Below are 144179 nucleotides of genomic sequence, written 5' to 3'. Positions count from 1 at the left end.
TATTTTTTTCCAAAAACTCCAAACGTAAACTTCTAGAGAAGAGCATTACTCTTTACTTTTTGAATGGTGATTGGATGCTGCCTGTTTTCACCTCAGTAAATTAAGGACACACTGTAATCTGAAACTGTAACCAGTTTAAATGAATACAAATACCTGTGAAGTATAACTACAGATAGTAAGCAAGCCCCTGAGTCCTGCTCGAATTCAGGACTTTTCAGCTGTGTTTCTCTGGTCATTTAAAAAACTAATTTTCTCACCTGTGGCTGTGTGAGACATCCCCATGAGTCAAGGGATGATCAAAGTGGGTTGTACACAGCGCTATAAGAAAAAAAGAGGAAGTATTTTTTGCTACCCTTTCAGTCATTGTGATTAAAATTACTTATTGTAACTGGTAAGTTTTAAGAATCAAAGTCCTTTTTTGTTGACTGTTTAATCACAATGGAGAAATTCTTGCAATAATCTGGAGATGAAGAGTAGTCCAATGTTCATATTGCTTTCAAGTAAATTTGGACACTCCTCTAAACAATGGAGTCTTGATTCTGGAAATTATCTCCTTTTGGGCATCAGTCACATGGGCCTTAGATTGAACTATCTTAGTTCAAATGGGTGCAAGAATTAAGGCCATTTTGTGCTGGAAGGGTGCTTGCACTTGCCAAAACTTAGACAAGTCGGTTGGCATACATCAGCTGACTCCCAGGCTCCCTACCCTGAATGTAAATCAGATGCATGTAAAGAGTTACATCTTAAGTTCATTGTGCTATAGTGGAGACTATGTTTTAGTTCTTAGTGACAACACAGTAACAACTTCAGTTACTGTGACTCAGCTCATACTTGCTAACCTTAAGTGGTTGTAACTGAATACCAGGTCCTAAAATTGTTTTAACCCTGGCTTATATCTGTTTAACTTGCCTGAATAAACATTAATCCTGGCGCACACCAATAAGGTACTTAGAGGACTTATACAAGTTGTTTGGTGTAACACGTCTTTGCTGGTTTCTGAGACTAAAAGCACAAATTTAAGTGTTACTCTAATTTATTTGTATGCTTAAGTAAATGGAAACTTGGTTTTAAATAGATTTTGGGTTTTATTTTTCAGTAGACAGAGGGTGTATATAAACTCAGTGAACCATTATTACCTATGCTTGCCCAAAAAGAGGTGCTTGAATTTGTTTATCCATCTGTATGCTATCTGCTTTCCAAAGGTGGAAAGGCAAACCAGTGTGACTACAGTGTGGAAGTTTAGGGGATTTACCTGCTGCTCTTCATGTAGCAACCTCTCTATTTCAATTTAGTGGGTTGTATTGGATTTGCATGGCTGGGATGCTACAATAAAAAGCTGACAGAAGTTTCCCCTTCATCTGACAGAGGCCATGTCACCTGCCTCCAAGACAGACCCACCGCTGGCCAAGTCTGAGCCCATCAGTGATGGTGGTAGCCCTGCTGGGGTGACAGCTTTAAGGAGAAATAGCTGGGGGGTGGAACAGTGGAATTACCTGGAGCTGGAGAGAAGAGTGAGAATATGTGTGAGAAATAGCCCTGCAGAGAGCAGGGCCAGTGAAAAATGGGAGGTGTTCCATGCACTGGAGCAGAGATTCCCCTGCTCATAATGAAGACCATGGTGAGGCAGCTGTCCTGCAACCCGTAAGTGTCAACAGCAGAGCAAGTGTCTACCTGCAGCCACTGCAGGGCCCCACGCTAGAGCAGGTGGATGCCTGAATGTGGCTGTGAACCCATGGGAAACCTGCACTGGAGCAGAATCCTGGCAGGACCTGCAGGCCTGTGGAGAGAGGAGCCTATGCTGGAGCGGGTTTGCTGGCAGGATTTGTGAGCTCATGGGGAATCCACACTGGAGCAGTTTATGAAGAACTGTAGCCAGCGGGAGGCAAGTAGCAGGAATATGTGTGCAACCAGGGGAGTGTGACCTTTCTGTTGTGGTGGCAGGGAACAGGTTGGCTGACCCACTGGGCTTTGTGAAGTCTGCTTTCAGCCTGAGATCTTGGCTTTTACACAGCCATGTACACAGAAGTATTGGGATGTGGGATGTGATTGCTGGGATGTGATTGCTGTGTGGCTTGAGGTTGCTCTTCACCAGAGACCTCCTTGTCAGGTGGATATTGTGGATCTCCTTTGCAAGGGAATATTGTGGATCTCCTGCTGTGAGGAGAGTAGAAGAGATTCAGGCGAGAGGAAGAGTTTCTAAAGGACCTCTTGTAGAAGGAAAGACTTAACTGAGTTCAGTGAGGCACAGGTCAGGCTGCATTCCTGGAGTAGAAGAGTGTGTGTTTACTGTTGTGTTTGTTTACATACATTAATAGCCCTCCAATAGCGTCCAATTGAAAGCTTTTTGACAACTGGCATGACTCCTAAAGAGTACTATGGCCACTGAACATGCACTTGTTCCGAGTGGGACTGTGCTGACATTATTAATAATAGTGTTATCCATATTATTTGGTACATCATTAGACCCTGGAACAAATCAGCCTGACAAGTGTGAATGCCACAGCCCTGGCAGTGTACAAAGCCAGGTTGAACAGGGACCTGGTCTAGTGGGAGGTGTCCCTGCCTATGGTCTCTTCCAACCCTAAAAACATTCTATGATTCTATGCTAATACTGCACAGTATTATTACTGTGTGAGTGATACATCCTAAATGGGTGAAAGGAATGCTACTTTGCTGTCACTTGTCAGGAAGAGATAAGCCTTTGGAATACCAGCCTGGACTGTTCACTGGCAGCCTATGCTTGCAATGTTTTCCTGTGCTGTCACTGGTGAGATCTGACCCTGGTAGCTTGTGGGACCAACCATGTGGGACTTAAAAGTTGAGGCAGTTTAAAGTTTCTCTGTATAGTGATTATGTATGCAGAGGGTGCCCTTTGTAAAGTGCCTTTTTGAAGGGAATGGATATGGCACGCAATTGATAGCTCCTATTTTCCTTTCCTTCTCTATGTCTTGTCATTCTGACATTTAGATATAGCTGCACTACCCTATTTTAGAGTAATCATTCTTGATGTTTGTGTTTCCAGGTGTTGTAGTTTTTTACAGTTATACCATGGGACTTTGAGTTCAAATGACTGTCATGCTGACATGAGACTAGTATATGAAATTTAGCTTAAAAGCAGTAATCGTCAATCTTAATCAGAATTCAACAGTTGTCTGTAGAAAACAAGAAGTTTTTCCTGCTGAGTTTTCTTCCCATGGTTCTTTCTTCCCCGTTAAACTCTATTTTTTCCCTTCTCCCAATCTAGGCCCTTTTTGGCGAAATGTAACCCAGTGTGTTAGGTGGAGCTCAGTGATATGTGCAATGCCAATGGAGATACAGGCCAACTGGTGCTTTTCCCTTTCTCAGGTGTCCATGTGCTGCTGGGTCTCTATCGGGGTGTTTTGTTTAGTTTTTTTTTAGTACCTTTGCACTGGATAAGGGATTCTTAAAGTTACTTTTCTACCTTTTTTTTAGCTACTGTAGATTTCTTTAAAGGGAAGTGATAAGTGATTTGCATTACAGAGCTTTGCAAATGAGCAATATGTATGTGAATTAGAACGTTGTCATTTGTGGTGAGGGATACCATCAGTTGTATGATGCATCTGTTTAGGTGCAACTTGGTGTTATGCTGTCTGTACTGGAAATGGAATAACTACCCTCCAAGGGGAGCTAAGGGATGGGGTTTATGGCTGAGGATAGGCAAAAGGATAGAAAAATGGTTGCTGTTTTGTAATTTTCAATGAACTGCTTCACATCCTGCCCAAATCCCTGCTTGTCTGCGAGGCAGAACAGCCTTCTCCCATTCTTCAAATACTGCTGATTACCGCCTCTGTTTAGGCAGCGAAATCGGAACAGTCAGTCTTATCATTTGTCTGTCTGGTACCTCTAAGTGTTATGCCTGGAATTTTTCTGAGGACTGAAAACTACAAGTCTTGAAGTTTTTTGAGTTCTTAACCTACACAGGAAAGTTTTTATTTTTTACTGGTATGTTTTGTTTCTTGAGAAGGAGGAAGAAATGTTGTGTAATTTTAATTTGAACCAGATCAGCTTGTTAAGACTTCTGCCAGTGGTATTCGCATGCTTGTGCACATGCATGTTAGTAAAGGCTTTACTCCAAAAGTCAAATTTATATAGTTAATGAATGCTGTTGAAGGACCAAAGCAAGGTACCCTGGCTTTAAAAAACCGTAAACTTTGTAAGTTGAAAGAAGTTAAGCATTGGCTTGCAGTTTTGTTTATTTTAATATAGACATTCAAGTATTGATACTAAAAACAACACCAAATGTCTTTCTGTAAAAAAGGAAATATGTTGTCCAGCAGGGTTTGTAAGTGAGAGCTACAACATACACTCATAGCTCCTCAGGTACCACTAACAAAATGTTCACAGATTTGTAGATGAGGTATGTGCTGCAATTTTGTCAGTGGTTTGCACTCTTCAAAGCAGAGAAAATTAAATTCAAGAATTATGAATTTTGGCTGAAGGCATGGGAAAGAGGGTGCTTTTTATCTGCCTCCTCAAATGCTCTCTACCTCATGACTGTTTCCTTTATATCTGTGTTTGTCTTCTCTTTGGTCATGCTGTCCTGATCCTGTCTCTCCACAGCTATTTGTCTTGGGTAACTCCCCGTGCTGTTGCACTGCTAAATAATTTAGTCATGTTTGGCAAGACTACTGAAGTTTCAGAAGAGGGAAGAAGAGGGCAGTCCCTGTAGTCTTAGGAATTAGGAAGAGTAATGACAAGGATAATTCTGTTCAGACCTGGACCTGGTGAGCACCTGGCTTAAAAGGGAGTACAGTGGTGATGTGTTGCCCACTTCAGTTTCTTTTAAGTGCTTCAACAGAAGCTTCTGCTTCTTAGAAACAGGTAAAAAGAAGTTGTTGGTAGAATGATCTTTCTGCCAAATCAAGGGCCTGCTCTTGCAGTGATGATTGAAAAAATGCAGTGGTATAGGAATTTTTTAGTAATGACAGAAGAATATTATTTTCTCAATAACATAGGAATGTTCAGAGAAATGTTTCACTGTTCAGAGAAATAAGTAAGATGTTTTACATATGGCATTCAAAATCAGGCTGAGGAAGAAAGCCAGAACAGGAAATTCTATCTGCCAGTAATTTGTTCTAGGAAATTTTTTTTAGTAATGATGTATTGTGGTAGGCTAAGTAGATGAAGCTCTCTGCTTCATTCCCATGTTTTCCCATAAAATACCTTCGATGAAGAAGACTTGTCTCTCTTAGTCACCTCACAAATTAGTGATTTTTTAAATTACTGACTAACCTAACTTCCAATAGAGAGTCTTTTCTCAAAATTCTGTGTGGCACATAGGTTGATGTCCTTAAGGCAACAGCTCTACCCCTTCTGAAGAAATTTGGAATTGATGGTGAAAGTCTGGAAATCAAGGTAAGACAGTTTGTTCCTCTCTTTTCAAGCATGTGTTGAAATGATGCTCCTGCAGTACTTCATGGGGCCATGTGCTTGCTGTGGGTTTCTGTCTCTTAGCAGATAATTCGTTGTGGCTACGAGCCACACGGTGATAGGGAGTGTAAGGAGAAAGTAGTGACTTTCCTGAGTCTCCAGAGAAGACTGAGAAACCTTTTTGCTTTTTGTTGCTTTTCAGTTCATTTATTATCTTTTTATTTCTGCTTGTTCATTCTGCCCCATGCTTGGGGCTGAGAATTAAAAATGGTATCTTTAACCTGCTTCACCTGTAGGAGAGCTGATTCTGTGTTTGGGTAGTTGAGGTTTGTTTCCAGTTTGGAAAATAGAGGAAAGAAGTTTTTCTTGAAGATTACAGTCTTCAGAGGCCCAGTAAATCTGGATAAAAAACAACATTTGGGTTTCTTTTAGGTGTGAGAAATGTGTGAAGGGTCTGGCTGCCCTGCTGGGGCCTGCTGGTGCCTTGCTCTGCAAAGGCTCACCCCTCACCCCCACTCTGCCCACAGCCCATGTCATCGTCCTGGCACTGTCAGCCTCTGCTCCTGTGACCCTGCAGCAGGGCTGGCCTTCAGCTAGCCACAGCCCTGCCCTGTCTAGCTCTGGGCTTCCCTGCCCAGACCCACTCACTGGCCCATGTCCCAGCTCCATCCTTGGCTTGGAGGGGTGGGACTGGGTCAGGCTAGACAGACCTGTTAGTGGGAATGTGTTCATTCTAATCCCTTACACACGGAATATTCTGAGTTGGAAGGGACCTGTAAGGATCAGCAAGTCCAAATCTTTAGTGCATGTTCCATATGGGAATCAAAGCCACGACCTTGCCATTATCAGCACCATGCTGTAATCAACTCAGCTCAAATCAAATAGTTCTAGTCTCCTCAGCAGCGAGTTGCAATCTGCTGCTAGAGACAAGTGTTAAGCCAAGGTTGTTTTGTTAAAGATGTTTTTGTTTGGTTTTGCACTGTTTCCTATTGAGAAACCATGCTTTACTTGAGAGGAGCAAAGAAATCAGTGCCTGCTTTTAATTTTGATGCAAAACCCATTTCTGTTTTAGGATGTGGTTTTCTTGCCTGTGTTCACATAATGCCCTTACTTAAAACATTTTATTCTCTGAGAAATAAAATTGTAATTTTGGAGTGTGTAGGTCCATTCTTTGTACTATTTACTAATCTGCTTTTTTTCCTTCGTTATTTGTTCTAGATCAACCGAAGAGGAATGCCTCCCAAAGGGGGTGGAGAGATACTGTTTTCTTGCCCAGTGAGAAAGGTCTTGCAGCCTGTTCAGTTCACAGACCCTGGAAAAATCAAGCGCATCAGAGGAACTGCGTATCCTTTTTGTTTGTCTGTTTTACCACTTTTAAATGGGTTTGCTTATTGAAAAGAAGTCCCCTAATTCGGAAGTCATAGACGTGCACCCATGTTTCTGAGCATGTTTCTAGGTAACACAGGCCAATATTACACAGAGGGGCCATACAGCTAGATTCTTTAGGACTGTGTCTCAAAACTCCTGTGTTCAAAATATTGCTCTTTAAAAAGCATCTGTAGGCTATTGAATAAATCCAAAGCTGAACAGCACTATTTAAAATCTTTTCGCTAGCAAGAATAAGTTAAAATACCTTTCATCCCATAATGTAGGAGCGCTTAAAGAAATCTTACTTTGTGTGTAAATTCAGTAGTGACCAATGTGCATTGAATAGGTGACATCTTGGCAGTTACTAGTTCAGCAGAAGTTAGATGGGGTGTCAGTTTAGTGTGATAGTTAAATCTTAATTCAGTTTACACCTTGCAGCACACACTGAGCTTTTTGGTATGTTTTCAAAGAGAGTTCTTTGGCTCTTTACCTTTGGTAGTACCAGTGCAGGTGAAGTGAAGGAGGTTTTATTCCACATGGAGATAAGGGCACAAAATACTCTTGGAACTCCTTACTTTTTCAAACAACTGCAAATCTAGCCAAAGTTTTTGATTGTTTGTTTCTTTTGACTTTATTTTTCTCTTGTGGCCTTTGTATGGTATCTGTCATGAATCTGCTGTCATTGTAGAAAGAAGGTAGAAATCCCTTACATGAAACTGTCTTAAGCAGTGGCCAACATGTAGTTTAATTTGTGTTTGAGAGTCCCAAACATGATTTGGCATTGATTACTCAAAAAGAAAGCAGGAATGAGGTCACGTTTTCTGCCAGAGATGTAGATTTGCAGCCTGTTTCTTCTTTTACTTCATGGCATGCCATCACAACTGTGTGTATAAACTGGATGTTTTGACTGCCTTGTCCAGTTGCAGCATTTAGATAAGTGCAGTAGTGTCAAGTAAGAGCAGTTTTACTGGATACATGTGCTGTAGAACAGAAAGGAGGCAGCTCATGGTGCTTTTGGTGATAGAGGTATATTAGTGGAGAAAGTGATTTTGTAATTCATTCTGCTCTGTAGTAAATAGGTAAGTTTCTGTGTGGAGGAGGAAGCAGTGATCATGGCTTTACTGCCGTTGTTCTAAACTGACAGTAATGTGCAGCACCATTCTGGACCACTTTGACTGATGTATCTGCTTGAATTCTGAATTTCTACCTTGCTGTAGGCTTTCCTGGGCCTTTTCTCAGGGGTATGGGTTTGCCTTTAAGCATGGTGGGAGGCAGACTCATTTTAGTTTAGCTATTAAGTGGTCCTTCAAGGCAATAGAATACAAAACATCTGGAAGGATAAGTTCTTACTTCTTTTGTATGTGTACTTTTGTTCCTCCAAGATTCATCTGAGTAAATCTTCTTCCTAATAGCTGTGGAGATCGTATTACAGCAGCCTTTCATACAATCCAAAATACTGAGAGTGTCAACTGTGCAGAGCAACCAGTTTTCTGATTATTTTTTAATGATTTTTGCCCTGAGATCCAAAAGTTTTGGGTTTGCCTACTCCACAAGAGATGGTATAGAAATTCCTCCTTCAATTTTTTTCTGTTGGAATTTTTTGTCCTTAATTTCTTATTAATCTTCCCAATTTCTCCCTTACAGAAACAGGAAGGCAAGATTTTTTTTGCTGCTAATTCACAGAAACTTCACTCAGGATCATGTTTTAATAAAACATGAAGAACAGAGCACATGGGACTTCCTCCATCATAAGAAAGTACAAGATGACAGAAGAGCAATTTAAATTCAATGAAGGGCATTTTCAAGATAGATGTTTACTTAGTAGTAATCTGTTCTTCAGCACATGTTCTGTGTACTTCACTTCAGGGTATATCAACAAAAAGACTGTAGGGAGCACTTACATGTATATGGTTCTCTAGGTATGGGAGCATGGGCAAAAGCCCATGAATAGATGTATAAAACACATGTTTTCTGAAATAATGCACTGGGGCTTCTTCACTCTTGTCAGTCTCTGCTTTCAATTTTTTCTTGTGATCACAATGGATTTCTTAGCTCAGAAATGTAGATACTCTGTCCGAGTGTCACCACAGATGGCAAACAGAATGGTGGAATCTGCAAGAGGCATCCTGAATAAATTTCTTCCAGACATCTATATCTACACAGACCATATGAAGGGGGCCAACTCTGGAAAGTGAGTATCCAGAATTTACAGGAAACAGACTTGTAATTCTGCATTTGTTTATTTGCTAGTGTGTCCTGGTCTAATTTTACTGAGTTTTAGATCACAGTCTTCTATTTTTTGTTGATTTGGAATAAATATTTCTCACAAAGAAAGAATGGATGATTCACTAGATATATTTGTTTTACTTACATAACATGGATAGAAGTGTATTTTTTTTAACAAGGAATGAAATACATCACTACTGCCACTGAGGGCATTTGGAGCTCCCTTCATTTTTCAGTCTGTTGCTTTGAAGAGAGTTTAAGATCGAGGTGCCATGATATGTTCAGGAAACCAAGATTCAAAGTTGACTGTACACCTTCTGATGGAAATAGTAGTATTAAGGATGGGACTGAGGTGTTTTAAGGAAGTGTTAAAGCAGTATGGATTGTCTTCTGCTGAGTGTCTTCTCACTAGCAAGGACTCGAAAATTAATTTATTGTACTTCCACAGATTTTGTTTAGCGACAGAACACAGAAGTGGTGGATGCGATTCAGAGAATTTTGCTGGTATCTGTCATCTCTGATGTCTTCTTCCTTGAGGTTGAAAGATTCTGGATAACTCATTTGATAGTTTTCTGTCTGTATGATCAAATGCGGGCATTCATATTTTCTTTCACTGTTTCTGCTTTTTGAAGTATTTCATTAAAATTTGTTAGATTAAAACGTTTGTGAACGTAGAAATTGTTGAAGAAATTTTTATTATTTTCTGTCTTTTCCAATCCTTCATAATTTTTAATATGCCCGGATTGTAACTTTAATGGCTCCAGACTGTTTACAGGATCAGAATTGCAAAAATATTTCTGGAAGCTGTGTAGTTTTGGGGTCTCAATTTTGTTTTTCATCTTTCTATGAAATTTTAAAAGTCAAATGATTTGGGCCAGCAACATTATTTTTATTACATGCAGCTCATGCAGAGGAGTAAATAATAGCATGGGAAGAGGAAGTGAATCACTTTCAACCTGTCTGGCTGGGTTTCTGATGCTACTGTGACATTCACCTTAAATATGAATCCATTATGACAGCAGTATCCTTGATACTAACTATTTAGTCTAATTTTGCTAAATATTGCTGCTTCCAGGGGAAGAGCTGAAACCTTAAAGAAGGGTGGTTTTGGTTTTCAGTGTTGCAGAGAAGAAACACCAGATACCTTTGAAATGTTTATCAAGCACAAATTAAATAAATGTGAAAGGTAACACTCCTCTGTTAAGAAAAACCCGAACATTTCTAGGGTTTGTATGGCTTTTTATTTTCTTTTAAATTTTTCTGTTTAAAGAGTTTGGCCCAGGAAAAGCCAACATAGGGTTTTGTGGCAACTGGTGCTGGGTTTGACTTTTCAGTACAGTTGTTAATTTTCTTTTTCCAGCGTTAATCTGTTGTATCAAACAGGACGTTTGTCATCGTATGGGAGGAGCTGTTTATGACTTGAAGGTCTTGGCTCATTACTTCAATTTTGTCCTTAAATCAAATGCACTTTTTTCACTTTCTTTCAGATCACCAGGTTTTGGCATGTGCCTTACTGCAGAAACCATCAATGGCACTATTCTCAGTGCTGAGCTAGCCTCAAACCCTCAGGGCCAGGGAGCAGCTGTGCTTCCTGAGGAACTGGGCCAGAATTGTGCTAAGCTGCTGCTTGAGGAGGTCTACAGAGTAAGTGGCCAATCAGTTTTGTATATTTGTGTATGGATGAAAGGGAAGGAGGTGATAAAATAGATAATAAAAGGATAGGTGGTTTGGTGGCACCCTCAGACAGGCTCAGATCCAAGCAGAGAAATTATCTGATGCTGCCGGTGTCTTTTTCATCCTGGTAAAAGTGGTTTTGCATGGTTCCTTTAACAGTGTAATGACTTACTGGGGCATGCTATTTCCAATGGCTGATACATGTTATTATGAGTCACAGGAGTGGCAAATTCTTCTTCTGTTGCTTTCTGTCTGCAACAAAATTCAATTAGCTTCACATGGGCTGTTACTCTTTTATGTATTTTGGATGGATAACGTAGTCCATGCTTCCAAACTAGTGGTTGGAAAGGGACATTATGAGTGGAAGAACATAGGAGAGGCAGAAGGGGAAAAAAACCCATGAAGGCTCCGTGTTTGTGATGACGATGACAACAAAGTCAAATGTGCTGAGAATTGTTGGTTGTATGAAGAATTGTCTTACTGGGTTGTTGGAAGGGAGCTAGGATGGTGTTTACTTAGGAATCCTAAGTGCAGCACAGTTTTCTTAGGCATAGCTTTTTTTCTTTATTAAAATTATTTTCATTTGTAGCAAGAATTTCAGTGGATGAGCAGCTTTCAGTGTTACAAAATGATTTGGCAAATAGCACCTTGATGAGTTTCTGATTTAATAAAGAACCTTCCAGCTTCTTTGTTTTGTATCTCCACAAATGTTTAAATAACTATGTTTTAGCATTGATAAAACACGTTTGGCCTTTAGGAGGCAGTCATCTACAAGTTTTGCTCTTTATTTTAAAAAAAACAAGTGGTTTCTCTGAACTGTAATAAGCTATGTGACTTCGCAAAGTGTTAAAACTGCCATTATTGAGATTCTATGCTAGGGAATGCAGTTAAATATAAAAAAGCCCCTCAACTTCATAAATCACATCCATACCTGTGTTAGATTGTTCATCTGTGCCCATTTATTTTTTATCTTTCCCTGTTGCAAATCTTTTATCTGTTTGAATTACCAGTTGACCACTTTTTCCATTAATTGTTACAACTACAAAAATCTTTTGGTACATTTGCTTGTGTGTACACGTCTTGGAAAACATCTTCTGGTAGTCCTATGTCCAGACCCATCAAAAATCCAGTTTCCACATACTTTTATCAGAAACAATAGTTGTTTTTTTTTCCTTTGGAAACCATTTAGCACTCATTAGATTAAAACTAGTGAGGCAGTTTGTCCAGATATTATGTTTTGCACAGAGTCAGATGTCCGAGAACATACAAAATGAAGAGGGCTAGAAAGGGCTAAAGCAAGTAACTTTCTGCTTTAGTGTATGGCAGCCATTTAAATATAACAAGTCAAATTCTGCAAAGAATAGTGAGGATCTTAAGATGACAGGAAAAAAAGTTTGAGGAAGAAGCAGGGTCAAACAAGTCTTTGAATCATAAAGTAATAGGCTGTCAGGTTTCAGTGTCTTTGAAGATCATAATCTGAGTGAGTGAGGTTGTTAGCTGTGGCTTGCTGGTGCTGCTGGAAGACTCCTTTATGTGTGGGTGACTTTTGTCCAAGAGTGACCAAAAAATGCTGAGCAGTGTACAGGCTATTTGTCCTTCACTATAGCAGCTCACTGTGAAAAAGTTCTAGTTTTCTAGCATTTTTGGCTGTTGTGGTGCTTTTTCACTGCAGTGCTTAGTCATTATTTAGCGAATTCCCCTCTCCCTCCATCATGGGCAATATGATGGGTTTTATTATGTAGTTTTCAGAATACATGCTTGAATCCGTGTATGACACATGGTCCTACAGTGCTAGCCTGAATTTTGAAAGATAAGGTTTCTTTTTAATCTTTTTTCTTTTGTATTTTTTGGGGGTTAGTTTGTTTTTTGTTTTGGGATGGGCTTTTTTAGGGTGTTTGGTTTTTGGACAATTTATTTTTTGTTTGGGGTGGTTTTTGGTTTGTTTGGTCTTTTTGGTTTTTTTTTTGCTAGGTCAGTTTGATTTAGTGTTGAATGCAGAGGGGATATAAAAACATGTAGCAAAGTACACAGTGCTTGTTTATGTTTAATGTCCTAGGTTTTTTATGTTTCTTTGCCTAGGTAAGATGTTTAATGAAAGTAAAAATCTGAAAAAGCAAGAATAGATTGCTATGAACAGGCAATCTTCAAGTGCCACATCTTTTTATACCATCTACTTGTTGAATACAGGGCTCAAGGGAGAATTTATTTTCCTGGTTTCAGATCTTCCCTTTATGGGATTATTTCACCATCTGTGTTTTCACCAGTAGGTACTATGCTCTGGGAGCTGGGAAGGGTTGACCAGACAAGGGCACCCTGAGAGTGTTGGAGACAATTCTGTGTAAAAGGGCTTTAGGTGTTGGGATCACTCACAAATCTGCTGGAGTTGCAGTTATTGTTGAAAGGGGTCCACGGACATTTTGTAAAGTGCTTGCCATTGTGTAAAGTTTACCACCTAGGAAATCTAAGGATTCGAGTCTAACTAAAAGTCCTTTTACTAAGCTTTCAAAAATATATTAGTTAGGTTGCATGATTCTTGGAACCGGCAGAGCTTTTTTAACGTACATTTGTTGATGGAAAGATGTCAGAGCTAATAGACTAATGATAAGTGGCACAGTGCCTTAATTGCAGTGGCTCTGAAAGAGGGGACAATGGAGTGACTGACTAGCATTGTCATTACAAATCCATATGCAGCTCTTTCTGAAGCTTAATTGTAGAAGGCCAGTAAGGATTTTAACTCATGCCTTTGAAAGACATGGTTTATGGGAGCTTTATGTAGAGAGTAATTGGCAGAATGGAAAGTCTGGAAGAACTGGAAAAGGATTTAATTTTTATATTCTTATAATCTTCTTCTTTTTATATTTTTTGTAATCATGAAAAATAGGGGAGTACATGTACCTATTTAAGGCTGAATTCTTTAATGAAGAAAGGCTGAGTTGCTAGGGGACCTTGAAGGGGCAGGAGGGCTAAAGCTCTTCGTTTTATTGAACTAGAGCTAAAATGAGTGAAAGATTTCATTGATGGCTTAATTTTCAAGATGGTCTTTCTTCAGTGTGGTAAGGCTTTTCTCCATCTTCTGGAAAAGAATTCAAACCCCAAATACCAAAATACAAACCCTCTGCAATAATTTGTTACCCTTTGCATAACAAATTATTGAGTCCTGCAAATATGTACCACACAGGTAAGGGAGGAAATTGTGTGCATCCCAAAATATAACAATCAAGCTGGGCTCAAGCTGAGAAGAAAAACCTTTTCGAAAAACTGTTGTCCAATATATGGAGTTGTGATATTTGTATGTACGTGTCAGCTGTAGTATTTGTACAACACTTAAGAATGGATGGGATTTTAAGGGATCTGTGTCTCATTGTCACAACTAGCTGGATTTGGCTCTGTAGTCACTGTAAACAATAATGGAGAAACTGCCATAGACTGAACTAATACAGTGTAGAAGCTGCATTCTACATTGGTAATGAGCTCCAGCTGTATTGGAGCAAACGTACCTTGGCTCTGACTTTGCCCATTCCATTTCTTTTGGGAGGGTTGTTTCTAATTTTTGACTCTTGAGTAAGTGGCAGGTGGATTGATAGAAAAAAACTTGGCCTCCTTGGAAATGTTAAGTCCTTCACTTGGCAGAAGTTGCTGTTCAGTCGTTAGGTTACAAGCCATCACTTAATGTCACTGTCTGGGAACTGCCTTTGTAGGAATGGTGTTGCAAATGAGTGGTTTAGATCACTTAAATCACTGGCAAAAGAATTGTCAAAAGCAAGTTTATTTTTTGTATAAATTTGTTGACGTGCCACAAAGTTTGATGGCAAGGTTTGCTATTGCTTATTACATAGACGAAGCACGCAAAGAAAAATTGGGTTAGAGTGAATCTACAATGATTTATGCAGAGAACAGGCATGCCAAAAGGGTAAGGATGGAAAAGGATAAGGCTGCAAAAGGGGTAAGGGAGGTCCTCCCTTTGGGTCACAGAAGTGTATCCCTTGCTAAATGTAGCCTCAGATTTGATCAACAATTTGTCTAAAGAACATAGCAGCATTTAATCATTGACTGCTGGAATGCTGACACAATCAAATACTTCTATAAGGTGCGTGTGCACCAGTGCACACAGTGTGGGAAGAAACAAGATGATCTGAAGACCTGCATGCAGTCACAGGGCTTTGATCTTATTGCCGAGACAGAGACATGGTGGGATAGTTCATGTGACTGGAATGTTGGCATGAGGGGCTACACCCTCTCAGGAGAGACAGCCCTGACAGTGTTGAGCTCTGTCTTGGTGAGGATGATGAGCTTATGGGTCAGGATAAAACAGCAGACTATTGCTGTTGTGGGTGTTTGCTGCCTGACCAGGAGGAGAAAGTGAGGCCATCTACAGGCAGCATGGAGCAGCCCCAAAGTCACAGGCCCTGGTTCTTCTGGGGGACTTGACTCCCTTGACATCTGCTGAACCAGCACAGTGAAACACGAACAGCCCAGGAGATTCCTGGAAAGCACGGATGACAATTTCCTGACACAGGTAGTGGAGGATCCCCCAGGCAATGGTGTGCTGCTCAGCTGATACTAACAAACAGGGAAGGCCTGGCTGGAGGTGTGACCATGAGAGTGGGGAATTCAGTTCCAGACGAGGAGAACGCAGGACAGTCACCAACCACAACCACAGACTTCAGGAGAGCTAACTTTAGCTTCTGCAGGGAGATCTGCAGGGAGAATGCCATGAGAACAAGCCCCACATGGTCCAAGAGACTCTGAGGGGTCCAAGGATCACTTCCTCCAGGCTCAGGAACAATGCTTCCAAATGTGCAAGAAATTGGGCAAAGGGGAAGAGATCTGATGGATAAATAAAGAACTCTTCTCATTATCAAGGGTAAGCAGGAAACACACAGGAACTGGTAGCAGGGTCATGTTACTTGGAATTAATATAGAGAGGTTGTCAGAGTATGTAGAAAAGAGACAGGGGAAGCCAAGGTCCTCCACCTGAAATTAAGTCTGGCAAAGAATGTCAAGGAAAGCAAGAAAGGATTTTTCAAATACATCTGTAACAAAAGGAAAAAGGATAATGTAGGCCTGATACTAAATGGAAGTGGGACCCTGTTAACAGAGGAGGCAGAGTTAGTGAGTGCTGCCTTTGCATCGGCCATCACTGACAAGACCAGCTCTCAGGGATCTCTGCCCCAGGAGACTGGGGACAAGGAGGGCTTAATGAAGACTTTCCCTTGCCCAAGGAGGACTGAGTTGGAGTCAGGCAAACCTGGCATCCACAAGTCCATGGGCCCTGATGGGATGCACCCAGAAGTGCTGAGAGAGCTGACAGACACCAAGGTGAGCAATTTACAACCATCTTTGAGATGCTATGGTGATCAGGAGAAATGCCTGAGGGCTGGAAGGAAGCAAACATCACACTAGGCATAAGAAGGGAAAGAAGGACCCAGGAAGCTACCAGACAGTCAGCCTCACATCAATCCTTGTAAAAGTGATTCTGGTGGCCATTTCTATCCACATGGAGGACAAGAAAGTGAACAGGAGTAGTGAGCATGGATTCATTAAAGATAAATCATACTTGACTGACCTCCATCTCTTCTATAATGAAACAACTAGAAGAATGGGTGAGGGAAAAGCAGTGGATATTGTCTACCTTGACTTCAGCAAGGCTTTCAAAACTGTCTGTCACAACATCCTCATCGGGAAACTCAGGAAGTGTGGATTAGATGAGTGTACAGTGAGGTGGATTAAGAACCAGCTGAATGGGAGATCCCAGGGGGTTGTAATCAGTATTGCAGTCTGTCTGGAGGTCTGCCACTGGTGGTGTCCCCAGAGTTCAGTGCTGGTCCCGTATTGTTTAACTTCACCAATAACTTGAACAAACTCACAAATGTCTTCTCGGTGAGTTCAGTCATGACACAAAGCTGGGATCAGTGACCGATACCCCAGAGGGCCGTGCAACCCTTCAGAAGGGCCTCGACACGGTGGAGAGATTGTCAGAGAAGAATCTCCTGGAACTCAGCAAAGGTGAATGCAGGGTCCTGTATGTGGGGAAGAATAACCCTGGGCACTAGGAGAGCCTGGGAATGACCACTGGGGAATAGCTGTCTGTATCCAAGGGACAACACATTTTCCAGGAGCCAGCAGTGTGTCCTGGTGGCCAAGAGGGCCAATAATACCCTGGGGTGCATTAGGAAGAACACTGACAACAGATTGAAGGAGTTAATCCTGCTCCTCTACTCAGCCTACATATGGAATGTGTTCAGTTCTCAGGACAAGAGAGACATGGTGGTCCTGGAGCAAGTCTAGAGGAGATGACAAAGATGATTAAAGGACTGGAGCATCTCTCTTAAGAGGAAAAGCCAAGTGAGCTGCACCTGTTTGATGTTGAGAAGAGGTGACTGAGTGGGGACCCTGTCGATACATCTGAAGGGAGGGTGTCAGGAAGATGGATCCAAGCTCCTCTTGGTGATGCCAGGCATTAGGGCAATAGGCAACAGACAGAAACTGCTGCACAGGAAGTTCCACCTGGATGTGAGGAAGATATTTTTACATATCCTCTACGGTGCAGGTGATTGCACACTGGAACAGGTTGCTCAGAGATTGTGGAGTCTCACGCACTGGAGATACTCAAGGACAGTCTGGATGCAATCCCGTGCCATGTACTCCAGGGCAATCCTGCTTGAGCAGGGAGACTGTACCAGCTGACCTGCTATGGTCCCTTCCAATCTTAATCATTCTGTGATTCTGTGACTAACATTTACAAAATGATTCAGTAAGATTTTCTATAAGCTCAGTAGCAACTTAGTTGAAAAATTAAGAGATGGCAGCATTCATACTATGCTTGCTGTAGTATATTTAAATCTATTCATACATGCCCACAGATAGACATCAAGATGTATATAAAAAGGTTAAAAATTCCCCTCAAGTTCAGTAAAATATGTCAGATGGCTTTGTACCTGTAAACACTTGAAGGGTTAAGCTTTGAGGGTTGAGTGTATCAGCGCAGGCCCTGTCAACAGCTTTTGGTGATTGTTCTCCAAGTACTGAAGACTTGAGGGTTGTTGAGCTTCAAGAGGTGTACCACTTCAAGGGAGGTGCTGGTGCAGCCTTCTGTGGCCTTGGAGAGCCTAAAAGACCCTCACTTAGTACTGCTGCCAGTAGGGTTGTGAGATGCTTGGCTTTAGCCTTCTGTCATTCTCCATTCTGGCCACAGTCTGGGTCAGTTGTTACTGGAATTTTTGTCAAAAGGTGCAGTAATAAGAATATTGTTCTAGCTGGGCTGTGATTTAAACAAAAATAATGTTCCAAGACTGTCCATAAGAAAACAGCATTTTGTTAGGCAGAACTTCCTAGGAGTGGACTGTTTCTGGTAAGCTAAAAAGGAGCTTAACTGCCCAGGAGCCATTAATCAAGGTCAGTGTCTACTGAGAATTCCTGAGGAGATGGTGGAGTGGCTCAAGGGGACACTGCCACAAACGTGTGTAACAGATTGCTGCTGCACAGCAGTACTGGGCATGACTGACTCACTGCAGCAGTGTTGTAGGGAGCTTATGGAAGCAGTTAGGACATGATGGTTGCATTGTGTTTTGTTTCTTAGGACGTGGTCGTCTCATGCTGATTGAAGCTTTTGTATAAATTTGGTTATAAAAGTAGATACCTTACAATGTTTTCAGCTGTAGAGAAACAAAACAAGCTCAGAAAAGGTGAAGTTTTCATCCAAGTAAGGAGAAGCATTTTGAATTACTAACCAAACTACAACTACAGAAAGTCAGGAATAGTCCTTACCAAACTCTTATCTGCTTTGGTATGTGTTTCTCATTGGCAAATGCAGCTGGTGAGATCTGTGGCTTTAGATTGCACCAGCAAATTGTGCAAGTACCCTGTTCACTCAAGATAAAGCAAAATTTTTATCAGTCCTATTGGTGGCATTAGGTTGAGTATGTGAACTTCATTTTGGTATGACAAGTTCACACAGTTAAGAGGGCAAGTACTGCTGTAAGAACATGTTTTAGGAGTTGGGTCATGCTAGTGAATGTAATAGAGGTACTTATTTTGCTGTGCTGTAGTTCATTGGATGTAATGCACAGACTTTTTTTCAAAAGAATGGAGCTGCAGCTTGTCACAAAGAAGCAAGGCCATCTTGAAAATAAGGTCTTCAGTATCCCCCCTTAGAAAGGCTCTCCCTTTCTGCCTCTCACTGAGTAAAATTGCTAACGTTGTCTCATTGACTGATTCTCTTAATCTATGTAGTCCAAAATATATTTTCTCCCTTGCCTTCTTGGATGAAGGCAAGGGAGAAAATTATGTCTTGAAATTATGATAGGTTACCTTCCTTGTCAACTGTCAGTTTACCTCACTAGAGAATTTGGTTTTTAAAAGGTAAGGTTTTGGTTTCAAGAGAGCCTATTCTGAGGACTTAGCATTAAGTCTGATGCAGCAGAAAACTGTTCACAGATTTCATGTGGCTGGCTGGTCTCTACAGCAGCCTTGACTGAAAGTATCCCTTTAAATTTACATTCCAGCTTTGTAAACAATTCTTATTTCTAATTCTAGCCTTCCAGTTCTAATTCATGTTTGCATCACAGTAAACACTTTCCCCATACAGAACAATTTACCTTGCATATGACTTACTACAGTCAAATATTTACAGGAGTGTGTGTATGGTTCTACTTAATTTTATGTATGGCTCTTTCACTAGGAATAAAAACATCTTCTGTTTTAATGATAGAGGGGAAATGTTTTACAAGTGTAAACTCGCAAAGTTGGCAGCAAAGGTTTTTGTGGATAAGTGCTAAGTAACTTTTAACTTGCTGTTTTGCACCTGCTAACACTGAACTATTTGTCCAAATGTTACTATTATCATAAAGTGCTGGAATTCATGGATCTTCAGATGCATGTCAACTAGAACTAATACCTCTTTTCAATTTACTGCAAAGAAATTGTTCAGTGTTTACATTCTGAGGTGTTAAAACAGATTAGGAGGGATATTTAATGAGACCCTCTAATGGGTTTTGTTTTAGTTCTGTTCTTTTCCTAGCCTGCCATGTGAAATTAATTTTTCATTGTTAAAAAACTCTAGATTTTTATGTTCTTGGCCCTTAAAAATTGGGAGTGGTATTTCACCCTTTTAGGTGTATCTTTTGGCTTTGTTATTTTCCTCCCATCCCAATTTCTGGTTTGTACAGAGATTAATTATTAAAACATTTTGGTTTGCAGGGCGGCTGTGTAGATTCAACAAATCAGAGCCTTGCTCTGCTCCTTATGACCCTTGGACAGCGGGATGTTTCCAAAGTCCTGTTGGGACCTCTGTCTCCCTACACGTAAGTTGTTTTTTCAGTTCAATTACACAGTCTTGTTTTAATTCACTAGTTTTATTGCACAGCTATTTTTATATATGGGAGACTTTGCCTATGGTAACAAATAGAACAACTTGTACCTGACTTCAAATGAGACAAGTGGTGGAAGTTGCCTAGGGTTTGTTTCTACATGTTAGATGAGTCCCTTACTGTTCTATATTATTCCTGTTTCTGAGAATTGCAGAGACAGGGTTTATTGATGGTTCTTGACGTGGAATGTATGTGTACATCAGTTGGCTTTTTGTTGCCTAGTGTACACTACTATGTTTTCCCTGGTGATCTCTCTCTAGCTGTGTCATTAAATGTCATATTTCAAATGGCTAGCCAAGCTGTAAAGCTGGGATTCTTCCTATGAAACAGGTTAAGACTTCAATTCATGGAGCTATGTGCTATTTTAAGGTTTTATTCGGCAGCAGAATCCTGTCTGGTCCTTCAGTCTCAGTTTTTACTAAAGCTTTGTCTGTAGCTGGTAGTTGTTCAGGGGATAGAAAAGAAATTATTTTCTTATATTGCTAGTTGTAAACACAGGTTACAGAATCACAGAATCATCAGGGTTGGAAAAGACGTCTAAGATCAAGTCCAGCTTTGATTGAACACTATTTCTCAACTAGACCGTAGTACTAGATCTGGTTGTTTCTTTAACACTTCCACAGATTGTGACTCTACCACCACCATGGGTGGCCCATTTCAATTCTTAATAGCCCTTGAAGTGAAAAAACTTCCTGATGTCTAACCTGAACCTACACTGGTGCAGCTTGAGGCCATTTCTTCTAATCCTGTCACTTGTTGCCTGGGAGAAGAGACCAAATCCTCACCTGTCTACAGCCTCCTTTCAGGCAGTTGTAGAGAGAATAAGGTCTCCCCTTTTCTCCGGGCTAAACACCCCAAGCTCCCTCAGGTGTTCCTCACAGGACTTGTGCTCCTTCACCAGCTTTCTTGCCCTTCTCTGGACATGCTCCAGCACCTCCACATCTGTCTTGGAACAAGGGGCCCAGAACTGAGCACACGATTCAAGGTGTGGACTCACCAGTGCTGAGTACAGGGGGACAATCCCTGCCCTGCTCCTGCTGGCCACACTGTTGCTGGTACAGGCCAGGATGCCATTGGCCTTCTTGGCCACCTGGGCACTGCTGGCTCATGTTCAGCTGCTGTCACCAGCACCCCCAGCTCCTTTTCCTGTGGGCAGCTTTGCAGCCACTCTGCCCCAGCCTGTGGCACTGCCTGGGGTTGCTGTGACCCAAGGGCAGGACCCAGCACTGGGACTTGTTGGACCTCACACCACTGGCCTTGGTCCATGATCCAGCCTGTCCAGATCCCTCTGCAGAGCCCTCCTGCCCTCCAGCACTCCCTACCAGCTTGGTGTCATCTGCAAACTGACTGAGGGTCACTCAGTCCCCTCATCCACATCACTGATGAGGATGGTAAACAGAACTGGCTCTAGTGCTGAGCCCTGGGGAGCACCACTGGTCACAGGCCACCAGCTGGATGTACCTCCATGCACCACCAATCTCTGGGCCCAGCCATACAAATGGTTTTTTACCTCGTGAAGAGGGTACCCATCCGAGCCATGGGCTGTTACTGTAGTTCCCTGGGTCCTCCTTCTGACCCTGCTGGTATGAGCATCGCACTGACTAACTTCCAGTCCTCTGGGACCTGCTCAGTTAGCCAGGACTGATGCTACATGATGGAGATTTTCTTGGTGAGTGCTTCTGCCAGCTCCCTCAGTACCTTTGAATGAATTCCATCCAATCCCATAGAATTCTGAGTGTCTAAGTGGCTCAGTACTTCATCATGTATTACAGAAAATCTATTCTGCTCTCTGTACCCCAGCTAGAGGGCTGGTTGCCCTGAGGATGAGTCTTACTGTTAAAGACTGAGGCAAAGAAGGCATTGAGGACCTCAGCCTTTTCCTCTTCCTTGGTGACAATGTTCCCTTCCACATCCAGTGAAGCATGGAGGTTTTCCATGGCCTTCCTCTAGTTTTTAATGTATTTATAAAAACACCTTTTATTATCTTTCACAGCAGTGGCCTAATTGAGTTCTAGGAGAAACTGGTTAGGGAAACAAGTTATCAAAAAAAAAATTTATCAAAACAAATTTATCAAAACAATTTATCAAAACAATTTATCAAAAACTTAGTTTTTCAGACTTGCAAGGGATTTATTAGATCACAGTTATTTGTAGAGACTGAGCAGTTATTCTTTAGTCAAATGAAGGGAGGTTTGTTTATCTGGCCATGGCATCAAAAAATAAGAGTATGAACTGTCCTTTTTCGGTTATCATGGTACCGGTGCTGTATACGTGAAAGGTACAGTACTGTGATAACTGAAGAATGGTGGTGCCATCACATGAGAGCTAAAAATTACCTAACTGCTCTTCTCAACTCCTGATACCTTGGAAACAACATTCATCAGATTTTGAGGGGAAGACAGGGAAGTGTCCCATTGCACAAAGGGGAAGTAATCCCCTATGAAGTAAGTATTCATGTGGAAGGCTTCAAAAGAGTAGATACTAGTGTTTGAACTGCACAGTTAAGCGTATGAGACAATCCAATCACTTGTCGTTGTGAGTATTTTTTAATCTTTTACCCATTTTTTGTTCTGTGAAAACCAAGCAAATGCCCTAGTTTGTTTTGTAATCAGGCTGAGTTCAAGTTTTTGGGTTGTCACTTCTTCCAAGCTAGGTGTATGCAGCAGGGATAAAGGTCAGGAGTACATATACTGAAGCAGCACATTGTAAAATCTATGATTCTGTGAGAATCTGTGACTCATCAGTCCTATGAGGATCTGTTCAGATAGAATGCAGCTTTTTATGCATTCAACAACTAGGGCTTTTTATGCCCTCTACTAGGGCTGTTTATAAAGGACTGGTAAATTTGGCTCCCAAGCAACTCATTGGATACAGAAGCTTATGAAGTAAATTGCAGTATTGTCATGTTCCATGTCCTTGTCCCTTCTTTTCTTTCAGAGCTGTGACATCTATGTTTAATACTTTCACCCTATAGAATCTGAACTTATTTAAAAGCTATGTTGTTGGCTTCCCTGTCCATGAATGTGACAGTTCAGCTGGCTGCTGAGAGCATCACATGGGGACAAAATGCTTTGGAAAGTGTCCTTTAGAATGAGGAAACAACTTCTTTTTACAGGAGACATCCATTGCCTCAACTAACAATGGGGAGTGGAAATGCAGGCAAGACCATGAGCAGGGCTGTCCTGAGTGGCAATGCAGCTAACAGTCTGCACAGCCAGCAGCTGCTCTGCAGTACCCCTTTCCTAATATCTGTATTTCACAGAAGTAAGTGCCTTTCTGTCAAGCTGAGCTTAAAATGAAATGCAGGGTGCTGGCCATCCCACTAAATCACAGAGGTCAGTCTGGCAGGACAGACCTGTCTGCATGCAGGTGGAGCAGCATGAGCCAGGGGTATGTGAAGGGCAGCAACAGGAAAGCCTGTTGTGCCCCAAAAGCCTGAGTGCCCCAATCCATGGCTTTGCAAGGGTTTAGGGGCTTTAAGAGGTGGGGTTAGGGTGCCTCTGCCCAGCCAAGCTGACACTTGCAGTTGCTCCCCTGAGTGGGGATGCCCACCCCCAGCTCCTCAGTCTGTCTCCTGGGAAGGTCTGTGGCAGGACTCCGGAGAGCAGTGCTGGGGCTGCCACTGCTGGCAGGCAGAGCCCCAGTGCAACTGGACCAAGAATGCACTGCTGGTGCACAGCTTCTCTCACACTGGTCTGTTAGTTGGTTGCTTTGCCCAATATGTGAAGTTCCTGTGTGCTTCTTAGTAATTCTTAGCAAGCTTTGGAGAAAAGACAGCACTTAGATAAACAGGCCTTTTACTCTTGTTGGTTTTGGCTGCAAGGCCTCCAGTGTGGCTCACGCAGCTGTCCTAAGGAGCAGCTCTGTTCAGCTGCTGCCTTGTTCTTGCCTGAACACAGAGTGTAAATTTTCAGCCAAATAAACCTTCTTTGTACCTTCACCCCCTCCCTCAGTCCTCCAGCCTGTGCCTGTGTGGTTGGCACACCCTATGCTATTATTTGAGGTGCCCACCCGTGACCCAGACCAACCTCAGAGCTAATGCAAACCTGCTTTCTGTCATGAACCCCTATTTTCCTGCCTCCTTCTCTTCTATTTTCTGGGCTTGTACCACTTGTGCTTCTACTGTTACATGACAAAGCTGGCCTTTTGCTGCTTCTGTGTTCTCCCCTGGTGTCCCCAGGCAGCCTTCCCCTTGCTCACGCCCCAGAGAGCCTTTCCCATGTACATAGGGGCTGATATTTTTCTCATTCTGCCTTTATTCAAAAGGGAAGAGAGGCAGACATGCAGGGTAGCCCAGCTATGCAAAGAGAGGTATGGGCTGAGCTGATCCCACCAACATGTTGCAGTTTCCTTATCACCTTTTAGGATTTTTCCCTGAGTCTCTGGCTCCACATGGCCTCTGTAATTTTTACAGTTTATTCTGTGCCTCCTTGCAGTACAGCATGCCACTTCTCCTGTTTTGGGCTTGGCTGCTTTCTTGTCACACTGCCAGAGCCTGTGAAAGGACCCAGCTAAGGAGAAGGCAGATACAGAGCTTGTTGTCTGTCAGCTTTACTGAAGCATTTGTGCCAGCATATGGCCATTTGCCTACTATAGCTGCAGCCAGAAACCTTGCAGCTGGGGAGGTGCGGAAGAAAAGGTGCTTTTCAGTTCTTCCTTTCAACTGTTAGTTCATTTGAGAGATGAGAAAGCTGGTGTCTGTGCTGAGGCAAGTCATCAGTCCGGGAAGGTGCAGGAGAAAGGATACCTAACATTGGGAGCAATGTTCCCACATTCACCCTGCAGAGGTATTTAGCAGATTGCCCCAGAGGTAAGTAAGATCATCCCAAGCACACACAGTATAGGTGACACAGCCTCTCTTTTTCCAGCTCCTGCCATTTTCCTCCTCTCCAATGCATATATCTGAGTGCAGGAACAGCAGCATGCCCAGCTGAAGTGTATAAAGCAATTTTGCTCCTGCAATTTTCCTTGTACTCCTTCACAATTGCTATGAATAGGAGCTGCCAAGAGGCTTTCAGAGGCCTCATGATCCCACACTGGGGACAAGCTTAGGCTTTTGTTCTCCTTCTTCCCATTTTGTGTATACTTACTCTTGATTTGTTGTAATGATGTATGTGTGATTAGCTTGCAATTATGCTTTCAGCATGTAGAGCAGACAAGCCAATGTGTGAGCGGGATGCCCACATTCCATTTCTTTCAACTAAGAAAGGTACATACCAGTTGCTGGAGGAGATTAAATCTTTGTTCAAGATTTCAATGCAAACTTGCTTGTGACCATGACTGGAAGGGTCCAAATTTCTGTCAGAAGCAATTACAAATTTTCTTTTGTAGTCTTTTGGTGGAATTGCATGTTCCCTCTTTCGGAGAAGCCAGTAAAAATGTTTTCTTGGATGTTTATTGGTTTTTTGGTTTTTTTATAGCTTTTCGTGTTACTCACTCTCCAGTCAGTGTTTTGTTTAGGATCAGTGTGATTGTTCAGTTTCTTGTTGCCTTTCTGACTGAAATGATGAAGGGATTTTTTTTTTTCCCTGAAAATGTGAAAACGGGAAGAATTCTGAGTCTGAATGTAATCCTAATGAAACATTTAACTGAGAAGTGGAGAAGTCAGTGATCGGTCAGAAATCAAACACATGCTTTGGGATCTCTCCTAAAGTATGCACCCAATCTTTTGGCCATGCCTGTTTATGCTTTATTTCTGCTTTAAACATTGAGCAGGAGAAAGGAGAATCACAAGTTGGTATGGGGTTCATACGGCCCTGATGAAGAGTCAGGATCAGGGATAAATAACTTGCCTAGCTATATTTCTCTCCTTTCTTACTTCTTCCTTCACCATTTTGTCTTGCTGTATTACCAGCCATTCCTCTCTCTGCTTCTACAGAGAGTGCAGAGGTTTCAGGAGAGGTCACTAGCTACTTCTACAATACAAGTGAGAACAGTGTTTGGAGCATGTAGCCCTGTTTCTCTGTACTAAGCAATATTTACTTATTTAATTCACCATGCTCATTGCTGGAATCTGTGTTAGTACATAATGCTATCGGACTTTCTGTTTTGTTTCTTAAATAGTATTGTTTTCTCTCATTCAGAATTGAGTTTCTGCGACACCTCAGAAGCTTCTTCCAGATCATGTTTAAAATTGAAACAAAGACCGCTGAGGAAGAGCACATGGGCGGGGAGAAAGTCTTAATGACCTGTGTTGGCATTGGATTTTGCAACCTCAGTAAAACTATAAGATAAAAAACATCTACAGACTCTGTGAAAGACAGAAAACGCTGCAAAGATCTAATAAACCCTACCTGTCTCTGTACTTACTCGGGCACAGGGAGACCTGTGATGATTCCACTGCGGGGTTACCCAAGCTCACTGCATGTAAACAATAAAGCTGACTTCAGACTGTTTAGATCTGTGCTATTTATAAATGCAATGCCAGTATTCTGTGCTGCTTGGAGTGGCTCTCTGGAGTCTCAACTGACTTGGGACTCTGCACTGTATTCCACTGAATGGGACACAAGTGCCTCATGTCACTGTACTCTCAGTCCTTAATGAGGTGAGTGCTCTGGTTTTATGTATTTACTGCTTTCACTCGTAGCTTTTTCTGAAAGGTTTAGTTAGAGAGGATAAACAAAAACAGGCTTTGCATTGCGAAACAAATGATCGCAACGGAAATATTAGATTATTGAGGTAATTGCAGAGGTAATATTGGCATGAAAATTAAAGGTATGACAGCAATTCTTTGTTTATACATTGTGTGTGTGTAGAATTTGTCAACTGCTCCACTCCTGTTTATATTTACTAAATTCACAGATCACAAAATAGTCTGAGTTGGAAAGGACCCAGAAGGATTACTGAGCCCAACTCTTAAGTGAATGGCCTATACAGGGATGAAACCCGTGACCTTGGCATTATTAGCACTATGCTTTAACCAGCTGAGCTCATCTCAGGGTTGCAGTTTCAAAGGAAGATTAAAACATCTGTCTTTTATTTTCCCTAATGTTAAAATACTGTAGAAGAGATCACAGCCTATACTGACTTATTTTAGCCTCTTTTGCAAAGATGGGCATGGGAGGAGAAACCTCCATGGCAGCTTTTGACTTATCACGTACTTTTTTTTTAGGTTTGTTTGGCATGCTATACATGTGGCTCACAATTAGTTATTAGAAGTAGGAAAAATAGCTGTAGGCTTTGAGAATGAAAATTATATTAAGTTCCACTGTCATAAGTTTTAAGTTTTCTGCATCTGCTCCCTTTTTAAAGTGCCAGTAATGCTGTATGGGATGGATTGACAGATGCAAAAAAGTTTCTACCAGGTTGTATATATTTACCCTTGAAAGGCCTCTGGTAGATTCCAGGCAAACCTGTGGAAGTTAATGCTGAACTCCTGACACAAGGGAAGAAATTTATATTTGACTTCAGACTATCCCTTATGTTTCTGGAGGAATGTAAAACTGTGTCAAAAGCTGCTATATAAAGAGAGCAGATACCAGTGACTAAACCAGTGTTAAAATGGTTTCACAAACTTTATCTGATCCCACTAAGGTAAAGTGGGCATTACCTCTGTAGTATGAAGAATATATATTGGACCTAAAAAGGACTTGGACAGAGGTTTGTTATTTGATTGCTGTCTTGTTAACTTTTGCAGACCGTGTAATTTTTTTACTGTACTTTGTTCTTATTGCAATCTGCCAGACATTATTTGAAAAAATAAAGTGTTTTTTTTTTTTAAATAAGATTTTATTTCCCTTTGAAGCAAAACAGACAATAATTGGGGGGGTGAGAAAAAAGCTTGGAAGTCTTTCCTAAGCCCTTTATAACATAAATGGTTATCTTGAACTGATACATCAGAAAAACAACTTTAGGAGTTGCCAGAGAGGGAGGAAGGGAAACGGTGAAGCCATTCCTGTAATTTATTAGCTTTCCAAAATTTGACTTGCAGCTAAGGAAATTCTAAATAAAACAATAGGATGTGAAATACAATAACTTGACTATATTTTTTACATTTCAAGTTAGAAAAGGAATAGAGGCGTGAAAGAATTTACCTTGCTCCCCTCTGTTGCTATGTAATGAAAAACCTAGAAATTTCATAAATTGAAATTACCCAAAATAAAAGGCACCACTGATCCAAAAGGTGAAATGTACAAACTAAAATGAAAAGCTACTTGAATAAAAATATAAAGTGTACATTAATTAAAGATTCAAGTTTGTGCCACAGCTCCAATTTCCAAAATTTGCTAAAATAAAAATTACCATATATTGTCACAATTTCAGACATTAAAAGCTTTATTCTTTTTAAGCTGAACTATAAAGCTGCGAGTTCTTCCAAATGTTCCAGTTGCACCAGGCATAGAGATAGCAATAAGTTGCCCGAGCAGCAGATATTGTGGTACACAATTACCTGTACTTGACCTCAGTGTTAAAATTGGTCTGGTAAGCCTTAGCCCTGCTGCAAATTGCATTGCTCTACAGCACAAGACTTGCTGCAGCAATTCAAATCCTGTGAATTTGCTTGTTGCCTCAGAGAGAAAAAGAATGGTACATGAAACTGATAAGTTTTTCCAGAACAGTCACTCTTTGGAGAAATGTTAATAATTCCAGAGGAGTTTAGGTAAGAACTTTCTTAAAATTATATGGCCTTTATGATGTGGGAAAAGTACTTACTTGAAGGAAATCCTGCAGATAAATGCTATTTTTATCGGCAAAACAGCAACTGACATCTGGTTTGGTGGTCTGATCACACAAGCAGTAAGATAGTTAATTTTAGAGCTGGATAGAGGAAATTAATTTTTGGTGAAAAAAATTCATAGTGTTGGTAGCCACAGACTTTATGGTGAAGATGTCAGTTACTAGGAGACACATCTTTCATCTCAGTCTGTCCATAGCAGAGTAATACTCAGGTAACTTAAATCTGAAGTGATTAGCTGTACATGAATAATCCTGTACTCTGAGCAATCCATCAGTAATTTAGTTAATCCCTGTGGGTGAACAGCTCTGATAATAGAATCAAAATGGTTTCAGTTGGAAGAGACCTTACAGATCACCTAGTTCCACCATCGCCCCAACCAGGTTGCTCAAAGACCCATTCAGTCTGGCCTTGAACACTTCCAGGGGTTGGGCATCCACAGCTTCACTGGGCAACCTGTTACAGCAGCTCGCTACCCTCACAGTAAGGAATTTCTTCTAATAGTCTAAACATACCTTCTTTAGCTTAAAGCCATCACCACTTGTTTTGTCACTACATGCCCTTTTTAAAAGTTCCTTTCCGGTCTTCCTTTAGGTTCCATTAGGTACTTAATTAAAGGTGCTATAAGGTCTCCACAGAATCTCCTCCAGCCAACAAACCCAACTCTCTCAGCCTGTCCTCATGAGGAGAAGAGGTGCTCAAACCCTCAGATCTTTACTGTGGGCCTCCTCTGGACTTGCTCCAAGAGGTCCAGATCTTATTTTGGGGTCCCCAGAGCTGAATGCACCACTGCAGGTGCAGTCCCACGAGACTTGCAGTCACAATGGTGATGTAAAGCATTTGTAAAATACGCCTTTACCTTGCATCTCCTGCCAATTTTGTAATACCTGTTGTCAAGCTTTCTTCTATGATGTTATGATTGTAGTTTGACTGCTCCTTCTGTGGTTAGGTCAGAAAATCCATGCTAACTTGCTATAGCAAGTTTCTGTAGGACAGCTTCTGGAGTAGAAAAGATTATATTGGAAGCAAAGTTGTTTCATTCCAAGTGCTCTTTATCAAAGGCATGTGGCTAGAAGCCAGTGCAATAACTGTCTAGGGAAGCACACAGTAGGTAAGTTAGCTGGGCCAAAACAGTAAGTACATGGCTGTCTTGGGTAATGTTTTCAAAATGGTGTTTTGTTACTGCCAGAGCATATATACTTTCTCTCTTCTTCCCCATGGGTGATGAGGATTTTGTTTCAATCCACAGAGGCATAATTCTCTGCTTGCAAATTCTGACATTCACTTCCCTGTTTCTCAATCATACTCTTGAGAAACCAGAGGCAAAAAAAGAGAAACAAGAAAAGAAACCAATTTTCAGGATGCATAATTTTGTCTATGAGTTAATTTCCCTTTTTTTCTTTTCTTTTTTTTTTTAATATTGTATGGCCATCCCCATGCTTTTATTTTGTGTGTCTGATGTATGTCTACTTCTATTTAATCCAGCTTCCAGGGGATACCAAATGAGACACACAACTGTGTCATGGCAACTCTAAAACAAAATAAATATGTGGAAGGAGCATCTTTTGAAGTTACTGCTTAGGTGTTGGTAAGCTGTATCCTGAAAGAGCATTCACAGTGGGGACTATAGTCTCTTCCTTGTGCCTATTGCCTCTGAGGAACACTGACAAGCTCTGAAAAACACCTATAACCTGTTGTCAGTGAGAGAAGTAAAAAGACAGAAAGTCCTGCAGAGAAGAGAGTGTGTGGGCTGAACTGTATGGTGACAGCATTGGATGAGTTAACAGAAGCGAGTCATGCACTGTGTCACAGCATCACAATGTCCAAATAGTACTTGGACTAGATATAAATTGAGTTGTGACATTGTTACAAGACAGAACTATTAGGATGATTTGTAGTAAATCTGTAGCAATAGATGTCAGGTGTTAGTACTAATCTCTTTCCTGGAATAGTAAGATTATGCATATACACTTCTTGAGTGCCCAGAGCTGTTTTCCCTGTGTATTAGAGAATACAGAAATACTCTGTGTATATAGCAATAAGGAGACCCACAGAAGAAACCTGGTTTAAGATGGTTTTGATCAAGAAAACAAAGGCCAAAATAAATTCTTTACATGAGGGTGAGCAGTGAGCAGTGGCCCACGGAAATTGAAGCAGCAACTGCTCTGCACAACTGAGCACACAGAGGTAGGCTCTGTCTTTGCATATTTGCCCTCATACCGTATGTTTGCCACATTGTCATTCCCTCTTCTCAGTACCAGTTTGGCCATGCTTCCCCCGGCAGCCTCAGCAGACATCAGTACTCCTTCAGCAGTGATCCCATGGTGAAAATCTGTAGGGCCTTGCGGAGACTGATCCATGTAAGGCGTCTGGTGCTTAACTGTGGATAAACTAGTAGGATTAAGGGCTTGATTCCAGTGATCATCACTACATGTCAATGACACATCCCATTTTACAAAACGCAACAGGCTCAGGAGGGCACTTATTTTTGCAGGATGCCTCAGAAGTTACATGCTTCAGAACAAATGCCTTACTACTTCCCACTGCATTTTTAACCTGCTGCCACCTTGCTCCTTGAAAATTAATTTAATCTTTTTTCAACCCTAAACTGTCTCCAAGGATAAGAAAAAAACCGCTTTAGCAAATTTTGCATAAATCTAGGTATATTTTCTTAACTTTGATGAATGCAGATGTATTTCATAAGTTAAGACTATGGTTCTGAATCATCAACCCTCAGCACATCAAGACAATTTTCTTTGTGTGTCTGGTAATAAGTTTTGTTTCTGTATAATGCACTAAAGATTTGCAAGATGCATCTAGATCAAAATATGCATGAATTTTGATTATTTACTCTTTTTTTTTTTAACATTATGAAAGTGGGGAAAAAAGAGAAGAAAACCACAGCCTTACTGTTTTGTTTGTGTGCCAGCTTTCAGAAGATACCTGAAGCAGTATGGCTTCCTGGGAGATTCGTAAAAGTATTTGTATTTAGAAATATATCTAAACATTCAGAATGTGTCTAGGAAAGAATTTCTGTTGCAGAATGTTTCTGAGCATTGATTGTAAAAATCTACTTAATAATTCATGCCACAAGTTTATTATCTACTATTTTCACTTGATTTTTGAGACATAGGTAATCTACATAATATATTTTCAAAGGACACATCCACAGTGAGTAAGGGCTAAATAAGACAGACTAGGAAAAGATATTTCTGTTTCTTTTGGAATGTGTTTGTCAGGTTGTTAGCAAAAGTGCTATTTCTTCATCCTTCACTGTAGATGTCAGCAACAAGTTTTGTCTCGAAACAGTGTCAAGATCTTGCTCTAGATTTTTCTATGCAATGATGTATGAATTCAAAGTGAGGAGCTGTTCTGAAAGATGTGGCTTTTTCTGAGCATCTTAGAAGAGCAGACTATTAGACAAGGCACAGGCTTCTTAACAGATTCTTACTCAACAAGAGGGTGAGGGGGACTAGTCTAAAGCTGCACCACCAGAGGCTGGGTGTGGCTGCTGCCTAAAAAGGTATCCTTCATTTTAGTTTAAAGTTCAAATAAAGAATGAACATCTGTTTCAGTTTGCAGAGTTAAATAAGCATTGCTAGCAGATTTTTTTAAAACTTGAAATTTACAGTAAGAAGCAAAGAGAGAGCATAACTAACAGCCAAGGAGAAGGATATTGCAGAATTCTATTAGCCTTCTTTTCCCTTCTCAGTCTCACAAGTTTGCATAGAAAAGAGCAATTTTTTGTCAGAAATTGTTGAATAGCTATTGAGACATTGTAAGGAAAATACAAGAAATTACCAAAATTGTCACTTGCCTGACTGACACATGGAGTGAAAACTTAATCATATTTATGCTCATGGCATTTTCTTCACTGAATCACTTTCAAAGAAAGAGCTGCTATGAAAGAACTTGTCTGAAACTTCTCTTTTCACACATTTCAGTGTGATTTCAGGGAAGTCTCTCACTGATTTCCTCTGCCTATGTCTTCTCCAGACAGGAGCAATGCTATTAATTAATATACAATTTGAATTGTTATTTTCAAGTCATAGGCATATAAATATAAAAAGGTACATTGTTTGCATTACATGTAAAGTAATTCTTGGCTTCACATATTTTTATCCTCTGTTCCAAAGTCTGTGCTTTGGAGAACTTCTTTTGTGCCAGCAGTAGAGAAGAATGAAGGGATTCATTTTTATCCCACAGGGAGGGAGCTGGACTAGAAAATATCAAGATTCACCAATCCTCAGGTCTCTGCAAACATTTGCCTCACTTTATGATGGCTGTAAGCTTCTTTGGCTCTACAAGCCTGAATCTCCCTATTTTATTTCTGTTCTTTTTTTATGTTTGTTTGAGGGTGGTGGGGTTTGTGTGTTTGTTTGTTGTTTTGGTGAAGTTTATGTTCTTGCTTTTGCTTTTTTCACAGAATTTGTTTGGTTTATTTTGTTTACCTCTAAAGACTAAATTCTACCAGTTTTACAAGAGAAATCTTTCAATTGTGATATATCCCTTTCTCCACTGATCTCTTCTCAATCCTGTTAGATCCATGGTCTTTGCTGTATTGTACAAGCTGTAAGAACAATCCCCACTATGCCGCAGTGGGGCTCTGAGTTGCTACATCATTTCAGTTCTCTGTTCCCTGTATGCACACATAATCCTCTACAGGCAGTCCCTGGCCACTTACCCAGACAGCTTCCTCTCTTTTTTCCACTGGTCACTGATCTGTCTCACTACAGGGATTTTCATCTTGGATTTCTGAAATAGAAGAGTAAAGAGACAGATTGGATTTCTTCTAACTAAATCTTCCCTAGTAGTTCCTGCTGTAGAAACAAAACATTTTCCTCCTCTTTCCATCTCAGAGGTCTCCTTGAAAGCTTGCCATCTTGAAAAGTAATAGTCCTCTGACTGAATCCTCTGAGTTTTGGAAAAAAGTAGAGCAAGGAAGGAACTTAAGCTTAACACTCAAAATCAAAGTTTCTTGCTGACTGGCACTAACATGTACGGACTGCTTTAAAACTGGTGGAATATTATGCTACAAAATGGACAATGAGCGCTTTCTTATAAAGTCCTAAGTCTCTGAATTTTACAAGATAAAATCTTGATATAAAGCTCCAGTCTTTTGAAATTAAAATACTTTATTATTTTAGGACCTTCTGCTGAGGAAGCCAAACTAATGTTGTGTTTGCTTATCAATACTGTGGGAGTTTCTGTCGTTAACTTTCCACTGGAGAAAACCCTTACTGCATTTCATCATATAAGCTGTCAACCATTGCTTCTGCAAAGACTATCTCCAGCACAAAGACAGGGTCAAAAAAAGGAGATTTGAGGATTAGATACTACTTTTTTAGCTTTTTTGCCTTTCAATGAAGCAGTGTGGGGAATAAAAGTCACAAAGATATAGAAGCACACAATTGAAGAAACGAATGTAACTGTGCTACTGTTTCAATTATCTATTTAAAGCTATTATGAGTTTAAAAATGTTAAAATGTTTAAAGCTATTTTTAAATATTGTTCTTTTGCCCACTAGCTTTTTCTGGGGAGTAAAAAAAAAAAAAATTCCAAACCCTTGCCAGCATATTTTTGCAGCGCTAGCTCATATTAAAAAAAATCAAGAAACACAGACGCTAACCATAGTAGTTCAGTAGTTCTATCTCACCAACCACTCTCATGACAATCCACTTCTTCTGGTGTTACTGCAGCTGCTAGCCAAATATTAAACTCAAATAGCTCTCTGTGGGTCTTGTTAGTTTCACTTTTGAGGGTAAGCAGAACAGTGGCCATTCCAAGTAAAAGCTGTTCCCTTTGAAATCTTTTCAATTTGCTTCCTCTGCCATTTACTGAGTGGTAATCTCTCCATAGGTCAGTAGGATATTTATTTATGTTGCCTGCTGCAACATCTCTTAAGCACAAACTGGCTCCTGTTGTCACAATTTCTGGTAACCAAAAATATCTGTCTGGGTTTTTTTGTAGCTCTGGGCTTTCTGTCTATGGCTGACTCAATTCTGTAGCAGCAGAGGAAGCAGAATACAAGACATTCAAAACCATGAGAGCTGGGCACCCTGTGACTCATCTCAGAGAACTGGGTTTCCTCCTCAGGTCTAGCTGCGTTGAAGGCAGTGCCAGGGTGCAGGGTACTCTTGCAGTTTCTCTGGTCCTGGGAATGCCAGATACAACATTGCTCAGCATTGATGGAAAGCCGTGACAACTAGCTTTCCTTCATTTCTGTAGATGAGAACTAGTTCTGCTCTTTGAAGCAATTAGATAAATACATCTAATTGTTTTGGTCCTTCACGTGAAAGGTATCTTGGGAATGACACACTCTGAAGCTACTCCCTGGAAGGATCAAGTTAACTCCTGTTTCTGCCTGAGGTACAGCAACCTTGACAATATCTTTTATAACCTAAGCTTTGAGGAAGCTTAATGGCAAGTGAATATGTATTCTTTGCCCCAGGGAGAGCTTTTTTGCTTTATTTTGTGTGTATGCCTCAGTATCAGGGAATACTTACTGGAATTGCTTATCTAAAAATCTTCCTCCTCTAAGAAAAGGAGTTAGTAGAAGCTATTTCTAGATCCTGAAATGCTGTCCCAGAGAGCTCCAATATGTAGTTTATTTCCATTACGCTATAAAGAGTGGAACGAGATATCAATATTTTCAAATTTAGTAGTTGCTGGGTGCTTCTTTTAGTATAGGAAATTCAAGAGTTGAATTTGATTTATTGTTTTAATTACAAAGAAAGATCTTTAACTGATCTAACTGGAATTCGAAAATAAGGGAGAAGGAGAAGAAAAAAGCAATTTGACATGGGTTTGATGTTGTTTGTACCAATGCAAATACAAAGCAATAGTGGTTGCCTCGTCGGTGGTTAAATTATGTAGAATTTGATCCCACAGTTAATTTATGAAAGCTGTATTTACCAAAGTGGTGGCATGTGGGATAGACCTCTCTCTTAGAATTGCCTCTTAGCCGGATTGCAGAGGTCTATACCTTTTTGAATTCAGACTAGGAATTTACTTCTTTGTGAAAATCTTATACTCTTGATAGTTTTAACTAAAATTGGTCAAAAGATTCAAAAGCAAACAGCTATTTAAAGATACCTAATAATTTATATTTAATATAAAATATTATAGTATTACAGTTTTGCTAGTGTGCATATTTGATACCAACACTGATATCTAGCTTTTTCCTGAAGTAACTTTTTCAGAAATATTGATAAAGCAATGGGTCTCATATCTATTTTCATTTGAGCAACAATTACTTGACACATTTGAAGAATCAGCAGACTGCATATTTTTATAATTGTATTTCTGACTGGAACAGGTTTCTGATTTTATGCTCTGCTCATCCTTTTCCAGAACTGTGAATCAAAACACAACTTGCTGCTACTATGTACTATCAATCAGAAGTAAAACTGAGTAGAAACAAAAGTGAAATTCAGTGTCTTTATGTCATTGTGAAATATTAAAAAGAGAATACCATATGGAAAAATTAACTACAAACAAATTTTTTACTTTGAGTTTACTGCAAACAGTTTAGGGACTTCTAGAATCACTTCATAAAAGTTTCTTGTTTGTATATTTTTGTCTGTATATCAAAGTTTCTTGCTCTTACAGAATCATAAAATGGTTTGGGTTTGAAGAGACATTAAAATGCCCCTGTCATAGGTAGGGACATCTGTCACTATATCAAGTTGCTCAGAGTCACATCCAATTTGATCTTGAACCCTTCCAGGGATGGATCATTTGCAGTTTCTCTGGGAAACTGAGACATAAATTTTAATGAATTTAGAGATTTTAGAGGAGCTAAGATTTTAGTCAGAAACAAGCTTTATTGGAGTTAATTAAAATAAATGGGTAGGCTTTGATGAAGTTTAGAGTTAGTACTTAACTAATAATTGATTGCTTGTCAACACAATGTTTGTTTAGCTGGGTTTATAATGAAGAATATATAAACCAATAAATAGCTTTTAGGAGTATAGGACAATTGTAGGCCTCCTCTGTTCTGAAACCAATTGAAGACGGGGAGTAGGAGTTCTACCAAAGGTTCATTTGTAATATTTGGATTGAAAAAGTAGAAAGGTCAGAACGAGAAAGACTTCATTTACTTCCTCATTTTGGGACCCCATGAAAGGGACCACCAACCCATTTCGAGGAACAAACTACGCATGCTTAATAGCTTTTGAATTAATTACCATACAAAGCAGGAAATGGGATGTACCAAAGTTATGAATATGCATTTGTATTTTGGATATTCGATAGATAAAAGGACTCTGTAATCACCTGTAAATTACAGTGTGTATTTGGGAGCCATCTCGCACAGCTGCCCGGGGTCACAATAAACATACACTTTCTAACTTTAAACTGTTAGAGAGTTGGATATTGGTATCCATATTTTTTTAGTAAACCAAAATCTGTTCCAGCACCTCAGTGTTCTCACAATAAAGAATTTCTTCTTAATATCTAATCTAAACCCACTTTTTTCAGTTTAAAGCCATTTTGTCCTGTTACTACATGCCTATGTAAAAAGTCTCTCTCTGGTCTTCTTGTAACTCCTTTTCAGATGGTTGCTAAAACTGGAAGGCTGCCATAAAGTCCCCCTGAAGATTTCTCCCTGAAGTCTTCTCCTAGCTCAAGAACCCTCATTAAGGTCTCTGGTGATTGATGTGATTCCTAACAGAAGGCAGTTAGGAAAATGTGCAAGACACACTTGGTTCACTTTCATGACATTGATTTCTGTGTTGCATCCAAGTATCTTAGTAATTGTATCTTAAATGTATTTCAAAATGAAAAAAAGAAAGAATGAAAAATATCATAAAGGTTGAGGTCTCGAGTGAGGAAATTGAAAAACTTCAACAGTTGACCACAACAGGATTTTTGTTACCCCATTGTGTTGTCTTTTGTCCTTTTAATTTCTAGCTGTATCACACTCACATCCTCCTACACTAAAGCAGATGAAATTACACAACAGTTCAATAACGCAAAGAAAAACACCAAACCCAACAGGATGAAACACTACTGATGGAAATGAATTTACATAAACATTAACTTCTGAAGCTTCCTGGCTTTCACAGATAGATAACTGCTGCCAAACAAGCTCAGGAAGGTTGACTTTCCATAATAATGCATGGTAAAAGAATATGGGCGGAGCTGCAGTCCATTGCATTTAAAATCAGACATTATTAAACAATACATTATTAACTTCTAGAAATACCAGTTTTAAAAATCCATAACAAACGTTCTTATCTAAATCTCCATTCATGTCTTGAGATATAAGAAAAAAATTCTTATAAATACACATGTGAAAACACTACTCAAAGAACAATCTTACTTTCCACAAATTGATGCCAGGTCATTATACAGTCATGAACACTGTGCATATAGAAGTCCTGAAGAAGGTGAACTGGGCTGGAAACCTATAATTATGCATTAGAGTACTTCTGGTCAATTTCTGAGTCCCTTTAAATATCTGGAAACTCCAAGAATGAATAGAGAAATACTAGTTTGTGAATATGAGGAAAGCAGGCTGTTTGCCATATTTCCCTAAGGTAAGAAAGGCTGAGATAATTTTGGTTTGATTTTTCAAAAGAAAAAACAGAACCTGGGCCATCCAAAATCTATTTTGAGAGGTTTTCAATCTAGTAGACTTCCCTATTTCCATGGGACTTTCAAAGACAATTTCTTTGTCAAAAGTTATTTTCCTATTGATAGGTAGACCTAGGAAGGCACTTTAATTTACCTTTATTATGAATTTGTATACAATTTGTTAAACAGTAGCACTGAAAACCTTTTGAATTCAGTGGAGGGTTGATCCTGGCTGGATACCAGGTATCCAACAAAGCTACTCTAACACTCTCCTTTGCATCTAGACATGGAAGAGAAAATATAGTGAAAGGCTCATGATTTGAGATAAAGTCAGTAAGACCCATAAACCAATTACCATTTCAGGCAAAACAGACTGAATTTGGTCCTTAGTTGAATTTAGGACCAAGAAAATCAGATAACAAGAAGTAAAACAAATCTTAAAAACAGTTTCTCCCACTTCTCTTCCTTCCTAGCTGTACTTCCTCCTGCAATGGTGCAGGCAGAAGGGGAATGGGGGTTATGGTCAGTTCATCAGACATTTTTTCTCCCAATGCTCAGGGAGACAAGTCTTTCCCATGCTCCAGCATGGGGTGCCTCACAGCTCCCTATTAAGTTCTCCAGTGTGACCTCATCTCACAGGAAGATAGCACTCTTCCACAGGTGCAATCCATCAGGCACAGCCTGCTCCAGCGTGAGCTCTCACAGGGTCACAAGTCCTAAGAGGAAGCCTGCTCCGGTGTAGGCTCCTCTCTCCCTGGGTCTGCAGATCCCTGCCAGCAGGGGACCTTCTCCAGCACAGGCCCCCCTGTAGGGTCACAGCCTCTTTTGGGCATCCACCTGCTTTGGTGTGGGTCTCCTTCACAGGCTGCAGGTGGATCTCTGCATCCATGTGGTCCTCCGTGGGCTGCAGGAGCACAGCTGCCTCACCATGGGCAGCACCATGGGCTTTAGGGGAATCCCAGCTGCAGTGTCTGCCTCATCCCTCCCCTTCTTCACTGACCTGGTTGTCTGTAAAGCTGTTCCTCTTACATACGCTCACTCTGCTCTTCTCTGGCTGCAATTACATCTACCCAATCACTTTTTTTCCTTCTTAAATATGTTACCAAAAGGCATTACCATAATTTCTGATTGTCCCAGCCTCAGCCAGCAGCATGTCTGTCTTGACCATGTCTAACACTGGCTCTACCAGACATGGAGGAAGCTTCCAACACATTCCAACAGAAGCCAGTAGCTCCCCCACTACCAAAACCTGGCCATGCAAACCTAAGACAGATTCACATGTTACTGTATTTAGATACCAGTTAAGCACAGAAGATACCCTGCTTTAAAGATGAAAAGGAAAACAAAGCAAAACAGAACCCATGCAAGCAAAACTTGGTTAGGAAACAGTCACTTGATGGAGTTCTGGCATATTCATGGACTCCTGAAGCATTTGTATTGCAATCACTAGGGCTTTTGACAGCAGAGCCACTTACAAACACTACAAGCTGTGTCTTCAGTGCTTGAAGGTTCTCCTTCAGCCACAGGCTGCAGTTTTACTAATTTTATTCATTCTGTTAGCTGATTTTGAGTAGAAATTCAGACTTACTGACCCTTTTCCTCACTGCATGGTACTAATATACCTAAATATTTACTAAGCAAAAAAGTCATAGGGTGACAGAAATTTGTGGTTTCCTGTAATACCATTTATACCAAGCCATTTCCCATCAGTGGACTGCATTTCAAAAATTTATTTTGAAGTTCTACAGTTAAACAAATTGCTTGTGCTTACTTGCCTGCCTGCTTTTTCCAGCTACTAAATTGTTGGCTGCACACTGGGTTTTATCCTCTAATAAGAGAAAGGCACATGCACATGTTCCTTAAAAGGAAATCCCATGCTGCTGCTCTGTTGTGACTCAACTAACTTGGCAAGAAAGGAATTTACTCCATTTCCATATCTGTGCTGAGCCACATGGATGACAGTCTTCAATGGACTGCAACATTTAATAGAGCCACAAGCAGTATGGAGATCAGCGCAGACCTTACCACTCACATGAGGCAATTAGCTTCACTAAGCAGTAAATAAGCAAAATATTTAATATTTTTTTGCAGAAAACCTAACAGAAACCATTGAAATCCACAAAACTGGAACAATTAAATTTGAAAGGTGCAGATGAAAATCTCATGCACTACATGTGGGTGACTTGCGCATAAGCTACCAACGTTGGTTAAGAAATATAGCAATACTGCTATGTAATGCTTTTAAATTCAAGATTTAATGCCACTGAACATCTGACACACCCATCTCTCATACAGTCTGTCAGGCAGAGCACTATTCCTGATCACTGTGGGCTACAAAGCAGGCTTCTCTGTCTTCTTGTATCGTTTGGAGGGAATCCCAGAGAGCCGTTGGAAAATGAAAGCTTATCCAACTCCTGGAACCTTCTGGGAAAGGAAACAGGGCGGTTTTGGACACACAGGGAGCATTACCTGTTTCTATTCCTCTGGTTAATAGAAAAGCACTCAGAGACTACAGTGACTGCATTAGTCCCTGTAGTCTCTGAGTGCTTTTTACTAGCTCAGCAACTGAACTAGTGCCTGTTCTTGTAGGGCTTTTTCTATGTTTGGGTTTTTAAAATTTTTTTTCCTATGGGACTGTTGTGTGATGCAGCATTTTGTACCCAATCAAGAACACAGTGAGCTGTTGGAAAAGGAGCTGACAAACAAGTGCATCTTCCAATGTGGGTACAATTTAGTGTCTGAAGAAATACCTTTTGCATTCTTAGGTATATGCTCCAAAAGCCGTCTTTGCAGAAATGCATTACAAAAGGTATTCTTAGGTACTTTCTACTGTCTCTCAGAGGAACAGTATCAAATGGATCTCTGCAAGGGAGCAACCTTGCACTTCCTGTTGGGGCCCTCAAAGCCAAGAGATGGCTTATTTTCCTAAGTCATATTTTCCCAAAGAGATGAATTAGAAGTGTGTCCTTTTAGAAGCGAAGTCATACACAAACGTGTATTTACAGGTGCTTTTTCTTTCATTCTCCTCCAGGAAGGAGGTAATCACTCATACAGCTTCAGGAAAAAGGTTTCAGAGAATGACTATAAAAAATGAAAGCATTTCTTTTAATTCTGTTCTTTACATCATATATTTAAAGGGAAAGCATGGCTTTTTAACCAAAATACATTTTCGTCCAAGGCAGAGCCTACTACACAAAAAAAAAAGAAAAAAAACATTATGACATATGTACTTACTAAACAGTATGAATTTTACATCCTACTACAAAAATAGTAAGAAAAGTTAAATACATGCATGGATTTGACTAAAATAAGTAACTTCCTTAGTGTTGTAATTTGCAAAGGTTTTGCAAATAACTCTCTACCGCTAAACAGAGAATATGCTTTGAATTTAATTTCAGCTGAAAATGATAAATCAAAGGAAAACTATGAGAATTTTTGAAGGAACTACTACAGAACTACTTCTGTAATTTTCAGCTCTTTGAACATGAAAATGAAACAAAGTCTATATCCTGACCAGTACACTAATCTCAGAATGTGGAACACAGAAGTAATCAAGTAAGTTAAACTGAGCCTTTTGCACAGATGGCAAAAGCAAACTAAAAAAGCAAAAGCAAACTAGTTTGAAAAGCAAACTAAATTTTAAGCTGCTACATCACCTGTAGAAATAATGTTTTTTTGTATAATTAGTGGTATTTGTGTCCATTCTTTGGGAATATGTTTACTAAGTTTATTGTTTAGCATCCATGTTTTTGGATTCTGTGGTTATGGCTGTGTTACTACACCCTAGACACAAGGGTATTCACAGAATGCGAAGACACAAAATGAAATGCGAACAGTAGGGAGGTAAATGGTACTTCAGCTCCCTGCCACAGGTTGACACTGGTGTCCAAGCATATTAACATGTAAATGTATGGACACTGTATGATCATTTAGCAAAGATAAAGGGAAGGGGGGTGCTTAAATGGCAGTTAGGTGCAAACCTGAGATGTTCACAGTTTTTGAGTGCAGATGCCTTTTAAAGGATTTGTTGAAGATTGATACAGTAGCAAGAACTCTGATGAAAGTAATGAACACTCCTGAACAGACCAGAGAAAAAGGACATTTCACAGGACAATTCTGTTTCTTGATACGTTATACTAAAACATGTTTAATTACAATAGAAGACAAAAAAAGTAACAGGTATCTCTAGATAAGCTATAAAGTTTGGAGTCCTAACACAGATTGGACTTTCAAAATCTAAACAAGTGATGGTGTGCTTTATCACTCCAGAAGCTGAGAAATTTTGCTGACTACACCTGACCCTGACAAACAACTGAAACTTAACAATATAAGGATTTGTCATCTATTTCAGTCAAATTCTTTGTATTTGCAGGGGTCTGTCCACAGAAATCTTGATGAGCAGAGTCTTATGTCATGCAGTGAGCACAACCAATGCAGTACACTACTCTCCTTATCTTTTGAGTGGTCTGGATATCAGCAGCATATTAGGTAATTATGTTTGGGAGACGTCAGAATATTTTTATTTTGGGGCTTCTCTCTTTTCTCTGCTTTGAAGAAATTTCCAGCATTGTTGCAGCATGTTTGTGTGAGTTTTCCACACTGCAAACTGAGGAGAGGCATTAAACAGGAAAAGAAAATTATCAGAGAATGTAATACCACAGAAACTTTCTTTGAGATGAAGGACTAGATATTATCAAAGAAAACAGGCTGTAATTGACTTTATTTCAAAATCACCACGTATTCTTTACACTGCACTTTCAATAAAAACAAAGTAAGGTAGCCACTGATATAATTTTCAGTTCTGAAATGGCCTCGATTTTATCCTTCAAGGACATGAGACCTGTGAAATGATGTTATAGCACACGGGCATACTCTTCTATACAGAGCAGAAAACCATGCATCACATCACAGAAATGACACCGACATGACAAAGTAAGATTGTCCTAAAATAATTACATTTTAACAGTGCCAAATTGCTAGTTGACCCATAACAGCCTGCTTTGAAAGCAAGAAAGTCAAGAGCATGAGTCTATTAGCAGTCCGAGACTCATCAGCCATCAAACTTTTACATGGCTTTTTAGTTCTTCCCTGTCCCAGCTTGTGTTTTTCCTTTGTCTAACAGACAACCCAGTTCTGAGCCTTCAGGTGAAGCATGTTTACTCGGCACGGAGAAGAAATCAAGGAGCAAACTCATCACACAGGAAGTGACAGAAAAGTGTGCATTTCAGAACTGTGCAATAAATCCCAAGAGGTGGGACAGACCTAGCACACACACACGCTTGGCTTAAAAAAACAAGCGTACATTTTTTTCTTTGGCCCAAGCTAACACACTCACTACTGTGCAGCCATACCGCAGCAAAGAGGCACTGCTTGTTTACCATGGCTGAACAAGGCCAGACCTGTCCCTGACGCTCGCTGGTCCCAAGCCCTTCGCCTCACAGCGGTCCAGCTCTCACCTCGGCGGGCTCCTACAGACGGAGACTTGTGGCAGACAAGAAGCCCTTGCTGCTCACAGCGACTGCCGAGCAGGCAGCGGGGCAAAGAGCAGCACTCGCCTGCTCGGCAGCGGTTCCGCTTCTCGCACTGACAAAACCCTGGTGCCCTCTCTAGTGCCGACGGAACCTGACAGAGCTCTAGATAAGTTTCGATCTCAAGCACATACGCGACTCTTGGGCACGGCACTGTCTAGAGCCAAGAGCTGGACGCGATGATCCATGCGCGTCCCTTGCCCTTTCCAACTCAGAGTATGCCACGATTCTGTGACGAGCAGGCTGCCACCTCCACGGGAGAGCTGCGCGACGCCCGCCCTGCGGCCGCACGGTGTCCCCACGGGCCGAGGGACACCCCGCCCCGCCCGGCACGCCGAGCGCCGCCGGAGCGGCCGCGCCTTGCCGGGGCAGCGCGGCGGGACCCGCCCCGCCCGCAGCCGCGCGATGACGTGAGCGGCGGGAGCGCCGCCCAGCCGGAGGCAGCGGCAAGAGCGCGGGTCGGCGCGGAGCTGCCGCCGCGTCCCCCGGCCGGCGCCGCCGTGCATGGGGAAGGAGCGGGCGGGACGCTGCCTGCGCGCCGCGCTGCACAGCTGCCGCCGCCGCCGCGGTGAGTGGGGCCGGCAGCGCCCGCCCGCCCGCGGGGCCCAGGGGGTGGCGGCAGCAGCGCCGTGTCCCGCGCCCCGTCCCGCGGGCGGGGGCTCACTCCCGGCGGGCGGGCGCGAGCGGGCGCTTGAGGGGCGGGCGAACGTGCCCGCCGGGCGCTGTGAGCGGGGCACCGCTGGCTTCCTCCCCCTCCGTAAACAGGGCTCCCGGGGGGCGGGCCGGGCCGACCTGGGCGGTGGGGGAGCTGGAAGTGTGGCTGCCGCGCCTCTTCGGTGGAGGTGCCGTGTGTTGCGGGAGAACTTCCTCACGAATACTTATTTGTGCCGTTAAAAAAAATCTCTTCGCAGAAGGAGGGCAAACAGTCACGAAAAACCACATTTGTGGTTTTTCTCTGAAAGTCTCTATTGAATTTGCTCCTGCGTGGGGAAGTGTTCCGTTAGGTCTGGGCTGGAAATTAATGGATTTGATTAATTTTCAGAAGATAATTTTTCTTTTAAGAAAAGAATTTCAGATCTAACTTACTCAGATTTTTTTTTTCTTTTTTCTTTTTTTTTTTTTTTTGCGACTGAAGTCTAATTAGAATCTGATTGTGGCATTGTCTTCAAATTTCTCACTTCTGCAGTCAGTGACAGGTGAGAAAATAGCATCTTCCTTTGGTTATTCATAAATTGTTTTATGCTGGGAATTGTTGAGTGTATTCCTTTTGGCTGCTGTACAGAAGGAAACTTAATTGGGAAGATTGTAACGGCTATTAACAATTTTGAGTGTAATTTTGCACTTGAGATTATTTGCTTCGTGATCAGTGTTTCTGACATCTTAGCTCTGTAAAGTTTACCAATTTATTATCTATTTCATTTGTTCTATTGCTAGTTAAATGTAATGTGTATGTAACTAGGTGAGAGAGAAGTATTTTTTAAGTTTCTGTTTTATGGAAATACAATATTGACAAGACCATAGAGAGATTCTGTGCACACTTAAAGGTATTTTGGATCAGTTATAGGGATTAATTTTCTTTTCCTTCCCTGCATCTCTTCTTCATAACTGATGTGGTGCCAATACTGTAGTTATATTCTTAGGGCATGCCTGTTTTTCTTCTCTTTTTAGGGTTTGTGGCAGTAATTTGAGGATTCAGTAGGAATACAGTAGCCACTGCTGTGTTCTGCTTGATGAGAATGCATCCAGAGTGACTTACATGGTGTAAGTTTAGACTCCTGAATTAAACAGCTTCAGTATTATTGTGTGAAATAGCAGGGATTTTAAGCTGTGGTGGTCTTTCCAGAGAAGCCTAAATTTGACCTATTTACAGATTTTCATTTTTTGTAAGCAATAATGGCAGCAACATGGGGAAGGAGTATTTGCTGCTGGGAGGGGAAGTTGTAATGAGCAAGAAGTACATGGAATGCAGAAAATGGTCCAACATCCATGTTGGTTGAATCAGACTTACTGGGACTGCAGAAAGGAAAATGAAAGGAGGTCGCTACTGCTTTTTACTTGTAGCTGCTCAAAGTGATGATTAGGCTATTAAAAAGTTGAAATCTCTGTAGAAGAACCATTTCCAAACCATGGGGAGGTAGTGTTATGCATGACCACAGAATAGTACTAAAGTGAGTGTTACTGCCATGTCGTACTAGCAGTGGCATCATCTTTCTGAAGTTAGGAGGAAAGCAGTTGCTGAATGAGGTTGTTGCTTTGCCATTGGTCTCTTTTTATTTCAGCTTTGAGACATTTTTACAGTATGATTTTTTGTAAACAAAAGCTAAGTGGCAATGTTTGCAGTTACAAGAAATAACCTGAGATCTCATCTGAAAGAGCCTTAAAAGGGAAATAAACACAATGCAGAAATGTAGTAGTATTAAACAGTGACAGTAATTAAATGGTGTTCATTATGAATAGAAGAGTATCAAAAGTTACAAAACTTGCAATTAAAAAGCAGTTAACAGAATTGACCATGCAATAGTAAAACAAGTATTTGTTCTAAAAAATGGAATTTTGAAAAAAAGAAAGAAAACAACTGGAAGAAGGTGACCAAAATCTGGTGGCTTTTCTTAGAAAAGTGACTGGAACTTTAACTAGGAGGTAGAGCTAGATGACCTCCTGTGGAGCCTTTCAACTCAAATTATCCTATCAGAGTGCTCCTCTTCTGTTACAGGCTAGGATTTTTCTTGTAACACACCTGCTACTTTTTCCCTAGGCTTGCATGCAAATGTCATCTTTGTCAGTAGGCAAGTACAGTTATGAGCTGCTGTTTCAAAGCCTCTGACCCTGACCCTGCACTGATTTTGGTGGGTTCTTTATGTATTCATGTGTCCCATGGGGTTCTCAGCATGAGGCCAGTAAGATGACTAATATGAGTAATACCAGCATGATCTGAGTCAACATTTGAGCTCATGCTTACGTTTGTATTTCTTTAATTTGTTTCAGTTACAATTTCTTTATCAAAAGGTGAATGAGGAGCTTTCTTGAATTTCTGAATATGAGATTTTAAAATTATTCTGTAAGATAGATCTGTCTTCATGCACATGTGAAAAACCGTACAAAAATGTGAACATATGAAGAAGCTTCTTTGTAGTAGTTCTGCTGAAGGAACAGTAATCCAGTTTTATTTGCTGCATACAAATGGATGCTTTCTGCTGCATACTGTGTTCATCTAGAGAGTAGATTGTATGTCTCACTTAAATTGGTTGTGTGCGTCAGTACAGTGACAGCTACAAGGTACAAGTGTAAGGTAGGTTGTTGCTGTCAGTTGCAACCTGTAAGGTGCTCAAAGAAAAAGGGTGGTGCCTCACTCAAATGTCAAGCTCTGTGTGTTATGCAGTACTGGGTGCAGAGAGGTCTGGTTCATGTGAACAATGATAACCCCCATGTGTTATGTAGAATGACTTGCCTAGAAGGCAATTGTCCATCTAATTTTGGTTATGTAGTTGCTGTTTCACACAGTCAAAGCTCAATCTTTAAATCTGATTTGTAGAAAAAAAACCTGTCCAATCTGGTGGAGGCACCTATTGATTTAAAATCAATAGAAACATTGTCCCTTTCTGAGGTGAGTTGTCTCTGCATCTGTCTTTGACAATGACTTCCACGTAGCATTACGTGGTTCCTTTTGTTGTTAGTAGATTGCTTTTTAATCCTGGTTGCACATTTCCTTTTATTTGGAAGGGAGGGGTTAGCTCTTGGTGCTTAGATTTTCTGTATTCTTGGTTTTCTACTGGTTTTGTGTGATGCTTTTTTTGCAGGGGTGGGGGAAGGGGGATGTATGTGTGTGTATTTCTTTTTTCTTGGGGTCTTTATTTCTTCATAGCTCATACAAATCTATGAACTAATTCTGTTTTTCTGTGTTTTTTGCAATGTCGCAAAAGGCAATATTCCAGGTGAATTGAGAATGTTTTTAATACCTTTCCTCTTTTCATCAGAACACTTTTTCTTGTCTCATGTGTGCCTGTATTAAACAAAGATTCTGCTGAGCTGCACATCCTGTGAGTTTTGTTTATCTGCTTACATTTGGCTTAAAATTTAATGTCACATGGGAATAACTGCAAGTTTTTCTTTCAGGGGTATATTACTTTGTTTTTTGACATCAGATGTTATCTGTCTTCTGTTTTTTTTGCTTGGCTAGCTCTCAGTTTTGATCCTGCTCAAGTCTCATGTAAGCCAGTTATCACCAAAGTTGTTTTTAGGCTAGGACTTTGAAAGTACTTATATGCTTGCATAAATATGTATGGTGTGGTATTTCTTGCTCTGCATGCAGCCCACATGGGATCTTTTCTGATGTTTACCCCAGTTCTTAATCTATGTGTTCTTTGTGGTGTACGATTTTTTTATCAACAGTTCAGGAGCTGATTTAGCTGGTATTACCTTTAACGTTCTGCTTCTGTGCTTGAGCAGCTGCAGTAGATTTCAGGACTTAAGAAAGTCTTTTAGAGATGTTTTAAGTAAATGGATGTATTATACATGTTCAAAGTATTGTGATTAAAGTTATTAGAATGTACAATTAAAACTTTTTAAATGCTGCTTTATGTGACTTCATTGGTCTCAAGGATTCATTTTTTGCAGTATTTAGTGAGAGTAACTATCAAATCAGTTTAAATGAGTTCTTTAGACCTTTTTTTGCACAGTCTATATCATCCTGTTCACCAGAAACAGTGCAAGAATTTTGAGGTTTTTTTTGGTTAGCAGATAATGTTAGAGGAATAGTGTTAGCGTACAGGTCTAGTATGCTTTAAATGAGTATTTTCCATCTCTGAGATCCATTAGTCTTGTTTGACTGCAAGGATTTCATAGTTATGACAAAAATGTTCATCCCTATTCAGTGTCTCATAATACTGGCTACAGCTTGAGTTTCTAGTACTGTCATATTTCTTAAGTAGGAAAACTTTGCCTTCTAAACATCCAGTGTTGATACATAAACATACAGTTAATTTGGTACCTGTACTTATCAAACAGTTTTTAGAGGCCTCAGTTATTCAAGTGCATTTAGACTGGGAGGCCTTTTAATTTCAACATGGAATTATGGGATTACTTGCATGGATTCAGATATGGAGGTAGGGGTTGCAGGTAGTGTTTGAGTTATGTGTTAGGTAAAATTTGACTGGGAGACTAATGTAACACCATTTGAGGACAAAGACAATTGGAAAGCAAACAGTAATTCCTAATGCAAGAGGGGGTTTATAAACCATAGAGAGAGAATTATAAACTAAGAAGTCACAAAGATCTAAGAATAAGGTGGAGTGGTAGTTTTATCATGTGTATTAACTGTTCTCCTAACCTGTCTTTGTTAAGACTTTTCTTTTCTTAGCCTCTCACAAACACTGGAATTTGCTGTAGGGCTGTGCTGTAAACTGTATCACAAGTGATCTAAGTTAAAATTAATTTTTTTTTGTCTCATTTGGAACAAGTGGCATGAGGGAAAGGGAACGGACAGGATAACTTCTTAAGCTGGCTTGCAGTGTCAGTGAAAATGTTGTGTAATTGCATCCTGGATAACCCCAAAGATGGACTGAGCTACAAAAGAAATGTTGGGTTCCCAGTGGAATTGGAGGGCACTGGATTGCACAAGACCCAGATCCTCAGCTGTGGGCAGTAAAGCTTGTGTCAATCCAACAGCTGGGTCCCAAAAGACAGACTTTGGAACTACTGTAACAACTGTGTAAATAGGTGCACGGTTATCTTTTAATTGCCGCATACCTGGGTCTTCATAAACTTTTGTAACTATGCTCTCTGTCAGGGAGCTTGTGAAAATTTACTTCTGGCTGCTTTTCTCCTAACCTGATTTCTTCAATTAAAGGAGATTTCAAGGTAGTTGGCTAACATTAGGGCATTCTATTCCTATGTATCTTCCCTTCCCTAAAATTGGAGACTAGCCCACTAAAACTATGTTTTGGACATTGGAAGGAGGATGGACATGTACTGAATTTCAGTATTTTCTAAGCATGCTTGCAGAAGCTGGGGATAAGCATGTTAGACTTAAGTTTGTGATAGCAAGAGTGCAAAACTTAGCAAAACACACAGGCACTGTCCAAAGTGGATGTGAAAATGAACTGGGGTCTTCACTTTTCATTGCTATGCATTGACAAACTAAAACCAGTGTGATGAAATAGGTGTACATGAAAGTGGAGGATAAATCAACCATAGGATTTATTTGGCTGAGGTTTAATGACATTACATCAGTATCACTCAGAAACAAATTAATTTGAAGCTAGGTTTGCAATATAGCTGCATGTGTGATTGTAACACACATGGGTATACCTGAACTCATTCATATTTCAGCAGTTGGAAGCCACAGCAGCTTAAGCCATACAGGACACAGAAAGTTTCTCATGACCTTTGCTACCCAAGGTGGTGCACATGTATTAGCAGCGTTTTGAAGAGTATCTTAAGACTGCAGCACTCTTTAGCTGTGCCACAATTTTCTTGAGCTTTGGTATTTTTTCCAGGTTTCTTTCCAAAGAGCTCTGCCACTTGCTGAGATTGCTATCTTATTGTCCCAGTTTCAGCCAAGACAAAATTAATTTTTCTGCGGTAGCTGTGAGGGGGTGGAGCCTGGACCCATGTGGCAATGTCTAGGTTGTTATTCTATACTGTGCGCTTCATCCTGTTGGAAGTAGGGTGATCTCACTTCTGGAAAGAAGGGTGTGGCATTAGGTCAAGAAGAAGTGTGGTGGGAAGAGGGAACCTGGGGCCTTTGGGGAGTGTTTCGCACTCTCTTTTGTACACTTTTGTTATTAATACTGTTGCTGTTACTGTCCATGTTCTTATCTCATTGCTGTTTCCAGTAAATTGTTCTTACATCAACCTGTAATCTCTGCCTTTTGTTTTTTTCACTGGAGTGGGGACATGGAGGGACCAGACAGGCTTTCTTTTTAGGGGGAGTGCCAAATTTGGAATACCATTCCTAAATCATGACACATCAATAATTCTGCCACTGAACCCACAAAGCTGAATTTTAAATTCACTTTGGAATGCCAAAATGTTTTTACTTTGTTTTTTGAAAAAGATTATAGTATTTGTCAACTTTTATGGTGATTTGGTGGGTTTTGACACATTGAAAGAGTTTTTTCAAACTCTTGAACAGGATGTAAAAATTTTTTGGTCAGTTGATAATACATGACGTCTTTTCTTGTAGTTTGTTATGCTGTGATGTGGCTATGCAGTTATGACTGTGCAGGGTGGTGAAATATTATTTTTTAGTCAGACTTTTTAGAAGGATATTTGAAGTTTGCCATGACTTGATATTACAGCCATTAACTGCCTGTCATAATATGCTAGAAGGCATTGACTGTCTGGTTTGCAGTAGTCTTGTGGACTGCTCAACCAAACTTTATGGAGGGCCTTTCAGCAGCTTTATATTTAGATCTTTTGAAACCATTTCCGTAAATACTGAGAAAACATTAATTTTGAGCAGCATGTAGGGCACTTGGTGCTTTGTCCTAGTGTGTCAAACTATTTTGCTCCCTCTCCAACATCTGTAGTATGTCTTGGGTGAACAACTCAGTATTATTTTGAGTTGATGCAATATAACTTAAGTGTTTCTAAGTGAGAATTCCTAAAGGGAAGTCACCTTGAGTGCCCTTTATAATACAGTTAATGGGTTAAATATCTGTGAAGCCAGGAAAAGTGATGGTCCCCTTCATGCTCAAGGGACACACAGAATGAAAGCAAGTGCATATCATCCTTGATTTTCAGTGGACAAGCAGCTAATAGGTATGAAAATTATTTCTTTAAATTATTGTCTGTTTTAAAGAAAACTGTTTGGAGGTTTTAGTTATAATTTTGCTAAAGCCTAAATTTAGTCAAATGTTGTAACTTTTATTTAAAGATGGATATTGTATGTATAGAATCACAGGTTAATTTAGTGAAGCAGGACCTCAGTTGGTTTCTGTTTCAAAGTTCTGCATAAAGCATGGTCAGTAAGGAGGTCATTTATAGGTACAAAAGCTGTATCCAGGAAGGTCATAAAAATCTCCAAGGATGGAGATAACACGGCCACCACTGGGTCATCATCTGGATGTCAAAGATTCTCTTTATTTCCTCCCTGAACATTTTGTGTTTCAACTTGTTGCTGTTGTCTCTTGTCCTTTGGATGGAGGACAAGAGATTGGCTCAATCTTCTGAATAACTTCCATGTTGGTGCTGAGGACTGCTGATAGGCTCCCCCCATCTCATCCAGGTGGAATAGACCCTGCTTCCTAGTCTGTCCTCATAGGGTCTGTGCTACAGCCTCCATCTGTGTTGGTGGCCTCTGCTGTGGACTTGTTCCTGTTTGCCAGTGGTTTTTGTCTATGTTAGGGCAGTGGAATAAGATCTAGATTCAGAATTTTAAATTGAGCTGAGATCTGAATACTGATAAATTCCTAAATAAAGGACAGTTGGTGGCCAGAGACTTTCTAACAACCAAACTGGGAATATGTTCTTCCCCCAGTTTGTGTAAAAATAACCATATGATGATGAATGATGAGTGGTTTAAATCCTTGAAGGATGCTGTGACCAGAAACAGGCTGTTCAGCTCATGTAATTGACTGAGCTTTCATTCTTTATTGAACTGCATAGTTTGAAAAAGATAGTATGTTTTGATAAATTAATTTTGTTATATAACTTTTCATTATAAGTATTGCATTTAATAATATCAACTGTAGTTTTTTTGAAAGTTTCCTATGTTTTTGTTACATTTCAATTTTAGAAATGCAGAGTGCCAACAGCAAGTTAAAAATTACTGTAGTTGAAAACTAGCCAATGTGCTTTTTGGCATAATTTAACTAATTAAAATTAAAAGTCTAGATTGAACTGATTGCATTCTATCTCTTCTTACATAAAAATGCACCGTGATATGTCTTGTTTAGTTAAAGACATTAGTGTGGAGAACTATTGGCTCCTTGAGTGATAAAACACATGGAACAACAGTTTAAAAAGTAAATGCGCCGCATGAATGGTTTATATTAAATGTTCTCTTTAATTTCAGTCATAACTTAAAGAAGATATTTTTAATTTGAATAAATGAATTTGTCGGGCCATTAGATTGCTGAGTACCTAATGATACATGACATGAATAGAACACATGTATTTATATTTTGGGGTTTTTGGGTTTTTTTGGCACTTTTCTTTGTTTGGGTTTGTTTGCTTTTGTTTGTTTGTTTGCTTTTTATTTTATCTTTGAGTCTCTAAGATTCATAGACTATTAAAACAGCTGGAACTTTTGGAGTGTTACAGTATTTTGTTTTTGTCAGGTCATTAAACTTCAACCTGTTAAGACCAAAGTATTCCATTTTGCTGAAATGAATGTCTTCTAGAACTGTTTATGAGGGTGTGGCAGTGCAGTTTGGTTCTTTTGTCAAGCTGGATTCCTGAGTACAAGTTTACAAGTCAAGTTTTAATATTTGCCTTTCTTAACAGTTTCTCTGTGATCTCATTGCATACTAATAAAGTTAATTGTAGAATGCAGGTTTTTTTCCCTTAAGAAACATAAATATATCGTGGATCAGTGTGCCATTTTTTTTGCATCATTTATTGACCCTGTAATTTGTTTAATAAGAGCTTGTAGTAGTGATATTATTTGTGCCTAAAATTCTTCCATTTCTTACTAAGGTTTGCTCTTGTACTTGAGGAGCTAAGTATATACACAATGTTAGAGCACTTGCCTTGTTTCCACTTCTTTTTGGTTATTATTGCTTTTTAAGGTTTATGTTCCTGACTCTTTTCTTATTATAATGACCTAAATTATTAGGCTGCTTTCTTGATTATGAAGTATTAAGGGGAAAGAAGAAATTTTAAGAAATTCACCTCATGCTCCGTGGTTGTGAAGCAAAATAACATCTTAATTATTTCCTCTATTAGGCAGAGGTATATGTTCAGAGACAGTAAGCATGCAGGAATTATCACTATGGTATTATTTCACTATGGTATTATTGGTTGAAACAATATTTTGCTTACTTCTGGTTTGGAAGAAAATCTAATTTTACGTCTAACAGTTCTTTATAATGCATTACAGTGATTCTAGAATAATTACTTGTTGTTTGGTCCAGTATCTCTCTTATCTAGACATAATTTCCAGTTACTCACTGAGCCTTTAGAGGAAGAAATGAGCAAACAAAACTGATGTACATCCTTTTGATGTCAGGGAATTAAGGTGGTAAGTCATTGTCTCCGATGACATTTACAGGAGAAAAAAGAGAAACTGAAGGAAGAAAGTATTAAAGCTTTTGTGGCAAAAACATACAAGATGCAGCAACAAGGTTAAATGGGTGTGTAGACTCATTTGGTAAGTTTACCCAGCAAGTGGTAGGAAAAAAAAAGTTTGTTTATATTGTTAATTTGAACTTTCTAATATGAATGATACTGCACCACACACAAGATAACTATTTTGAACTTACAAATAAAGCAGACAGTCTTAGTCAAAGACACTGGGATACAATATAATATATATATTATAAAGAGTATATATATATATAGTCATAAGCATAATGTAACCTGTTTCTAAATGGTTATATTTCTAGTGTTATAAGAAAAGGAATTTTCCATTTCTATCACAACAGCAAAAATACTTCTGCATTCCTTTTTCACCGTAGTGGAGCATGAGGTGAATTCACAGGCAGAAGCAGGAACTCAGTAGGATTCTGGAAATAATATGGGCTTAAAGTAAGGAGAGAGCAAGAATGTAAACAGCTTTGTCTCATCATCCTTCCAGATGCTCTCTGTTCATTACCTTCTTACTATCATCTCTTTACTCTTCTTTTTCAGAACTTTTCTCTCATGTTCAGCCGCATCTCTCCTGTTGGGGCTTTGTTGCTTTCTTACATTTCTTCCTCTGGTCACATTAATCAAACAGCCATTAGCTGTTCTGTTCTGAATCAAGTAGGTTTTAAGATTGCTTTCTGATCTTGACAGTAGTCAATGTCTGACCTACTTGGAATCAAACTTCATGGCCCATATCTAGACAAGTTTTTTTTTCTTTCAGTTTACATTGCTGAAACAGCCTTTTGTCTTTCTGGATCTGTTGTCCTCAGAGTTACTATAACCAACTCCCCAGTCAAGTTTTGAGGGTCTCTGTAGAGAAAATGGGAAGAAAATAAGATAACCAAAAAGCACTTTACAGCACATTAAATATGATTAGATTTGCAAGCTGGGCTAAGCTATATTAAGATTATGTTTTTGGGGTTGGAAAACTGATTTTCAGTTGGAGGAAAACTGTTGCTGGTTTTGAAAAAGAAATTAGTTTTGATTTGTTAGTGGGAAAAACAAATTTCTTGTGAAAAACAGATTGTGAAACGACTCAGTTCTATTAGCCTCAGTGGGTAAGGGTGTGGTATTTTGATATAATTTTTTTTTTTTTATGTGTGAGTAAGGAGAAGTGTCGGTGTTTTGTCTGGAAGGAAAACAGAAACTGGCAGGTTGCTTGGTAGTAGATGAGAACTGATGTTTAATCTGAATACAAGGATGATGGTAGGAAGTCAAAATGTTTTACAGATGAGGGAAAGAAAATACAGATGACAGGTAATTAAGAAGGTGCAAGAAACCCTGAAATTAGTTCAGTTGGTTAGAGCATGAGGCTAGTATTGCTGAGCTTGTGGATTCAATCCCCACACAGACCTTTCGCTGAAGACTTGGGCTTAGTGATCCCTGTGGGTCCTTTCCAACTCAGTATTTAGTGATTCTTAAAGTCACAAGTGTCCTTGCTTCTTTGTCTGTGAAGTGTCACAAAAGTGAACTGAATGTTCTGTGAAGGTGTGGGTAGGTGAGTGTTCTGTATGGAAAGAGAAATGGGTGCAAATCTTTGTGTGTCTTCTTAACTTTAACTGCTACTGTACGTATTTAATTATTCCTGCAGTAGTAACTGTTGGAAAGTATGTGAAATGTCAAATTTCAGTGAGGCTGCTGTATTGACAGTGGAGAGGTCCTTTGTGATAAGACTTTGGAAATGCTCTTTTATAACCTCAGTATAGACAGTTGATCTAGAAAAAGATTGATCATCTGGTAGTGTTTGAAGCAGGCATTCATGCTGTCTGCAAGTGTTTTTCTCAGTTTTAATTCCCCATGGTTGAGGGTCAGACACTCTAACTGTATGTGAGCATTAAAGATTTCATAATATCAACTAAAATTTTCTCTGAACTAGTGTTCATTTCTTCAGAAAATACTGTATCTTAACATGTGTGTGCACACATTCCTTACTGCTTTCTCACCAATACCTTTATAGTTTCTGGGCAGGGGAATAAGCAGAAATATGTATTTCAGTCTAAAATTCTCAGTATCTAGAACTCTAACATCGTCCTTTTATTTTTTAGGCCATGTGATGGAATAAAGTATCAGCTTAATAAGCCTTTTATTTGTGACACCTCCATCTACTGACACACAGATCATGTACAGGATTGGTTTTGCAATTACAGTTAGTGATCTCTCATTTCGCATTTGTTCCTACGTACTTTTATTTTAAGGTTTTGTTTTATCTTTGTAATGGATGAGTCCCTTTTGAAGTCATAACTAAAATATTGGATCACAGAACTTAATCACTGAGTGAATTGCTACATAATATAACTGTTTGTTATGGAAACAATGACATACTCATAAGTACAGTGCTGTAAATACAATGTTTACTGTAAAATGTACAGTTCTATTGTTTTTTATGAGAGGGAGCCTTTAAAAGGGTGTCATTGCATATGTACATAACATTAGTCATTCTATATTTTAAATTATGATGTGCTTCTATTTCATAAAATATTGGAGTCACTTCTAGGTAATTATTAGAATTTCATATGCTTTCCAAATGTATAGAACATTTTAAATATATATGGCTAATGCTACTGTCTCTGCTAGTTTCAAAACATTTGAAAAGTACTCTTGGTGTTCAGCAAGTAGATCATCAAAATGCTACTGTTGGACTAGTTCACACAAAGTCTGGCTTTAGCAAATCTCATTATATGATTACAGCCGTACTTAAAGTGTTAAATTGTGTGTACAAGTAATGAAAGAAATGGCAGGTCAGCAGTGGATTACATAGACTATGTGGGAGTGTCAGTTTGGTAATTTGTGTGTCTTTTCATTTTGGTCCTTGTAACCTGAAAATCTTGGTTGACTTAAGAACATAATTTTTACTGTCAAGGCTACTATGATAAGTAAACTATTTATTTGGAACAAATGCACAATATCTAGACTCAATAACAGCAAACATTATCTGACATATGCAATGGTGTGTTTTTTTCACACAAAAAAACAGAAGATGAAAAAAACCCTTATGTAATTTTTAGCTCACTAATAGTGCTGGAACTTATGAAATTGGTAATCTGAACTTCAGTAATTTGCAGCCAAGAAGTAAGAAAAAATTGGCAGTCTTTGTGGCAATACTACCTCTAGTGATTACATGAAAATTACTTTTCTAGAACCTTAAAATAGATATATTTCCTTATATATTCTAGGTTCTATAAAAGTTTTGAACTTGTTTCCCCCTTAGAAGACACTCTCTGAGTGTTGCCTGTTTGCAGATAATCGATAATTTCTATTTGCAATGGATTATTTAAAATTACTGACTTGAGAGCCGTTACACAAGAAGACATGGAAGATTATCAACTTCGAAAGCAACTTGTATGCTCTTGAGTGATAAAGAAATGAAATACTGGGGAGAGCTGGCTCTTTTGTCTTCTACCAAAAGGAAAAAAACCCAAACCTCTCAAATAGGGTAGAACCAGTTCCTTTGAGGGGTCCAGCTGCTAGGAAAGGAAGGAGGAAATAGGAGATGGAGAATACCCTGAATAAACAAAGGAAAAGGAGCCTAAAGTGGGGAGCTTTTACAAAATACAGAATAGATCAGGGATATAGAGTAAAGTGGAAAGAAGAAGAGTGGGTTTCTTTTTCTCCTCCTTTTTTTCCTTCTGTCTTTTTCAGGGCAGGGAGAGGATGATGATGTATAAAAGAGAAGGGAGGAACAAAACCAGGAAAAAAAAAACATAAGGGAATTTAGCTGCCAGCCTAATTATAGTTCTTCTGGGCTAAACACTCAGCTTGAGTAGTATTTAGAGGTTTTGCAGGACCACTACAAGCAATGTATTTGCATTTGTGTGGTAAGGGGAAAAATATTTAACCACTTGCCCAAGTCTAGCTACTGCATTGAAACAGCTTGTGAGGTGAAGGGCCAGTAAGGCAGCCTTCAGTAGCTGAACAAAGGCAGTAGAGAAAGGACTGATTAGAGAGCAGCCATAGCCCTAGGAAGGCAGTTGGACTCTGTGTGGGACTGCTTTGGATTTGTAAAAGGAATAAGATGTAATGCTATTACATCTTATTCCTTTTATTTAATCTGGTTTGGTTACAGTGAAAAACACCTTTGTTTCAATAACATGTCCATTGACAAAGATGTGAGTTCTGGTGTGTGAAGCCTTGGGCTGCCTAGCTGGTACCTCCTGTATTATTGAATTGGCAAAAGTTTCCTACCCAAACTATCAGTCACAAACACACAGAAGCAGAATGAAAAGGAAGACAGCCATACAAGTGTTTCTGTGTTTGTTTGGTTATAGAGTAGAATTGCTAATATGGTGAGATAGACAGCATTAATTGGAAGGGGTTTGGCAAGGCTGAGATGAGAAGATATGAGGAGGCTTGCTGTCACTCTTACCAGCACCTCCTACAAATAAGAGGACTGAGGCCCTTGAGCAGAAAACACTGAGATGAGAGGGGGGTTAAAAGTTTGGAGTACTGACACTTTCTTCCATGTTAAAGGCCTATCAGGCAGATTCTCGAAGGGCTCCATGAGATGGGGTTTTCAGTGCTGCAGTGATCCTCTTTGACTGAGTTAAAGGACAACTAAATTAACTGGAGTTGAGTACTGTAGGTGAAGAATGCCAGTAGGTTTTTATTTGTCACTGTTTTATTTCTAGTACTTCTGCAGCAGTGAGAGGGGGTGGGAATTAAACTGACAACATCATTACACCTAGTTACTCAGTATTGTTACAGTACTTGAAGTAATTTGAAGAAATACTGTTTCAGAGATACAACATATGGTGGCTTTCATCAAAGCAAGGGTTATGATTGCATTCACTATAAAATAAGGCCCCTAAAAAACTCAGAATGAAAGAATAATCATAACTGGAAATGTGCTTACAGCCATTGAAGTGGGTTTTAAGGAAATTGTTTTGAAATGTAAGGAAGTGCTTTTAAAGAGGATCTGCATCTGGATCACTTTTTTTCCCCCCGTTTCTCTGTATTTAAGAATAACCAGACATGTATATGCAAAAGATTCAGTATTATCTCTAGAAACCTGGTTTCTGATCTTCTGGGATTCAAGTTGAAATTTACATTAGATTACGATGCATAAAGCAAGTCAACAACCAAGCATGTTTGACTCCATAATCTTACTGAGCTGCAACTTGTTTAATTTGAGTGGTGGTTTTGGTTTGGTTTGTGGTTTTTTTGTTTTTTTTTTTGGGGGGGGGGGTGTTTTTTTGTTTTTTTTCTTGGTATGAGGATTCAAGTACTGTTTCCCTTCTTGGGCTCTCACTCAAAGCCTTGTGAAATCAGCAAAATGTATTTGAATTCATTTGAATTAAACCATTTTCATTTTGAGGTATGGTGACATGATACAAATTTGAGTAATATATCGCTCAGGTTGTTGCTTAATAAATCAAAGCAGGTTTTATGTGTATTATCTTTTTATTTGTATGATTTCTGAGTTATTACTGAGGTAAGTAGGCTACTAAAAGATCATTGTTCTAGATAAAATATCAGATGTAGCATTTTGGTACCCACTGGATTTGTTACTTTGACAATATTTCTGTATAGCAGGTCCTGTTTATTGTTAAAACCTTGAAGTTCTTGGTCTAAGTTTAGCAAATTTCTATTTCCCAGAACTCTCTTGCAATGTAAGATAAATGTTGAGAAAAGGTATGGGAAAACTCCAGTATCCAATTCCACTTGAAACTTCTAAAGATAACAGAGAACTAGGGGCTGGAGGACAGGCAGTGAACAGCATGAAAGAGGTTATAGTCCTTGCTTGTATTCATTGGCAGACTGGGTTGCAGAGACATTCTTTATTGTAGTTGCAAGGGAAGAAAAACCTTTAATCTCCAAACATTTTGCAATTAGTAACATCTCTTCCATGCTTAAATGGGTTGTCTGTTTTTTGTTTTTATGTCTAATTGCCATTGCTTGCTGGTTGATGTAATCACCCCACAATGTATCTTAGTTTAAAAGAAAATCAAAAACAACCAAGTCCTTTTCTATCTTTATGTAGAACCCAGAAAAAAGCTATTTATTTCCAGAAATCAGTCTGCATCTGTGTATAGTTTTTTTTCCCCCATTTACAGACTGAGTTACAGATTGAAACATCCTTCAGTTTGAAGTTTGAAGAAAAGGGTTCTGTCATTTTAAAGTTTGGTCTGCACTGCTTGGAAAAAAGTCATGTTAGCTCAAAGAAACTTTAAATTGAGCCAGCTACTTTGTGTTTGTTTTTGTTGCACAGCAAAGTTCCTATATAAAAGTAGAATTTTGGATTACTGTTTCTTTCTTTCATATGGAGATCTTGCACTTGTTTTGCTGATTTTTGCAAGTTAGAAGATCTTCCAGCAAGTTTAGCGATTGTATCAAATATGTACAACTTTAACAGACAGCAAATGTTTGTGAATGATAGCTTTATTCTTTGATGTAGTCCTGAATTTTTGCAGTTGTTAAGTATTCTTGCATTTGTAATTTGTTGTATAGATAGTATTTAAAATAGAATAATCCTTAGTAAATGCAGAAACTATAAAACTGTACTTCTGATTTGGATTTCAGCCAGGTTGTACTTAAGGTCTCTGCCCACCATGATTGAGTCCTTTATATATTTGAGTATATAGGTAAAATTGAATGTGCCTAATGTTTATTGTATGTGCGTTTGTATAAAGAACACACAATCTGCTCCATATATATAGGTAGTGCTTATAAGATGTGTTTTCTGCTCAATTACATTGAAAATTTATATTCAGTTCGGATCTCACTATACAAAGACTTACTGTGATTACTACTCAGGACATGCTCAATTATTTCCCAAGTGTAGCCTGCATTTTTCTTGAGTATCTAACTTAACACTGATATCATTAAAATGTCTGTCTTTCTTTTAAAATAAAGTTGTATTTGAAAGGCTTCTATCTAATTTTGCCTGATTGTGATTCTGGTTCAAAGCTTCTTAATATTAGATCATTACAACATTGGCATGCTAGAAAAAGATCAGTGAAGTACTGCCAAAGATAAATACAGCTGGAGTACATGATGTACTGAGGGGTGAGGGAATTGTGTGTTTTCATTTGGAGAAGTCTAAGGAGACATCAGTTTGTTGTCTTCAGCTACCTGATGGGAGGCTATAAAAAATATGGAGTTGGACTTTTTCTTGAAGGCACAGGGTGTTTGGATGAGAGAAAACAAACAGAAGGAGCATGGGAAATTTTTGTTAGGTATTAAGGAAATATTTTTCAGCAGGAGGACAGTCAAACACTGGAACAAACTATTCAGAGAGGTTGTGAAATATCCGCCTCTGAAAATGGTATAAATTTTGCTATATAGGCTTTGAGCCTGGTATAATTTGACCCTACTTTGAGTAGTGATAACAGACTAAATGGCCACCATAAGTCCCTTCCAACTATATGAATTTATTATTATTATTATTATTACTACACTTTTTGCATGTAATAATTATGACTTTCAGTTTTGTTGCTATATAAAAAGGTATAATGTTTCACACGAAAGAAAATATTTGCTTGAATTGCACCTGTGTATGAATAACACTAGGGTAAATAGTATTGCTTGGTTTTGATTCTCTTTTGATTATTACATTGAGATTCTAATTAGTGTATCTAACAACCTTTGTAAAGTGTGGATTTTTTCTTGTTTCTGAAGGTGGAATGCAATGGGATATTAAGTCTAATCCCTGCAAATGTCTGCTGAAGCTGTATGGATATTTGTGGTTAAATTGAATGCCTCACTAAGGAGAAAGTATGCTCTTTTTTTCTGTATGAAACCTTTTATTTTCAGATTTTCCTTGAGTATCTTTCTAAGAAAATAGAAGTTTCCAGCTACAAACCAGCTTTTTCTTAACTCTGCTGGTTTTTCTGCAGATTTAGAGAAATTTCAGTTTCCTATGGTGCATTTTCAAGTAGGATATGTTTTCAAGCCAGTGTATGGCAGTTAGAGTGGAGCATGTTCCCATACATGTCTGCATCTGTGCTAGCAATCCTGTGTTTTTGGAGTGAAAAAAATGCAGAAAACTTCAGCAAATGCGGAAAACCTTTGAATAGTGCTCACTGAAACTGGTTTACTGAATGTTGTCCCAGTACAAAGACAACTGCTAAGCAAGTAGGGAGCAATTAGGAATACCAGGTGAAAGGGAGAATAAGACTTTGGCTTTCCAGAATTTCACAGATTTAAGCTAATGTGAAACCACTGTACTCAAAAACTAGACTGCTCTAATTACATAATAAATACATCATTATACATAATAATACATAATCTTAGATTTTGGTGATGTTAGAATAGCAGTGTGGATGATTTTGTAGGCATTCATAGTTAGTTGAGCTGTTTGTTAAGCTCTGAACATAGCTCTCTTACAGGTAAATTTTCAAGTACATGCTCTTGGTTCACTGAACTTTTATGTCTTTGGCGTGTTAATAGAAAAGGTATCTTTCACAATTTCTCTGGTTTTCAATGGGGTTTAAATTGTAAATGTATCTCTTTATGTACCAAAAAATAGCGTGCAGCAGAGTTAATCAGAAAGTTGAGAATTGAAGTGAGGTTTCTTTGGACTTCATAAATTATATGTTGATCCCTCATGTATTCAAAAGATTTTGTTTGAATTTGCAGTAATGTTAACACTTGCCTCCCCTGCCTCCACAGTTTTGCCAGCAGCTCAAGTAGTAGTGTAAGTTGTGTTGATTTCAGTAGTCCAAATTGTGTTGACGTTTTTTGAAGTGCCACTTTCATATAAGAACTTTGCATCACTGCATTCTTCTCATGTGTTGCCAGGAGGCCTACCACTTTTGTATGGGAATTGGACTAATGTGTTTGTGTGGGTTCAGTTCTCTTGTGGTCTGTCAATCAGCGTGCGTACCAATCTGCATACCTTATATCTTACATTGATAATTAAATGCTGCCCCTACTGCAATTCCAGAAGGTCTGTGTAGACTGGTTCCCCATTTAGGAGGCAGGCTTTTCAGTTCATGCAGCTCTCTCTGCTGGTCAGCCTGTATAATCGGTTATGCCTCAATAAAAGCACTCCCAGACTTTTCCTTTAATATATGCCTGTCTTTTCCTACTTAAGGGTCAGGAGGCTTCACTGGAGAAGGTCAGTTGCCTTCCTCCTCAAGTCCTTTAAAGACCTCTAGATAATTAACTTAGGTAGTTCTGCTTGACCCCTGTGATGTATTCCAGTGTGAGTCATTGTCCTTACCAAATGGATCTGCAGTCCTGCCTAATTTTGCTGCCATAAATCTGTGTCTTTCCTGAGAGCAAAATGGCCTGCATTCTTTCTTCTCCTCTCGCCCTGTTTACCCAGTAAACAATTCCATTTTAGTATGGAATTGTTATTTTATAATGACTTGTTTGTCCTAAGTCATGCAACGACTGCTCAAGTATGTATTTTTTCTTGTCTGAAAATACCTCTCAGATCTGGTGCTTTGAGTTTGCTTTTTTACCTTGGAAGTTGACTTCATGAGTGGATGATCATGATTACTTGTCTTTTAAGTTAGTAAGTTACTCTGATTCCCTTCCCCTTTTGGGTCACAGCAAAAGAGTGTTAGTCAGTAGGATGGGAGAAAGAAGTAAACTGTAGAAAGTGACAAGAAGAGATGGAGAAAGGAAACGGAAGAAATTACATGGAAATGAGGACTGAGTGTTGTTAAGGTTAATCATTTGGGGAGAAAAAAGTCAGACTTTTAAACTTAATTCTAGGACCTTAATATCTTCTGGCCTGATGATTTTAATGTCTGTGGGGGGAAGCACTTATATAATTTTTCATAGAGTCATAGAATTGCTAAGACTGGAAAAGATCTGAGATTGAGTCCAACCATTAACCTAGGACACCATGTTTGCCATGAAATTATATCCTTGTGTGCCACATCCATATGCCTTTTGAGCGCTTTCAGGGATGGGGATTCCGTGACCTCCATGGGTAACCTATTCCAATGCCTGATTACCCTTTCAGTGAAGAAATTTTTCCCAATATCCAATCCAAAATCTCCCCATGTACAGCTTAAGGCCATTTCTTCTTGTTCTGTCGCTTATGACCTGGAAGAAGATACTAAACCCCAGCTCACTATGACCTTCTTCGGGTAGTTGTATAGGGAAAGGTGGTTGTTTTCAGGTGTTGCTTGTAAAGATCACAAAGCTGTTTTTTTTAATTCTCCTTGGCTTGAAATATTTGTGAATCTTGGATCAAAATGAAACTACTCTGGGAAAGTACTGTTGTACTTTTGTTCCGCTCCTAGGCTCTTTTCTGGGCACTTACTCTTGGCTGCCACTAGAACTAGATGTGTCTTTGGTCTCATCCTGTATGCCTGTTCTGAAACAAGTGAACCAACAAATGTCCTGGAAAACATGCACTGAGAGAGATTTAACTCTCAAAATCAAGTTGCCTGTTGTAGTTTAGGTAGGAAAAAAATACAAGTAACAATTGTTTCATGGGCAGTGGAAAATCAGTCCAAGAATTAGTCATACAATGCACTAAACAATGACAGTAGCTGAGAAAACACACAGATTCAAAGAGTGTTTAAAGTTATAAGGTCCACACAGTGTCATCTGGTCCTACCTCTCTGCTCAAGTAGGGCCGTCGTGGAGCACATGGCATAGGATTGTGCCCAGACAGTTCTTGGATATCTCCAGTAAGGAAGACCCCACAGTCTTTCTGGACAGCCTGTTCCAGTGCACAGTCACCTGCACAGTAAAGAAACTCATTCTTATATCCAGGTAGAACTTCTGTTGCTGTTACTGTTTGTTTTGTTATCTCATTGCCGCTTCCAGTAACTTATTCTTATCTCAACCTGTGATTGTCACCTTTTGTGTCTCCAGTTCTCAATTCCATCCTGCCAGAGTGGGAAGTGGTGTTGGTTTGGGAGAGTACCAGTGGGGGCACTGAACTGAGGAGTACTATTCCTTAACCTCAACAGATGTTTAGAAAAGAAAAAGATGACTAAGTACATCTAGTTAGCTCTGTGTGTATTAAGTCAAAGCCACTCCAAAGTAGCTGTAAATGTATTTTCATAGATAAATAAAAAACCTTAATTGCTGTTGCTAAATTCTCTAGAGTATTTCAAAACAGGTTGGATTTACAGGTGTCACAATTTGTTAATAAGCAGTTTGAGGAAAAGAAGGAAGGAATGCTTCTTATAGCTGAAAGAAACAGAAGGGGTAGACTAAGAAAAAAATATTTTCTAACTAGTGAGTGTGAGGAATTAAGCTTTTTTTTCCACTACTCTGTAGTTACAACAGGATGTAGGTGTTCCAGAAATACTTGCTGGTACACTTTCATTGTAGAAGTAACAGTAACTGCGCAGAGCATTAGGATCAGGAGACATGAAAGACCAGGGAATGGTGAAGGAAGCAGGTAGTTAGGAATTCAGGTTTTGAATCAAGTTCCCTGTTCTGAGTGTTCAAGAAAGACAGAGGAAAGGAATGCAGTTAGTCAAAGGCTGTGGTGCAAAATACGTGCAACAAGATTCCTTTTTGATGTTGTGTCTGTCCAAAAAATATGGCCCATGTTTATTAGCTTTATTGCCAAGTTGAAATTTTCACATACTTGAAAATTATATGACCATAAGCACTAATTAATTTTTCTCATGCTGTCTATGCTAGTAAAGAATATCAGTCTGTAGAAATTTTGTTGAAAGATGTTGTATTGTGGTATGTCTTAGGTGGACACTGGGCTTCAAGAAACCACTGCAAGCAAAATCCAAGGAAGTATCAAGTAATAGTAAGAAGGAACTTGGCAGGCTTCACTCGGTCAGTTTCTATTCCTGTTCAGTAGACAGTTGAATCTGGGCAGTAGTCGATAAAAAATTTATGTCACATAATGGGACTAAAGGGAAATTAAATTTTTCAAATTCATCATGTTGGTAGTTTAGGTAAATTTAATAATCACAAAATAATTTGTGATAAACTGTTTCTTGCTGTGATACTGATCACAAAGCAAATACTTCACCAGTTGTAGAGCTGCATACTATTAATAAGGAAAACTTCTGCAATACAGGCAAGTACTTGAAGTAGAAAAGCAGTTATCTTTAATCTTAATTCTTTTGAAAAACTGGAAGAAAGAAAACTATTTTAAAGGCAGACCTGTCTCTATTTTCCTATAAATCCATCATATATGTTATGATAATTGTATGTAAAAGAGCTGAGGGAAGGAGATGTACTGCAAATGTGTTTAATTAATTTTGATGGCTGAATAGATAAAACATGCACTAACATCCCACATGCACATTGTGGGAAGGTTTGTTGTGTGTTCGATGTAATACAGCCCTTTTCAAACTTAAATTAACAGGATGACTGAGAAATCACGCTGTAGAAAGACCAATATTAACTTAGCATTGACAGGTGAGAATCAGCTAATTGTGTTGCTCTTGCTTTTAGTGCTTCTGAACATCTAGGTTTGTTTCTCTGCAGTCTGTACTTTGATCTCTTCAACTTCTGTATGGCTGCACAGCCTTCAGACTCATTTTACAAAAGCAAGGTATGTGGGATGAAAGCTGTGACAAGACACAAGGAAATGACAAACTTCTTCAGAAGCTCTTGGGAGCTGTCCTTCAAGACCACCAGTGCTTCATTAGGACATTGAAACTTGTAGGAGTGATTTTTTTTTTTTTTTTTTTTTTTTTTTTTTTTTTTTTTTTGACTAGAGAAGAAATTGGCTGGCATGGATGTATTTTATAAACCAATGTTATAAAAGCTGGCACAACTTGCTGAAGTCTCTCTACCACCCTGTTAGGCTTTTAAAAGCTCAGTAGAAAAACTATGTACTTTCTTTCCAGGAGGAAGCATAACTGGTTTATCTGAGCAAGATGTTTGCAGAGACTGGCCAAGAAAAGTATGAACAGTGTGAAATCTATACCTGTGAGTTGGTGGACTATGCAGAACTATTCCTTCAATTCAATTTTGTATGTACTTGTGAGAAAGCCAGATATTTATAGTTATTTATTTAGTTCATTGTTTGTTCCAGATGGTAAGGAAATAGCATAGATTCTTTGTTCTCTCTCCATTCTTTTTGACAGTGGCAGATTAGAGGGTACCCAGCTGGAACCACAGGATTAGAGCTGCCTTATTCTTCTGGAGGATTGTGTATTTAGAAGTATTTACTGTTCTGGTTTCTTTCAGTAAGGCTAGTTGGCTCTGCAACAGGTAACATTTGCCAGTAGTTGAAACTAAGCAGTAATTGAGGCTGATTTATTCTGTCATTAGGAGCATGCAAAGCATGCCATAGAGACATAGAATCATAAAGGTTGGCAAATACCTCCAAGATAAGTCCAGCATTTGACTGAACACCACCATGCCCACTAAAACCATAGCTTGAAGTGCTGTGTCTACTCCTTTGAGCTCCTCCAGGTATGGTGAATCCAGCATTTCCTGAGCAGCCTATTCCAGTGCAGTTTTTCAGTGAAGAGTTTTTTTCATTATATCCAACCTGAACCTCTCTTTGCACAACTGAGTCATTTCCCCTTGTCCTGTCACTTGTTACTTGGGAGAAGGGCACGCTGCCTTGCAACAATCTCCTTTCTCATAGCAGCTGTAGAGACTGATCAGTTAACCCCTGAGCCTCCTTTTCCCCAGGCTGAACAATCTCAGCTCCCTCAGCTGCTCCCCACAAGAATTTGTGCTCAAGACTCTTCACCAGTTCCTTTGCCCTTCTCTGGACATGCTCCAGCACCTCAATGTGCTTGTCATAAGGGGGCCAATACTGACCACAGGAATGAAGGTATGGCTTCACCAGTGCCAAGTGCAGGGGACAATCCGTGCTCTGGTCCAGCTAGTACATGGTGGCTGAAGTTCATTACGAAAAAGCAGTCGCTTCTACTGGTGTTTTTTCTCACCCCACAATGGGAAGATTAAAACAGTGATTTGAACATCTGTTTTAACTTGCTCAAGGGGTCTATTGAAAGACTCCTTTAACGTTCTCCTTTATATTTTCTTCCCCAGCTCTTGTAGTCTTTGGGTTTTTGTTTTTCTTTTCCATTAAGGTATTTACTCCTGCTTCCTTTAATTTTATGTCAGTTTAAAATATGGTTTTTATAGGTTTCATTTGTTCTACCTTAATTTGAAAAAAAACCAGCCTGAAGATGTCAGCAATAGGAGGGTGTTACTTGTAAGGCTTGAAGGCTGCAGTTGTAGTGCTCAAAGGCATGGGCTACCTCTGACGTTTCCTTCCCTTGTTTAAAGAGGGAATAATGACTGAAATCTTCAGCTTAAAGTTCCTAATCACTACCCCCTGATACTCAGCAATGTGATCTCCTCCATCAGCTTTTTTCAGCCCATTGAGAGAATAAGTAAGTACTGCTTGGAGAGCGATTGAAGAAATATTTGCGAAGGCTTAAAATAATCAGTCCTCCTTCCCTGTACATGGGGAGGGGGAGAGTGGGGGCAGAGAGGGGAACAGAATGCACTGAACCACCTGTGGTATATTTTTAACTTCAGTTATTCTTGCTTCTTATTTCTCCTCATGTGTAGCTGTTATTTGGACACCATGTGAATGAGAAGTCAGTGAATTCCTTAACCTTAGTATGGGAGGTGTTCTTTACTGTATGCTCTGCAGTCTCTATTTTGTTAAAATGGCAGTGCTGGGCATACTCAGCAGAACCAACAAAAACTGGAAAAGGAGTGTCCTTGGTGGGAAGTGACGTATCATTTGGTTTAGTTGGATGAGTCTGGGACCTGATGAGGAGAGACCATATTTGCCAGAGATAAGAGGAGAATTGAAGAGTCCTAAGTACTCTTTTGTACAAAACAATGGTGTAGAAGTGCAGGAGATGAAGTGGGAGAAATAGCTGTGCTTTTCTTGGTTTTCTTGATTTTCAGCATGTGATGGAGTACGCTGTTTTCGTCTTACACCTGAACTGAGACTCCTGCTTTTACTCAATCCTCTGGTCATGGAGTATCCCCCTCCTCTGGTACCTGTCACTGCCTCCCAGCAAATAATCCATGAGAAGATACTTTCTTCTCAGGAGTACTTGGAACTTCTTCCCAAGTTTTCATTTGTGTTCAGTTACGTTTACAAAGTTCAAAACATTATGCTCTGGTAGAACCTAATTTTCGCAGGATGCCTCCATTTCCTTCTTCTTTTTGGATTTTTCTAGGAATCAAATGGCATCCAGATGTTTGGTCATGTTCAGTAGTTAATGTTTTCCTATGCCTACCAAGATGAAGCAGGGTCCAACCTTCTAGTTTTTCTCATCTGCTTATGCACAAGCATTAATTTCACCTTGTGTGTGTTAAGGTTATGCCTGCCTTTGAATCTTGAACTTTTAATTAGTTTTAAACAAGTTAAATTAATTTTTAATTAGTTTTAAAGGAAGTGGAGTAAGTGCTAAATCACTGAGGTTATTTCAGCTGAAATCTGAACCTGATTTTGTACCCAGTTGTGGGTGAGAAAGGAGAGGAGAATTTATTAGAAAAGCTTAGTTGGGAGAGGGAGTGGGGATGGGGAAAGAGGAAAGGTAGCTGCTTTTGAGAGAAGCTTGGGCTCAGACTTGGCATACTTGATATACTAAATCTGTACTGGTGACCTACTAATGCATTCCAAACTTGCAGACTATTCAAGCATCCAGGTTTTAGAGTAAGGGGTACTCAGATTTTTCTGGAAGATCTGATGTTCTGCTGTGTCACTTTCTAATACATGTCATATTGTCCTTTCTCACTCTGTTTTTTTTCCCCTCAAAGATTTGCTTGTTTTACCTGTTGCCCACTCTTTTTCTTCTTTCTGGTGGAGATCATGTACAACACAAAATTACATCAAATCTTCAGTGTGACTCAGCTGCTGAGCTTACACTGCTTAAAAGGACATAGCCTGAGAGGGAGACAATTTGGTTTTAGGAAGTTTCCGTATCAGATGAGATAGAATCCTTCATCAGAGAAGGCATCCTTCTATTACCCTGTCTTGCTGTCCACAAAAGCCTGTGTCTGGTAAAAAGAAGCTCAAGAACCCCTTCTTACATTATTTTGATTTTAGATTCTAGGTTTCTAAAATCCTTTGTCAAGTACAAGAGTTTTTTAACTGCCAAGAGTTATTTAACTGCTGCACCTCTCTTTGTCTTGGGTCTGGCTGAAATGGAGTTCATTTTCTCACAGGTGTCCTCACAGTGCTTGCTTTGCCTTGGTACCTACAAGCGTGTTGGTGACACACCAGAGTTTTGGCAGCTGCTGAGCAGCTCTGCACAGCACCAGCGCTGTCTCTCCATCGTTCCACCCTCCCACCAGCAGCCTCGGGATAGGCAAAATCTTGGCAGAGACACAACCAGGACAGCTGACCCAAACTGACCAAAGGATATTCCATACCACATATGCCAGCTCAGATAGAAAAGCTAAGTAAAGGAGGAGGAAGGGAGAGAAAGAACACTGACAGTGTTTGCAGTGTTTGCCTTCCAGAGCAACTGTGACATGTGCTGCAGCCCTGCTTCATGGGAAGTGACTGAACGTTGCTTGCTGATGGGAAATGGAGAATAGGGGTTTTTTGTCTTTGCTTATGTGTGCATGAACTTTCGCTTTTGCTTTACTAAAGTGCCTTATCTCAACCTGTGGGTTGTTTTTCATCTGTTTTCTCACCCATCCAGCTGAAGAGGGAAGTGGTAGAGTGGCTTAGTGGGCACCTGGCCTCCAGCCAAGGTCAACCCACCAGACCTTTCTTGCAATTCTGACTGCCTGTCTGAAGTGACATGCAGAATCTATCCCAGCCTACAGCTATCCTGAGATGTGGTCGTGGTGACATATGCTGCTTGTGCCTGTAGTTAGGCACAAGCAGCTGTAGTTAAGTGTTAAATGGTGATCTTTGTCTGTGAACGATTTTCAGGGAGGTGGAAAGGGGGAAGCATCTGGTAAATGAAAACTCATGATTTCTTAGTGCAGATGGAAGAATAACAAGAGCATGTTTTTGTGATTTTTTTTTTTTTTTTTTTTAATTTACTGCTTGAAATAATGTAGAGGGCATTACATCCTACATAGAAATTACATTTAGAGTGGAGCAGAACCACAGTTGCTAAGAATTTTGTTTCTGTTGTAGGCATGAGGAATATCTTGGTCACCTTTGAGGTACTCAACAATACACCTACAGCTTTTGATAGAGTTGTTCACAGTGGTGTCACGTTTGTTACCCAGTTATATATCGTTTCTGAACTCTAAAGAGTAATTGAGAATGGAATTAATAAACACTGTGCAGAATCACTGTGTTGTGTTACTTTGAGAGGTGTTACATATATATTGATGTATTGCATCTATGTCTTTCCCTCAGTGCTTTTCTTTTCCTTGGTTTCTTCCTTATTCATGCCCTTTGTGTTGAACTCTGTGTTCAGAAGTTTTTCTCTTTTCTCTCCCTGAGGTTTTCTTTATATACTAAAACTGAAAAATGAAACATGAGGAACAGTGTGGGAGAAGTTACGATAAAAGTTGAAATTTAAAATGGATTTTTTTTGTTGTTGTTTTTGCAGTGTTCAAGCAATTTGGAGATTTTTCAACTGTTTACCTTATATGAAAAGAATGAGATAAGGCTTTCTTTGCAATGAAATTTTTTCTCTTAAATAGTTCATGAATCAAAGAATTTTGTTTATATCTGGTTTACCAGTGGTTCACAGTGTGAGCCTAGGGAAGTGATTTAGACCTTTGTATTAGATTCAAAAAGTAAGAGAAGTGACAGTGTTTTATGTAAAGCATCCTAGTATTGAAGTGCAGTGGAAACTGAAAATATTAGGGTTATTATTTGTTGTTACAGACTTGTTCAAATACATAGAGATTGTCTAGAATAGGGGAAGGGTTCTGTTGACTCTGATGCTACGTTTGTCATTGACAGAAGCATGTTCTTTTTTGTAGCAAAGCCACATTGTGGGGGTTTGTTTTTAACCAAATTTGATACTAAAGAGTGCTATCAGGGATCTAAAAAATGAAGGCCTCAGTCTAACTTCTGTCATTTGGCTGGTTTTTTTGGGTTTTTCAATATTTTCTTTTTGTCTGTGTACCAGTCAAAGGAATGTAGTGCCCTGTGACTGTATTTACGTTAATGACATGAAACTTAATCCACTTATTATTTGGTGGATTGGCAGACAAATATTGTTATGTGTAGTTTGGGCCTAGATGTGGGTGGACTATTTATTGCACCTACTAGTAATCAAAGTCCTTACTAAATCCCAATTAAGGAAACAAAAATATTTGAAAGACTGGTTACTTTTAGATGTGTCAAACTCTGAAGGGCCATAGAGGGGAGAGGCATTTATAGGTGCTGGAATGCCTGGTCAGAAGTGGTCTACTCAGACATTATTAGTTCCTGCCTAGGATTTTTAATTGGCTTTTGTTTGCTAATTGGAATTTATATTTATCAAATCTAAGAACTACTAGTATTTATAGTGATTTGTACTTTGTTTAGGAATATCTTTGGGAGCTCAAAGCATGCATAAGGAGAGGAGAGACCATGGTTGGTTTTAAACTTTGAGTTCATTTCAGTGGGTTTCAAGAAATTTGTTTTGTAAATGTATATACAAAACTTTACCTCTTAGAGCAACTAGTTCAGATGGAGACAATTCTTACTCAGTATTTGAGTAAGAATTTATTACAGTTTGGCAAATTGTGAAGAAACTTGGCTGTAATAAACTGTGTTGCACTTGTATTCTAGACTTAACTCCAGCTTATCTAATTATTTGCATTCAATGAAATAAAAAGTGCCAAAGAGTCTGCAGTATTGTTTACAGGCATTTTTGGGGCCTGGCTGGATTTTTCACTGCATCATGGTCACAGCTTGCTTTTGTCAAATTTGCATTAGTCATTCTGCTTTACCTTGGAAGTGGTTCTTGGGGTCCATGCTTCTGTGCAGCAGCTGGTTCCAAAACCTGGGGAGAAATATGAAATTCTTATTTCATCAGAGCTGAGGTGAAGCTACAAATAACTGTGCCAAATATGCTGAAAAGTTCTGTAAAAACTTAAGTGGCTTGTAAGTCTGAGATGATCTGGGAAAGAGTTCTTCTGTAATTTAGAGAATGGAAAATCTTAGATTTTGAACAGATCACCTTAGGTAGATTCAAATTTCCTGTCTATGAGTGGGTGGGAAAATAATGCTTTTAGACAAGGTTAGAACAGTATGATTGCTGAGTTGGAGTGGGGACTTGGAGGGAGAGCTGAGGTGCCTTGGTTCATGTTAGTGAGTGCATACATCTGCAGAACATTTGGGTGAGTTCAATGCTAAGGACAGTGAAATGTGGGTGAAAGCCCTCAGAGCTCAGAGGCAAAACTTGTGTTGGAGTTTGACTTATTTACTGAGAGATCTGAGTGTTTTCAGGGTTTTTTTTTTTTTGTAGTTTTCTGTCATCAGAAAGAATTTTAGGAGGAGTTAAATAATTGTTTAGTGGGAATTTTGCAATGTAACATTTTTATCAACAATTTACCAGCTATTAAATACTGTTGTGCTATGAGTGCTTAATCTTTATTTTATAATGCCTTGTGGTAAAGGAACTGATAATAGCACAATCTGTAACAGCATATTTTAAAATCCAGAAAAGAACACTGTATCTTCCTGTCTAATCTTCTGTATATCATAAACCAATCAGTTACATTTGGGCTTTCTTCCTCCCTTTGTCAAGTTCAGTAACATAGTATTATCTAAAACCTATTTTGCGACAGTGCATCTACTCTTCTTATTTTTGAATCTACATCTTTCTTAACTGTTTTCTTCAGCAGTTTGACAACCTTGTTTCTGAGAGAAAAAAAATGGTTTTTAAATAGGTATTTATTCTAAAACTATTGTATATCTCATTTAAACAGTCCCTTGTTCTTCCACTGTCTTTTTTTTATTTCTTGAGACTGTCAGGTAGTCTGCTAGATCTTTTTAGTCTCTTGGGGCACAGTTTTCATGCTCTTGCCTTTTGCAATTTTCTTATGGTGTTTCAGGATATAATTTCAAAAATAATGAAAAAAGGTTTGTGTCATTCTTGTTTCAGAGCTTGGGGGACAGTCAGTGTGAATATAGGCACTTCTAAGTTTGTCTTATTTTGGAGTATTTTCTTTCTCTTTGAAAGTGAAGTGTACAATTGAATGCTTAATCATATTCTAAACAGACTTCTGTAAATACTGGATACACATGATGATACTTTGACTCTTCTGCAGTGTTTGGGGAAGCACCAGTCTGTTCTTTTTTTTTAAATATTCAAGAGAACACAGACTATTTGAAATGCTAAATTGTTAAAATATGCTTGTCTTAACTTAATGTTTCTTTCTCCTTGTCACTTCTATTAGACTCCTGCAGAATCTCTGCTAGTGGTATATTCTATGAAAAACCTTTGTTTACTTTCAGAGCCCTGGGTTTTCTGGCCAGCATTTTTTTCTGACAATCTGCCTTTATAGAGATAACTTGATCTTGGCAAAGCAAGTAGTGCAGTATCTTTGCAAAAACTGTCTGGTATTTCAGATAGGGAACAAGTGGAGAACTCGCAGGCCATTGGTGTTTAAGGAAACATTAAATAAATATCAAGCAAGTACATTTTCCTGAATTGTAAAGATAAAACATCAACATTGCTATCATAAATTATTCAGCAACATGAAGCATTAACATAGGATTTAAAAAAGAATGTATTCTTTTGCAGAAATACTTAAAGTATTCTCCTAAAGAGTAACAAGAAGCTGCAGTATTTGTATTTTATAATATCCTTCTAGAGAATTACAATATTTATATATTGATATAAATATGTATATATTGATCAGTAATTGAACTCTGAATCATTATTTGATAGGCTTGTGAATGCATTTATATAGTCTTGACTTTACTATTTAATCAAACTTCTACAAAAATAATTTTATTTGAAATATTTCTGTGGCAGTTGCTTAAATATCTCAGATTGTTGCTTGTGTGTCTCAGATGGTCTTTGGTTTTCTTGTCTCATTTTAAGTGACCAGGCCCTGACTCTCTAAGGGTTTATGAAAGTACCTAGACACAGCCTTGTTGACACTATATGGGATCTAAGTTGGAGAGCAGGGAGGGAGGGAAGTGTGTTGGGTTTTTGTTGGTTTTTCCTTTGGATGGATTTTTGGGAGATTTTTTTTTGTTTGTTTGCTTGGTTTTCTGTGGGGGAGGGTGTTTTTTAAGGCAGGGTTGTAAATAATATTAGTGTTCTGGGTTCCTGTGACTGATGTGTCACTGTAAAGAGCTAGCTTGGTTTCCTTTACAAGACTCTAGGCACTTTTCCAAAGATGAGGAGGAAGGAGGGCAATGGCACCAAAATCCCCTAGAAACTCCCACACCTTGAGGAGGGAATTTGTACTATGAAATTTGCATTAGATCTGATCTTTTGAAGTACTATTTCTTAACTGAGGCTGAAAAAGCAGGGTAGGCTGAAGAAAGTATTTCTGCACAGTCCAGAGGAGACACTGACATCTATTGCTCTTGGCTGTTTGGAAGAGTTTGCTGATTCACTCTGACTTAACTGTTTTCCTGTTTACATGCTGACAGTTATTTCTGCAAAGAGCTAATTTGTTAAAGCACGTGTTTCCATATTTTGTTCAGATAGTGTAGCTGGCATAGGAGTAGTTCCTTCATCCTGGTGTTTTCACATGTTTGTTGTCTCTGTCTCAGATTTACTACATTTGTTTTCTCCCATATTTTTCCCAGAAAAAGTGTTACAGGAATCAAGGTAATGCATGTTTTATCACTCAGCCTATTATTGCAATTTTCTTGTCCAAGACCACTTTACCCTTTGTTTTGGTCAGATGGTGAAACTGGCAGGGCAAATAATAACCTATGAAATTGGGAGCAGCTGGAGTGACATCTTACAAACAACATTGTGTTATGTTGAGCATAGTGGATCTTCTTGTGGTTCTTCTTTTTGTAGGCAGAAGAGCTGGTTGGGGTAATGATTATTTTATTGTCCATGGTACCTTACTGTGTATGGCAGACTTTAAAAGTGTACCTTTAATCTCTAAGAGTACATATTTAGAAGTTTGGCAAAGAGTAGTACTTTCATTTGGGGTATTCTGGAGTTGAAACTGGCAACACCATTTCACCTAGAATGATAGAATGAAGAGACCTGGTGATACTATTCCATGGAATTATTTCTCACCTAAGTGACTACAAATTTCATTAAATGGTCTTTGAGGTTTGAGAAACAGATTTTTTTCTGAAGATGTTCTGATTCTTGGGCAGGAGTCTGGATCATTCATTCCCCTCTCTTTTTTTTTTTTTCTTTTGTCTCTTTTTTCTTTTATGTTACTAAATGCAATCTGTATTGAAAGAGAAAAGCCACAAAACAAACCATGAAGCTGAAAGCATGTTTTTAAACATAGTTTTGACATTTGCCTTTAGAATGGCTCTTCCTCTTTCTGTTTACCTCCTACTTGCTTAGAGGAGACTTAGTGATGTCACTGCCCTTTCTCCCTACATAATCTTCTGCTCCTGGTTCTCAGGAAGATTCTAGCTCTTCAGCCTTCTTGAGCTCTGCTTGTAGTGTAAACACACATGACAGTTACAGTAGAGGCAGTAGTCTTACTAGGCTCTGAGGAGGGAAGTTGCCAAACAGGGGAAGTGAGATAAGAGTGCAAGAAAACAGAGATGACAGAATTCAGAAGGAAGTCCAAGAGAGTTTAACTTTTTAAAATCCAGGTCTTAGAAAAAGCTTCCTGAACAAACGCAAGCATGGCAATTTATACTAATAGCCAATGGCAACTGGTTTTCCTCACAGAAATGTTTGCTGTGAGAAACTGTTTTTCTTCTGTGAGGAAGATAACTTTATAATTTCTACCAGTAAATAACACTGCTTGGTTAAACTGTTGATATTTACTTAGAGGATAATATTTTTTAATAGACTCGGAACTCCAGAGTGCATCTGTAGTGGGAGAGGATAAGGAACTTTGTCAAAAAGTCTGTCGTCTTTTGGAAGTACCAGACCACTGCAAGTGGTGGGTCTTGGCTGTTCTCTGTTCTGTCTATTCCACAGTTAAGCTGCTAAAACCAAAATGTACCTGGGAAATCCCCACCTGCCAGAGAAGGCTGGTAGAAAAGCAACTGGTTTGCAACCTTTTCCACTGTGATACAGCTGGTACCTGCCGTGCCACTCTTCAGCACTCCCTGACTGCAGTGTGAAATGTGTATGACTTCTGATAGCTTAGCACTAGCCTGTGTGGTTCTTGACAGCATCTGTAAACTGACATCTGTTTTGCAACTGTTGATGCTATTCTTTGGCCCTGCAGTACTGAAGAGACAAGTGCTGGTTCATGTTTTCACAAATCGCTCTTCAATTATGACAGCAGGAATTGCATCTGCTAGCTTTTCAAAAGTATCTTCCAGCATCACCTCCCGACTGTCTCAATCTTGCAACATTCAAGAAAATGAAATACTTGCACAGACTACTTTGCTGTTGTTGTAATTTTTGCTTTTGTTTGCACTTCCAGTATTTTTTTTAAACTTGTGAGTGAGGCTGTAAATATCTTATATATTCTCTAGAGGTTGCTGAAGGGTTTTTCTCCAAGACAATACTTTTAACAAAAAAGCCTTTTAATACAAAAAAACTTTTTTCTTTCTTCTTCTTTGGTGGTTTGTTGGAATATTTTTTAACATTAAGATGTTATTTTTTTTCACTGATCCTTTTTTATAACTTCTTAACTTCTTCATAATGCATTGGTAGCTTTTCCTGTGTAGAAACTGGTGCTTTGATTGCTCACTGTAGAATAGTTCACAATTTTTTTGTAACCAAAATCCAACTTAGCAGAATGAGACCAGTAACAAGCAATCCTGCTTTTTACTTTGAATTAATTTCCTCCATGTACACAAGGGCATTGGGAATTCCTACTTAATGTCTTTCTGAAAGAAATCAAAGAACCAGTTCAGGAAGACCTGAATAGCTCATGATCAATAGCTCACGATCTGAGCTATTAAACAGCACTCAGTTTTCAGTACAGTTTACAAAAAAAAAAAAAATCTAGTATGATGTAGCATTCTTGTGAAAATATCACTTAGTCCTAATTTTGGTGTTTTCATCTTTTATTGCATCACTTTAAAAGAATTTGTGAGATATGTAAGGGAATAAAGGCAAATTGGTGATATTTTCACATGCTTCATGCAAAAGGCCTTCCTGACCCATTATTGTTGCTTTTCCTATGTCTTCTGTGTATATTAAGATGCGCAGATAATGGTGACTCTGAATGGACTAAGGACCTTCAGATGCCATTATCTTGGGACATAATCTGTGCCAAATGATTGGGCAACTGTTTGAAATTGCTGGAAATTTTCTGATGAAATAGATTTCACCATGGTGAAACTGAAATGTTTTGCATATATGGAGTGACTTTTTCCAAAGTTCTAATGGAACCTAAACAGAGCTGTTGCTTCTGGGCCAGTCTTTGATTTGATTACTTCTCTGGTAACTCACCTACTTGGCATGTTACTGTGGTGTTGAGGCTTCTACCTGAGTGTGGTGTTCATTCATTTTCTGACAGCAGCCCCAGGTAGTTTTCTTCCTGCAATAAGAACAGCAATTACTTCATTCTGCTGTGAAGAACTTAGAAATCACAATTTTCAAATTTCAAATCAGAATGAAAATGGGATAATCCTCATATTAACAGCTATCCACATAGTCCCTGTGTTATGCAAGCAGATCAGGACAGGACCATTATTCTTTTCTTACACAAAAGTTCATGGACTGAATTGTGGATACTGGGGGTGGTTTTCCAAGTGAAAACTGTAAAACTGTAAGCGGATGTTATCTTTGCTTCTCTGCCTTTTTTTTTTTTTTTTTTGGCATGTTTTGTCATTGAAATGTTAATCTGTCACCTTCTGTGTGTATTTGCTTGCTACCACATGCATTCAAATTTTGGTATATTAAAAATTCTTGTGTGCTATTAGTATACAGCTGATAAAACAGGAAAACTCTTTTGGAGTTGCTTAACTTTTTGGGCTTGTTTCTTATAGGAGCAATTCTTTTCCTGTGTGGCTTTACCTCATGGAAGGGAACAATAGGCAGAGCATATTAGAAAAATGACCATGAAAACTGAAAATGCACTCCTTTTTCACTAAACGTCTTTGAATATGCTTTAGAAGAATATTCTATATTTTTGTGAAAGCTGGTTTTAAGGTCAGAATAAATATTGCCTGAGAAAAGACAACAGAGTTTTAATGCAGAAGATGTTGCATTTAGAATGCAGATCAATTTTATTTATGAACTTGCTACCTGTTATCCAAATAATGGATAAAAGTTCTCAGATTTTCCAGATTGCTTAGTATTTTTAAAAGTATTGTTGAATATTTTAGCAAAGTTAGTCAGGAGAATATTTTCTTATTGATATGTATTGGAAATATATGAATCTGTTGCTGTGAATATTCTATGAAATTCTCATTGATGTGCCACGTTCGGACTGAACAAGGACTTTGTAACCTCTTGTTGGTCCATTTAAAAGCACTGTCATTCTGTAAGAAGTGATGTTTTAAGCATATGATACTTTATTGCCTGTCAGCATAAGGTATGCATTTGCTTCCTCGAATTTAGTATACTTTTGTTTTTAAAGCAACATTCTGAAACAAGCTTGCACACGCAAAGAAAATCAGACTAGATTTGCAAGGATACATCATGTCACATATGCAGAATATGAAAACTAATGCTATTGTCTTAAGATTTTGAACTTTTAATATCATAACAAGCCACGCTGAGCACATGTTATGGGCAAGCTTAATTGTGCTTCATTTGTCTATGTATTCAAACTGAACTGCAAAGACTATAATTAAATATTAATTATACAGATTAACGTAAATCACACAAACTAGCCAAAATGATGGCAGGTGGGAAGCTGACTGACTTTTTTTTTCAGTCTAAGTTTGGATTTAGTGGTAAAACCTTGATTTTGGTCTTCTTGGAACGAGATACGTAATACCCCTGTGGTGTTCCATTACTACTGGCTAATGTAAGATTTGTTAGCGCTTTTTGTGATGCTTTGCTGCAATCTTCATCTCCTGTCACAAGTAGAGTGAGATCTTCACACAAAGTTTATTAGAAAAGTTCTCATTGAGTCATGAGGTGCAGAAGGAACACACTTGCCTTCTAAATTTCTTCTCAAAGAGGAGCCTGGTATGGCTGCATCCAATCTTAGTGCCAAACTAATAGTTTTAGGTCTGAGAAATTAAAGCGTTGTGATTGAACCTTTGTACAGCTTTGTCTGACAGGATTAAGGGAGGCAAACCAGATCTATTAATATAAAAATGAATTATTTACTATAATAAATGATTAGACATGAAGATATTAATCAGAATTATTTACTATGCATTATAGAAGCTAAAATTAAGATAGAGTGTGTGCTATATTGAAACAATTATATGAAAGCTAGCAAAGAAACCCCCTAAAAATTACTTAAGTAGAGGTTGATATTACTTACCTGTATTGCCAACTGTGTCACCTTAGCATTTTTAGATAAGGATTCTTTATCATATCTGCCACATGTTCACATCACTATCAGGATGTTAAACTTTGGTGTTGATGAGTCAAGCCGGTTTTAGCATAATCCATCACCAAAAGCAGCATGACACCCTCTTTTAATTCACTACAGATAGCTTTGCGAAATAGAGCATGGTTCAAGTTGGCTCATCTCATTCCAGGCAGAGCATCCTACTATACCACCTACCCACCATTACTTGGGAAGGCTTTCATTATTGATGTTCATTCAAATTCCTTGAAAGAAGGATGTGTATGTAAGCAGATGGAAAGTGTGCAGATTGCTGTCATCTTTGGTTTACTGGCAATAAACATACTAAGTTGTTGGGAGACAGCCTATGTCTTCAAGGCCTTGCTTGTCAGTAGAAAATGCTATTTAATCTTTCTTCTTTCACTAATAAACTGAGCAGTTGGTGACACAGGCACAAACATTAATTGTGTTTATAGCAGTTCTGAAGACTTGTTGTAATAACAAATGCTGTATTGTGTTCTTTGCAGACAGTGGCAAATCGGACATGATGGAGTAATTTATTTTGGCTGAGGTTCATTAGACTCTTAAGTTCGTTTTGGAATTGGGCATTTAAATCCTTGCAGCTACCAGAAATGTAAGATGGTGTAGACTTGAACAAATAGAGGGAAGGAAGAAATAGGGGAGCTAGGTCACTGACAAGATGGTGCCCTGTGAGATTGGTAGAGCAGCTCTGCTTCTAAAGGAGTAATTTGTTTTAGATGAGACTTAGTCTGAAAGTGTGTGAACTGAATAAGGCCTTAATGCAGATCCTGTAGATGGGGTGAGGGAGAAGGAGAGAATGTCACATGGACCTGTTGAGCTTGGAGTTTTTAATCTATGAGTTTCCATGCTTCTTGTTCACAGCTGTAAGCTGCTCTTTCATGAGCAAGCAATCTTTTTTGTTCGTCATGTGAAGAATAGGTTTCTATTAGGCTGCTTCATTGATTTTTTTTTTGGCCTGTGAAGCACAAGCTACAGTATTATTGAGGGTATTCAAAATGTTGCAATCCTTATTCTGCTGGTTTTGTGGAAAAAACTACACAGTTAAACATAGATAAATCTTCATGCAGTTTTGGTTAAAGTCAGGAGCCTGACTGGGAATTACGAATGCTAGGCAGTTCTGAGCGTGGAGCAGTACTTTTAAAATAGAAGACAAAATAGAATACCCACAATGCCCCTTGATCTGAAACCTGCATGAACGGGTGATTGTTCTCTGCTCTGTTTGAAGGTCATGCTCTCAGATCAGTGTGCATGGAATGTGCCATCAGTAGGTCAGAGATACACAGCTCTCCCCCAAAAAAAACCCTTCCTCTCTCCTTCCAGCATTTCAGCACAGGTCTGGAAAAAACTTGCTCTGACTGTACTGGCCTTCAGATCAGATCCTGCTGTGGTCTGAAGCACTTGGAGGAGCTGCATGCAAAATACACAGCTGTCCAAGCAAGGCAAAACTGTCTGTCTCTAAAGCTAGTATTGCAAGAGGAGAAATGCTAATCATTGCCCCCAGTCTGACTTCTGCGGGGATAGAAGCTGAATTTACTGCTCACTGAGATGGGTTATTTTCTGTGGGTGGAAGAAGGGAGTGTGGTATTCGTGATAGACTCAGTCAACACAGCACATGGCACTGAAGAAGCTGTGTTGAAGTCTTCACTCCTGTTCAGGAGTGAAGACTGAAGAGTCTTCACCTGTCTGAAGAGTCATCAAAAATAAAACTTTAAGAGTTCTGCATTCTGTATTCTGCCCCCTTTGAACTTCCATGTTATTTCCCCCACCTTTATTTGGTTTTAAAATCAAAACCAAATTTTTTAAAACCAAATTTTTGGTTCTCTGTCAGGCCCTTTCTGTGTTGGGAGGGTCACAAAGGGAATATATTTTTTTTTCATTGCTGCAGGAAGCTGCTGTTGTGCTTAAGCACTTTAAAATAGTTTCCTGCAACCACAGTAGTGTTGTGCAATGAGAGCAAAGGGTGGGTGTGCCCTTGGCCTTCCTGCTGCAAAACAGTTGATCTTAACTTCCACATGAATTGAAATGAGTGGATGTTGTCAGTTTTCAAAGAGAATTAATTGTGGCTAAAGGGATTATTATTACAGGAAGTGAACATACCTTGTCTCTTTTTGTGATTACTTTCCCTTTTTCATTTCTATTTTATCCATGTAGTGTCATCAACAGTTTTCTTAAACTGATGCTGAATTCACAGAAAAGAAAAACACGTTGCGGGCAAAAAAACCCTGGTGATTACATTTGAAGTCAGGTATCTGTCTTCTCTGCCATTTTCTTGTTAGTACTGAGAAACAGTCTCAGTTCCAAAAATGTGGTTTAATTTTTTTTAGTTTTGTATTTAAAAAAGCCTAAATTTAAAAGGTTCTTGGCAAAGATGACAGGAATACAGGCAAATAAGACAGGAATTTGGGTAAATAAGACAGAAGGGGATCGCTTCATCTGTATCTGAATGCAGATTTCATTTCTTAGTAATCATGCATTATGTATTGTTCAGAGCCATTAACATTTTTTAAATATTGTACTTTTAATGCAGATACATTATGTTCCACCTCTGCATGTGTGCCTGCTTTGTCTGACTTTCTGTGGATTCCTGCAGCAAGTGGATGTCTTGTGACATGCTTATTTAAAGGGCTTCGTCACTCCCATGTTTAGTGATTTCCCAAGTGATAAAAAGGTAATTAACTGTTGGGGTTTTATCTGTAGTGAGAGGATGCTCTCATTTTTAAACCTTTGAAATTATACATTTGAAGTGGTATGGCTAAAGACCCTGTCTCAGGAGGCTTCCCTTCAAGAGCCACCTGTTGCCTCAAATGCTCCCGCCACCTTCCCCCCCCCCCCCCAAAAAACCCCTTAAATTGAAAAACAATCTTTTGAAGGCTGTGAATCCTGCATATTATTAAATCATGAGAATTTTGTATGTCCTCCATGTTTTAGTGAAATGTCTTCCATGAGTCATGATTTTTGATCACATTAACCAGTTTCTTGATGGTTGACTTAAAAAGAACTGTATGAATTACTGCAGCGCAGTGTGGCTGGTGAAAATAAATAATTTTCAGGTGCATTGTGGATACAAATGTCAACAGAGAACTGTGTGTAGACATGTTCCCTTGTAGATGCTGGTCACTGTGGTTAGAGCAATGTATTGAATGATTAATCTTATCCTTTAGAAGCCATGGCTTAAATATTATCTGTATTAGGAACATAAAATAATTCTATTGAATCAAATAATCTGTTAATCAGTACCAAAATCACGTCTCTTATAGCTAGTCGTTGTCATCTCCAAAACATCATCCTTATCTCAGACTTTATTACCTATTCCTATTTATTACTTGGATAATTGGTTTGGCCATTTTTTCATTGAGTCTTCATTATGTCAGACATCCATTGTAAGAAGTGTGTGGACTTGGCATAGGGTTTTTTTTGTTCAAACAATTACCTTTGTGGTACTGAGTAACTTATCTACAAAAGTCACTTTCTGAATATGTTAAATCCTTTCATACAACGGTGAGAATTATTTACGTTCTTTACAGAAACACAGAAATTCTTTTGAATTACAGTATGAACAAATCTGTATAGCCCAGAAAATTTTACTCAGTGAATTCTGCAAACAGGTATGCTGTTGTCTCCCAGTATATTTAGTCTCAAAATGCTTAACTCCATCAGAAGAATAGGTCATATTTTAAATATACTTACATCAAGAGCAGTTAATTTTTTTGCCATGTTTAGTATTTCTGTTTTGCTAATACAGCGGTCTGTGAAAGCAGGGAAAACCAAGTGTGTCCAATTTGAGACTTGTCTGATAAGAAAAGAAGATGAAAGCAGTTTTGTTTTGTTTTCACTAGCGAGTGTGACCTTGTGTTTCAGTTACTTTGCATGTGAGGCTCTGCTCATATTACTGCTTTAGTTACATGTAGAAGTCAGAGGCCAAGAAAATGTGTTTTGTATTTTCAGTGAAGAAAACAATGTAGGACTATTTCTTGGTTTCACCTGCTTTGTCTGCACTTTAACATAAAAAGACAAACTTGAAACGATAGTTATTTAAGTTGATGTCATGACACAATTTTACAAGTAGTACCTCTTGAGATTTTTTTCACATTGTCACATGGAACCTTTGAAATTAGCGCAACAAATAGAATAGAGTAGAGTATTTACTTTGCATTTTTTACTGCATTTTATTGCTATTTCACATTCTTAGATGTGATTAAGCAAGGTTCCCTTCTTGGTTTATTGATTTTTTTTTAATACAGAAACAAAGAGGGAATGATGGGAGTTTTTTGAAAGGACAAATATGTTGTAAATACAGACTTTATGAAGGAGTGGCAGGCACAAGCTCGTGTGTTTAGTACGCTTCTGAAACTGTACAGGTTTTCAGTTTGGTTGAGGAATTGCATTTCCATTCAGTTTTGGATAGACATAAAGCTGAGTGACTAAGATGAAAAATCTGTCAGTTCAGGTTAAGTTTTGAATAAACAGGGGTTAATTCTGGAGTATTTTGGGAAAACTACTAGTAATTAAAGATGGCCCCCTGTGGTGTTAAAGCTGTGTGCTTTATAAAAGCAACTTCTAGAGCACAACCATTATGTCTTGCGTAATGTTGACAAAGGTAGTGAGAAATCTTTTAAATGTAATGTTTATAGTCATGTGGTGATTTTCTTCTAAAAAACAGTAATTCCTTGTTGAGTGAGGAGGGATGCTTTTCTTCCTTAGTTAAACATGTACTTGTTACCTGTGCTATCTTTGGAGCTAAAAGCACATACCTTTTCAGTTAAAGGTGATTGGCTCTGTAAATGAGGCACAGGAAATCTGTGTATCCCCTGTATAAGGGCCTAAGGAATGTAGTGAATGACATTTGTATCTAGACATTCATATTTATACATCTATAATACACTGGTTCTTTGTGTTGCTTAGTTTGGGAAGTAAAAGGATACATTTTTCATTTGGTGATGGTATCTTTTTTCTTTTTCCCCCAGAATTAGCATAATGGTAACACAGTTTTATCCTCTTGGATATGTAATTGAATATTTTTGTCATCTCATAACTCATTAAGTTAGTGTTTTCCTTATTTAAGATGTTCAGCCTTTTTTTCCTGCTGATATAATTGTTGTGGTTTCCATAGCACACATCATCTTTAGCCCACATTAATGAATATTCATACACTCATCCTTTCTAAAATAATTCTAGCTAGGAACAAAAAATTAAAAAAAAGAAAAAAACCAGAACATGTTCCAAACCGCTCTTTCCTGATAAAGCAACACAGTTCAACACAAACAAAAGCTGTTGAAAATAGTGCATCAAGAATGCAACACCCATATGCCGATGCAGATCAATAAACATATTTTTAACTGAGATATTTACATTTTCAAGTACAATGTCTTTATTAACCATTCAATATCTTAAGCAGCAACATGCAGACCCTTAGTGAGTTTGAGAATGATACCAAGCTGACTAGTGCAGCTGAAGGGACTGAGGGAAGGGACACCATCAAGAGGCATCTTGACAGACTTGAGAAGTGATTCCATGGGAAACTCATGAAGTTGAACAGTACCAAGTGCACCTGGTCTTGCATCTAGGTTAAAGCCATCTTCAGGATCAGTACAGGCTGGAGGATGAATGCATTTGAGAACAGCCTTGTGGATGAGGACTTGGGGATCCTAGTAGATTAAAAACTGAGATGCAAGCTGGCAATGTGCACTGGCGCCCCAGAAAACCAATTTCATCATATACAAAGAAGCACTGCCAGCAGGTCATATGGTGTGATTCTCCTCCTCTGCTGGGTTTTTGTGAGACTGCACTTGGAGTCCTGTGTCCAGCCCTGGGGCCCCTAGCACAGGAAAGACATGGAACATTTGGAGTGGGTCCGGAGAAGGGCCACAAAAACAATCAGAGGGCAGGAGTGAGGAGTCCTTCCATGAGGAAGGACTGAGACAGTTGGGGTTGTTCAACTCAAAGAGAAGGAGGCATCAGGGCACCATTATTGTTGCCCAAACCATACTTTGATTCTAAAATTCAAATCTTTTTAATTGTCTTCTTTGAACCTATTCTGGATTTTCAGAATAAGAAATGCAGAATTCTAGGTGGTAGCTACTTGGAATAACTTCTAATAAAAGCAAGCTTTTTGACTGTGGTCTAAGCTTTTGTCTTAAGCAGGGATTATACCGATTAAAATTATGATGCAATCACAGGGAAACAAAGATATTCTTCAGCTGGTTTTGGAATATGCTGTCTAATCTCACATTTTTAAACTTTTTTTTTCATTCTCAGATATATCTGTGGTTATTTATTAGATTATTAATATTATTTGATTACATTTATCAGAGAGGACTGTTATTTTGATGTCAGATTAAATTATTTTTTTCTGAGAGAAGGTGGTCTTGGAAGATCTCCTATTCCTAGATACAAACCATGTCTGTTAGATTCTCATCTTAGCACTTTTTTGAAGTGTCTACTTACAATGAAAACTCAGGTACTATTTCTATCCTTCTCTTTGTCAGTGCTAGTTTGTTACCCAACTAGTTATTTTGTCTTTTAAGTTTAAATTGGGATTAAAATAAATTGTTCGGATCTCATTAAAGCAATTCATTTGGCTTTCATGTTTAATTAGTGTGTTGCAGGTGAGCACATGCTGTCTAAAATCCAGTGAAAAGTGATAATCCTCTAGCTGGACTCCCAATTAATATTTTGTTTTTTCCTGTAATACTGTCAGTTACTTTTCCTCTAGGGCTATGTAGTAAATCAAAGAGAAACTCAGCTTTTCATAAACCACCTAAGCTATTTGCTTGTCTTCAAGTTCTAATGATTTCTCAGTGTCAGAACTGTACTGTCACTAAATACGAATATTACAAATAAAACCAAGTACGGTTAGTCAAGAAGTATTTCTTACATTTCTTTCAGGCAGGTGCTCTGAACAGAACCAAAACAAACTATGGCTTGTCTTACCATGACAAATATGGAAAGTACAGCAACTTCTACTGTCCACCAGAATGGTGACATCCGTGGAAATAGCAGTGCAACCAAGCAGACAGAACCATTGCTTCAAGTGTACCTTTATCATTCTCCTGGGAAGACAGAAGGAGATTACCTTCAATTTTCAGCTGGAGAATACGTTGCAGAAGAGATTTGTGCTGTTGCCTGTAAAGCCTGTGGTAAGTATATACCTAACAGTTTATCTAATGAAGCAGTGAAATCCAGCTTTGTACAAGAAAGTTTTCAACAATCCAAAGCTCATCAAATGGTGGCATTTAGTCTGAAATGCTAATTTCTCTGTTCCTTCAGGTGCAATTAGCACAAGACTGTAAAACTGTTCCCATTAGAATGGTTGTGAAGCTGAATTGGGTGACTGCCGTATTTTTTCAAATAATTTAAGGGTATACCATCCTGTAAGTGAAAGTATTCTTACATTGAGCTAAGATACAGTTTGAATAGTTAAATCATAGCAGGAGCTGTAAATAGCATGAATTACTTCCTGATGCAGCCCTGCAAAACAGATTAGTCCTGGAAGTTGTGTGCATATGTTTATTATACATGCTTAATCACTTTCAGAAGGAAACTGTTCTGTTAGATATAACATGAATGCTTGTGTGTGTGGTTGATGCTCTTCGTAATGGTTTAGGAAATAAAGTGTGTAAATAACATGGCAGCATATTATAAGTAAATAATACATTGATGTCTAAGAATGTCTTTGAATTGTTGCATTTACCCAGAGTCTAACATGCACCAGGGCTGAAATCTGTAGTAAGATAATTCAAGCATGCATTTTGTGCGTGCGCCTTTCTTCGCAAAAGTACATTGGGTTTTTTAATAAAACAAATTCATTCCTGTTATCTCTGGGTAAGAAAGTGACCATCTTTTTGTTCTTTTTTTTCTTTCATAACAACCATTAGTGCTTAAATCATGAGGCATTGCTTCTTATTGGTTTTTTTGGGTTTTTTTTTTTTCCTGAGAGGATTTTTTGGTTGTACAGCAGAACACATTATGCCTCCATAGAGTCAAATAATGTTTATGTTTGCAAGACTCATCTTTCAGGAGTAAGCTATGAGTCAGAATACTTGGTTAAGAAGGGAGTGATCTGGGTGGTAAGCAAGACTGAAATATAACAAATTTGCTAATTGTTAATGAATTTTGTGATCTGAACAACTGATAGATCTTTTGATAGCAGAACTGTCTATATCCAAGTATGACTGCTGTTGGAGGCAAAGCAGGACTGGATCTAGGCAAACATCAGCAGAGAGAGTCTCATTATGTATCTTTTAAACAGTTTAATTGGAAATTTTCCAGTTGCTAACTTGACATTAGATCTGGTATGTATTGGCTATAAAAGTATTAGTCTGTCTAAATATTTTTCTGCCAGTTTGATATGTGCATGCAAAAGCTCAGCCATTTTTTTTTAACTTTATTTAAAAACAGTTTTCTGGTTTGGGAAAATATAATAAATATAAAAATTTTTGTGGGTTTGTATTTTTATAAGGAAAACCGTACGTAAAAGTGACTATCACATTTTCCAAGCAGAAATGCAAAAATAAATAAGGTGTCTTGAAATTAAATTTAAATGAATGAGTTAGTCATGGTTCAGTTCTTGCATGTTAGCTAGTTAATTGCCAAGTAAAATATTAGAAATGTCACACCAATTGAAGAAATGTATTGTTCTCAGCCTGAGGGGGAAAGTGGTATTAGACGAACTAACTGATGATGGAAATGAAATATATTAGAGAAATCATTCTAGAGGTTGCAGAATCTTTGTGTTAGGTGTATCTTCATTTTAATTCTCACCCATCTGAATTGCAAATATGTCAGAATTTCCATGGTACAATCCTTGAAAAATGCTGGTGTCTCTTGGAACACCTTAAAATGGCAGAGTTTTTAATTAGAAGTAAGTAAAAGCTCTGTTTCAAAGCATTTAATGTGACAAGTGGTGGCAGTGTTTGCAGTCAATTAAATGTTTTCAAGGGAGAGAGTGCATTGCATAATGTTATGATTTGTAGTCTATGCTTCTATGCTCAAGAAGAAATTCTGTGCTGCTAATAAGGGAATTCTATGCATGCTGAATTTCCAGATTTGGCATGACTCAGGGTTCACACAGCTCGTAGTTGCCATTGAGTATAGCTGTTCACTGAGGGTTGGTTTTTTTGTTCGGTGGTTGGGTTTTTTTGTTGTTTTGGGGGTTTTTTTCGTGTGTGTGTGTGTGTGTGTGTGTGTGTGTGGTTTGCTTGTTTTTGTGAGGTGGTGTTGTTGTTTGGTTTTTCTTGTTTGTCTTCCTTTAAGTGATAGCTTTTCCTGAAAATCCACCCAGAACATGCAGCCCCCCCTGCTCTCCCCCACTAGCTGGGGAATGAATTAATGAGAACTCAGGGCAATTCTGTTTTTCCAGGAAAAGAAATAGAAGCTTTGATTGACTATTCAGAAACCATTTTGTTGACAGGATAGTGACATTGAATGTGATGTTAAGGGTTTGGTAAGCCTCCAGTTAGTATGAATGATAATGCAAGATACTATTTTTATGTCAAAAAAGGCAATCAAATTTCCATGTGGTATATGCAATGCCACATAAGTTTTAAATAGTTTACTTCCAACTGTATGAGAACTAATGTTTGTATTAGACTTTTTATATAGAAAATTTGAGATTTTTATTAATCATTCAACTAATTGCTTTTGTCTTTTTATATCTAATGACTTACATGCTTCAGTTGAGAGTTTCATACAACAGTATTCCTATTGCAGACTCTGCATGACTTTCACATTTCATAGTTGTGTCATGGCTTGCTGTGATTTACACTTCCTGGTTTTTAATTTTTCTTAGAAGAGGGACATTACTTTATGAAAATATACTGTATGGGAGAAAGGATTCCTAATGCCAACAACGGAGGAGATACAGAAAAACTGTATTTTCTTAGCTGCTTCAGGATAATGAATTTGTGAGATTTGTCTGGATGTGAAGTTCTAAAGTCACAGTGAGGAAAAGAAGCATCTACTTTTTTTTAGGTTTGAAAGAGAAGTCTGAAGGATGCTGTGTGGTAGTCTTTTGTAATGTTACTTGACTTTAGTTAAGTATATATCCTATATACTTTATTGTATGTATATACTATATATATATATATATATATATATATATATATACACTCCTTTCTTTAGCCTTATGCAATAAATAAATAAATAAATTTTAAAGAGACCTTGTCATTGCAATATTCCAGAAAATTTACTTGATAGCCCTTGCTGGAGAATCAAAGCAGTGAAAATTCTGATTTTTTATGCCCAAGTCACTATCTTCTCTCCTAATTCCTCACTGATTGAGCTGATATCATGTTAATACAGTGCAAAAATCCAGGGGGGCTTTTCAGTACCTGTTGTGAAGGGCTTCTATGATTTTACTTACCTTCACTTACACTTACATTTCTCTTTTTCCTTCACTTACACTTATATTTCTCCTTTTCTTATATTTCTCCTTTTCACTATTGTTGACATATCTAGGCTTCAGCAGAAAACTTTTATTCCCCACTCCAGTTCTTTGATTTTCATTGTTTCTAAAGAAAACATTTAAATACAGCAGTTATCTTCACTTTAAAGGGCTCTGCAGTTAATAGTGGTGGTGAGAATTGCACGAAAAGTGAAGTTTCTGGCCTCTTTGCTTTTGTCAGATTTTTGTGGACAATTTTCAAGACTCTATTTCATAAAGGGATTTTGCTCTGTTTTATAATTGTGGAGCATTAAGTGTAGCAAAGCAAATTAATAGTTCTAAAGGGGAAGGGATAAAAAAGTTAAACTCCTTTTCTTGGAAAATATGATCTTTGTGTCCTTAAATAATGCCAGTGAATGGTGCAAGTTAACCATTAAGGACTATAAATGCCAAAATATGAGGGATGGAAGAGTGCACAATTTACTATTCATACAAAGGAAGCCAGTGGCAGGGCGAGGGCTTAGTATAAGTACTTCTGATTTGTTGGGGGTTAAAGTTGGTTAAAGTTTCAGAATGGCAGTGATAGGATCTTGAAATACCTGTGGGGTTTTTTGAGGTGTGGGTTGGCATGATGATTGTGGTGTCTAGAATGTATTTGGTCAAATATGGAAGCTTAGCATTTGAATTTAAGAATATGGTTTTGAAACGTTGTTCATTAAGCATACACGGAATGGTTAGTCGTTTGGGTAAATGTATTAGGGAGACTAGCTAGGTCTCAGTAGCTATATAGTAAATATTCAGCATTGCCCTGAATGGTGTTTAGCATCTAGCAAGAGTCATGAAATAGGCTGGTGATTCTCATGTACATTACACTGATCTGAAATTGTTTGGGTACATACACCACACAGCCGTAAAACTGCTAAGTTAGTAACTGCTGAGTTACTGCTTTATGGACAGCTGACATGTAGTATAGTGTAGTTCATCCCACTTCTCACATCAAACGAGAGCCATGTTTAGTTGTATGGGGTAGGTTTCCTTTTAACTCCATAAAAAAATCCTCAAAACTTGGATGGATCAAATATGTCATATTGCACCATAAATTTACAACATTTAGAATTGCAGAATCTTTCAGTTACTTATCCCTTCAGTTTTATGCCTGTGAGGGTTTTGGTTTTTTTTGGTTTCCCTTTCATTACCTTATGTAATGCTTTCCATTTCTCTAGTTTCCTGTGAGTCTGTGACTCCTTTTCATAGAAAATCATGTGTTAAGACCTGCATCTCTGGCATGTTTTGTAGAGCTTTGTTTTAACAAGTTGTCAGATGATTAGCCTACAGATTTCAGCAGTTTAATCTTCACAAATACACAATAGAACTCTGGTTCTTAGCCCTCTTACTAGACCCCTATAGAAGCAAACCCTTTTTTGTATCAACTTTAATAAGCTAGTTGTTTAAGACTGAAATATGCTGTATTCCAAAGGGTTATGTGGTTTTGTATGTGGAATTGGTGGTTTCTTCAGATTGTCTTACATGCTGTTTAGTTATGATGAAAGAAATGTGGGGTCTGTGCCTTTCAGGAATTACCTAGGTGTTATTTAGAACAGAAAGAAATAAAGGATTTTTTCTTCTTCTGCTTTCTTGTAAGAATTTCAATTATGTCATTCTAAGTCTTTTGGCAAGGGTGTTGGTATTTTGCCTTTTCCCAGAATTCTTTTGTCTCATAACGTCATTTTATGTTACTTTTGTTGTCTTTACCTATGTGTTTTTCCATTATTTTTTTGCCTTCTTACCCCAAAGTATATTTCTTTAATGTGAAGCTTTCTTTAGATATGACCAACTGTAACTTTGAAATTGTAGTTTTTCATCCTACTCTCTGGCCTTTTGACCTGTGTCTCTTTCTGTCTTCAGAATATGTGTGTAAATACCTGCAGTTCATCCTTTTGTGCTGTCAGTTTTCCTGACAGCACAGGAGTTAACCTGTTTTCCAAACCTAACACTGTCACCACAGGGGTGCATGACACTGCAGCACAGTACTATGCTGAGTCCTATGCTGTGTTTCAGCTGGGAGCATCAAAATCAAATTAAAATTCTGGTGCTGCTGAAGAGTTGATGCTCAAATGATTTTTGTAGTTTCTGATTAAGTAGGATTGCTTGTCAGTTACCAATAGCATAATTCAAAGTTCTTGAGGGAAAAGAATATTTTCCAGTTCTGTTTTATTTTAGAAGTATATGTTTGGGTTTGTTGTAAACTGAGTTACTAAGAGGAAATGGCCAGTGGTTGTCCTAGTCACTACAATTTCCTTTGTGTTGCTTTACTTCTAATTTCTAATCAGTCTAAAGTCCTAAAATCAATGCTTAGTTGTAAAATCAATGCTTAAATCAAATCATCTGATTTTGCAAAGGCAGGAAAAAAAATCTACTGTTGTAAGCTGTTTCTAAACTGAGAAGCTAAGAAGACATTTTATTAAATGCCATACGAAGAAAATCTTGTAATCTAACAGCGGGTGTAGGACAAGAGGTGAACAGAGTCTTCAGTCTGAGAGCATAAAGGAAGAGTGGAAAATTTAACCAGCAAAGCAGCCTGCAGGTTATGGGATTGTGATTGCAGTGTTGTTGGCAATATTGATACCTGTTGATGATAGTAGTAGAGCACTGTGGCAATCTGCTGCTTTTAACCCACAGTATTTTAAAAATATTTTGTGAAAACTGTTTCCTACTGATGTTTGCTTCTGTGCTCTTCCTGTAGGTATCATGCCAGTGTATCATAATATGTTTGCACTCATGAATGAAACAGACAGAATGTGGTATCCCCCAAATCACATCTTCCATGTGGATGAAACAACCAGACTCATCCTAATTTACCGGATAAGGTAATCTAAATAAAATGTTACACACTTTTCATTATAGCAACAAGACTGTGAACACAACCAATATGATATTTAGTTGAACTGTAGTTTCTTAGAAGTTATGGACAGATTGCTGGCTTTCTCTGGAAAACAGGGAGCTAAAAGAATCAAAAATACTGGAGTGATTTGAGTTATGTACTTTATTCATTTTCTTTATCCAATATGTTTATCAGTTTCAGATTGAAAAAAAAACCCAATAAAAATATACTAGAAGTAAAAACCTTTCTTAATAATGATACATCTCATCTTCTCTGTGCTTGCCTGTTTGAAATTAGTAGTTTCTGAAATGCAGAGTAATTGTCATGCATAGTCAGGCATGTTTCTACAATAAAACCATTTTTCCTTAACCTTACAATTGATTGTGGACAACTAAAACTGTAGTCACAGTTTTCCTTTTGTAAATTGCTTAATTTATTTACATTATATAATTTGCCCCAGGTGTTTTCTTGGGAACTGTTTCAAAAGAAACTAGAAGGCACTAATAAAATTCTCTGTATTCTGATTTGTGAGAATAACTTAGCAAAGGTTCTCATTCCTCTCAGTACAGTTTATCACCTTGCTTGAATACTGTAGTACTTTAAAACACCAAGAACTGGATCTGAAGTCTTCATTGAATAACTGGGGTTACATAGTGGTCCTCCAGATCAGCAGCACTAGTTACATGTATATGAGAGCAGTAATGTCTGATGCTGGTAACCCAAATATCTGTTTATTAACGTTTGCTTGAATTTATTTCCTACCAGGTTTTATTTTCCCCACTGGTATTGCAGTGGCAGCAACAGAGCATACCGGTATGGCGTTCTTCGTGGTGCAGAGAGCCCCGTCCTTGACGATCTTGTCATGTCTTACCTATTCGCGCAGGTATGATTTGCTCGCCTGTTTCTAAATGCAGATTGGTGAGGGTTGTTAGCATTTATTCCCTTTCCATCTTCTCCTGGTAACTCTGCAGGCTCTTGAAAGCCTGAAGCCCTCTCAAGCTGGAAATTAAATTCTATGTCCTATTGTGTATTTGGAGAGATGAAGTTCAAAACAGTGCTTCTAAGCATGATAACAGCTGGTATTCCTTATGAATAAGTACATCGCTTTGTGGATGAAGTAGGTCATTCAGTCTTTAAAAAAACAAGCCAATAAAACCCCCTAAACAAACCAAAAAAACAATCAAACAACACAACCACAGCTCCCCCCGACAACTGCACCCCAAACCTCCATTCTTAGTAAGCAGCAGTGCACCAGGTTTCATTTGCTTTCTTGAATTCTTTCTCAGTGGCGAGCTGATTTTTTGGATGGATGGGTACAGATGCCTGTTACTCACGAAACACAAGAAGAATGCCTTGGAATGGCTGTTCTAGATATGATGAGAGTGGCCAAAGAAAAGGACCAAACCCCAATGGCTATTTACAATTCAGTCAGGTGATTCTGTAATTTGTAACTGTTTCACATCTATCTCATGCTTAAAGGTTGTATTTTTGCATGTTAGTGTCTAGGAGAAACTGTTCATCTGTTGATGTGTTGATGTAAAATAGTTACATAATTTTACCTAGAAATGAATGTAAACTAGAATGTAAAGTAGAAATTAATAGAAAATTTGTTTCATGATGACCATTCATGATTTGGAGACATGGATTTGACTCTCTTGATGAAAGTTAAGGCAGCAGAGAAAATATGTAAGTAATAATTTTAGGTGATACACCTTCTGGATGTCATCAGATCCAAGCTCCTGTTCCTGTCAGGATCAAATACAAAGTTAGATGAAGGTACTCAGGGCCTCATCCAGTGAAGTTTTGAAAATGTCCAGATGTGAAGATTCCCGTGTAAATCTGTGCCGCTTTGGCCTCCGCGTGACCATGGCCATTGTGAAAGATTTTCTCTGTACCTAATCAGTCTCTTCTGTGATACTGATAATTGTCTCTTGTCCTTTCTATTGATAGATGACAATTAATAGAGCACCATACTTGACCCTACTTTTCTCCAGGCTGAACAAATCAAGCTCCCATATGCCTCTTCTCTTATGTCATGTGCTCCAGGCTCTTAACCATCTTGGGCAGATCTCTGCTAAACTTTCTTGAGTTCATCAACTCACTTGGGTGTATCAATACTATCCGTTTCTAATCCAGCTGACTTAATTCTGTCCCTGACATAGGAACTTCAGTGACAACCAACCACAGTTTTGTATTCTACCACCAGTATTTTCAGCCAGGAAGTCTGTCCTTTATCCATGTAGTTGCCATGCAGTTCCTCTTTACAATTTCTACACCAAACAGAGCAATTTTGTAACTTCTGCTGCCTTACCTTAGAACTTCACTAATGAAAGAACAGACATCTTTGGATTTATGGAAAAAGCCTTATGTAATTTATGTTGCAATGAAGGAAAAAATGGAAACTGGAAGAAGACAGAGAGCTCTGTTTGAAATAAATCCTGTCTTCAATCTGCATTATGTTTTGTTACCCTACAGTTGTAAAAATAACAGTACATTTAGAGGAAAAGGTGTTTTCAATGTTGATTTGTTTAGCACAGAGCTAATTATCTTTGCTGGATTTAATGGATAACATTAGTAGCTTTTTTTTGTCTGGTTGTGTATTCACAGCTACAAAATGTTTTTACCTAAGTGTGTGCGAGCAAAAATCCAAGACTACCACATTTTGACACGAAAAAGAATAAGGTACCGGTTCCGCAAATTTATACAACAGTTTGGCCAATGCAAAGCTACTGCCAGAAACTTGAAGCTTAAGTATCTCATAAATCTGGAAACCCTTCAGCCTGCCTTCTATTCAGAGGTTTTTGAAGTAAAAGAACCTGGTGGAGGTCCTTCTGGAGAGGAAAGTTTTGCAACCGTTGTAATAACTGGAAATGGTGGAATTCAGTGTTCAAGGGGAAAACTTAAAGACTGTGAGACACTTGGAGAGCAGGTAATTTTAAAAAATTAGTTTACTGACTTGTTATTGAACAGAGTAGTAAGCTTGTTTTCGAAGTTCTGAATTACCTCAAGCAAATTTGGTGGCAAATTTTACTTCACAATGACTTATAAAAAATGTGGAAATGTAATGACCATGCCCCCATTGTAGATAAAATGCAGAAATTCCCCAAATCTTTGAAAGCAGGGATCTAAGGACTCCAAACAACAGGCAAATTTCTCCTATACCTCTTTTGTGCTGCAGTTAGACACCCACCAGTGTCTCAGTTAGCAAATTTAAAATGACCTCTGTGTGATTGTGGAGTCCATATAGTCTTTCTTCAGGAATTAGGTGCTTAATGGTTCCTATAAGTGCTAGTAATCATGTGCTGCTGCATTTTTATTCAGCAGTATTATTTTGTGTGTGTGTATGTGATTTCCCATCATGACTGTTCATTATGTTGAGTTTACCAAAACCTGATATAAATTCAAAGCAGTGAACATTGAGAGTGTGGGAGTTTTCCAAAGGTAAAAGTAAAGGCAAACTGTTGTATGTGTTTTTTTCAAAATAATCACATTGGTTTGGTAATTTTGATTCATAATATGTAGCAGACAAGACCAAAGTACAAAAAGTTGTATTTCTACAGTGTGCTGTAATAATTTGTAAAAAATGCTATTTGCTAGTGAGTTTTTTCAATACTTAGCAAAAAGTAAATCTGACTACATGCCCATTTTTTTTTGTGGTGTTCTTAGAATATTTGTAGATTGACAATTACTTCATTCACAGTTATGTATCAGCCCTCTGCCTTCCCTAATTTTACTGTAAATGCAAGTTGCTCTGGCAGGAGCTGTCATAAATGTCAGATTCTGCAGTTTCCAGTTTTAGGTGTACAAAGTGTATGCATACTATGCTGTTTGGGCTTGGCATGCAAGCCTTTAGTAAGCATAGTGTTTGAATGAATGATGTTTTTTATAAAGATTGCCAAATTATTTTTTCATAATCAAAAATATTATCATCCTGTTATTGACAGACACTGCATATATTGCTGCTTGTAAATATGGCTGCTTGTAAACATGACCGTAACTTGTTTCAGTAAACTTTACTGATGAATTGTTATTTATATACTGAACTGAAAAATAATTATTTGTATGTAATGACATATGTGGAGTAGATTGTGAAGAAGTGTGTTTTGCAAGTTTACATTTTCACCAACCAGATGAACAAGTACATAGGTCTGAGCGGAGTACCATACACTTCATTCCAACTACTTGTATCACTCTGAATGAAGTTATGACATTTTGTATTGTTAAACAGACTTTCTAAAGCTGTTTAATCAGGATGCTAATAATAAGCTCACAAAAAAAAACCCTTCTCAAAAAAATAATCAAAATGTTCCACTGTTCATAAAATACTACAGAGTAAAGAAATATTTACAATTATAAAAAACCAAACCCCATATGTGGATATTTCTGTTCATGGTTTCTGGATCTCTGTCTATTCTTCAATTTATGTTCCTAGTGATGACTCCATAAAGAAAAAAAAATCCTTTATTTGCTTGTAATGGCATGTTCAAGGTTTTATAATCCTCTGTGTTGTTAGCTTATGAGTTCAGAGTTGTAGACGTTCCAATGCTGCAGATAGATGAGGCTTTTTAATTGCCATTTATGTTATTACTGATATTATATGATGTTTGTTTCAGGATTTACAAACATACTGTGATTTTCCTGATATCATTGATGTCAGCATTAAACAAGCGAGCCAAGAAGGCTCCAGTGAGAGAAGAATTGTCACCATTCACAAGCAAGACAGCAAGAATCTGGTCTGTTTACTTTGGTTGCTGCTCTTTCTAATAGATACTGCTTTGAGCATGCTGTGTGATTGTTGTATGCATAGTATTGTATAATCCATGACCACGTTAATTAAGCATGAGATAAAACTAAACACCTATCAGCAGTGTAAGGGGTGTTATAAGAACACTAAAGGTCTTCTGCATTCAAAGCTATGTGCTTGAAATGAAATAGAAGTAGATATTTATATCTGAGGAAAATTTCTGGTACACAGATTGGTTCTTTTGTTTATTAGTCTTAAACCTGAGTCCATGGTTTCAGTTCTCAAGTGTGCTGTTTCCATGGTGTCCTGATAAGCTGTCTGCTAGAGACCAACACATTGAAAAAGGCTTCAAAATGTTCTGAAGAATGACGATACAAAATAAGTATCAGGACAAAATTAATGTTACTGCTTTTACTGTGTACAATTCTTGGAAGAAGATATTAAGAAAATATTTTATGCCCAAATGTAAAAAGTTTTTTACTTGAACTACAACCTTGCACTTGAATCAGGCTTTCTAGCAGGTATAACATCACAGAGTTGTGAGGTGGGCTGGCCCTGGCTGGGCACGAGGTGCCCACCAAATCTGCTCTAATCACTCCCCTCTTCGCTTGAACAGAGGAGAAAAAATGCAATGAAAGGCTTGTGGGTCAAGATAAGGATAGATGTCACTGATGTATTAACTATCATGGTCAAAACAGAATTGACTCAGGGAGATTAATTGAATTTGTTTCAGAGTAGGGTAATGAGAATAAAAAATCCTAAAAACATTTTCCCACCACCCCTCCATTCTTCATGGGCCAACTTCATTCCTTATTCTCTACTTTCTTCTCCTCAGCAGTGTAGAGGATTGAGAATGGGGGGTGTGGTCAGTTCATTGCGTGTTCCCCTTGCCTCTCAGTCTTCGTAAACTCATCCCCTGCTCCAGAAAGGGATCCCTCCAATGGTGGACAGTCCTCCATGAACTTCTCCAGTGCACTTTGTTTCCACAGGGTGCAGTTCTTCATGAACTGCTCCAGTGTTGGTCTCTTCCATGAAGTGTAGTTCTCCAGGAACAGGCTGTTCCACAGCTCCATAGTGGCTCATGGGACCACAAGTCCTGCTAACACCTATGTTTCTGTGTAGGCTTCCCATGGGGTCACAACCTTGAGGCACATCCTCCTTCTGCGACATGAGGTTCTTCATGGGCTGCAGGGGGATCTCTGCTGCATCATGAACTCCCATGGGCTGCAGAGGCACAGCTGCCTCACCATGGTCTGCACCATGGGCTGCAGTTGTTTCCAGGTCCTGGTCCTCTTAAAAAGGAGTTTGAAGACTCTAAATTTATTGTTTATTTTATTGCTCTCTAGCAAAGAACTTACCAAATAATTGTGTTCACCTAAGTATGTCTCTGGTGTCACAGGGGAACACATACTAAACCCACATACTGTTGGGTTACACTACTGAATGAAATCTAGGGACTCAGAAAATGCGTCTCTGATTTTTTTTTTATTTGCAGTAATTATTATGTTGTTGCAGATTAATGTAATTTTTCCCTGGTTTTAATAAATTAATTTCCTTTTAATCATACTGTGCTTAAGACCTTTTTCACACCCATTTTCCATTGACCACACAATTTTTCTCCCTGTTCCTATCCACAGTACCTGTCTTCATAGTAGTAAAAGGTCATCTTCTGTCTATGATCCAGCTGAGGATGCCAGTTTTTGCTGACTAGTAGTTAAGTTTTCAGACAGGTACTTTCCTGGAGATTTTTCTTTTCTGCTTGAAGGCAGTGCAGTCTTATATATCTTTGATAAGTGAAGGCTTTCCTTTAGGGAAAAGAACCAGACTGTATTGGCAGGGCAGTAGGTGTCTGCATGCTGACTTGTACCTACTTTTTTTTCCCTTTCAAATGCTCTTTCATATTGACATTCCTCTTCAGTTTCATCTATTTAGACTAAGGGTTTGTTTATTTTAGGGGAGATTTCATAGAATGGTGAAATGGTTGGAGTTGGGAGGGACTTTAAAGATCATTTGGTTCCAACACCCCTCCCATGGGCTGGGACACAGTTCGTTAGAGGAGATTGCTCAAAAGCCTGTTCCAGGGATAAGGCATCCACAACTTCTCTGTTTTCTTTGGTTTGTATTTGATCTTGAACATTGAAGGTTGCTATCAAGTTTTGAATGGTAACAAGAAAGTAGAACATACAAACATCAGTTAAAAACTGCTTTTATTCATGTCTTTAATGTGCGTATCTTTTATAGCATTAGCACATTCAGGAATTTTTTGTTGCCTATTAAAAATTGAAATTCTCTCTCCCTCCCTGCCCCATATTGTTCTCTGGCAATTGAACAGGAGGCTGAATTTCAGTCATTAAGAGAAGCTCTCTCCTTTGTATCATTAATTGATGGATATTACAGATTAACAGCGGATGCCCATCATTATCTCTGTAAAGAAGTAGCACCACCATCAGTCCTTGAAAATATCCAAAGCAACTGTCATGGGCCAATTTTGTAAGTATTTTTTTAAGTAATGTGACAGTTGAATTTTTTTTTTTTTTTTGGAAGATGAGCTTTAGTTTTCTGTGAACTGTGGTAGGCATCTTAAAATATTTTTTATTGCATTTATGTAACATAAAATGCTTTATATTTTTCTTCTTATTTTTCACTTTGTAAAATACAGTGGCTTTGTGACATGTTATAAAAATTAAGTGGAAAGATCATTCCTTGATATGGATCGAAATAGTGAGTTAGCAAGGCTTGTTTAAGAGGAAGTTCATTATTGTAATAATGAATGTTGTTTTATTTCAGTTCTTTTTTCTTGTTAGCCATTTTCCTGGTTAAACCCACCCCTTGTTTTCACCCACACAAATGTTCTGCTAATTTAAACTTTTTTGTTAGGTAATTTTATTATAACTTCTTTCATAATGCATGTTGAAAATCATATCATAAGCTGTGGGAAATACACTTTTTTAGCCCTTAGCTAACATTTCTTATTGGATAAATTATTGTGATGGTTTAGTATCAAAAGATTTTAGTATGCTGCTCTCTACATAAGCAATCACCCTATATATTGGAAAATAAAGAGCAAAGAGATTATCTTAAAGAAAGCTGTACAAAATTGAAAGTTTTAATTATTGCTCTGTTGGATATTTGTTAATATTGCTTATTACTCAACATCTTATATCTCTGCATTTTGCAATTACGCAATATTAAGCATTTTCTTTTTGCTGCAGCATGGACTTTGCTATCAGTAAACTGAAGAAAGCAGGCAATCAGACTGGTTTCTATGTCCTTCGCTGCAGTCCTAAAGATTTTAAAAAATACTTCCTTACCTTTGCTATAGAGGTTTGTATTCTGTCTTAGTGCCTATTTAATTTTTGTTGTGATGTAACCATGAGCCTGAGATGTTCAGTAAATTGTTCTGAATTTTCCCTCCAGAATGTTTGTCCAGTATGTATATTCTATAGCTACTTTTGTCAGATGGGCCAATTTTCAGGATCTTGTGAGAAACTTCAGAGTTGATACAGAATTGCTAATACACATGCCACATGCCTTGGAGACCAAGGGATGAGAGCTTAAGAGTTCTGGAGAAAATGCCATGGATCTTGGGACTGTGCTGTTAGGATAGATATTTGGGAGATGGAGCTGGAGCAGTCTGATGGGTTTTCTATTTTTTTAATGTTTGGGGGTTTTTACTTGAGTTTTTTCCCCTGGGTTTTCCACGTACCTCCTCCCGCCTCACAAGTGGGGCTTCATTAGGTTGGGTATACAGCCTTTGACAATATGAGAGTGCCTCCGTCACAGGTTCTTCTGGGTTTGGGTCTTGTCCTCATCCCCAGTTTTGGGCCAGCCATATTATTTGGCAGCTGTTACATCAACACAAATCTCCTGGGTATATCTGTTGTTAGCTCGGGAGAAAGCCACCCTGGAAATGCATATGGTTCTCAGAGAACCAGATGTACCTCTTCTCTCTGGCATTGCTGCTAGTGATGATATAATGCTTTATTATTATTGCTGTTGAATAATTTCATGATCCTGTTTCAAGAATGGATTTATCTTTAATTTCATTAGCAGAGCTACCTTTGTGTTTTTAGCTAGGGAAGGTAATACAAGAATTTTCCTGCTGGTATACAGCGAGCTGGCAAGTTTGCTAATACTGTCAGAGATAGGTACATCTCTGAAAATGACCAGGTAATGCTGATGTGTGAATGGAGAAATGTTATGTCCAGTCAATGAAGTACGTTTGGTAGGGAATTTTGCAGGCAAAGAAATCAGTTCATGAACAAGCTTAGAGAGGCAAAGTTGAAGAGTCAAGCTTGTGAGAGGAGACTACCATTGCCTTTAAGTGACTTTACTGCAAAAAAGTAAAGTCACTTTACTGCTTTTTTTTCTTTTTCTGAGACTTGTGCAAGTCTCAGAAAAAGAAAAAGGCCTTCCAATGCCTTCATTGAAAGGCTTTTGATATTCAGAATTTGTTGAAACATTTGCTGCAGGATTGAGATGCAGGACCACAAAAGCACTATTAAGAGTTCATCCTGCTTAAAAAATGTTTAATGATATCTTTTCAAGAGTCTTTGTGAAAATAATTCAGTGCATATTAAAAATACATATTAGGAATTAATGTCTAGAACTGTGCTGGAGATGACACGAAAGCAGAATTACAGCTGAGATCTCCAAATGCCTGCCAAACAAACATGGAGTATAAGCATTAGGACTATTGCTTCCAACAAAATTTTGTTTTGATGTAACCCCGTGTCAGGGTGAATAAGCTTTCCTTAATAGCTCTGAAGGATTTTTCCTAGCATCCATTATCTGTTTTCTCAGCTCCATCTTTTCAGAATTCATTAACATTTGTTTTTCTCTAGCATCAACATGCTAGTTCCCGTGATGGGAGTAGAGTCATGTTTTCTCAGAATCAATATTACATAGTGAGAACAAAATAACAAATTATGATCATATTTTCCTGAAGCATCCTTTCTCTAATTAGCAGAGTGCTATACATTTAGATAAGCTTTCAAATATTAAATATTAATCCGTTTCATTTTTATTGGAAAAATTTTCTGCAGCGTGACAGTACCACAGATTATAAGCACTGCTTAATTACGAAGAATGAGAACGGAGAATATAATCTTAGTGGAACCAAGAGAAGTTTCAGTAATCTTAAGGATCTCTTGACCTGTTACCAGACAGAAACTGTCCGTTCAGACAGCATAATTTTCCAGTTCATCAAGTGCTGTCCTCCAAAACCAAAAGGTAAGAGAGAGATTATTTCTAAGCAGAAAATTTTCTATTTTCTAGATTAAAGATTTAAAAATAAGTTAATACTAAATGACTCTCAGGTAGAAGCATGATTCAAAACTGGGAGGAACTATTGGTACCCTTGAAGGCAGGGAAGCCCTTTAGAGACCTCAGAAAATTAGAGAATGGTGCAATCACCAGCCATATGAAGTCTCATACAAAGGAAAATGTCAGATTCTGCAGCTGGGATGGCGACCCTGGATGTACAGACAAATTGGGGAATGAGTTGCTGGAGAGCAGTGCCATAGAAAGGGACCTGGAGGTCCTGGTCTGTGGCAAGCTGAACATGAGTCAGCAGTGCCCTGGCAGCCAGGAGGGCCACCCATGTCCTGGGGGGCATCAGGGACACATCACAGCCAGGCAAGGGAGGGGATTGTCCTGCTCTGCTCTGAGCTGGGACAGCCTCACCTCGAGTGCTGGGGGCAGTTCTGGATGCCACAGTGTGAGATAGAAAACTATTGGAGAGTGTCCAAAGGAGGGCTCTGAGGATGGTGAAGGGTTTGGAGGGGAAGCTGTATGAGAAGTGGCTGAAGTAACTTCTTCTGTTCACCTTGGAGAAGTGGAGAATGAGGAGATACCTCATTGCAGTTAAAACTTCCTCATGAGGGGAAGAGGAGGGGCAGGCAGATCTCTGTGGTGACAGTGACAGGACCCCAGGGAATGCCCTGAATCTGTGTCAGGGGAGGTTTAGGTTGGATATTAGAAAAAGCTTTTTCACCCAGAGGGTGGCTGAGCACTGGAAGAGGCTCCCCAGGGCAGTGGTCACAGCACTAACCTGAGAGAGTTCAAGAAGTGTTTGGGCAATGCTCCCATGCACATGGTGTGACTCTTGGGGATGGTCCTGTGGAGGGCCAGGAGTTGGACTTGATAATCCTTGTGGGTCCCCTCCAACTCAAAATCTTTTGTGATTCTGTGATAATTTGTGTGGGGCTTTTTAATTTCACTGACCTATTTATCCATCTTCTTAGTCACAGTTTCCAGTGACAGTGTCTGCAAAATTTTGGACTAAGATAGTGTTCTAGAAGTAATCATGGTAACCAGTTTCGTGATTAGAAGCAAAACTGGTTTCTTAATTGCAGTGGATTGTGTGCAGCAGCATTTCTTCTTAGGTCAAGTGTTTTCATGTCAAAAGGAGAAGGAAAGAGCTACTAAATGAACTGCTTATCACTAAAAGTAGGCATAGGCACTAAAAGTTCCATAGGCAATGAAGCCAACAATGTCAGTGAATTTGTCAGTGTTGATCTTAGCTGAGCTGTGTCAAGTCTGCAGTATGGTTTCAGCTCCATTTTAACACTGAAAAAATAGACATGGAATAGGGCTTCTTCCTGAGGAGGGAATTTTTCTTGCATTTGCACTTTATTGTTTTGCCTACCTTTGATATTCGTGTCTTTTTCCTTTATGAAATCTTTAAATATCTGCCCTTCTAAGTAGTACTACATACAGTTAATATTTGTCTTTGTCTCTATCAAAGTTCTGTTTAAAGACAAACCTGCCAGATCAGACTATATGATGTAACTTTTACTTCTCTCAAATTTGACTGAAAATAGCCAATGGGTTCAAAACCTTAGAAAAGATGTATTAAGTAAATATGTATATGCACATTATAAAAAATAAATTTTTAATATTATTCAATTCAAATAAAAAATTTATAAGCATCAGAATGCTCAATTATTGAATAAATATAACCATGGATGTGAGCAGATACCCACAAAGACATACTTTTCAGATTTAGTTTTAGTATCAGACTTGCTCTACTTTATATTATAAAAGAAGGTAATTTACATCCCCTTTTCCATCCCCAATTGTTATTACAAACAGTGCAAATATTTTCAGAATGTTTGTCAAAACTAGGAGTACTTAAGAAACATAAAACTTAGGAGTGAACCTAGATGATTTTGCTTATTAGAAAATATCAGAGTTTGATTTCAGTTAAATGCTGTGTGGCTTTTAAAATACACTGATCTCAATGTGATATCTTGTTTGTGCTTATTCAGGAGCCCTTCATTAGCAATCCTTCTGAAACAGTATTGGTTTCGTTTTATATTTAACAGATTTACTTTGATTTTTCTTTCCCTCTTTCTTCTCCCAGATAAATCAAATCTCCTAGTCTTCAGGAGCAATAGTGTTTCTGATGTACCTTCATCACCTATGCTACAGAGACACAATAATGTCAATCAGATGGTTTTTCACAAAATCCGTAATGAGGACTTGATATTCGTAAGTCAGTTTGTTGCTTTTTTTTACTGCAGATGTCGGGTTTAATATGCACAAAGTTTTAAAAACCTCAGCATATGTTTAAAAGAATCTTATCTGAGCTAGACGATTTTGCTGTAATCTTTCCTTAGAGTTGTGGAAAATAATTTATTTTATTTTTCAGTAATGCAAATAGCTATTTTATTGTAATTAAGAAGCATTGTTTTGACTGCAATAACAGTTAATTGGTTCGAGAGATGTCTAAATACATATTTAATGGAATTGCTTCCTCTGGTTCTTGCAGCAAGTTATTTTCTGAGATCCTTGAGTAATCAGTAAAAAACGAGCACAAATTTAAGTTGTTTCTGATATAGTTGCTTCCTTTCCTTCTCAGCTGGACTCTATAACCAGCACACCTCTAAAGACTTGCATATGCTTATGCAGGGAGTGGTTCTACAGATGTCTTTTAAAACAGGCAGATATTTTTGATTTTTTTTCTATCTGTATCCTTTCTTCCTTTTAGGAGGAGAGTCTTGGACAGGGCACATTTACTAAGATTTTCAAAGGTGTTAGGAAAGAAGTGGGAGACTATGGCCAGCTCCATCAAACCGAAGTTCTTTTAAAGGTGCTGGATAAAGTGCACAGAAACTACTCTGAGGTTGGTGTCATTGTTGATTGCTATGTAACGTTTGTCCATGCTACGTTGAGCATTACTCTTCATCTTTTCATGAGTATTTACTTCATAAATGAGTATTTGTGTGGTAGAGGTTTGTATGTTGAACCAAGCTCATGCTTAGACTTGTGACACTGGGAGTATGGATTTGAGACTGGCTTTGGGAGGTACACCTATGCACACTTTATTTTTCTGCCACCTGTGAGAGAATTCAAAACTACCCACTGAGATCTGAAGAACAGGTAATTTATACAATTAAAGTACCAGCAGGGGGGGGTGGTATGGCCGCAGGATTGTCTTAACCAGTAAATTCATTATTTACAGACAAGGGTCCATTTATGGAAGAACACTTCCTCTGGGTAGACTGTCTTCAGATTTTCCAATAAAATCAAATAATCAGAAGTATTTGTATATGAGAAAAACCTTGCCATACATAGATTCACCCATAATCACTGAGCCTTCTTGCTTTTTGAGTGAAGCTTTTAGCAGACCTGAAATGCTTTTGTCGAAAAATTAATAAACTGGTAGTGTAACCAAACCCCAGACTCTGTATGTGAGAACTGAATTTTAAAGACTTTCACAAGATGTAGTAGTGTTTATTATAGTAGTATAACTTTATAATACTGCTTCTGATAACATGGGTAATAAATTTATATTCTAAAGTATGAATCAGTCACCAGAAGTTCGGAGTATATAAATAAAGATATAGTCACCTGAAGGAAAATGTTCTCATTTTCACTTTACTTTGTTGGGTGAATAATCAGTACACAAGCAAGTGTAGGTGGAGATGCCACTGAACAGAATAAAAAAGCAATAAAAGCATTTGAAACTTTGCTGACAAAGTTGGAAAAGGTCTTGCAATAGTGGATGAATTACATAATAATTTTTGTCTTTTAACTTAATAATGTGCTACAAAGAAATAAATTGGAAACTGAAAAGTGCATTATGGCAGAATAAATTAGAAAGTGAATAGTGTATGATGAATTTGCCTTCAGTTTACCTAGGTAATTGACACTGGAAAAAATTATTTTAAAAATGTTGAGATACACTTGCTGGCAGAGAAAAAGAGGTCGTTAACCTATCTGGAACGTGTACTACCAGTTATTTAGAAAAAGAAAATTAGGAAAAAACCTCCACAACAAAAAAACTGAAGCAAAAACCAACCAAACAAGAAACAGTTGCCAAACACAAAGCAACAACAAGCAATATAAAATGTTACATAGGGTCTTTGCAAAGAGATTGTTGAAATGTTTTTAAATAATTGTATTAGTAAACTCATTAGAACTTTGGGGCTTTGTTTTTACTGATGTATTTTCTTTGTTGATCTCTCCTGCTCCTTCCAAAAAGTCCTTTTTTGAAGCAGCAAGTATGATGAGCCAGCTTTCTTACAAACATTTGGTGTTAAATTATGGAGTCTGTGTTTGTGGAGAAGAGAGTAAGTAGAAATTAATTTTTTTTTTACCAATTTTTACACGTCTCTATTAGAGTTTGACATTTTTTGATGAAACCAGAGGAAAAACAAACAAAACAACAGAAGTTCAACACCAGCTGAATGGCTAATACATGTTCATGCTGCAGCAGTATTAGCCTTGGTATCTGAGAGCAAGTTAATAGTAAAAACAAAGAAAAGGGAAAAATTGTTTAAAGTACAGTTAGTGTGAATAGTAACCTCTGTAGATGACTCAGTCGTGTCTGTTCTATCTGAGATCAGTTTTGCCATGCCTCTGGAATGAGCTTTTGAAGTGCCAGAAAAATTGCAGCCTTACATTATATCAGCTGTGGTTAGCTAGAAAGGGAGATGCTGTGCTACGCAGAAAAATCTTCATTTACAGTGGTTAGAACTGCCCTTTTCCACCCGTGCTGATTTCATGAGCACAAATATAACTTTGGGAAGTTTTGTTTTAGAGATCCCATTCTGAAAACAGAAGGTCCTGGTAATTAATCAAACACACTACAAAATTTCAGCAGCAGTAAAATGTTTGTGTTGTCTGTAAAAGTTGAATGTCTTTCCAGTTTAGCTTACAGCTTTGTGACTATGTATTATTAAGATTTTTTAAGAACACTGAAATACATTTATACCATCTTGAAATGAAAACTTAATTTTGGATGATTGTCATATACTATTGTGTCATCAAATATGACTACTGGATCTCACTTTGACATTTTTTCTTCTTCATTCAATTTTTGGGCTGAAATGTCAGTTTGTCCAAAACCTTTTTTTTTTTCCTGTGATTAAAAATTTGTATGAAAGGAAGCATTTTATAATTGTATGGGCATGTTATGTAGGTGGTTACCTTCATTAGGGAGAAAGAATTTCCAAAAGAGACGGTGGATTCAGTAATCAGAATTTACCTCTGTAATCAGAAATCACCTTTCATAGAAGGCTGGAAAAGGCACAGCATTATATTTGGCCAAGAACTTGTGCCAGAACTTGTGCTAAAACAGCCACATGGGGTTTTTTGTATTTTATTCATTGTACCACACACAGGGATGATATATAAGATTTCAGGTAGATCAAGTTTATAATTGAAAAGAAATTGTTGCAAGAGGTATTTGGTTACATATTTCACCTTCAGATCATAGCTGTCCTCTAGAAGTTATTCACTTTCTGAAGACAAGAGACTTGTACAGTTTAAGGTGAGGCAGTTATTAAGAAATAGGAAGAGCAGCTGCTATTGATTCTGTGGTTTACATACTTGATGTACAAATTTGATAAAAATCTTTACACATAATTGCAAAAAAAAGAAGTATTTGCTGTCTCTAAAATGAATTTGTTAAAAAATATGGGGGTTTTTTTGTGACAACCAGATATAATACTAGTAGCTGCAATGTGAGCATCTTGCAGCTGAGGGCAAGGATTCAGTCATGTGATTTGAAACTGTTGTGTTGAAAGTGATGAAGACGACAGTTCTTGTTTCTGGAGTTATTTGCTAGATGGCTGCATGAAGGCATGTGTCATACACATATACACAATTTTAGGGCAAATACTTCTCTGTTTTCAAGCAAAGCATCTTTTGCCAATAAAGCCTTGCATTTTCCAGTAAGAATAGTAAACAGCTATGAAGTGAATGACTTGAATGTTATTCAACTTACCACATTGATAGTGCTTCATCAGCAGTTACATTATTGTGCCTTTCAAGTGAGGGCAGAAAGATGCTCACTGGATTTTACCTAATCTGTAAAAGATTAAATTAAATAATTATCCCTAAAATAATAAATCTAGTAACTGTGTATTTGAGAAGAAATTAGGTGAACTTCCACATTTCAAAGAAGTATAAAGAACACAGAGTATTTGTGTCAATACTCAGATACCACAAAAGTTGAAATTTATAGTTAGATCAACAACAAGGTATCAAAAGAAGAGTAGTGCTAAAGTCATTAATCTGTCCTGAAATTTTATTATTTGTTGTTGGTTTTAATTATTACTCTTTTCATCATTATCATCAGACATCCTTGTACAAGAATATGTAAAATTTGGATCCTTGGACACATATTTGAAAAAGAACAAAAATATCATCAATATTTTGTGGAAGCTGGAAGTAGCCAAACAGTTGGCATTAGCCATGCATTTTCTGGTAAGTGGTTCAGTTTTATTAATGGCAGAATACAAGTGATTCTGACTAATGTATATAGAAAGGCTGAGCTGTTACCTGAATTCTTGAAGCTCTGAAGGGTTTTGATAATGGATTGGCCAAATACCAGCTATTTAGTAGATACCCAGAGACAGACTTTGTATCTTGAACAAAGTGTAGTTGAATGTCCATTCTTTTTCAATGCTTTATGTTTTAGCATGAAATATAAACACATTTTCAGTAATGCTTTCTCCCTGCCATCCCCACAAATCAGTCCTTTCTGGGCTTCCCAACTCAGCTCATGATGCTAAACATAAACTATTTCCTGGTAGTGTTAATACTTAATCACTGGGAGGGGAAAACCCTGTACTGTTCACTCTGCTCGTGCATTCTTCTTGGGCATTAGGTCTCAACCTTACAGTCTTTCCAGTTAAATATAAAGGCCATTATTCAGGACAGGATATGTGACTAGATAAGTCTTTCCTTTAACAGAATCTAAATATTTTTATATTAATTTTAAGTGGATGGATGAGCATTCTTCTGAGTTAAAAATGTTAAATTGTTTCAGACTTTAGGTAAATAACAAAAATCGGCTGAAAATTGTAAGTTTGAGAGAAACTGATGGAGTACCTGAAGTTTGACCAACTTAATGTATAATCATTATTTTATTTGCTGATGTTTCCCTCATACTGTACAGTATTTGTTTTTAAAAATCTCTTCAACAGTAAGACTTTTGGTCGGTTTGTAAAAGATGCATTTCTGTTTACAGGAGGACAAAGGCCTTGTTCATGGGAATGTCTGTGCAAAAAATATCTTGCTTATCAGAGAGGAAGACAGGAAGTCTGGAAATCTCCCATTTATAAAGCTGAGTGATCCTGGCATCAGTATTACAGTTTTGCCAAGAGATAGTAAGTCTTTGCATCAACTTTCTTGTTCAGTGCTTCTGACTTGAAAAATAAGTGTGGGGGTGGGGTTTTTTTGACCACCATCCAATCTAATTCTGTTATAGTAAGTTTCTTGATCTGTGTGTCATTTTATAATTATCGCTACTGTCCAAGCCAAGCAGTTTTGATTGTACCTTTTAAAATAGCAAATAGCTACAGGAAATAAAGCCACAATTCTCCATTTTGTGAGCTTTTTTCTTTGCTGTTCTCATTTTCATTGGTAGTACTATTGTTATATTATATTGTAAATGTATAATAGAGTTGATTACGTTTGCAGATAGCTGCTGAACTTAGTGTCTTGTAATTGATCAAGAACTTTCAGAACTGAAACCAAATGCACTTTTGAAAAAGCTGACTGGCAGTTAAAAAGCATCTTCAGTGCATTTCTTGGTGAATACCTAGAGCCACTTGATGATGTTAAAAATACTGGGTTATCATCCACTCTTAAGACTGTTCCAATGCTTCATAAACAGCACAATTAACTAAATGGAAAATGTGTGCAAGGTTGTTATGCTAATGGAATGGAAGTAACCTTACTATTCCTTTTATGGTATTTCTTTTTAATAAAAAGACTTCTTACTTGGTACATTTTATCAATGTCTAAAAAAATAATGTATCTAACAGCCTATACATAATGCAATGTCATTATTTGCCAGTAAACTATTTAAATTGTCCCTGTTTTAATATGAAGCTTACATTATTCTTATGAGATCTCATTTTAAGGAGCTCTTAATCCAAATCAGTACAATCCCATGTTTTAACTTGTTACTAGAGCCAGTAGCAATAGCTTAAAAATCACATAGTGTAAAATTCCTTTTCATGGTGCCTTTTGATGTGCCAAAATACACCAACCACTAGCAAAGTATTTTTATTCTTTGATGTCCTAGTTCTCTGTGATAGCTGTTGTGTCATGATAGGATTGGGGCAAATAGAGAAATCACAGAACTAATGTAACATGTAAATAGTATTAAGGCAATTTTATACCTTTAGGCTTATTTTACAGTAAAACAAATGGACCTCCTCTTTGATTCACAAATAGTATTTTAATTTTGTCCATATTCCATAATTTTATTTTCTTGGTGGGAACAAATACTTGGAAAATATTATTAGTACATTGCAATGAAATACCTGTCTATATTAAAGTAATTTTTACCAAATCAAATATGTTAGGGAATTTTCTGGTATTGTTATTCATCTTAACAAGTCTCCTTTGTGTGATCGCACAGTTCTTCTTGAGAGAATACCCTGGGTTCCTCCTGAATGTATTGAGAATCCCAAACAACTAAGCCTAGCTACAGACAAATGGAGTTTTGGTACCACTTTGTGGGAAATCTGCAGTGGAGGAGACAAACCCCTGAGTGCATTAGATTCTTCAAGAGTAAGTATTACTGGGCCAGCAGTCATAGCAGTTCTTTGAACACTAATTTAGAACATCTACTGTTGTAACCACATCAGCATGTAAAGTGGTGTGGCCTATGACCACTGTAGGAAAAAGGCATATTTGCTTGCAGGTAATAACCAGAAGAGATGATTTGAAGTTTGTTTTTATGTTGTTTATTTTGATTTTTAGGGAGACAAAGTACAGAATTGTCAGTTTTATCTAGTTCTTATTTTTGTTGCTTTGTTGCAACGGTGTATCACTTTAAACAAAAAAGTATTCCTAACAGTGTGCATGGATTTTAATTAGCATTCTTGTAATTGAATGTCTTAAATATAGCAGTACTTTGTGTGTTGCAACAATTCTACTATTTCAGCTAAACCAGTAATGTTAACTTTTATCTCAGGTATGGGCAGGAGATGGATGAGAAACATATTTCATAAAAATCTTAATTCATATGTATTTGCTTCTTTAGTTGGAAGCAAAAAGAATACTTCACTATGCCACAGAAATACTGGTAGTATTACTTTTGTAAAGGTACTGTAACCTTCCCTTAAAGCCTGATTTGATTTCTCAGGTATTTTAATCAGCTCTTACAGTAATCTCCAAGGTTTGCCTAGACCTAGCTTATAGATATCTAAGTGTTTCCGAAGTTGCCCTACATTCTTTCATAATACTCACAAAGCTTTTTCACAACTGTCAGTTCAGCCAGTTCACAGGTCAGTAGAATTTTCTGCTGGACCTGTCCAGCTGAGGATTTATGAAATTGCTAATAAAGGAGACACTGTTTTTCTCATTTTTTTCTATCGTCTTATCTTCTGCCAGTAATTGGCTGGAAATTTCTGAACTGATCACTCTAAATTGTACCAGCCTTGCCTTAGATGAAAATTGGAGAGATGGACATTTGGTCCATAGATAACAAGTCTAGGTTTAGAGCTATAATTTTTGGCTACTCTTGGGAGAATGTTAAGGCTTCTTCAACTCTTCATGGTTGTAAAATATAAAATGACTTACCTGTTTAATTCCAGAAATTACAGTTTTATGAAGATAGGCACCAGCTTCCTGCCCCCAACTGGACAGAACTTGCAAACCTCATAAATAACTGCATGGATTATGAGCCAGATTTCAGGCCTTCTTTTAGAGCAATTATTCGTGATTTGAACAGTTTGTTCACTCCAGGTGAGTTTGCGATACAACAGCATCAAAAATACTCCTGTTTCCTATTGGTTCACTTTCTTTTTAGAATGTTTTTTGCAATACATCATTGTATTTGACTGCAAATTACTACAGAGAAATAAAGGTGGCTGTCAATATTCTACTGGGCTTGAAGTATGCCTAACAAAAGTAGAACATGCCATGGTTGTAATAAGGTTCTTCCTTTTCTTGTTCACTGCTCTGTGGCTTCTGTTCCCTTTCCTCCCTTCTTCTTTCTGCCTCTCAGATTACGAGCTATTGACAGAAAGTGATATGTTGCCAAATATGAGAATTGGAGCACTTGGATTTTCTGGCGCTTTTGAAGATCGGGACCCAACACAATTTGAAGAAAGACATCTTAAGTTTCTACAGCAACTTGGCAAGGTAAAATGTTTCAAAATTCTGTAATAGTTTAGGAAATAACTATGGTTTTCAGTTATCCTTTGATGACCCCATATACATTATTTAGAGTGAAATTTCTGTTTTAGAAGTTAATAATTTCTGTCATATCTGAGCAACATGTGCAGTTCCTTCTAGCTCTTTTTGCACTTTGACAGTATTCTTAGTAGAAAATTAGCTAACCTCGACAATGAATCCAGCCACACCAAAAGGCTAAGTACTTTTAAGTGATGCAGAGCTGCCTGATATAAACTATAGACAGATAGATACACACACACATTCACTTGATACTCAGTTAACAGCACTCTGGAGCATTCTTGTGCAGAACTAGTGGGATTGGTGTTTTTGTGCATGCATATTCTGAGAAATCTGAATATACAGCCTCTAAATTCAAAAGGAAGATACATGCCTTCAAGATACATGTAGGCCTTGAACTTTTTGGTTTTAGAAATCAGCATTTGCTTACTAGTTTTGCAAGTTATTGCAGCCTGGCTGTGTGAAAGCAGACCTAGACAGATGACCAAGTGCAGCTGGTAGGCAGACCTTCACCAAGTACTATTTTTCTAGAATGGTTCTTTGCTGTTTTATTTGTTTTTTACCAGTACTCTTTTGGCTTCAAGAAGCATCCTCAAAGTGATACTTCTGTTTGCAGATGGTCGTTCACTGTGATAGCATAGCATGGGAGAAGAGCAGAGTGGTAGGTGATGGCTGCATAAAGGAAGGCAAAAGACAGTATAAATGAAGAAAGAGACAAAACCAGAGCATTGAAACAAATCGGAGAGTAGCCAAAAAGAAACAAAGCAGAATTAAGAACCAAGACAAAAGGATTTATGCAAGTGCAGGAAAAGAATTATGCCAGTGGAAGTGGAAATTCGTGAAAGGAGAGAAAATAGATGGACATCACCCTCTTTCCTTGTCCTCATTTTTTGTTCTGTTTGCTTCCTTTCATGGAATATATTTTTTTTTTGCAACTCTTACCCTCAGTCATACACTTTTTCTCTTGGGGAAGTTTTGTGGCCTTTCACTTAAATATTTAATCACATAAACTTAATGCTTAGTACTGTGAGCACTGAACAAAAACTACCCTGTACATGAACAAACAGGTACGCTAGAAAACACAAAGAGCAAATGATGTGGACTTGTTTTTAATTCTCAAGTGTTTCCATTTGTGACCTAGGGAAATTTTGGCAGCGTTGAGATGTGCCGGTATGACCCGCTGCAGGATAATACTGGGGAGGTGGTTGCTGTGAAGAAGCTACAACACAGCACAGAAGAGCACCTTAGGGATTTTGAAAGAGAAATTGAAATACTTAAATCGCTGCAGCATGATAACATCGTTAAATACAAAGGAGTATGCTACAGTGCAGGTATGTGCTATATTGACTACACCTAAATATGCATACTGAGAAATTCAGAGAGGTGTTTATGGCAGTCACTCACTTGTTGTAAACTTACCAGGACTGAGAGAGTCAAAAACAAAGGAAGTTTTTTGAAAGATGGTAACATTGGTAACAAGTTGATGTCACTTACCATTCTGAGTTTCATCTTGGCAACACAGACATACAGACTGCTACTTTGCCTTAGCAATAGTAGCTGAAGTATTGATGAGATGATGTTGATTAGTGATATATTAATTTTTCAAGCATGTCCACGTTGTTGTTGAGTTTCAATAAGTGGCATTTTCTGAGGAAATGCAGTTAATTAGTATATGAAAAATTACATAGTGATGTGTAGATCATAAATTAATATTTTTGTATTAAGTCCATTTTACATTATGGCTACTGATAGAGGAATTAAAATACTTCTATTAAAAAGCTCGTCTTTGGGAAATTACAGAAAAAATTACATTTGTGTTTTTTGCTATTGCTGTAAAAGGACGGAGGAATCTAAGATTAATTATGGAATACTTACCATATGGAAGTTTACGAGATTATCTGCAAAAACACAAGGAGAGGCTGGACCACAAGAAGCTTTTGCTGTATGCATCTCAGATTTGCAAGGTAGGACATTTCAAATTATATGCATAGTTCAATGATTTTTTTTTCTCCTTTTTTCATCCCATTTGTCTCAAACCAACAAAAACTGGTTATTTCTCTGTATCTTCTATAATGCTGTTAGGCTTCTAGCACCACATAACCCTAAGAAAAAGTAGCAATATATTAATGTAATCAAGACCTGGAAAAACTTCTGGGTGTCTCAATACAGGAAACTGAGACTGGTCAATCTGCTGACTGAGGCAGAATATACTCTCTTTTCTCCATGAGGTGACCTGACATAAAGTATTGTAGGAGTTAATATACTTGCTCAGACAATCTGTTCATGACATTCTATGATGGAGTTTTCAGAAATTTGACATTCAGCTATAAAAACACCATAACAACATGTGTATGTTTAAACAATTTACTTTAAACTATAAGAGCAAAGATACATGACTCCTGTATGCAGAACTAGAGGCCTTAGAAGTACCCAAACCTGTAATAAATTATTTGGTACCAAACCTAATTCATAAAATCCTGAAAAAATGGTACAAACATCTGATCTTTCTTGTGATATCTCATTTTCCTTGTAAAGAGGGATTATGCCTTCTCTAGTTTAATTCTGTAATTATGTTTTAGATATTAGAAACTAGAGACGCCTGCGATTTCATTGCATATTTAGAAATTTGGGGAAAGAAAAATAAATGAGAGTGAGGGGCAGAGAGACAAAAATAAATATAGCCACACCCCCTCAAGGCATGTACCAGAATTTTTTTAAAATTTCTTTTCCCAATACCTGTATCAAAGACATGGAAACAGTTCGTGACCTAGGATTACATAATCACAGAATCAGCTAGGCTGGAGAAGACATTTGGGATCATTGAGTCCAACCTATGAATGAACACCATCTTGTCAACTAGGCCATGGCACTGAGTGCCACATCCAGTCTTTCCTTAAACACCTTCATGGGTGGTGACTCCCCCACATTACTGAACAGCCCATTCCAATTCTCAATCACCCCTTCTGTAAACAATTTCTTCTTAATGTCCAACCTAAACCTTCCCTGGTGCAGCTGTGTCCTCTGATCTCATTGCTGGTTGCCTGGGAAAAAAGCCTTACCCTCATCTGTCTACAGCATCATTTTAGGGAGCTGTAGAGGGGGATGAAGTCCCCACTGAGCCTCCTTTTCTCCAGGCTAAACAACCTCAGCTCCCTCAGCTGCTCCTCACAGGACCTGTGCTCCAGACCCTTCACCAGCTTCATTGCCCTTCTCTGGACATGCTCCAGCACCTCAATGTCCTTCCTAAATTGAGGGCCCAAGAACTGGATGGCTGTGCAAATATGGTAGAGATCTTTGGGAAAGGAACTCTGGGAAAGGAAAAAAGGACCTTAGTGTGTGTGTGTGTGTGTGTGTGTGTGTGTGTGTGTGTGTGTGTGTACATACACATACATGAAAGAACTTTGAAAACAGGTCTTCAAGATGGTGAGAAATCAAAATAGCAGATGAGATGATTTCTTCTAAGTACCAAGCACCAGCCAAGAGAAAGGGAGCTAAAATATGCATCCTGCAGATACTAAAGCAGGAGAACATCCAGCTTTGATAATGACAAACCATGGGGACAAACAGTATGAAAATGTGGGAAACCTGCATAGAGCTTGCTCTTAAAGAAATGGCTTCACTTCTAAGAAAAGTGAAATCTAAGAGTTACAGTGTATGGGCCTTGCTTTGGAGTGTTTTTGCTGTACCGACTGCAAAGTAGAGGTTATATTGATTGCTTTCAGATTTCTCTAATCTGTGGCATTCTGTTACTCCAAAACAACATAATTAGTGAGTACCTGATAATGTGAAAATGGAACCTGAATGCTTTTTCTTCGTTTAGCTGATCATGTTACACTTTTCAGCTGGTTTTGCTTTTCTTGCAATGCTTGCTCTTTCAGCGTCTCACATCTCATCTTTTTGCTGTGTGTGTCTGTCAGTCTGTAATCTTGGGGGATTTTGATCAAAAAGCTTTCTACCTCTGCCTTGCTGTTTTCCTCTGAAGCATATGAGAGAAATGAAGGCACACCCATTACCTGAGGGTTAAAATGAATGTGTTTGGTTATTTACTTATTTACCGTGTTTGGTCCCTGCTGCTATACTGGGAAAGGGTTTTCCTTCTCTTAATGTTTGAAGTGTTTCAGGTGTCCTCCTTGCTGGTGAACCCAGTTTTAAAGACAGAAACATTTTAAATCACATTTGAACTGTTAGACTAGTGCCACAGGATTGTGATATCCACTTAGAATTTGCATGATTTCAATTAAAAATCTGGTTTATGTGTTTTCCAGGCTTACAGAAAAGTTACTATCATCAAACTTCAGGGCTATTTTCAGAATAGTACATTGTAGTAAGAAAAAGCTATAGCATTTTCATAGGCTAGTTGTACCAGAAGCACAGAACCCTCACTTTGAAGTTAGTTTGGTATTTATGCCAGTGAATAAGCTGACAAAATGGGCATTTTTTTAACAGTTTTGGAACGAGCTGTGAAAGAACAGCAATGCCACCCAATGGTACTGGGAGGTACTAGTATCTGAGAAAAAGACGGTACTTTGTAGCCAAACTCTGAGGCTTCTCACATTAAGAAAAAAAAAATAGAGTGAGAAAAATAACCTTTCTGGCATGACTAGTAATAACAGTGCTTTTCAAAACTTTTGAGATCACCAATGCTATTTGTGTTATTTAACTTCATTGTGTTGAAAGGGTGATTGCTTTCATATAAAACTGTGAAACTTGCTTGGTGATTCCTTTCACATATGAGTTGGGTATCTCTTGACATTGTGCAGCATCACTTCCAGTCCTCCATTTATTGCTGTCTAAGCAAGACCTTCTTGTTTTAGTAATGCCACTACACACACTGGCTTTTTCCAAATTTCATTGTTAGTGAAAGTAATTAAGTGCATTGGTAAGAAGGGATCAGCAGCAGCAAAAGACAGCATGCCTTCAGAGCAATGATTTGTTACAGCAATCTGTGGGAATATAACAATAAACAGAACTGTATTGGTGAGTAATTGTCCATAGAAAAGAGATACAAAGCACACTGTTGGGAATACAGTGAATAATAGTCAAATTCAAGAAATCATAATACAAAGTTTTATGGATGCGTTCAGGAAAGCAGATGCAGAAAATGAAGTAAAAAGCATAAATGAAATTAGTATGTTGGACAGTCTTCTCATGTGCTCTGGATTGTGTAGCTTAGCCCAAATTTTTTCCTTCTGCATATGACCAGCCAACTGCATTTGTGCACAGAAAGGAGCAGTAGCATTTATCCAGCTCCATAATCAAAAAAATACTTGGCTCTGGCAGGTGCTTAGTCTGTCTCCCTCTTGTGAAAGGGAAGTCCCTGAGCTTGGAAAAATTAACTCTTCAGAGAAGACAAACCTGGTTTTGGTTTAAACTTTGAAGTTAATTCAGCCTCTTAGGGAAAGTGCAGCTATGTCATGGTAAAAATAACTCTTTTCCTGTTCTCTTTGTAACCTCTACACCTAGGGCATGGAGTATCTGGGAACAAAAAGATATGTTCACCGTGATTTAGCAACAAGAAATATCTTGGTGGAGAATGAGAACAGAGTTAAAATTGGAGATTTTGGATTGACAAAAGTTTTGCCGCAAGACAAAGAATACTACAAAGTGAAAGAACCTGGTGAAAGTCCTATATTTTGGTAAGTCTTCTTTTGGTATGAGAAATCATGGCATGTTTTCAGTTTTTGCCATTTCAGCCAATTCAATTTGCCTGTGTGGAATTCTTACTTGTAAGCTCCACATCCGTTTTCCAGCATTGTGAAAGTCATTTGCATGATATTTCACTTCACAGAGCAGCATCTAGGACTTTTCAACATGTTTTTAAAAAACCCAGGAAAATACCCAGAACAAAAATCTGAAAAAATACTTATTTAAAGGCGGTAGCATCCCACAGAAAACATATTCAGAGGTAAAGGAAGTCTAAAATGGCCCATTTTCCTGGATGCTTTCAAGTTTTTAGGCATTCTAGTTCCTTAAACACTGGTCATTCGTATCTTCCAGCTGAGACCAGTTGGATACACCCCAAGAGAAAATGCCATTCCATACATGCAATTTTAGTCTGTATTTTAATTCTGACTTAGGCACTGTTTACCTGAAAAATAAATTATATAAAATGGCATCTTAGTAGATGTTATTGGAGAGGTACAGTTTAGTTTCAAAAGTGCCTGCAACACAGCTCACTGAGAGTGAAGGAAGGCTGTAATTGTCTTTCTTTGCAGGTCTCATCACATCAAATTCTTGTTTACTTGCACTACAAATAAGAAATATATCTACAGCCTTGCTGGAAAGAAAACCAAACTTGGTTATAGTTACGACCAACTGTGTTTGTTTAAGGTGGATTTGGTTTTCAAAACCAATTAACTAGTATTAAAGGAGTAGTTAGTAATTGAAGGTACCAAAAGGAAATGAGAACATGCTAATATCAATAAAGAACACTTACTCATGAAAAAGAAATCTGTATTACTAAAACAAATGTTTTCAAAATCAAAATGGCACATGTTGCAGAGAGCAATTTTTCTTCCACTGTGTGTTGCAGGTACGCTCCAGAATCTCTGACAGAAAGCAAATTTTCTGTGGCCTCAGATGTGTGGAGCTTTGGTGTGGTCTTGTATGAACTCTTCACCTATATTGACAAAAGCAAAAGCCCACCAGCTGTAAGTATATAGTTAATGAATCTCTGAGAATTTGTATATTTAAATTTTCGAGATGGTCATGTACTTCAATAGGTTGATGTTTACTGTTCATTTTCTGGAGATACCTTAGTGTTTGAGACAGCATCCAGTCTGAAGCAGTAACTAAAAGGTACTGGTAAAAAGCCATAAGAAAGAAAGAAACTCTGAAAATTATTTCATTGTCTATCCATATCTTATCCATTCTGTAACTTCTGTTTGAAAAAGATTTTAAAATCTCTTTTTGTTATAGGTTGTTCTTTCTGATCCTTTGTGGAGAGTTATCCCACCTGTAACAAGTCTATTGCATGACTTTTATTTTTAATGTTGTTCCAAATTTAAGACCAAGCCAAACACATACATAGAAATTAAGTTAACTTAAATAAGGAACTTAAGGTATTTTATGTTAGCAGAACCCAAGTTAGTAAGTTAGCAAAGTTAAGGGAAAAAAAGGAGTGGCTTTTTGCAGACTGTTGACAGGTGTCTAAAGACAAATTTACAGTGAGTGAAGAAAGATACTGTTATCCAATTGAAAATAAGATACATGATCTTATTTTCACCTAGCAGTAACCATGGGCATAAGAGAGGAGAGTTAAGCTTCTGTATTTATTGGAGCTGGCCTCACCCTTGGCCAGACTGTCATTCCTGACAAATCTGGTTTTGAGAGCTGAATAGTGATGATAGGCAAAAATGCCCTTGGAGTATACCTCTGCACTGGCTTTGCACTGGCCTCAGTGGACCTCTCAGTAATTCCATACAATGAGGTTTCAAGGAAGAGCTCAGAACAGCTTTTCCAGCATGAGAACATAAATAAAGACACCTAGAGTTCTTCAGAAGGATTGTGAAATGAAAAGTGATAGAGTAAGTTATGAGCACAAGTGGACCATTATTTCAATGAATCAATTCTACATGTGCATTCACCACTTCATCAGTTTGGTTATCCTATTGGTATGCATCAAGAAAAGGTTATTTGGTAAATTTAACCAAAGTGGTCTGTTCAGCTCTCATAGTCTTCATAGTTGTATGTTGTTCTCAAAACATGGCCATTTGCCATGGTTGCACATTCAACCAATGGGTGTTTCACACTTTCATGTCAAGGATCATTTCAATGTCAAGAAATTTTGAAGCATTGGAGGAAAAAAATGTCCTTTATGTTGTGCTTAGAAATTTATTTCAGGTAATTCCACATCCTCATTTACTTTTGATGTCTGGCAGTCTGAGTGAGGTTTTAATCTACTTTTTGGGTTATTTTGGTTTTTTGGAAAGCAAGATTTATGTAAGCCATTTTTTCTGGCTTTATTTATACTAATTTTTCTGCTGTGTTGTTACTGATTAGTCCTGCTAACCACTTTTTATACATCAGCATGATAATATGTGTTTTCTATTTGGCATTTTTCAAAGCATTAGTTACTTTAGTGTTCCAGAGAGCTCTTTAGAATCAGCTGTGAGTTTAGTCCTTTTAGAACTAATTAATCACAGAAGCATAGAATGTTGGAAGAGATGTTAAAGATCATCTAGTCCCAATCCTACTTGCCATGGGCAGGGACACCTCCCACTAGATGAGGTTACTCGGAGCCCTCAGCCCAGCTTTGAACATCCCCAGGGATGGGACAGCCACATCTCTGGGCAACCTCTTCCAGTGTCTCACCACCCTCACAGTAAAGAATTTCTTCCTAATATCCAACTTTTGTTTCTCCCCTTTTAGTTTGTACCCATTACTCCTTGTCCTATCCCTGCAGTTCCTGACTAAGAGTCCCTCTCCCCCTCTTCACCTTCCCTGCAGGCCCTCTTCAGATCCTGGAAGTTGCTGTGATGTCTCCACGCAGCTTTCTCTTCTCCAGGTGGAGCAGGCACAACTTCTCTCAGTCTGTCCTCATAAGGAAATGTTCCAGTCCTCTTATCAACCTCATGCCCTTCTCTGGACTTACTTCAACAGGTCCATGTTCCTCCTGCTCTGGGACTCCAGAGCTGATGCAGCCCTGCAGGTGGGATCTCAGCAGAGCAGAGCAGAGGGACAGAATCCCCTCTCTGACCCTGCTGGCCACGCTGCTCTGGATGCAGCCCAGGACAAGTTTGGCTTTTCTGGGCTCCGAGTGCACACTGCTGAGTCAAGCTGAATTTTGCATCAACCCTCACCCCGAGTCCTTCTCCCCAGGGCTGCTTTCAGTCCATCCCCTCCCAGCCCGCAGGTGTGTCCAGGGTTGCCATGACCCATGTGCAGAACCTTTGACTTCTCCTTGCTGGACATCACGAGGTTTGCCCGTGCCCACCTCCCAAGCCTGTCCAGGTTCCTCAGGATGGCATCCCTTCCCTGCAGGTGTGGGTGCCCCAGGCAGGCTGCAGTCAGTGAACGTGCTGAGGGTGCACTCAGTGCCACTGCCCACGGCACTGCAGAGGTGTTGGGCTCTGGGGCTGGTCCCCCAGGGACACCACCCATCACTGCTCTCCCCATGGACACTGAGCCACTGACCACAGCTCTGAGCACAGCCTTCCAGCCAGTTCTTTATCCACTGAGTCACCCATCCCTCAAACACATGTCTCTCCCATTTAGAGACAAGGATGTCATGTGGGACAGTGTCAAACTTTGCATACGTCCAGGTAGTTCCATTATAGAATGTTACTAGATTTCTCAGGAAAATATTTGTGCCCTTAGTGAAGCCGGGTTGTCTGTTTCCAGTCACTTCTTTGTTTTCCATATACCTTAGCATGATGTGCAGGAGAATTGGCTCCATGATCTTGCCTGGCACAGGTGAGACTAACTAGCTTGTCGTTCATTGTGTCTTTCACTTTTCCCTTTTCAAAAATCAGGGTTATCTCTCCCTTTTTCCAGTCATCACAAGCTTCACATTAACAACATCATCTGCCAACTCCCTCAGAACCCTTGAATAAATTTCATCAGGTCCCACAGACTTCTGCACATTCAGGATGGTTGTGAGCATGACCTTCTCCTACAGTGGTCTTAGGATCTTCCTTCTCTCAGTCCCTCCATCTGCTTTTCTCAACTTGGGCAGTGTGCCTGGAGCACTTGCCTTTGAGGACTCAGGCATAGAAGTAATTTAAAACCTCAGCCTTCTCTTTATCCAGGGTAGCCAAATCATCAGATGATCAACATTTTAAAAGATTTTTCACTTAGTGCTTTAAATTGTGTATCTATCATTCCATTTTATTCTATTCCATATCATTATTCAAATTTACACACACACAAAAAAAAAATCTGTAATTACTGTTATATTATCTGGACATGTAATTTATAATTTCATCATTGTTGTGTACTATTCAATTAATTCTTGTTTTTCTTATAAATAATTTTGCCTTGGTAAGAATGTTGCAGAGTCTTTGTTTCCTCTAAAGATTAAGTATTACAATTGGCCTTTTGTTTCAGGAATTCATGCGCATGATTGGCAATGACAAACAAGGGCAGATGATTGTATTTCATTTGATAGAGCTTTTGAAGAATAATGGACGACTGCCGAGACCAGATGGATGCCCTGATGAGGTGATTTACTGGGTTAAAATATTACTGTAGTGTGAAGGGTGCTCAGTTAGGGTGAATACCTCTAAATGCAAACCTTATATTTTGTTCTGCTTGGACCACTAAAGTATTTATTCAAGTGGAATGGCTGTGCTGTTATTTTATCAGTTTCATGATGAGTATAATCTTTTTTTTTTCTTTTCTGATTCTTTCTCAGTACTTTAGCTTGTACTGCCTCAGGAACCCAGACTGTAGTCTTGCTGAATATATGAAGTGGGACTGCTATAACCTAGTGCTGTACTTGGGCACTCACACCTCTTTTTCAGAAAGATACATGTATTAAGGCAACAAGATTAGTATATAGAACTTGTTCTGTGTAAGTCCCATGTCGAGATTCTCATTCAAAGCTGTGAACTTTGGATTTTTTTGAAATCTGTAATATTCAGCAAAAAAATCTTAATATCCACCTAAGGTTTTTCACATTTAATTCCGGGATGTAAAGAGCTTCTTATCTTGATTATTGCCTTTCTGTTACTGTTCCCTTCTCAAGTGTGGAAGGCTCATGTTTATAATGTATCTTACTCACTGTCAAGCATTTTCAACTTGCAGACTGTAAGCACAGTTAAGTATATGAATCAGATTTTCTATGTTCAGGGTCTTCAGATTAGTATTCATGCTCTTTGTAGATAAAGTACATCTGAAAAGCTGTCCTCAGAGTACATAAAGTAATTCAGTATTCTTTTGGTTCTACTTATATACCAGATGCTTTAAAAAGTACTTTCATACCACTCCTATGTCTTTTAGTATTCTGTTCTTCAGAGCAGGGTGCTCAAAGCCTGGTTCAGTCAAACTGACCTGGTTGGGCTGTGTAGGTGAATCAGTAGTGGAAAAATGGAAGGAAAACAATTATCGGTTGTTGTTTTTTACATATGTAACTGCCAGCTCAGATTAATTGCTGCATCCAGTTAAAGTCAAGCACACTTGGCAATAGGTCAAGAAATAGTACATTTAAAACCGGTGAAAGAGAAAACATCAGGGTCAAGTGATCTAATAGAAGAGAGAAAGAATGGTACAAATGAGGCAAGAAGAAAAACTCTATAGAGAAGAGAAAGAGAAGTCTTTGAAGAACCTTTCTTGCGTTTTATGTACCAGTACAGCAACTGTTGAATTGCGAAGGTTTGGCTTTTTGTAGATAACCTGAATGTCATATGTATAAGATAATAAATAATCTGTTTTACTGAAACTGTATCTTAACTAACCCAAAGGTTTCAGTGTCTGACATTTCTCCAGATATCAAAGCAAAATGGAAATGTCTCTGTGTCAGAAGCTGTATTCATCCCCTTTTGATTCTGGAAGGCCAGTCATCACAGATAATAAATCTTCCAGATACCTGTAGCTTACAGCAGCTTATCTTGCAGCTTACAAGCTGCTTGAGACTTGGTTCTAAAGCAGCTTGGTCAATGCAGGTGTTTCAAATGTGCTGAAAGATAAGAAAGAATTTCTAATTTTTTTCCTGTTAGCTGTACAGATTGTTCTTAAGTAATATGTGAAAAACTGCTGAAAGCATGAGAAATTGGTAATAACAATCTGGATTGAATGAATGAGAAGAGTACAGGTGAAGAGCTCGGCAAGTTGTATGAGACCAGGTATCGGGTACATCTCTGGGCAAAAAGCAAACTGTTGCCATGTAACTATTGTAGTGGAAGTATCTTTCAGAGTTAGTTCAGTTGGCACAGTAACTGTTTCTTTTTGCTTATTTCTGACTAAATATGAAGAATAATTAAGAATTTAATATACGAATGTGAAGAAGTATATGTTAACTTTGCAGGGGAAGTCTTATTTAGAATTACTGTCTTACTGTAAATCTGATTTCTGGTCATACTGATGTTTGTTATGTTAAAGCATTTTTGAGCTTTTTAAAAAAAAAGCAAGAAAAATAGCAAACTTAGCAAAATAACACAGATCTTGTAAAAGTTTCAAAAAACAGCTAGGGAATTTTCATGCTAACTTTTAAAAAATTGTCTTTCATAGTAAGAGCTTTTGCAGAGCCACCTATCCTAGGTTCTTGCTGTCACTGTGGTCAAGCAGATAAACTGAGAGGTATCGCAAGAGTTTAGGCACGCTCTTCTGCAGCTGTTGTTTGGAAGCATGAAGTTAAGCTGGATATTCTTTAGTCTAGTTTCAAGCAAATATGTATGGTATCTGTTTACCTACTACCATTTTTTTTTTCTTCTCCAGATTTATGCTATCATGAAAGAATGCTGGAACAATAATGTTGCCCAGCGCCCCACCTTTCGGGATCTTGCTCAGCGAGTGGATCATATAAGGGAAAACATGGGTGGATGAGAAAACTGTCCCTCCTTCAGAGGATGAGTTGGAATGCAGAACAAATTGTACTTGGTCAGCTGTGTATATTTGACATATGTACATGTGCACACATCTTATCCTTGCTGGAAGTAAAATCTGTGTGGCAAATACCCTATCTCAATCTGCATACTGAGGAATCCTGCTAGGTCTTTTTTATCAGGATATATTTGTTACTGTGAGAACATGTTGATATTCTCAATAGGGAAAGAAATTATTTTTCTAAATTAAAAAATGGGTGGTCATTCAGCAACACCATTTTGTACTGCCTTACTTGGCAGTACAAAAAAGAGGTGACTTAAAATGTGATGAAACTAAGAGATAAAAAAACAGTGTATTTCTGTGTTGAAGTGGAGATGCCCAGAAAAGACTTCTAGAAATACTTTTACACTGAGGATATAGTGACTTGGCACCCTGGTTTGTGTGTTGCACAAAGACTGTTGTCTGTTAATACAGTTTCATGATTTTTTCATTGTTGATGCAGAACTGGCTTCTCTGTGTAACAAAACAGAAGTGGTTTGCTGTGCCTGTCTGAATCAGTTATCAGCCAGCAGTATATCCAAAGAAATGTAGCTGTGTGAGGTACTGTAAGTATTTTGAAGGAAAGGGAGCAAATTGTGCTTTATTGGGAGAGACAGAAAACTTAACTAATCAATGCAAAATTTTAATTTAAAAATGAGAAAAACAAAGATGTTATCCTTTTATTCTTACTCCTCCCTTGATGAGTATTATATTGCCTTTATAGAGAAGAAGATACAGTGCTAACTGTAGAAGTGAATTCATTTTACACAAGGCAGTGTCTTCAGTGTAAATAAGGAAAAGCTAAGTATACTGCTTTTAAATGCTGCTCTTTTTTTCTTTCCATCCTTGTAGTTTTCATGCAGTCATAAGTGAATGAATTGAAAATTAAAAATCTAGAAAATGTCCTCACTTTCACAATTCCTCACTTTGCTGTTAAGATGATCATCTTAATATCTTCCTTCCAGCACAGAAAAAGAATACTTACAATTCAGTATCTGATAAGGCCAGTCACAACCACATCAAGCCTGTTCTGTGTTGAAGTGACCCAAGCCTATTTATTTCTGTGGTAATACCCAACATGAGACTGTTTGGAAGGAGGAGTTACAAGTGCAATTGCTCCACACTCAGCGGAGGGCAAGGACAGGATTCCAGTTATGGAGAACTGGAAGGAGATCAGAGCTACCTGAATGCTGTATAATTCAGCTTTTGAAATAAGTAAAAAAAATTTTTGGACAAGAGAATGCTTCGGTTTTGCCTTGAGGCATAAAACTTGGGGATAATCTCGTATCTCAAAGCAGTATAATTGCAGGGTTTGTTTATTTTTAGTTCAAATAATCTTGTTTGTTTGTTTGTTTTTACTTAAGCATTATTGTTTGCAAAGTATAATGCTTGTTCTTTTTGGACTTCCGCTGAGAGAAGTTCAGTTAAGGGGATATACAGCTTGGCAAACTGACCTGACATCCAGATTTATATTTAAAATGAAGTGTTCATTTTTAAAACTTGTGGCAGTGAGTTAGTGAAACAGAGGTTACTTTCACTGTGGAGCCTCCTTAATATCTGTGCTTAACTATATCCATCTTATCAGAAATTGAAGAACCTTAGCTTTAAAAAAAAAACTAAAAAAACCAAACCAAAAAAAAATCCTTACTTAGTGTAATATAGTGCCAGTATAGCAGTATTTTGTACCACTGTGATGTTTCTATCCCACAATCACTCCTACAAAATTACTATTTATAGTATGAGAGGGTGTTTACGGAGAGCAGTGTGAACCTTCTCTCTACCCATTGCATTTAAAACTATTTCTCCTAGTGTTCTTGCCACCAAGCATTTGCATAGATGATTTTCAAACAATTTCAGAGTCAGTTTTTAAGCTGCAAAGAACTTTGAAGTGCTATGTTCAACTTAACATGTTTTCTCAATTTCTATACATGGCTTTGAGGATTTGAAATTTTGTGCAAAAAATGTCTTTGCATTTGTAGTCTCAGTTATGTGTATGTGTATTTTTGTAACAAAGGAGATAAAGCTTTAAAGTATCAAGACAGCATTTTAGCTGAATAACATATGCAGGAATTATGTAACATTTGCAGTGTATGACACTCAGCAGCTCACTGGTTTCAAATACATAGTAGACTAAACATAATTTATGTAAAAATCTCAGGGAAGTTTGTGTAATGCAATGAAGAAATCTTCCAGTCTGCTAATTTTTCAAGTGAATTAAAGGTCTTTTTCTTGTTCTACTACAGTTTGACTAATTGCATAGTCGATTGCATAAATGTAGTGGTGAGTTCAAGGATGATTTTTAAGTGTCTTGTGGAGTGTTTTTGTTTTGTTTTGGGTTTGGTTTTGTTTTGTTTTTTTTACTTTAATACTATATAATTTTGAGAGAAAGCCATCTCTTTACACTGCAGTGTAACTGTGTGCTGTTGACCAGAGACAGTCTTTTTTAACAACCAGAGGCCTGTGCAGAGGGCTTGAGCATTTGGGATTAATGTTCTTAGCTGGGAAAATAGGACCAAGTAGTGCTTAGGACTTGGGAGATGTATAGTCATTTGCAGTGTCAATATTTATGTGCCAGAGCAGACCTGGTGGCTTTCTCAAAAAGCTGTTGAGGATGTAAATGTAGTGATTTTGCTGAATTTGCTACTGCCAATTGTGTAACCTTTAAAAAAACCCAACAAAACAACAACACCACCAAAAAACACTGTATTTTGTATTTTGAAAGCTCTCAGATCCACAGTAGCGTTGATAATGTCATCTTTTTACATGGCATTTGTATTAGTAGACTAAGTACTTTGTTTTAAAGAATGTCTTCAGTTGGCACTGCATTTGTAATACTTTAGTGTAATCATTATGCTACCCAACATGCTGTTTGATTTTGTTGATAGAAAAAGTGCTGGTTTATGTATACATGACTGCTACTACAGTGTAGAATTAAAATATTAACTACTGCTTTGCACTTACGTTGGAAGTGGAAGAATTTTTAATAAGTGCACAATGTATCTAATAGAATCTCTGCAATCAAGTATGGTGTTGTGTAGTATTGATTTGTTGTCTATCCGTATAAATATGTTTAAGTTTCAAAGTTAGTTTTTAAATATATTCCACACAGTATTCCACAAACTTGCAACAGTCATGTAGTAAGCCAGAGGAGAAATGAATTTTCAGGAAAAGAAACACATTCTTGTCAAGTCCTAGTACTGGTTAAAAGCTTCCATAGTTGAGATAATTGTTGTTAAATGTGCTGATGAATACAACTGTGAAAGTATATGTAAGAATTATATTTTATCCCCAAAATTAAATTTTTAATTGCATTTGGTTGAGATGTTGACCAGCTGCCCTAAAATGTATGGGAAAAGATGTTACTGTATTAAGTATAAAGAAATGTAATTCTTGTGTAAAGAAAGCAAGCTTTTCAGGAATGTAGGATTACACCTAGAGTCTGAGATCTGAGAACAAAAGTAGAGGTGTAGCAGAACAAGACTAAAGGAAGAAGGATGATGTTCAGCGTGGGAAAGGCTTTCTGAAATGTGAAATGCACAATGAATTATGAAAAACAGATAGGGATAGATTTTTCTACTGAAAATGCCATACCATGACAAATATGTGCTAATATATTTCTAAACTGTGTATTGTCTGCCTTAAGTCTGAAATATTCACAGACACCAAACCTGGCTGAAAAAATTTCAATAATTACTATATCAAAATAAACTACTAAATATTGTGCCATGCCAGATAACAATTCTGAAGAGATGTTTGACTAAGAAGTTTTGTTCTGAATTTTTCTTTTTGAATAAGAGGTTTACAGTACTTTATATTAAAGTAGAAAAAGTCCCTTGGTGGTAGGGAGCAGGGAGGAAAAGATACCTGCCACTTATGATTGAAATGTATACATTTGAACACATGGTTTAGTGAAGAGAACTTGAAAGGGATATTTTTAGAAAACTGTGTATCCATACCTGAAACTTAACTGTGTGTTTCTTTTTGCATTTGGATAGTGAAAATAAAAAAACTGAATACAATGGGTGACACATGCCTGCCAACAATTTCTTTTGTACACTAAAATTTGTTACTGGTATTTAAATCACTGCTGAAGGCAGCTGTTCCATTTGATGAGGTAGAACACAGCACATACAACATTAAGCACTTATCTCCTGAAAGAAACTTAGATGTACCAAAATAAAGGTGTTACCTAAACAATAAGACTGAGGGCTTTTAATCTCTTTTTTAATGAAGATTTTCACTAAGCAAATTAATTTGGGATGAAGAAACACTTCCTTTCGTTCTCGGTATTTAAAGAGATGCAAGTCTGTAAGACAGAAGTGCCTTACACCACCTTACATTTCTTAAATTTGTCAGAAATTTTAATGTCTTGATATTCATTACTTTTTCATCTTCCCATTTGACTTTGCTTAACTTAATGGGAAAATTACCACCACTTTTAATGAAAATTACCACCATTTACCTTGAACAGAGTTGAATGTTTTATCAAATACACAGCTGGTCCCTTGTTGTTACCCACCAAGTACACCTGTGTCCTTGAGCAAAACCAGTCCCACAGATGAGTTTGCCTTTGCTTGAGGCAGGACTAGTCCAGACAATTTTCCCTAACACATTCCCCATATGGACCACAGGGACTTTACTCCCTTCCACAGTATATGGAGGTTTTGTTTGGGCAGGGCACCCACTCAATACCGTGCTCTCTGGTCCAGATGTCTACGAGGCTGTTCTTGAAATTAGTCCCATTGTCCACCTGACTTCTCTCAGGGCTGCCTTGTCCCAACAGGTCTTGCTTCTCAAGGGCCAAGATGGAGTTCCAGGTGGTGGCAGGAGGCACAGGGCATCTCTCCAGCCATCCAGTGGTTGTGCTGCTGTTTGTAAGCATGTAGTGCTTGCCTTGGCAGGTTTGGGTGAGTGTGATGTGATGGATCTGCAGACATCCCCCTATATTTTTCTTTTGACCATCATCCACCATACCACAAGGGTTTACCTGCTTGATCTGCTGGGCTGCAGCACACATTTCACAGCGTCCTGGTTGCAGGGAACAGGGATGGAGTTTTCAGTGCTGTGTGGGTGTGACATGGTGCAAACCACACCCATCTCAATGGGGATATGGTTTCAGCAGGAAAAGCCAAGGATCAGCAAGAAGGGGAAGTTCCCTAGCCGAGAAGGTGCCAGACTCAGCCCTGCTCTGTCACCCCCGTCCTTTCTCTGTTCTTTTGGGCCCAGTGGAGTGAGCAGCCTGGCTCTGGCAGAGCAGAAGCAGCTGCGCAGAGCCCAGAGCTCCAGCTGAGCCAAGCCAAGCCCCACTGGTGCGGAGTCCCACATGGGACCGAGCCAAGTCTGGGGAACAGTGCCAAACACAGTTGAGCTCAGCAGTCCAGAAAAAATAAGAAAAAGAAATGAGCAGTGCAACATGGATGATTTATCTTCCAAGTTTGTTTTGTTCCAGCTCTTAGGTGCTTTCAGACTGGTGGGAAAACTCCCACAAAGCTGTGGGAGCTTTCTGCACCTTACTGCTTTTGGGCACTATCTTTGTGAAATGGCTTTTTGTTCACGGTGGTGAACACCCTTTTTTGTACTAGGTCTTCCCTGAAAGAACATCTTTCCCTCCCATTTGAGAGAAATAACCTCCAGAGGCTGAGAGTTTCTGTCCTCTTCCCAGTCCCCTTGTCATTACCCAAATTCTGTGACAGGGATCCCAGTCGCTGGGCTTTGCTACCATCTGGTTTCATACCATGTGCCACAATATCCCAGCTTTGGAACAAACAGACCAACAGAACCTCTCCTCTCTGGTGGTTGAAATCTTTTCCTATGTCTTGCAGCTCACCCAGGGGTGGGGATTGGATAATTATCTCTGGCCCTGCCTCTTCCTCTTGTAGTGAGGGTCCCGCATCCTCTCCATCCCTCACAAAGCAAACTGATTTGGTTTTAGATTTCTTCTTCTGCACAGGGGTGGCTGCTACCAGCAGGGGTTACTCCCCTGATTCAGCTGCAGTTGGAGTGGCCACACTGCCTTCTGGTCTACTTTCCTCCTTCTCCCTGAGGGTGCTGTCTAGTAATGAGCAGTGTCCAATAATTAGTAGCCATGGTCCAACACACTGGATGTCTCCCAAACACCATTTTATCCAATTGCTTTCTATTGTCTGTATTTTAGGATCTTCAAATTGAATGATTGAACAGAGATGAAGATGTCAAACATGTTCTTCTTGCATAACAAATGACAGTACAGAATACTTAAAATTTTCAGCCAGTCTTTGGTCTTGAACTACTGTACCTGTGGAGATAAGACTGATTACACACATCTCAATTTGTTTCATTGTAATAAGGGACAATAATAAGATTGCAGTTGTGTCAGATGACTTCAATAAAGGTACCTGCCACCCTGTAAAAGGGTGAGGAGAACCAAAAGCTAGATTAAGCATGTCAGGAGAAAAAACCATGCTATTGCAGAGTTGTATCATAATTGCCATAAATCAGACTATCTAAACAAGGAGGGCAAAAAATTCCTGTTTAATTTCAGTACAAATATTTTAAATATATACAATCAATTTTATCTGGGTGATATCTGATTGAATGGTGCATGGGGAAAGAAAACTATCATTTTGTTTCATCTCCTCTGTAATCAGCTGAATCATATTACTGACTTCTTAAAAAGTGAATAAGTATCCTACAAATGTTTTTGCATTGGTGATTTCACTTTGACTCTATAAGCTTGTCTATTCTTTCACCAAACCTAGACAACTCATTTTAACTTTGGTCTTTATATTATATAGAACAACTTTTACATAACTTTTAGAAGACTTCATTAAGAAATTGAATATTAACAAATTAATTATTTAAAATAGTTAAATTTATCTGAGTATCTAGTTTAAGGGTATTGCAATACATTTAAAATTGCAGTAATTTCTCCCCAACAAGAACTTCACTTAGCAATAAAAACTCTATTATTGATTTTAACTAACAAGAACAATGAAACAACAAAAAGCTAAAGAATTATATCAAGAGCAGTTTTAAAAAGCAGCTATTCAGTGTGGATGCTGGATGTGTTTCCTGAGCTATAGCTGGTCAGATCAATGGACTTTTCTAACTATCAGGTCACTTTTAGGACTGGCTTATTCTCAAAAATACTGATCTATAAATGAAAAAGGTAAATGAACCTTAACATCTAGTTGGCATACGGCAGCTTTCTCATGGGAAGTGTGGCACTTACAAATAAGCTTATGCAGGTTCTTACCTCTGAAAGTACCTCTGAAAAGATCCCAAGTAACATTCAAGGTTGAACTTAAGCGTTACTTCAGTCTTCATAAATAAAGGACCTACCATAAGGGTCCTTTCATTCTATTCATTTGTGTGCCAGCAATATCAGCCAAAGACATTGCTGTTTAAAAGGTGTTTTGATAGCAAAAGATTATGATTGTTCCTAAACATAGGAAGTAATTTCTTCAATTTTTGGAGTCCAAACCGAAGTCTTCCAATGTAATTCCAGTCCCTTCCTTCTCAATACCATTTGTAAATTCCTCTGCATCTGTTTTTCAGTTTCTGCAATTTCACTGTCTCACTCCATGCAAGGAATTAACAGAAATGTCAAATAATACTATACCAAAGGGAAGATGCTGTGAATTCCGATGGGCTGTCTCTCCGCCTTGAAAGCACACCTTTGTTAAATAGCAGAAACATGATTCAAAGAGGATCTGACAGAACAAATCTTTTTTAGTAGTTAAGTTTGTTCTGTCTTACCCTGGTTTAATTATGAAGACTGTAAGTTTTGATAGCAAGAAATATAACATCTAATCACAAGATTTTTTTTTTTTTTTTTAATCCATGTTGATGGCTCTTCATCATCTTATAAGTAAGTACTCATATTGTTCACTTGATTGTTTACTACGTTTCCTCTTGCTCTTTGAATTAGAGTTAGACAAAATTCTGATCTGTAGTTTTCTGTCCAATCTTGCACAGTTTATATTTTTTTTCCTACCACTGGAAAGCTCTCTCTTCCTCTCTGAATTCCCACAGATAACTATTAACAATTTTGGACTCTAAGCCTGGGGGAGGCAAACACCTAGCTTAACAAGCCCTGGCTCTAATAAAAGGGCATAAAGGTAATCTGGAAAATATTTCAGATTTCAAATAGTGTTCCAAAACCCAAGAATGCACGTAATCCAACACAGGGAGCAGGACACCATAGCTAAAATTAAGACATCTATCTACCCTCTATTGTTCACTAGCAGCCAACTACTTCACTCAATAGATACCACCATCAGGATGGACCCAGCTGGAGCTCTGCCTGAACTGCAGCTGGACTGTGCAACAAGTGACTCTCCCCATGAGTAGGGACACTTCTTGGGATTTCACATTCCTTACCTGACACTGACAGATCCTGCCATGCTCAAGGCAGATCATTAATCCACAACAGATCCTTGGTAAGTGACTAATACTGTGGTGAATTAAAATCTGTGAAATACTACTAATCCTTGTAGCTACTCCATACTATTATAAGCATTGTATAGATCATTCCTTTAGACATAAACCATTGTCCATAAACCATTGAAACTAAGATTGGACCTAGCCCCACCTTGGGTCCACAAAAAGTGTAGAAAGTATGGGGGTCCTCTCTGAACCTCATAACTCAATGACAAGGTCTTCCCTACTCTTGGCATCTCTTGTCTCACTGTGAAGCATTCTAAATTCTAAATCAATTCTCTTTCATTTCCTCCATGCAATAATTTATGAGGTGAACCTTTTAATGAAAATCACTGAACCTCGTCATTAAGTTCCTTTAAATTTATTGAATCCTGTCAAATGATTATTTTACCTTAATAAAAGGTAAAATAATCATTTGACAGGTAAAATAATAATTTGCATCACTGTTTTGAGATGTATTCCATTCTTCCACAACACTAGGCTAGTTTCTGTTCTCAGCCCTAGATCACTGGTGCAGTTTTGCTAGTTAATCACACTCTTTTGGGAGTTTTAGTAATCTCTGGGGCATGGAGAGATTTTTTAATTCTCTGTGTCATTATTTGTTTTAGTACTCCTTTGTTCGCTGAAACTAATGACTCTTTGTTGGTAATTTTTTTTCTTATGGTGCCCACTATGTCCACATTCTCAGCTATATCTTTTCTTAAGTAGCACGCTTTCCTCCAGTTGTTTTCTCCATCTTCTGTGGAGTGCTTCAACACCTTTCCTGAATTTTCTGTGTAGTTTCCGTCCTTTTGTATCACTTTCTCATCAAAATGGTAATTTAAATTTCAAAATAGTATGAAGTTTTTCTGTTTCTGGTAAGTCCTTTGATCACAGAGAGAAAGGATCATCTCCACTAACAACCTTATTTACAGCCTACCATAGTCCCCTACCTGACAGCAATATTCTTTTTACTGAGAAATGTTTAGTCACTCTAGTTTCCAAAAGTCCCTCTGATCTAAGAATAAACATCCTGGAAATAGCCTTTTAGTCTTAAAGAGCTTTCCTGCACAGGTCATATGTGCCTGTGTCCTCTATGAAACCAAGTCTCTATCATGCCAATTAAGACATGATTTTTAATATGATTTAAGACATCAAGCCATTTTTTGTTTCCTGTCCTCTTTCTTGTCCTTGTCTCTATTCCTATGTAATAAACTAACTATAGTGTATGTATAGATATATAAAAGCTATAGATATATATCTGCTAGTATCTAATGAACAATATCATACAATGAATAAATATTTGTATATAATTACCTAAGATGTATCAGTTTAGCTCCCTCAAGACCACACCATGAAAAAAACTTCCATCCACATCTAAGTCTTTATATCAATTACTGTTTTGTATCTGGTCAGAATTCCTGAAGGAGCAATCTCAGAGGAATGCACGCTGGGTAAGGTTCCTGTCCCACACTCTGCCCACAGTATGCTCAGCTGCAGGGTCAGACCAGGCTCCTTCAGGCATTACCCTGACAGGCTTGAAAATTCCTCTGAGGACAACTGAGGACAACTTCTCTGGGTCATGGCCCTGCTGCCAAAACTACCCTTGTGGGTTAAAGGCTTCTTTTTATCTCCAGCCTGTGCCTCCATGTTTCACTTTATTACTGTTTTCCTCTCATCTTCTTCCCATATACTACTGTAAAGAGCCTTGCTTCCCAATGGCCTCTTCATTGATAGCAGTAGACTGTGTCATGGGGATCTTTTGGATCTCCAACTACCTCTTCAGGTCAACTAAGTTAGTTTATCTGTAATCTAAGTTTATAGTTAAATTTAGAGTCAAAGATAAAATCTAAGAGATTACTGCGTTAAGGAACTTCCCAGATGTGGGCAGATACTTCCACAGCTGGGATCAAAGCCTCTCCATAGTGGGCATCTCCAGAGAGCCAGTGGGTACCCCCTTGACTCTCTGCACTCACACTCAGTCAGACTAAGTTTCCTCATTAGTTTGACCCCAGGTTTCCCAGGTGTTTTTTCCCAAGATACATGAAAGCTGTGTGATGAACAGAATTCATCCAATGTGTGGTGGCAGTGTGTCATAAACTAGGAAAGGACGCCCTTTGAGCTAATTGCTTATACAGGTGAGTGACTGCAGAGTAGGGGGGGGGATACAAATCTATCCATGTTCCATTTGCTGAGTAGGAAAGGAGTTGTCATTTTCTACAGTCATTTCTCCACTGCCAGCTGAGTAGGAAACATAGCAATCTCAGGAACTCTCCCTAAAACTCAGAGTGCTAACTCTAGGTCTGTATCCAGCTCTGCCAGAAGGCAAAAATAAATGTCAATGTCTTTCCTGCCTGCAAGTGGAGGCTAAAAAAGGGAAAAAAATGGACAGAACATCTTCAGTAACTCATGAATCTGGACATTTTCCTCTATGGTTTAAACAACTGGCAAAATAAAGAACTAGCCAAACAGGACTAGAGTTAGGAGGGAGAAGTGTCTTTCAAGTCCCTGGGACTTGCTACACAGTTCTCTGTAACACATGTAGCGTTCTATCTATGTTCTTACATATCATCACTTCTTGAGGTACTGGGCTATAGCTATACAGCATAATTGCATTAAGGGTTTTCCATCATATTTAAGACAAGGAAATAGTGGGGAACAGAGCTGAGAAAGCTGTTATTACATACTGCCCTGAACTGTTCCCATTGTCTTTGAGCATTTTTCTAGGAGGTCATAGACAGACCTGAATCAGACTACACCCATAGTGAAGAAAATTCCCGAAAACATTCAGAATAAACTCATGCAGACACAAATGGCAGCACTAATATGGGAATGTGCTGGTATACCTCTTTAGCTGATGATACTCATCAACTAAAAATAGCTGTTCAGAAGCTGGCTCACACATCTTAATAGATTATCCAGAAACTGGACAGTTCCTCTACACTAAGACTTAATCAACAGAACTGTAAGGAATTTCTGTAAGCAGCAAGTTGCTGAAACAATTTTTTCCTCGATACCTAATTTTTCTGTGAAAGAAATGTTGGAAAAACATTTAAAAGTGTATGTTTCTGAACAGTTGAGATGGTAAGCAGAATGTGACCCCTTAAACTGCTGTCCTCATGTTTGTGCTGCTGGATACATATGGTAGCACTCCCAAAGGCACTTTCAGCAGAGACAGTGTCGTTGTGCTCTGCTATTTGGATCAATACCCACCTCAATCATTATTTTACATTTTGAGCTGTCTGCTCCAAAGTATGTTTGCTTCAAAGTGTGTTTGCTTTCCCCACCCAAATGGTCAGACACCTAATTTTACATTAAAGGCTTGCTTCTCATCTTAAAAAAATACCTCTGGACACCAAGTGATGTGAGCAGTAGGCAGATGGCATCCTCAAGACTTGTTCCAATTGAGTGACACATAATTGTCACTTTTGGCTACATTGCAAAGAAAGCATTAGAAAATACAGCCTAGTGTCACAGGAGAGCGAAGTTCCGGAAAAGGAAAAGGAAAAGGAAAAGGAAAGGAAAAGGAAAAGGAAAAGGAAAAGGAAAAGGAAAAGGAAAAGGAAAAGGAAAGGAAAAGGAAAGGAAAAGGAAAAGGAAAAGGAAAGGAACCCCTTGTACACTGTAATATGCGCACAAATACTTTCTTACTCTAAAACACAGATTTAATTTTTGTCTGTGCCATTTGCCTTTGCCATGGCTTTCCTGCTAAAGTTGTTACAGACTATGACAAGGCCTATTAGAGAAACCAAATGAAAACACAAATTTTACCTTTTCTCTGGGTTGACTCATACCTCTGAGAAAGCCTGTTTATATTAGATAAAGACTGATTTTTCTATTTATAATCCCATCTCAGCCTGAAACACTTCCACTCAAACACTATTTTCACTTACACTATTTATAGTTTTACCAATGGCTTACATCTAACCCAGCAAGTTAAACTCCACATTGTTCCATTCAAGGCTTAAGCTCACAAATTTAATGTTTTAACTATATCTTTAATGTTTTAACTGTATCTCAAGGCTGCTATAATCATTTACTGGCTATAATCATTCACCTTCTCCAATACTCCTTTTCAAAAGCTTGGGTGACAGTTTTCTAGCAGACAAATGTATACAGGATCATTTTCACTTTCTTCTTGTCAGAATTCAGGACATCCCTCTGGGTGTCCAGAGTGGCCAGGACCCCTACCAGGGGGCTCAGAAACCCTGGCACAGAGCCCAGAACACCTGTGGTTTTGATTATGACCCACAGAGCAAATTACCAGCCTTGTATGAAGACCAGCAAGCCTCAGCAGTTTAAGAAGCATAATAATGAAATTATCACATGGTGAAAAACTAGATTTTTGGGATTTCTAGAATGGGGATTCAGGGGGGCAATATGGAGGGATTTGGGCGTGTCCAGCCTTTCTCCTTCTTTTTCTTCTTCTCTGCCTCCATCTTCTGCTCTGATGTTGGCACTTTTAGATTGGTTTAAAGTAGAAGCTCACTGTCTAACATAGGTAATAGGTATTGGAAAATAATTGTAAACATGTTATACGTAGTTTTTAGTATAAAGAGATAACACTGCCCTGGGGGCAGGCAGTGTGCCTGGAACTGTCCTGCTGGACGGACCTCGGTAGGGCAGGAGAAAAATTTTTATAGATAAGACGCAATAAACAACCTTGAGACAGAGAACTGAAGAGCTCCGACTCATTCTTCAGGTGCACGGGCTGGAAAAGAGACTTTTCACATATCTCAGGGTAGCAGTGACCTGGACCCTTGAGATCTTCTCACATGGAATTTTCATATTTTGGCTTTTCATAGAGGTTCTATCTACCTCCTATTCTTCACCTTACTAATAAATAATCTTAACTCCAAAAATTCTTGAAACTGCTAAAAAATAAGGAATACTGAAACTCCTCCTGTAATCTTCTAGGAAATCCTAATCAAAACCCAACCCCAAAACTATCTGTGAAGAGGAGTTGCTGGAAGCCAGGCTATAGACATTTAGCTAATCTGTTGCAAAAACAAACCCACCCAAAATCACAGCAGAATGTCACACAGTTGATGTTTCCACTCAGAGTGGCAAAAAGCATCTTAGAGCCACTACAACTAAGATGTTTATTAAGATGACTCATTTCTTCATAAATATTGTTACAAGGACAGAAGAGATGGTTCTTTTCAGATGTAGAAGATAACAGCATTCATACTGAATGTCCATTCTGCCCAATCTCTACTGAATGAAACTCATGTCTTAAAAAAAATAAAAAGGATTGATGGATGCCTAATTGCTGAAATAACAAGAATATCTTAAGAAAAGGAATTTAAAAATATATGCAATATTTGCAGAGAGCAGTAGTCTAATCAAGGAATACTTGTCAAAAGATAATTTGAGGAACAAAGCCAAAGGCATCAACTACACAGCCTAAGCCCTGAAGCATACTCTGAGTCAACTACTGCTGCGAAGTTATCTTGAGCATCACCGAGGTCAGGAAACCCAAAACCCTCACCTCATGAACCATATTGCTAGAAATACAACATTTTTACAGCTGAGAAAAACAGGCAGGAAGGTAAAAGGATTAGAAGCTACAAGGAATAAATCAGCTATTCATAAATGCAGTAGCAATTAGCAACGTGGAAGTACATCTGAATTAGTGTAGATCAGCATACTTTAGGAACGCACAGAAAGATGTCTGAGCATCTGTACAGCAAGTTACTTGATGCATATGCAGCACTCTCACTCAGCATCAGTAGAGAAAAAATAGGAAAGTAAAGTAAACAAGGAATGACTGAAGTGTTACTACTCTTAACTATTTAAGCCTAGACATAAGTATTAAAAAAAGGCAAGCTGCAAGTGTTGTGTTGCAGTATAAATTTTCTATAAAGATTACACTGCATAAATACAATTCCGCAGTTACAGAATTGTGGTCAAAATAATCAGCAAACTGAGTCAGTGTCAAGTGGGATTTTAATTGGCAATATTCTTTCTCTACAGCTTTGTACCATGAGTACTATTTTATTATTGTTGGATGTTACAAGGAAGCTGGTGGGACTCTTCATTAGAAACTCAGTAGCAGTAGAAATAAGGGGTTCAAACTAAAAGAGAGAATTTAGGTTAGATATTGAGGAAGGTAGAGAATTTAGGTTAGATATTGAGGAAGAGATTGTTCCCTGTGAGGTGAGACTCTGGAACAGATTGCCCAGAGAAGCTGTGGATGCTCCATCCCTGGCAGTATTAAAGGCCAAGGTTGGATGGACACCCTCATCCAGGGGAAGGTGTCTCTGCCTGTATCAGTGGGGACGGAACTAGGTGATCTTTAAGGTCCCTTCTAACAAAATTCACTCTATGATTCTATATTCATTACTTTGACAGCAGAACAATAATTTGGCAACACTTAGTATAATTACATTTTATTGAAATATTGAAGTTCTTCCTAAAGTGTTACAAAGATATAATACATTCGTAATATAAGTGTAAAGGCTCAACATTAAAATGAAAAGACTTAGTAAAAAATATAGATTAGAAGTTACTGCAGCAAAACAAACTCATTGCAATTACATTTATGTTTTGTTTGTTTTGTTGTTTTGGGGATTTTTTTAAAGAAAACCAGCTATATTGACTGGCACATATAGACAAGATAAAATACAGCAAGAGTCTTCCTCCTCCATGAAGTAATCAATCAAGTAGTACTGCAACAAACACTGATTTCATGCATAAGTGTAAAGAGGATTTTAAACTCTGCATATAGTACTAATTTCAGCTTTTGTACAGCCCCATTTGCAACACATTCCTGCCAAACCCAGAGACTCCCTTTTTCTTCTGGGATACCTCGCCCAAATGTAGCTGCTTGATTCCACAGGATTTGCATTTCCTGTTCCCCCCCTGTCCTTCTGAACAGCTTCCTCTACCTGGTGAACAAGTTTTTTTAAGTCACCTGCCACAGGTACATATTCATTATAGTAATTTAAACTATACAAGTCCTTAAACATCTCCCATCCAAGAAATGGGCTGCTTCTCTGCAGCTGCTCCACTTCAGGATCCAAAACTGATTGCAGGTTGAAGCTTCCCAGTAGTTTGTTACTTGCTGTTTGTGCAGAATCTGTTTTAAAGAGAAGACTTAAATTCAGACTATAGGAACATCAAAAGGATTACACAGCTCTAAGAAATAGCAACAAAACCCATTCAGTTAGTAATAAGTGAAACACTATTATGTAGGAGAACTGTCACTAACTGAGAGTCTCCACACCATGACTTACTTGTAGCTTACTTTTAGCAGAATCTATGTTTTAAAGTCTATACCTCCTGTTAGACAGGCAGAAAGCGCAGCAACAACTGTAACTGAAGTAAAGACATCCTGTCACAACTGCAGTGTTATTGATGGAGAAGTCTCAATTTTTCCACAGAAACAGAATTTTGTTGTAAAGGCATGTATCCAGAAACACCACAGAGCTGTGTCTTGTGTTGGATGAATTAGATCAGACCCCCTCCTCTCCTGTGCACAATCACAGAAAGTAGCATCATGTGAAGGACAAATGTAAATAAGCAAAGATTGTATGTAAACTGATTCCTAGATTGCATTTTTCTATACCTATTTTTAACTGATGTTTTCCTCTAATTTCTTTCATTTCTCAAGGCATATCAGGGGCTTGCAGAATTTACTTATGACATGCTTCATCTCACTGACTAAAGTGTTCTCAAAAATACAGCCCTACTTCCTTTCACCTTACACTGCTTCTCTCGATTTTACTTCTGTGAGGCAAGAGGCATTGCTTACTTCAGCTAATGTGCGGAAAAACAGCTTCTTCAAGTCCTCATTTTAAAAGAATCCAAAATGAGTCTTTGTCTTGTGATTTTGATGCTATTAATACAGGTGTTTTTTTGTTTCTTTTTTTTCTGTTTTGTTTCAGAAAGTTGGAAGAACATGAGAATATCCAGCAACTTTTGTATTTACTTAAATATGGCTAATAAGTATATAGAACCTATATTTCAGATAGAACAGCAGCCTGAGTATGTGCAAAAATAAAAGTAGCTGTTGCTACTTTAGTAATTAGACAGTGACTGCCATTTAATAGTCTTTTGGGGTGGAGAAATCTTCTAGTTAGACTTCATGCAGTATAGAGCAGGCTCCTTAGTGTTGTTCTCAGAAGCTGCTGTAAACACAAAGGAAAGCAAAATTTGCTGGGAAAGGACATAATCCCCACAGAGGCTATATGCAAGTAATTTGTTATAATTACAAAGGTTATTTTTATCTTTTACTCAACCTGTTGGGGGACAAAGAAAAGTGGCAAAAATTCCCAGAAAACCCAGAATACTGGCTTCATTAGCTGCCTGAAGTCTTAGGTTATTTCACTAAAGTCTGTTTAATCAGAAGAAAACAATCTCTTCCATTGCACTTTTTAGTCTTAATTACAACTTTTGTCCTTTTAAAAACCGTTATTTTTCAGTATTCAAAATAACAACATAAAGTAGAGTAATCACTTAAAATTACTGTTACATTTCCCGCAGTTTGAGAACACAGCGCAAAGACTGTAACCCGGAGCACCAGAGTCCACGCTCCCCAACTCTTTGATGCAGAGAAGCACCGGAGAGCGAGAACATCGCGCGCGATCCCCCGTCCTTGGCGCTCCCGCACATCCCGGGAGCTCCGACGGGCAGCGCGGCTTCAGGGCTCCCGTCCGGGAGGGAAACCCCGGCAGGAGCCCCACTTCGTTCCGCCGCCCGAGGAATTACGGAGCCTTGGGACGGGAGAGAAGCCGTAGAGACAGGCATTCCCCACCGCTACCCAGGGCGCATCAGACCTCCCCACATGGCCAAGAGAAGGGAAAAGTGTGATTTTGCGGGATTTTATAGTAGACGCTCCTCTGCAGCCGGCAGCCCTGCGCAGTAAGCCGCGCGGTATCTCCGAACTGACCAAAAACTTTATGGATTATCCCGGCAAATAACGCCCCAGCGCCTGCCGTCCCTTTCCCTCTGAATCTCGGGGCGTCCTTCCAAAAGTCTCGGAACTGCCGGCTACGATCTAGAGGGAAAGCGAGACAGGGACGGGGATCTTCCCTCAGCGGCTAGGGCGGGAGGAGCGAGAGGCGCCGCGGGGCGCTCGCCCTTCCCCACTCCCTCCCATTCTCTGCAGCCCTCCTCGCAGGCCGT

At 38.4% G+C, this 144179-nt stretch overlaps 3 protein-coding genes across 19 annotated transcripts in view; 2 read left to right on the top strand and 1 right to left on the bottom strand.

Annotated features, from left to right (window-relative positions):
• RCL1 (RNA terminal phosphate cyclase like 1) overlaps positions 1–26424 on the top strand; it is a 31108-nt gene extending 4684 nt beyond the window's left edge. Inside the window, exons 4-9 of the mRNA XM_030237341.2 lie at positions 5302–5376; positions 6610–6734; positions 8825–8950; positions 10473–10629; positions 19858–19961; positions 26111–26424. Coding sequence (XP_030093201.1) covers positions 5302–5376; positions 6610–6734; positions 8825–8950; positions 10473–10629; positions 19858–19961; positions 26111–26261 — 738 coding nt within the window. The 3' untranslated portion in view covers positions 26262–26424. The remainder of the gene's footprint in view (positions 1–5301; positions 5377–6609; positions 6735–8824; positions 8951–10472; positions 10630–19857; positions 19962–26110) is intronic.
• A 17796-nt stretch (positions 26425–44220) lies between these two features.
• Positions 44221–130676, top strand: JAK2 (Janus kinase 2). 17 transcript variants are annotated; one of them, XM_050987276.1, is made up of 28 exons: positions 44221–44376; positions 44944–45004; positions 45477–45569; positions 66827–66908; positions 82984–83124; positions 87342–87592; positions 93581–93704; positions 94484–94601; positions 95005–95150; positions 96326–96647; positions 98332–98451; positions 100795–100952; positions 101675–101786; positions 103508–103694; positions 105829–105956; positions 106456–106590; positions 107953–108040; positions 110053–110180; positions 110947–111085; positions 112348–112499; positions 113528–113678; positions 113941–114077; positions 115270–115459; positions 115968–116092; positions 119592–119764; positions 120661–120778; positions 124176–124289; positions 126504–130676. In XM_050987276.1, the coding sequence occupies exons 6-28, from the start codon at positions 87373–87375 to the stop codon at positions 126609–126611; spliced, it is 3393 nt and encodes a 1130-aa protein (XP_050843233.1). In that variant the 5' UTR covers positions 44221–44376; positions 44944–45004; positions 45477–45569; positions 66827–66908; positions 82984–83124; positions 87342–87372; the 3' UTR covers positions 126612–130676. The 17 variants fall into 17 exon arrangements, with proteins under 17 accessions (XP_050843233.1, XP_050843239.1, XP_050843230.1 ...); XM_050987274.1 differs by lacking the exons at positions 44221–44376; positions 44944–45004; positions 45477–45569 and adding exons at positions 64628–64769; positions 65714–65801; positions 66340–66392; XM_050987282.1 differs by lacking the exon at positions 45477–45569.
• Positions 130677–141487: 10811 nt separating this feature from the next.
• LOC103823829 (relaxin-3-like) overlaps positions 141488–144179 on the bottom strand; it is a 3018-nt gene continuing 326 nt past the window's right edge. Inside the window, exon 2 of the mRNA XM_009098988.4 lies at positions 141488–142131. Coding sequence (XP_009097236.2) covers positions 141764–142131 — 368 coding nt within the window. The 3' untranslated portion in view covers positions 141488–141763. The remainder of the gene's footprint in view (positions 142132–144179) is intronic.

This window comes from Serinus canaria, chromosome Z, assembly GCF_022539315.1.
Source record: "Serinus canaria isolate serCan28SL12 chromosome Z, serCan2020, whole genome shotgun sequence".
NCBI lineage: Eukaryota > Metazoa > Chordata > Aves > Passeriformes > Fringillidae > Serinus > Serinus canaria.
The sequence above is the reverse complement of the archived record's forward strand: the minus strand, read 5'-3'. Positions and strand labels throughout refer to the sequence as shown.

Bases quoted from the DNA above. Each gene is read 5' to 3' on its own strand.
- JAK2 (XM_030236923.2), top strand. From the start codon at position 87,373: ATGGCTTGTCTTACCATGACAAATATGGAAAGTACAGCAACTTCTACT. The intron at 96,648-98,331 runs GTAATTTTAAAA...TGTTTGTTTCAG, and splicing joins GTGAGACACTTGGAGAGCAG to GATTTACAAACATACTGTGA. The intron at 100,953-101,674 runs GTAAGTATTTTT...TTTTTGCTGCAG, and splicing joins AACTGTCATGGGCCAATTTT to CATGGACTTTGCTATCAGTA.